Source organism: Schistocerca piceifrons, chromosome 7 (genome assembly GCF_021461385.2).
Source record: "Schistocerca piceifrons isolate TAMUIC-IGC-003096 chromosome 7, iqSchPice1.1, whole genome shotgun sequence".
NCBI lineage: Eukaryota > Metazoa > Arthropoda > Insecta > Orthoptera > Acrididae > Schistocerca > Schistocerca piceifrons.
The window spans coordinates 570361793-570505971 of record NC_060144.1 but is presented as its reverse complement, the minus strand read 5'-3'; the positions used below and the strand labels follow the sequence as shown (position 1 = coordinate 570505971).

General features: G+C 40.9%; 1 protein-coding gene across 1 annotated transcript; it reads right to left on the bottom strand.

Moving 5' to 3' along the window:
• Positions 1–30415: 30415 nt before the first annotated feature.
• On the bottom strand, positions 30416–133171 carry LOC124804751 (chromatin assembly factor 1 subunit A-like). Its single transcript, XM_047265056.1, has 12 exons — positions 133046–133171; positions 132761–132843; positions 129915–129968; positions 110204–111204; positions 109967–110118; positions 103532–103754; positions 94703–94898; positions 74924–75105; positions 67816–68007; positions 67353–67482; positions 52963–53124; positions 30416–31512 (listed from the first exon to the last, which is right to left on the bottom strand). The coding sequence occupies exons 2-12, from the start codon at positions 132780–132782 to the stop codon at positions 30665–30667; spliced, it is 3162 nt and encodes a 1053-aa protein (XP_047121012.1). The 5' UTR covers positions 132783–132843; positions 133046–133171; the 3' UTR covers positions 30416–30664.
• Positions 133172–144179: the final 11008 nt, after the last annotated feature.

Genomic DNA, 144179 nt, shown 5'->3' with positions numbered 1-144179 from the left:
AGCAGCTGCGGAACGACAGGTCCTGGGTTCAAATCTTCTCTCGAGTGAAAAGTTTAATTTTTTATTTTCAGATAATTATCAAAGTTCAGGCACTCACACATAATCAACTTCGCTCTCCAAAATTCCAGAACATGTTCAGATTTGCTTGGACATATACAGGATTTGACGGTCTACACAGGGAAACATTTGAAAACGTAAAAAAACATGTTTTGACAGAGCACAGGGAAAACTGTGCGACTGTGAAGCTGTTGCATTCATTTGATGCAGTTTATGTGACAAACTCTTATGTTTTCATCACTTTTTTGGGAGTGATTATCAGATCCACAAGAAAACCTAAATCGGGTAAGTTAGAAGAATCTTTTTACCCATTCGCCAAGTGTGCAAGTTAGCTGGGTCGACAACATATTCCTGTCATGTGACGCACATGCCGTCACCAGTGTCGTAAAGAATATATCAGACGTGTTTTCCTGTGGAGGAATCGGTTGACCTATGACCTTGGGATCAAATGTTTTCGGTTCCTATTGGAGAGGCACGTCCTTTCGTCTACTAATCGCACGGTTTTGCGGTGCGGTCGCAAAACACAGACACTAAACTTATTACAGTGAACAGAGACGTCAATGAATGAACGGACAGATCGTAACTTTGCGAAAATAAAGAAAGTAAAATTTTCACTCGAGGGAGGATTCGAACCGAGGACTTTTCGTTCCCCATTCGCTCACTCTAACCACGAGACCACGGCGCTCATCAGATAACGTTGTCCATTATGTTGCCTATCTTCCACATGGACTACTCAGTTTGTATATTTTGCTTATTTTTTCATAGTTCCACACAACTTCTTCCTGTTTTCTCGATTGTTCTGTGTTCAGTTTTTCAAGGCCTATCCACTGTGTCAATTTATAACTAAATCTGAGGGGGTGCGATGGGGAGGTTCCCTTGTCAGTAACTTTGCTATTCGTGCCATGTGCGAACAGTAAGGCTCACCACGTCTTTCTAAATCTGCTTACAACGGACAGGAAATTCCAGTGCTTTGGACAGTGTAGTTTGCCTGCAACTTACAAATCTCACACTAGGACAGTGAATTTTACTGTGTTGGAAACCAGAGACAGTGAGAACATTTTCGGTTTAGACGCCTTTGATTTGTTTGAACTTAGCGTCCACGAGAATGTACTTTCCATAACATTTACACCAAAAGACAATGTCGCTAGCTTGCTTAAAGAATTTTCTGAACAGTTTTCAGAAGGAATGGGAAAAGCTAATAACTTTGTAGCGCATGTTACATTGTGAGACAATGCACAGCCTAAGTTTTTCCGGGCCTGCCCTGTTCCAATTGCTTTAAGAGACACAGTAGCCAGTGAATAGAAAGAACTGCAAGATAGTGATGCAATTGCTCCCATTCAAGCTAGTCAATGGGTCAATGGGCAAGTCGTCTTGTTTTGTTGCCTAAGTCTTGGGTCGCATTCGCGTTTGTGTTGACTTCAAGTCTCCAGTCAACCCACAGACAGTAGTTGACACTTATCCGTTACCTCGCCCTGAGGAACTTTTCTGAGATGCCTGGTTGCAAATTCCATTGGATGAAGAATTACAGAAAGTGTTTGTTGTAAATACACACAGAGGACTGTTCCAAGTTTTTGCGTTTGCCCTTCAGCAGTGCTTCCGCACCCGCCGCTTTTCAACATTACTTGGAACAACTGGCTGCAAAAGTGCTATTTTGTTCAAACTACGTTGACGATATTGTCGTCTCAGGTCGTACACCAGAGGAACACATTGCCAATTTGCGTACTCCTTTTCGAGTGTTGTCAGAAGCAGGACTCAAGTGTCGTCTCGAAAAGTGTGATTTTTTTCAAATCGAATTACAGTACTTAGGTCATGTGATAAACAGTCAGGGTGTGCACCCCCTCCCGTCTCATTCGCTTGCAATCCATGACCTGTCTGTTTCTCGCAATATGTCTCAACTGCTGTCAGTACTAGGCAAGATGACATACTACATTCGATTCATACTGAATGCCACTCAGATCGCGGTTCCATTGCATCCCTTGCGTTGGAAAAATGTAGCTTTTGTGTGGTCTAAAGACTGTCAACACGCATTTCAGAAACTCAAAAATGCCTTCTTCAGTGACAGATGTTTAATGCATTTTGATCCTGCGAACCCAGTAGTTTTGTGAAATCGCTTTTTCCTATGGGATGGGCGCTGTGCTTTCGCACAGAATTGGTGCACAAGGCAGACCTATTGCTTTTGCCTCAAAGTTGTTAACTCAAACTTGGTGCAATTATCCACAAATGGAAAAAGAAGCTCTTGCTATTGTGTAGAGTGTGAAAAACTTCCATCACTATTTGTATGACCGCAAGTTCTATTTAATGACAGATCACAAGCCTTTGCAGTCCTTTCACCCATCAAAGCCAGTTTTTACACGTACCGCTCAAAAATTGCAGTTCTGGGCTTTGTTGCTTTCACAGTATCGGTATTGTGTATAGAGCTACGGCTAAGCATGGCAATGCAGATACCGTATTTCGCCTTCCGATTGACCCAGATTCTGATTTTGATGCAGCTGTCACATCTTGTTGTGAAATTGATGCGCAGGACTCTGAATTGCTGGAATCCTTCCCCTTGGATTACAGAAAAATTGCACAGCCACGGAAGCAGTCCCAGATCTCAGATTTTGTTGAACTACATTCGCACGTCTTGGCCTCGTTCATGGAACAGGTATTCAGAACTCAGTTGTTTGTTGATATTTTGCACGTCGGCATAGCCTTTCAGTTCAACAGGTTGTGATTCTAGTTCAAAATACAGCGATCATCGTGTGTGCGTATTCCCAAAGTGTTGCAAGTGGATGTGTTGCAATTGCTCCACCAATGACATTGGGGAACTGTTCGCACTAAACAGTTAGCGCGACGGCACTGTACTTGGCAGGAAATGGACCCCCACATTGAACAGATGACGGTACAACGTCGCGTATGCCCGGAAAGCCAATCCGCTCCGCCACAGACGTTCGCAGCTTGGCCTAAGACTCAATCGCCATGGCAATGAGTGCACATTGACTTTGCAGGACCATTTTGGAACACGTGTTGGTTCATAGTGGTGGACTCTTTTAGCAAGTTTCCATTTGCGGTGCCTATGAACTCTAGCACATCACATAGTATCATTCAAGTGTTGTCCTCCATAGTTTGCATAGTAGAATTGGTAGAAGTACTTGCGTCGGACAATGGACCACAGAATGAGATTTTCACTCTGCAGGTCCCAAGTTCGAGTCTCGGTCCGGTACACAGTTTTAATCTGCCAGGAAGTTTCATATCAGCGCACACTCCGCTGCAGAGTGAAAATCTCATTCTGGAAACATCCCCCTGGCTGTGGCTAAGCCATGTCTCCGCAATATCCTTTCTTTCAGGAGTGCTAGTTCTGCAAGGTTCGCAGGAGAGCTTCTGTTAAGTTTGGAAGGTAGGAGACGAGGTACTGGCGGAATTAAAGCTGTGAGGACGGGGCGTGAGTAGTGCTTGGGTAGCTCAGTTGGTAGAACACTTGCCCGCGAAAGGCAAAGGTCCCGAGTTCGTGTCTCGGTCCGGCACACAGTTTTAATCTGCCAGGAAGTTTCAGTGGACCACAGTTCACTTCAAGTGATTTTGAACAGTTTTGTGAACAGAACTGTGTTCTTCATCTATTAAATACTCCGTTTCACCAGCAGTCCAACAGAGAAGCAGAACGCTTCATTCACACATTCAAACAACAAATGGCCAAGCTTCGTACCATCCACACACGGGAACAGGCGCTGCACCACTTTCTCGCCTCCTATCTCTCCCACCCACGAGACGGACCATTACCAACGGAACTTCTGCAAGGCCACCGCCATCGCACGCTGCTACACTTGCTACACCCTCGCAGCCTCCGGCGCCGCTAGCGGTCCGCAAGTATCGCTTTGTGCTGCGTGACCTCGTTCTTTCCAGGGTTTATGGCAACTGTGGGCGCTGGGAAAGAGGCGTGATCCAGGAACGCATCGGGTCTTCTATGTATTTTATTTCAGATCCTTATGGTTTGCAGCGGCGCAAACAAGACCAAATTCACGCATGTCATTTGCCCCATGATTTTGCCGCTCTTCTTCCCCAGATTCACGGCCTCACGGGATCGTGCGGCCTTCGCAGCTGCCTGCTGGTGCCACAAGGGCAACCCAGGAGGAGCGGATGGACGGTTCTCCCTACCTCCCACAGTCCCCACTCGCCGACCCCATGGACCTGAACCCGCCATCTTCTCTAGAAGAGCGTAGCGTTCCAAAGGATTGGAAAAGGGCACAGGTTACCCCTGTTTTCAAGAAGGGACGTCGAACATATGTGCAGAACTATAGACCTATATCTCTCACGTATATCAGTTGTAGAATTTTGGAACACGTATTATGTTCGCGCATAATGACTTTTCTGGAGACTAGAAATCTACTCTGTAGGAATCAGCATGGGTTTCGAAAAAGACGATCGTGTTAAACCCAGCTCGCGCTATTCGTCCACGAGACTCAGAGGGCCATAGACACGGGTTCACAGGTAGATGCCGTGTTTCTTGACTTCCGCAAGGCGTTCGATACAGTTCCCCACAGTCGTTTAATGAACAAAGTAAGAGCATGTGGACTCTCAGACCAATTGTGTGATTGGATTGAAGAGTTCCTAGATAACAGAACGCAGCATGTCATTCTCAATGGAGAGAAGTCTTCCGAAGTAAGAGTGATTTCAGGTGTGCCGCAGGGGAGTGTCGTAGGACCGTTGCTATTCACAATATACATAAATGACCTTATGGATGACATCGGAAGTTCACTGAGGCTTTTTGCGGATGATGCTGTGGTATATCGAGAGGTTGTAACAATGGAAAATTGTATTGAAATGCAGGAGGATCTGCAGCGAATTGACGCATGGTGCAGGGAATGGCAATCGAATCTCAATGTAGACCAGTGTAATGTGCTGCGAATACATAGAAAGAAAGATTCCTTATCATTTAGCTACAATATAGCAGGTCAGCAACTGGAAGCAGTTAATTCCATAAATTATCTGGGAGTACGCATTACGAGTGACTTAAAATGAAATGATCATATAAAGTTGATCGTCGGTAAAGCAGATGCCAGACTGAGATTCATTGGAAGAAAGGAAGTAGGTTATAGTACGCGTGTTCGCCCACTGCTTGAATACTGCTCAGCAGTGTGGGATCCGTACCAGATAGGGTTGATAGAAGAGATAGAGAGGATCCAACAGAGAGCAGCGCGCTTCGTTACAGGATGATTTAGTAATCGCGAAAGCGTTACGGAGATGATAGATAAACTCCAGCGGAAGACTCTGCAGGAGAAACGCTCAGTAGCTCGGTACGGGCTTTTGTTGAAGTTTCGAGAACATACCTTCACCGAGGAGTCAAGCAGTATATTGCTCCCTCCTATGTATATCTCGCAAAGAGACCATGAGGATAAAACAGAGAGATTAGAGCTCACACAGAGGCATACCGACAATCCTTCTTTCCATGAACAATACGAGACTGGAATAGAAGGGAGAACCGATAAAGATACTCATGGTACCCTCCGCCACACACCATCAGGTGGCTTGCGGAGAATGGATGTAGATGTAGATGTAGAGATCGCCATCGCCGTCGCAGTCATCGCCCCAGGACACGTCCTTAGGCCTGGACGTGTGCCCTGGCAGCAGTTTTCCAGAGGATATTCCTGCTGCCTCGCAAGCCAGATGGCAGGGTAATGTTGGGAGCACGCCATCCTCCACAGCTACTGTTCCCAGCTCATCTCTATGTCCAGTGTCCTGCCTCCCTCCCCATTGTCATTTGCAGCCTCATCACACAACAATAGTGCAGCATTTCGGGAGGAATGTGCTGGTGTAAGCTGGCGCCAGCACTCTGGGAGGTGAAGAGGTTGTGAGAATAGACACAAGAGCGAGTGAGCCCAGCAGGGGAGAGGCCAAAGACAGACTCACGAGAAACACGCCACCAACACCTTCTCGAGAGTCAGTATTTAGATCGCCACCACGGGCCGAGGGGCCCAGTCAGTCAGCCACCCAGTGAGTCAATGAGTCGAATTATCAGTCCCAGCTCAGTGTGTAACACCATAGCTCTAATGCTATAGTGATTTATTTTGCCTGTTGTTTACTTTAATGTTATATTATTGAGTTTCTGTAAATGTTGTTGTATTGAATCCATACCATGAGAGTGTTTATTCTTTTCTCTGGTAAAAACTTTGATGTCTTACAATATGAGGAAATTATGTTTTGGCTTTGTCATATAATCTCTTTGGTTATCTTTAAAATTAAATAATTTTATTTAAATAATTTTTTGTAGAAATGTCAGTATGTGCAAAAGTTCTGTTTTAATTAATATGTTTGGTTACTGTAATGTAAACTGCTGATCTTCACTTAGGGTTCTTAGTTATGTCATATCTAAATGTTGTTGTGGTTCCCCTTGGGAACGGAAGCATGCAGCGCGCACAGATTGTGGTTGGCATGGATAGAAAAGTGGAACAAAGAGTCAGTCGGGGACGAGCTACCAAACTGTCAACTGCTCATGTAAATGTTGTGTATTGTGTTGGTTCTGAGAGAGGCTTTTCCGTGCCACTTTCCAATGCCTCGGATGGATGGATAAAGAACTGGAGCTATTCTGGTTCAAAATGGTTCAAATGGCTCTGAGCACTATGCGACTTAACTTCTGAGGTCATCAGTCGCCTAGAACTTAGAACTAATTAAACCTAACTAACCTAAGGACATCACACACATCCATGCCCGAAGCAGGATTCGAGCCTGCGACCGTAGCGGTCGCTCGGTTCCAGACTGTAGCGCCTAGAACCGCACGGCCACTCCGGCCAGCAGCTATTCTGGAATTGATGTCTATCATCGCCGCTAGGAAATGACAGATTCCGGCAATTCTACCCGCAAATCCACCTACGAACATGCAATTGCCACCACATTGCGCAATCACTGTAATGGAACGCTATAGTAATGTACAATGAAGGATCAGCTCGGTGGCTGTTTAGTGTACTCAAATACAAGGTAAGTTTTAATTGAACTTTTGTACCTACCGTGATTTATCCCCAGTGGCATATCCACTTAGGGTCCCTCCCACGCTAAAGTGCTTGCCCAGTGTCCTTTATTGAAAGAAAGTTAAAGTTAATATGGCAAGAGAGTGAGCTAAAGTACGTGATGCTTGCTGAAATAAATTTTTTGTTAAAACTGCTTATTAATAAATCGTTGCCAATTTCAAAATTAAAATTTCTTGAAACTGAGGATGGTAAAGTTTTGCTTAGTAAATGATCACATTGCTGCCTGTTGTAAATCACAGAAGGTGAGTCAGTATCTTACAAATATGTTATTTTTGGGTCTCACTGTATTGAAGGTGGAAAACTGCAGTTGTGGAAAGTTGTATACTCATGCTTGCTGAGCACTTGTTTCTTTTGGGTATTGAAAGTGCATATTAAAAGCGTAATAGAATCCACAGGTTATCCTTAATGCTCATGATAAATAGCAATTAACAGAAAGACCACTATTTATGAAAACAATAATTTCTTTATTAAAAAAAAGCAGTGAGAAGTAAGCTGTTAGTGAATTCCATTTACTTTCATTCTAAATAGAAAAGTATTTAGCTGAGATAGAGACTTAACTTATGACCAGTTCATAATTTTGCAGTGAACTGTATTTACAATTTTTTTTATAAGATAGGAAAATGTTTGAAAAGTAATATTGAACCTATGCCTTTTTTATGATTCTACAGTGAATATTGATAGTAATATTATTGAGACCATTCAGTTTGAACAAGCCTTGTAGGCAAAAGCATATGTCGTTTTCTGTTGCCATTATGCAAATAGCCATGTTATCTTATAACTGTTAGCATTTTTTTTAATGTGAACATATGCAGGTGCCAGAGTTCACTTCTCTCGCGTGTGGCAAAATATAGGTTGTTTGTCCGTTAAAGTTACTCATAGTTATTTTCTTAAACAAGAATGTCAATAATTCTCTTGCCTAATTAGGCTGGCGACCGTTTTCCTTACTCTTTGAACAGTGTAGATAGGTAAAATATTGTTTGTTACTGTTGAAATGTTTACGTAATTCTGACTTTCACTTCCGATAAGCCACCTCCGTTAGGTACGACACGGTCAACATGACAAAATTCCTCTCAGAGGGTAACACTGCTCTGTTGCTTTATACCAAAATTACTTTAACAAGACAGTATTTATTTCACGACCTGCCTCCAACTTTAAGGTTATGGTATAGCAGTAGCGGACAGGAGTGTTATAAGTGGAAGTCACCAGTCACAGTTAACAGCTCACCCTCTAGTTCCGAGTCAGTCAGTACCTAACGACCAGAGTAGTGTGCATAGGAGGGCTTGGGCTTCACCAGCAGTCAGGCTAACGTGGACTATTATGGAAGAGCTTGTACCACAACACCATAACTATCTTAAGTAACTTCATGTTCTCGCGAATAACGAACGGTTTTAATACATGCATGCAGTCTGTGTTACAGAAAGAGGATACTGGCCACCAAACAACATCCTCCCCTTACTTCCCGTGGTACAAGCCTACAGTAAAATGAGATGATACAAAAGATTCAGTGTATAGCAATAAGCTGTCATGGCTAGATGTCAGAGACAGCTGAAAGCACTTGCACGTACCACTCACTCCTGTCCCGAGATCCACACACAACATGCCCATCCCCATGTACACCAACAGCGCCGACGTAAAGAGGTTAGTGAAAATTTCCGCCATGGCTACAGCCGCAGTCGCGGATGTGTATGTATGCCAAAGTGCACCACCCCTGGCCATGGAGGGCATCTGGGAATGATTGGAGTGATAGGAATTCGGATGTTATCAATACGCCCAGTGGAAATGTCCACCATTTTGAATCTTCTCTCACGTAACACACACACACATCAGCTACTGTCACACTCACCCAGTACAATGGTCACTTCACCAGCCTTCGCTGCCATAGGCAAGATCAGGCAGGTAGGCTGAGCTGATCCATTACTTCCAGTTGCCCACTCCTCGTGACTGCTCTTTCAGGCAGCTGTGGTGCACTCCGAAACAAGCAGCCACCGTTTGGATACATACAGTAGTTCTAAACAATGCCGTCCCCCACTTACACGCGCCAGTTTAAAAGAATCTATGTGATGTTTAAAGCTTTACCGGCGTACTGATTGTTCCATAAAAACACGGGAGAACTGCCGGATATCAGTAACGTCCTGCCACGATATTTCGGCGCAGAGTCTTCTGGCCATCTTCAGGTCAGTACCACTTACTACTACAGTGGCACTCACCTGAAGATGGCCAGAAGACTCCGCGCCGAAATATCATGGCAGGACGTTACTGATATCCGGCGGTTCTCCCGTGTTTTTATGGAACTAAAAGAATCTACTTTATCGATTCCGAGGCAACGACTTTGTTGACCATACACCTCAAATTTCTCACGAAAAATGTAGATTCCTCCCGTTTATACGAGTTATTTTCGAAGATGAAGAAATCGGACAATACACGCGTTTTCACGTCACTAAAGTATCGTTACTTGTTGTGGAAAACTTGGACAGGACTGTGGCATAGGCTATATTCCTTCTAAGTATTCTTTCATCAGGTAGAAAAATATCTTTCCTTATCTGTCACGTCATGCATCACAGGACTAGAATATTAAACTCATTTCTGGCCCATGACGGAGTGCTAAGATATATCTCTGTCACTGGATGCCCGCTCACTTTCCAACTGTCTCTTAAGGTAACCAAAGGTCTCGCCACATACGAAGTCTGTTAAGGTAACATCACAGAGACGTTGTAAATATAAGTTTTATACTGTGTATCACTTTATAAATTCAGTAACACATCTGATTTTAATACGACGGTTGCCTCTCCCTGTATAGATGGCTGATTGAAATATCGTTAAAAGATATCCTGCCACGAAAGAAACACACTGTGAAGAATCACATCCATGGTGCTCTAGCCATCGCCTACGCCCGACAGGCGGCATGCCACTGATATCAAATTGGTATACTAATTAATTAAATTGATCGTAAAAGCCACTTTACATGGCGAGAAATTTTTCATTTTCAGAAGCCGGATTACACTCACCAGGTAGATCAAGTGGGAATCCTGGAGGGGAGACGATGTTCTTTTGGAGGAACACTACTGAGATCCGACCACAGAAGTATTTTACTGCCGGCAACATACGTTGTGCGTAAAGACCGCACTATTAAAAACACGATCACAACGACTTTACTGCCGTCACACTGCATAAAAGGCGGTCTTGGTTCTACAGGCACACGCAAGAGTCGCTGATAGTGTTACGCTTTGTGGTAGAAATGCTGTCAGCGATTTGGAATCAAGTCTCTCCATTCAGCCACGTACTTGAGCTGGACCCAATGGAGACGTCTTTTAATGATTATAGCCACTGTGAATAATATTCGTGTCAGTCTCATATCTCGAAACGAGTCACCTTTTTCGAACATATTTGCTGCAGCAAAACTCCAACATGGTTTTAGAAAGTCACTATGCATCTTATAACTGCTCCTCAGTCTCGGCCCCGGTCTCCCTACAGCTTCGTCCATGTGATCTTCCCTGTTTAAATCGGAACTGAACGGAATTTGTAGAGCGCTATACCCACCACCTTCGGCAACCCATGCAGAAAGAGGCTGAGCTGAGTTAATGCAACAGGACCATCTTTTGATCATTCGGTGGAAATGAGAACATGCCGTAGCTCCACCAATGTAGCTGACCATGGAAGGATTCTACCGCCGACAACATACGAGGGTGACTCAAATGAAAACCTTAAATTTGTAATAACAAATCGAAATTTCGCGCCGATATCCTGTAAGTTGGTAGGCGTGCTACAAACAGCGTGCAGAATGGCCTGTAGGTGGTAGCATAGTGCAGATGCACACATACCGTAGCAGTATCAATATAAATATGGCCGCCCCACTTGCAACTTGCACCAGGGAAGAGCAGCGTTCGGTTATTCGGTTTTTGCTTAGTGAAGGTGTGAAACCTATTAAAATTCATCGACGAATGAAGGTTAAATACGGTGATGCATGGTTGTCACAGCAGCAAGTCTACGAATGAAGTAGGAAGATCGTAAATGGTGTGACTTCAGTGGAAGATGCTCCTCGTCCAGGTCAGGCACAACGAGTTGTGACTCCACAGAACATTGCAGCAGTTGAAGCCATAGTGTAGCAAAACCGCCAAGTGACACTCAGTTACATTGCAGCATGTGTACATATTAGTCATGGGTCAGCACACCACACTGTGCACGATGTGCTCCAGTTTGACAAAGTGTCTGCAAGATGGGTGCCACGGCAGCTGACTCCTGAACTGAGAGAACGACGTGTTGATGCTTGTGAAGGACTTCTTCGGCGCTTTGAACGAGAAGGTGACGGCTTCCTTGCAAGAATCGTTACTGGAGACGAAACCTGGGTTCACTTCCACCAACCGGAAACGAAGAGAGCGAGAAAGGAATGGCGCCATTCCTCATCACCAAAACCAAAGAAGTTTCAAACAGAACCACCAGCAGGGAAGGTAATGGTGACTCTCTTTTGGGACGAAAAAGGCGTCATTTTGGAGCATTACATGCCTAGAGGGACCACTGTCACCAGTGCATCGTACACAGATCTCCTAAAAAATCATCTGTATCCTGCAATCTAATCAAAGCGACGTGGAATGCTGTCAGCAGGTGTCCTTTCGCAACATGGCAATGCAAGGCCCCACACTGCCCGTACAACAGTTGCAACAATCACAGACCTGCATTTTGAGTGTCTTCCTCATCCACCATACTCACCAGTCCTTGCCCCAAGAGATTTCCATATGTTTGGACCACTCAAAGACGCAGTGGGAGGAAAGAAGTTCCGTTCTAATGAAGGGGTACGCCACGCTGTGCATGAGTGGTTGCGCGGACTACCAAAAGAATTTTTTCCAAAGGAATTTATTCACTTTGTAAGCGCTGGAGGACTTGCATTGAGCGTGAGGCAGATTATGTTGAAAAGTGATACAGCTTGTAGCACAACAAATAATATTTTAAAAAATATTTAAGGTTTTCATTTGATTCACCCGCGTACTTATGTGTAAGGATCACGCTGTTACGAACATGATCAAACGACTATGTTACTGTCACCCTGCACAAAAAGCAGTCTTGGTTCTACAGGTCCACGCAAGAACCGCTGGTAGTGTTATGCTTTTTGATAGAAATGCTGTATGTGATTTGGAATCAAGTCTTTCCATTCAACCACATACCTGCGGTCTATCCTATGGAGAGGTCTTTCAAAGATTACAGCCACTAGTGAATCATATCAGTGGCACTCTCATATCTCGAAAAACGAGCCACCTTTTTCGAATATATCCGCTGCAGCAAAACTCGAACGTGGTTTTAGACAGTCTCTATGCATCTTGTAACTGCTTCTCAGTCTCTCCCCGCCACCCCTGCAGCTATGCACTTGTAATCGTTTCAGTTTAAGTCGGCATTGAGGAGAAGTCGGAGAGCCCTATACCTGTCACAATCTGCAACCAGTGTAGAAACAAGGTAAGCTGAATTAATGCGACAGGACCGTGTTTCGACCAGTTGACGGAAATGGGAACATGTTGTCTTAGCTCCACCAATGGTGTACGATGTGAAAGACCAGCGCCAAATGAAGCCTGCTCCGGCAACAAGAGGTAGTATAAAGGACAGTACAAACAGTTACGGTGGTGTTTCTTATTGGGAGAATTAGGGAGACTCCACATCATACAAGAACCACAGTTCGAAGGAGATTTGCGTCTCTCAGGGTGCGTCCACGTCTGTCACCCAAACACTCTATCATCGTTATTTTGTACCATCCAACAGAGAATAAAAAACTACGAACTGTAAAAGCTCCGCTAGCTTCGTCAGACAGACAACTCGATAAGATTTTTACCGAATATCTCTCTTCTGATATATGAAAACCAATACCGCTTGTGTGCGACCATTGAGCATCCATGGATATGCAGGTATCGAACCACCAGAGCAGGTGACCAGTGACCAAAGTTGCTTGCACAGAGCAGTGTAAAGTTTCATCAGCTGTACGGTAGGAGGATCATATACCACAGACTATCAGTCACAAGAGAGGGTCCCTGTTTTTTTTTCTTTCTTTTCTTTTCTCTTTTTCATGTAACATGCTTTGTACACCGCCATACATTTTCCATCTTTCCGGCACGATTTCGAAGTCTGTGTCAGGCTCTAAACTGACATTAACGTGTGTCAGTCCATTTGCTCTCACAGGAAACTGGACATCACATGGTGCTGTTGCTCCCATAACACACACAATGAATGGGTGAGTGAAATAAAAGACAGTGATAACATAAGGAAATTGGAAGAGTTTTGCAGCATTGTGGAGCATTTCCAAATTGCTGTCCGAAGGTGAGTGACAATATCCACATTTCAACTTCATTCTCTAAACTGACATTAACGTGTTTCAGTCCATTGGCTCTCACAGGAAACTGGACATCACATGGTGCTGTTGCTCCCATAACACACACAATGAATGGATGAGTGAAATAAAAGACAGTGATAACATAAGGAAATTGGAAGAGTTTTGCAGCTTGTGGAGCATTTCCAAATTGCTGTCCGAAGGTGAGTGACAATATCCACATTTCAACTTCATTCTCTAAACTGACATTAGCGTGTTTCAGTCCATTGGCTCTCACAGGAAACTGGACATCACATGGTGCTGTTGCTCCCATAACACACACAATGAATGGATGAGTGAAATAAAAGACAGTGATAACATAAGGAAATTGGAAGAGTTTTGCAGCATTGTGGAGCATTTCCAAATTGCTGTCCGAAGGTGAGTGACAATATCCACATTTCAACTTCATTCTCTAAACTGACATTAACGTGTTTCAGTCCATTGGCTCTCACAGGAAACTGGACATCACATGGTGCTGTTGCTCTCATAACACACACAATGAATGGATGAGTGAAATAAAAGACAGTGATAACATAAGGACATTGGAAGAGTTTTGCAGCTTGTGGAGCATTTCCAAATTGCTGTCCGAAGGTGAGTGACAATATCCACATTTCAACTTCATTCTCTAAACTGACATTAACGTGTTTCAGTCCATTGGATCTCACAGGAATGTATTCCCAGCACATTACACTTGTCTACATTGAGATTCAATTGCCATTCCCTGCACCATGCGTCAATTCGCTGCAGATCCTCCTGCATTTCAGTACAATTTTCCATTGTTACAACCTCTCGATATACCACAGCATCATCCGCAAAAAGCCTCAGGCAACTTCCGATGTCAACCACAAGGTCATTTATGTATATTGTGAATAGCAACGGTCCTACGACACTCCCCTGCGGCACACCTGAAATCACTCTTACTTCGGAAGACTTCTCTCCATTGAGAATGACATGCTGCATTCTGTTGTCTAGGAACTCTACAGTCCAATCACACAATTGGTCTGATAGTCGATATGCTCTTATTTTGTTCATTAAACGACTGTGGGGAACTGTATCGAACGCCTTGCGGAAGTCAAGAAGCACTGCATCTACCTGGGAACCCGTGTCTATGGCCCTCTGAGTCTCGTGGACGAATAGCGCGAGCTGGGTTTAACACGATCGTCTTTTTCGAAATCCATGCTGATTCCTACAGAGTAGATTTCTAATCTCCAGAAAAGTCATTATGCGCGAACGTAATACGCGTTCCAAAATTCTACAACTGATCGACGTTAGAGATATAGGTCTATAGTTCTGCACATATGTTCGACGTCCCTTCTTGAAAACAGGGATAACCTGTGCCCTTTTCCAATCCTTTGGAACGCTACGCTCTTCTAGAGAAGATGGCGGGTCCAGGTCCATGGGGTCGGCGAGCGGGGATGGTGGGAGCGAAGGCGCCCTTAGTCTGTCATCCTCTGTTTCAGTACCATTTTGGTCACAGAGTGACTGGACATATTGTTTTGATCCACCTACCGCTTTGACATAAGACCAAAATTTTTTAGGATTTTCTGCCAAGTCAGTACATAGAACTTTACTTTCGAATTCATTGAACGCCTCTCGCATAGCCCTCCTCACACTACATTTCACTTCGCGTAATTTTTGTTTGTCTGCAAGGCTTTGGCTATGTTTATGTTTGCTGTGAAGTTCCCTTTGCTTCCGCAGCAGTTTTCTAACTCGGTTGTTGTACCACGGTGGCTCTTTTCCATCTCTTACGATCTTGCATGGCACATACTCATCTAATGCATATTGTACGAAGGTTTTAACTTTGTCCACTTATTCTCAACACTATCTGTACTTGATACAAAACTTTTGTGTTGAGTCGTCAAGTACTCTGAAATCTGCTTTTTGTCACTTTTGCTAAACAGAAAAATCTTCCTACCTTTTTTAATATTTCTGTTTACGGCTGAAATCATCGATGCACTAACCGCTTTATGATCGCTAATTCCCTGTTCTGCGTTAACTGTTTCAAATAGTTCAGGTCTGTTTGTCACCAGAAGGTTTAATATGTTATTGCCACGAGTCGGTTCTCTGTTTAACTGCTCAAGGTAGTTTTCAGATAATGCACTTAAAAAAGTTTCATTGGATTCTTTGTCCCTGCCATCCGTTACAAACGTTTGAGTCTCCCATTCTATATCCGGAAAATTAAAATCTCCACCCAGAACTATAACATAGTCGGGAAATCTACTCGAAATATTTTCCAAATTTTCCTTCAGGTGCTCTGCCACAACAGCTGCTGTGCCAGGGGGACTATAGAGACATCCAATTACCATATTTGAGCGTGCTTTAACCGTGACCTTCACCCAAATTATTTCACATTTCGGATCTCCGTCAATTTCCTTCGATACTATTGTACTTTTTATCGCTATAAACACGCCTCCCCCTTCACTGTCCAGCCTGTCTCTGCGGTATGCATTCCAATCTGAGTTTAGAATTTCATTACTGTTTACATCTGGTTTCAGCCAACTTTCTGTCCCTAGTACTATGTACGCGTTGTGACCGTTTATTAATGAGAGCAGTTCTGGGACCTTTCTATAGACGCACCTGCAGTTTACTATTAGCACATTAATATTGCTATCCCCTGTTGCGTTTTGCCTACTACTACTTTGTCGCATCTCAGGAGGCGTCTTGTCCGGCCTAGGGAGGGAATTCTCTAACCTAAGAAACCAACATGTGCACTCCACACGTTCTCCGCTACCCTTGTAGCCGCTTCCTGCACATGCATTCCTAAGGCTACACGGTTCTGCACTTAAAACACGCTATAATGCTATATCGTTGCAGTTTCTGACGTATCAGTCATGTGGAATGCAACGCTGCTACTATCCCAATGTAAGAAATACATTTCCAGTGCATGATAAACATTCTCCTTGCTGGTTCCTCTGCAATAAACTATAGTGAAAAACTGTAAAATGAAAAAACTACTTTCTTAAGACATTTATTCTTTGTGACATGCAAAATATAGCTTTCCAGAGGTGTATAGCGCCCACTGTTCACATCAAATCACTTTTCAGAAATTATACTATGTTCACATCGGTCTTATATAAAATGGTTGTTAGTAATGGAAACTGCCTCTTACAAAGGAAGTGACAAACACATAGCATTGGTATTTAGCATGTGAAATTACACATCATGCTACCACTAACTCCGTAAATAGGACACCATCAACCACAATGAAAGCCTTCTACTTACGTTTCAAATCTAGACTTTAATAATAAAATGGGAAGGTACTGTTAATCAGAACACAGGGATAAGTTGTGATCTAAATGACAATAGATTTATTCATTCTTAACATCACAAGACAAAAAAAATGACTAAAGAACCATCACACAAACATTTTCATTTGACAAAAGCTTTCACTAACATGGTGTCTATGGTGCACAAAGTGATCAGCTGCGGATCGACACACGACGCTAACCAGAACACTAATCGCTTTATCTGACTTCATACATGTGAATCCACGTTATGGTACAAAAACTACGCCACCATCAAGCAACTACACTCTACTATTCCAAAAAGAGAAAAATATGGTTCGAAAGAACAGGGTGGTGAGAAACATATATTGGAGTCCTACGCCGTAGCAGCGAATACTTTACACTCCTGCTTGTCAAGGCTGCACACCACAGTAAGTTCGGCGACTGGAGTCATGGACGGCCACAATCTGTTATTAATGGCACACGCCCGAACAAATGCAAGTACGCGGTCTTGCGTTCGAAAAAGGGTTCAAATGGCTCTGAGCACTATGGGACTTAACATCTGTGGTCATCAGTCCCCTAGAACTTAGAACTACTTAAACCTAACTAACCTAAGGACATCACACACATCCATGCCCGAGGCAGGATTCGAACCTGTGACCGTAGGGTCTTGCGTTCGGTTAATTCAGAAGGCACGTACTTTCCTATGAGTCCCTGAAACCCCAGTGGATTCCAATGTGCAGATGGACTCGTTCGCTGGTCTGTCAAACCAATCTCATTCCGTGCCATGACTATGCGTGACGGAATATGTCAAATATTTAGACGGCCGACTCAATACAAATAAATAAACCCATGCATCACTTGTTGTGTGTGTGATGCTAGAAGCAGTAATTCTGATGGTTCGGATGCTGACTGGCACAGGCTCTAAGTGGCACATTAGCAAAGGATACAAGTTTCACTATTTCGGTAGAGACCTGCAGTTCTTTACCAGCGAAGAGCCAGTACAACAGTGATTCCCTCGTCAGTAAGCCCGAAAACGAAACAAACAAATGAACTGTGAAAATAATGCGTAAATACAATAGTAAAATGACTTATCTATTCCGAAATCTTTTTCGAATCGTAACCATAAACATCGACCAAAAACGACCATATGTCGGTAAAATAGTCCCAACATGCACAATTGTGCGTGTGGATGTTACAGTCATTGTAGCTATGAAAGTATTTAAATAATTGTGGCGGACATATTTTTATTTACTTCTGTACACCTTTCGGAATCTCAAACACATTTCTCCAAATGTCAAAACGCAATAAATAAAGCACAATAAACATTTATCTCGACAGTCATGCTTCCAACCCGCCATTTTGAAAATTACCAAAGATTAAGACACAATATCTCGCGTCTGTAACGAGATATCGATATAGATCGAGTTGTATACGAAACAGCGATTCCTGCACACTCGTGTGACTTGGGGCTCAACTACATAGCGGAATAATATGATGTTGCAACGCAAATATACCGCACCCACACAATTGTGCGTATCGCATCTGAAAGGGCTAGTGAAAGCCCACACGAATATCATCGCATAATAGTGCGGAAAACCACATGCGAAAACCACAAGCGAATAACCACAGTGAACAACAACCGCATTAGACGCGATAGGTCATCTGTGTAACCACATTCGAATAAAATATCCCATTCGCGAGAAACATCGCACCAAAGGCGACATCCACAGACAAAAAACACACCACAAATACACCGCGCCACAGCGATAACAATAGTCAGCGGGCACTGGACGCTGGTCACAAACCACAGCGAAACACACAAGAAAGTCAACACGCCTCTCACGTGGACAATACACGACCATCCTGCAAAATACCTCCAAGAATCTCGCAGACTAATCTCAACGATGCCCCTCTCACACACTACACTGCGAATTATATACCTGATCATAAAAGGGCTTGTACTGCGATGCACACACAATAAACAGAAGAAATATGATTGTAGCTGATCTCTAAGATATGACGAGAAGAATTCCGTCCCTAATACTCGTGCACTTGTTTCGTACTCGAAAATATAAAATTCTATCTTTGTTGTGACACCTGATTCTGTCATTCCGTGCAAACTGCAAAACTGCTATGAGAACATATTAACTCGCGCGAAATAGGACTCTAATAAACAACGAAGTTTCTGTCGTGGAATCGGCACATTTCTACTCTCAACAATTGTAATTTATTGAGCTCTGAGATGACCAACTGTATATCTATAAACTTGCTACATGTTACGAAGAAATACTTGTACAGTGATATTCTAACAATGCCAACTCTTATGACTAGCAGTAATGGGAGGAGTTACTATGCTAATTACCATGGTGAATCACAAAAAGATCTAAAGAAATGATTGTTATCTTTAAAATTATTATAACTAAACAGATTTATACTACAATGCTTATGTTCGGCTGTCACCGACCCATAAACTATCTGTGGCTTGTTCAGAAGGTCAGTGGCGTTGGTTACCATTTCCTCGCGCCCGTCGACCTGGGTTCGGTCCCCGAATCTCGATTTCCTCGACCTGAGCTCCATTTCTGTTTCCTCTGTTTTTCAATCGCGCCCATCTTCTGTTGTCACTGAAACCGGATCCATGGTTTCGCCATCCGTTGTTTTGTGGTCTGTAGCCTTCATTCCTCTATCCATTCTAGCCTCTGTTGCGTGGTACATAATTATTGCGGCCCCCATTCCAGTCTCTTCGTTGTTCAACTTAATCACTCCCGATATTTCGCGACCCTGAATGGTTTCAGTAAGGCGCCTCATTATGCGCATTTTCGGTCGTATTATTGTAATGGTTATATTGTGGACGCGACATAGGGCCTGCAACATATCTATCAGACTTTGCCCTGTGTTCTCTGATATTTTCTGCTCTGAATGCGTGCTCCAATTCGTAAAGTGTATTAGGGAAAGTACTGAGCACATTACACCTGCCAGCTAATACTTGTTGATATGCTGACGGAAGTTTGGTGTACCAATGATGAATGATTTCACCGGTAGAGCATGATACGTCAAGATACTGGTTCTTGTCAATCATTGCATCAAGGAACTTGACTGGGCTTTTGTAGCCCGAACTCCCGAATCTTTGCCAACAATCATTTCGTATTTTATGTGCTCTTGCGTCTCCTTGGACCAGTAGATATTTAGGAAATTGTCCTTGAACTCCTGGTAGCTTCTACACATTGCTGATATTCCGCGCATTTCCTCCGCAATTGACCCTTGCAAGTGTCCACAAATAAAGTCCAGCTTGTATTTTAAAGGCCAAATTGGAAGTAGAGAGAGGTCAAATTGTGATATCCAAGTGCGTGAGTGAGTAAAATTATCCTCATCTCGGAAAATTTCGAATTTTCGTACTTGTAAGAAGTGTTAAAAATCAAATGGCGTTTCATCAACAACTTCCACCCTACGGAAAATATCAGACCTTTGGAAGTCCTCGTTCGACGTCCCCACATTTGTGCTCCCTCCTCAGCTTCGAGAAAACGCGATGTTCATCTCACCATGCCCTCTGCTCGCTGCTAACGGTATGCAGTTATCATCCCGTCTGAATTCGTTTCTAGTTTTCTGTTGCGTTTGCGCTTGGCCTCATTTGAATTTGTTTCCTTAGCGCCTCCTCCAATTTCTTCTCCACACACGTGTTGACCGTTTCCTGTTGCGATTTGAACGAAAGGAGAGTCCGGACCCCTTCAGTTTCGCTCACTGGAGTTGCAGTTGTTACCTCCGAACCAGTCCCTAATTTGCGCACCTCAGAGTCTAATTTGTGCATGGCCGCTGTCGCATGAAAATCCGCGACTTCGTGTATTTTTGTGTCGATGCGCTGCTCCGCGTCATTATGCCGCTTTTCCACGCTTTCGATCTTCTTGTTCAAATTGATCACCGCCTCTCGTCCTTGCAATCCTATGCGTTTACTCACATTCGATGCTTCAGCTGCTACTCATCTTGCGAAACATGCAACTATCTTGGCACTCTCTGCCGTCTGCTTAGCATCATGTGGTAAAGCTTACCATTATTCCCCCCCTAGAGCACGCAAGCAAGAGAATTAACTACTACCCACCATTTCATCATGATATACGAAGTCAAATCGCAATAAAGATCGTATTCCCTAAGAACATGAAGCGACATAACACCGAATCAGAAGTGAGAGTGCCCTGCAATCTCTCAATATGTATACACGGGGTGTGCAGTATCTCACAAACACCTCTCGTTAACTTACAATCACCATGAAACTTCCTGGCAAATTAAAATTGTGTGCCAGACCGGGACTTGAACTCGTGACCTTCGCCTTTTGCGGGCAAGTGCTCTACGAGGTGATCTACTCAAGCACGACTCATGACCAGCCCTCACAGCTTCAATTCTGCCAGTACCTCGTCTCCATCTACAATCACCATAGTTCTGAAACTGATGACTTGATTTTAAGGCCACGATATGGCAGGGGAATGGAGTATCTTCGTTCGTCTACAGCAATGTTTTTCAACCTGTGGGTTGTGACCACCTGAGAGGTCGCAAAGTCTTGCTCAGTGCGTCACGGCCGCAGGAGAAAGCAGAAAAAACTTGTCCATTTTATGCTCGCTCAGAGCGAAGATGATAATCACGTCTGTACTTCTTGGCATACTCCGACAACTGATTGCGGTGACCGAAAACGCGCGACTATGCTCCCGCTGACCCCTTCTCATCCCCCCACCTCTGCCCACAGAGCCTAGCGACGTCTTTTGACTTTTCACTTGATTTCTCGATCAGTATAGTATAAATAGAAAGAAAATTAAATACATTGCCTTTGAAATCACTGACACACTTTCATCATGGTTCTGGGGGTCGCCAGAATATTTTCACTTGGAAAGGGGTCATGTATTAAAAAAGGTTGAAAAACACTGGTCTACCGGAATGTTTCAAAACAAGATGGAGATGTATCATCACACATGAGATTGAAGTTCTCTGATGACTGAGAGGTTTGCTGTTAATGACTGCAAGTAGACAGTGTACTAAGTCGCATACAGAGTTGAATGCAGCTTATGTCACACAACTGATGCACCCCGACAAAACAATGGAAAAAGTGGTGAAATGACCTGGAGCCACATCTATCTCTCTCTCCAGAATGCATCATCAGTCCATGATTAAATCATATCTCATTACAACGCCATCTCAACAGATCCCTCCATCCGCTCTCGGTCATCATCTAATGCAGATGCAAGTAAATTTAGAGGCATAGGGTTCTCTTTTTTCCCAGGAAAGCATCAAAGACAGCAGTGTATCACTATTACCTCAATAGACATACAGTAGAACGTTGCCTCGATGAAAAAGTGACTGTTTCCCTGGTTCCCAGTGCTTCCATGTTAATGTTTTCTCGTATTCCTCTTGCCCCGTCGCACACTTGTTCTCATACACAAGAATTCTTCTGCACCAAGCAGAAGACTCGCAATTATTCCCTCAAATTCCCCACATTTTGGCATATATTCCCCTCAATTTAATGTATTTTATATCATTTTTGGTAATTTTATCGATTTTATGTCATGCAATCAAGACAAAACTCCTCATCCTGTATTCTAAAATTGCTTATAAATGTACTACAACTACCAACACCTACTGCAAATGCACTATTTTTCTGGTTGGGTGGCACAGTATAGCTCTGTACTTGAATGCATCCAGTCACCTCCAATCGTGTATTCTACAGTTGCAGTGTGTTTGCTCAGTTTTCTGTATGTATTTGCCTATGCTTGTTTAACGGAAGCTCCCATTACCTGGTCTTCCTGCTGGTGGATCCAACTTCGAACATAGACACACCTCTATATCTAATGCATGGTTGTTTAATGGTGGCCTTTTTTATTATTTAGTTTTGAAATTATTTTTTAATTTTACATTATTCTGGGTTTGGCTAATTGAATCTACAATTAAATCAAGAAAAATTACATACTTGAAAAATCATATAAAAATATTTAAATTGGAATTTAAATACCACCATCATGATTCATGATTTTTTTTAGCTTGGCTCCTCTGCTGGGAGTGTCTGTTGGCGAATATAATTTTGAGACGTGATTTGTGCCTAAAAGCTATTGGACTTCATTTTGCGATAATTGAAACTTCAGATGAAGGTTCTATTCTGAAAGCAATTCAAAGGTATTGCAATGATTGGTGCCATTAATATGCAATCATTCATTCACAGACATCCCCACACAAAGTAAGCCACATTTAATTATCAAATTCATAAAAAAAGCCGAGGAAAAAAGGTATGATTAGTCATAATAACAAACACAATGAAATTAAATGGTTAATATTATGCAAAATGAGCACAAGTAACAAAATCTCTATGTAACATTGAGCAAGCAATAATTTTTTTTTACCGTACCAGACAATGGCTAACCAGGCAGAGAAAGAACAAAAGGGTGTGAGTCCTCGTTCACTTAAATTACATAGAGAATACAATTAGAGAGATATTAATTTCATTGTAATCGCAGTGTCTATTAAGCAGCGATAAAATCGTCTCAGTGCTACTGCGCGAAAACACACAATTACGAAATCCGCTACCACTTGGGGGAATGTTACAGTTGGTCATACTTTGAGCTCTATCCCAGATGTGATGTGTTTGTGGATCAACCTCTGAACATTGCTCTGGGTATAATGTGCAACACATCCACCTTCAAACCCTATCCCGCATGTGGTATATTGTGGATCTACATACCGACATCGCTCCAGCTATAACGTGTGTCAGATCCACACAAGAAAGCTAACTCGGATCTACTATGGGTCACGGTGGTATCTTGCATTGTGTTGCAGGTCTCTCGAGTTGCAGCATGACCCAGTTGTGGTTGAATTGGTGCTGTTGTGCAAAACAGTATCATGGGACACTCGCAGTGTGTTTGTAAATCCAGAAATTGCGGTTGGGTAGTGAGAGACCTGTAGCAATCCACCACACATTGCAGTTGTATTTGTGAATAACATTTGAGATGCTGTTGGTGTAGGAGTTGTGCGACTGTTCATATTTAGTATGACGTGTCCAATTGTGATCACGAACTGAAGCTTTTGCTGGTGAATCCTGTCCCAACAGTAGTTCATTCAATGGCAGCCATTGTTGCGGGATGTCTGTGGATGCATAATTTTGAAGAGCAACACCTGTAATTGTATTTGAGCACTGGTTGACAGTTATTACACTGATGGCGTGGGTGATTATGTACATGGTTCACATTACTCCCTGAGATGGGCTCTTGAGGGGCAAGTGACATGGTGTAACCAATCCAAGATGGCTGCATTGTTACTGCATATTATCACAGTACAGAATGAAACGTCTGTGTTGTGTGGTTGCTGCAGGTCATCAATGTGGTCGATTCGTCTACTCAGTGCAAGGAACATATCGATAGCAAAGATCTCAAGTTTATAGTATTCTAGGAGACTTCCTGGCTGTGTTCTAATTAAATGTAAGTGCCTGGTGTTGGATTATACCAATGAAAATAGACAACACAGAAAAACTGTTTAAATTGCTCTAATTTATTTAATAGCAACAGTTTATGAATGGCAGTGATAATCTCTGTCACTGCAGCAGCAAGCAGTTTACCAGCCACACTAAATATTTCACCCACAATTTGTGAAAATCTGTTGCAATTGTATCCAAGTCTGACCACACTTCCCAACACAGCTTTACTGCTTCGATCTAATGCCAATGGTGTAAGTATTCTAAGCAGAGATAAACCCAGTGATAGTTTAAAGTTCTAACACTTCAGCCGCACCAAAATCATTTAAATCGTGACACACTCTCAACAAAAAGTGGTGTTCAGGAACTAATACAGTTCAGGAAACTGTGTCCCTTCAAAAACCAATTTTGGACTGTCCTGAGTTCCAAACTCAATTCCTCAAATAAAGGTGACACGGAATAACGGGAACATCTGAAATGAGTAGTGGCAGCCATGGGCAGGTGGCAGCACTGCCGGTAGTGAGTGAACAGTCTGCCATTTCAGTAATCACAGATTAGTGGAACGGAGAACATTGTGTTACCCGTAAAAATGTTTTATAAAAACATTGATAGTACAGTAGCAGCACAGAGGGAGTTTCGACATTCTTATAATTTATGACGTCATGACGCCATTCCGTCAAAACACACGATAAAATGTTGGATCTGCTCTCATGAAGAAACCAACAGGGCGATGTAACGTTCCCTGGCAAACTCACATTATTAAAGAACAAGAGTTTATTTGTACCATATACGCCGCTCTGGGCAAGTTGTATATATCGTAATTATTGAACAAAAATATTACTGAATGTGGTGTAAAAGACATTTGTTATTCTCCTTATATTTTTTGTTGTAGTATTTCTCTGTATTTAGGATAGGAACTTTTCTGTATTTATTATGTGATTGTAAAATGTGTCAGTATTTGCGATAGCAGAGATATATATAAAATGTTGTCAGAAGAGAATAATATCGTCAATTTGCAAAGAAATGTTAATAGTCAGCAATACTATTTAAGCACAATGCATTATGTATTCTTTGGTCTTCTCTGTTCAGAAGTCATTGCGGTAGGACACTGTGAAAGAGTTTTTTACGAATGGGTAGACTTCTTTTGTCTCTGTCTGGACTTAGCCGCCATTAGACGATGCGTTACGAATTAATGTGAGTTGTATTGTTGTTTGATCTAAATATATTAGAGTTTATCAAAAGTGTGAATTATTTATGTAAATTAGCTTGCCCACGTCATCTATAAAATTTCTTTAAGAATTTTTCAGCATTTTTTAGCGGTGTTGCTGGGCTGTGCCGCGACCAACAATAGGCGGCACATTTAAAAAATTATCAAACCCGTAAATCGGGAACAGAAGCATAAAAATCAATAGTGAATTAAGAAATTGTTCTTCTTTTTCAGTGATCCTGTGGCTGATAAAATTTGAATTAATTATACGTTTGTGCATTCGTAGGCGGATAGCTAATGTTAGTTAACATTGAAATTTAAACAGTTTGGTTCTTTCAAAATATCTTAAATGTGTAATGAAGTAGGTTTGATCAGTGATAAATGTCGGCTTGGCAATAATTAAAACATTTTCTGCTAATAGAGGTAATCTTGTGTTCTATGGCTAGTGCCGGGACAAAATTCAGTAAAAATATTTAACAAAAAAAACCCACTGCATCTGGAAAGTGTATGCCAAGGCCGAATGATTTAAAGGACTCAATTCTCAACCTAATATTCTTAACCAGTTCATATGAGTTCACGTAAATATTATTTTTTCTTTAAATGTACGTAATTCTTAAGAAAGTAAAAATTTTTATTACCACATGAAAATAAGAGAGTGGTTCTACAACAAAGTTCGCACGAAAGAAAATTAACTTAAAAGCAAAAGATAAAATTTATTATTCTTCTTTAACGAAATTTCAAAATCAAAATCAATTCAATTCATTACGACGATTTCGTTAAAGCGACCAAGAAGTGTGTGTTCTCCAGCGGCCATTGATGTTGTACGAGAGTCTGTCTAACGGAGCCCCAAGCGGCAGTGGTTGGAATGTCTCGGGAGAGTGTTCGCAGAATTCCTCATCTTGATTTGAAATTTCATCCATACAAACTACATAAGTGCAATAATTGACGGTCAATGATTACTGGTTACGATTAGGATTTTGTCAACCAATGATACCAAAAATAAACAATGACGATGAATTTCTAGACAAGTTGTGGATGTCAGATGAGGCACATTTTCATCTCACAGGTTATGTGAATAAACACAACTATCGTTATGGGGCAAACACAAATCCTAATGATGTTCATGAGCCCCTTTACAGCTAGTAAAGTGACAGTATGGTGTGTTTCATCACCTAGGATTATCGGAACATATTTTTTCGCAAATGAACACGGAAACGCAGTAACTGTCAATGCCGATCGTTACATGGAGATGTTACGAACTTTTGTTACACCTGCATTGAACAACTTTCCAAACTTTCAAGAAGCCTGGTTTCAACAGGATGGAGCGACATCACACACTGCACGGCAATCAATGGCCTATGTGCGAGAATTTTTTGGCAACCGTGTGATCTCGCAATTCGGTAACATTCCCTGGCCCTAGATTTATCCATTTGTGATTTTTTTCTCATGGGGCTACCTCAAGAGCACAGTCTACACAATTCTACCAATAACCCTGGATGAGTTAAAACAGAGAATTCAGGATGCAATTCACAGTATACCAACTGAGATGTTGCAGCGGTCAATGAGGAATCTCAACAGCAGATTTCACAAATCTATTCATAAAGGAGGACGCCATCTAAAGGATGTAATTTTAAAAAAATGATAAATGCCATCAATATTTCGTAAATGGCAAAGTCATAAGGTTTCAATTACTATGAATGCAATTTCTTTCCTTCATCACTTCTAGTTTTATTGGATTGTGAAAATGTTCCTGTTTTTCTGTGTCACCCTGTACAACTGAAATGGAAGTGTCTGGACCCTCTTGACGCCCACACCAGTCTGCAGTTCACTCAAACAGAAACAAAACGTATGGACTCCGTAATCAGACTGAAGTCTCCCAATTCTCTTAATATCAGTTACCAGCTAAACTTTCAGTATCAAAATGGTACAAATGCGTCTGAGCACTATGGGACTTAACATCTGAGGTCATCAGTCCCCTAGAACTTAGAGCTACTTAAACCTAACTAACTTAAGGACATCACACACATCCATGCCCGAGGCAGGGTTCGAACCTGCGACCGTAGCGGTCGCGCGGTTCCAGACTGAAGCACCTAGAACCGCTCGGCATCACCCTTTCAGTATCCATACCGTACCCTTCAGTTGAGTTATTCTGTTACCATGTATTAGTTTTATCATAGAATTCAATACATAAATGTTCTGCACATTTCTCCGAGAGACATTTCCATTCGGGTTTTTATTTGATAAGACATTTGATTGAAAACAAAAAGGGGAAAATGCTAGTCTACTGCTGTACGTGCCAAGATTTCTTAACCTTATGTGGGTAGTCGGTCTCAACCAGAGCCAACAATATGTATAATGGATTCTTTAAAACTCCCATAAGACAGACCAGCTTACTGGGAACTGTACTGTTTGTGGTGATTAACAAATACACAAACAACAGCCCCTCTAACCAGTAAATGTCAAAGATTTTAGCTTGGTGCCACTGGATGTCCTCCTTTGAGACAAACAACTTTTTGTTAATCTGATTTGTAGTTTACCAGATATTTCCATAAACAGTTTCAAATGCCTCATCCCATATATGTCCTCTTGGTTCATGAACGTAGTACTCAGTCTGTTTCGCACGAGTCAGTTTTGTGTCACCTTATTTACAGTTCCTCATAACAAATATACATACTCCATCACACCTACATGTTTTTTATGCAGATAAACAACTTTTCACTACAAAATCTGTAATTGTAGCAATGCATGTTTGCTTTTCTGTCAACCAAAGCACATTTATGTAAAGAACATTGTCTAAGAGCACATCTAATTTGCTCATTTTACTACTTAAACCTCATACATTTTGGTACAGCAATGTTAAATAATTACACACTTTATTTGCCTACTGTTCACCATTGTAATTCCTTGGTTCTGTTTCATATAAAAATATCCTCTAGATGTGATGGTAGCACAGCTTTTCATTTATGCAGTTTTATTGGTTGCTGCTGCTTCCACTAGTGGCTGTCTTAATGTGTTTTTATGCTGCTACTAAATTAGCCCTTGGTCTCCTACCCCTGGTTAGCTACAGGTAACCCAAGATCCACCTATTATACTATATTTAATGAGCTCAACCAATGTTCCCTTCCCTGACTGTTGTTGTGTGAGCCATGCCTGCTGAAACCACATCTACTGACAGTCCAAACAAGTACGAGAGCAGTGTGCTCAAAAGTCACAGCTGAAACACTCAACAAGTGCATATGTGTCATATTCACAGATGTTTATTGTAAACTTGCCTCTGTTTTTACAGATGTAGGTAACTATTTTCTTTGAAAAGGAAACAATACATTCATGTAAATACAGGGTGGTTGTAATTAAACTTTTGCTACTTGAGAGGCCGCCCTTTAAAATCAAATGATTGCAGGACAATGAAACTTACAAGTGGAAATACTTTTCAGGACATCCAGAAGAGAAATAATTAATAAACCATTGAAAGAAACACAAGAGGTAACAGCTGATAATTGTGTACCATGCTTACGTTCCAGGTTACAAACGCTGCATAATGTGACGACCATCTGCATCCGTAACATCCTAGAACTACACTAGACACTGCTCTACTGCTGCCCGAAACATCTCAGGTGGGATGTTGGCTACCTCCTTCGCTATGCTCATCTTCAACCTCAAACTTGTGTTAAGTGTCCCCCTCAGGTAACCCCACAACCAGAAATCAAAACTGGTGATCTCGGTGGTTTGGAAGAATTGGCCTAGGATTTAGTTTTCTCCAAATGTGTTTACCAGATCCATACTGACTGACTGCGACTATAATGCAACTGATGCTTGTGTTTCAACCCTATGATGCGATCCAGTATCAGAACCTAACGGCAAGCCACGACACTAACATTACTAACAAATCAAATCTTTCAGCACACCGCCTGAACATCGTTCCGATAAAGTTGAGTACCCAAAGGGTAAACAGTTTTTGCCAACACCGGCTGAAGTAGTGAAAATTTAATTATAACAATATTGTATTAAGCTACTTGGAGGGGATAAACCTCAGCTACAGAATGTGAGGAAACAGTATTACTGGCTGACCTGCTGATTTACGAGGTTACATTTAGCTAGCACAAATAGTAGTAGTTATTGTTAACAGACTACATAGGTTATGTTCTGAAGAGTTGTTTCTTTTTTATTAATGTATACCTTGACTCATTATATATCACCGACAGTTTTCCAATTTCCTGGTGTCAACACAACCTCATGAATTAACTGATGCACATCGCACTTATCCTCCTACTACCTATGATTTTGGGCCATCAATGCACTAATGTGGTATACACATAAGAGAAGCTCGACAAACATCTTCATCAAGCACTGCAGGCAATGATTTCTTGTTGATGAAGTTGACTACATCACTGGTTCAAGTCTTGCTCACAGAAATGGAATCATCTAGCTGACTTGACAGTAGAACATATATGTTGTATCAATTGCAATAGTACAACCCCAGAAACTCCAAATTTAAATTTCATTATCTGCAGTCAGGGAACCTCCACATATGATGAAAAAGAAAATAAAAATATCCTCCATAATCGAAATGTTATGTTAATGTTCAAGAATCATTTGATGATCAGGAAACCAGAGGAGAGACAAGTGCAAAATGTTATTGTCAGTTACTTTATTGACATGTCAGAATGCTAAATGATCTACTGCATTCTTTCTGCCATAACCACAAAGACAGAGACAGCAAGAAAATATTTCAAATACATATATTGCCGCTGAAGATTTTGTTTAAATAAACATTTCCATAATTGGGAAGATAGGATCAAGAGGAAAGTAGTGGTGGTGGTGGTGGTGGTGGGGTGGGGGTGGGGTGGGGGGGGTGGGGGGGGGGGGGGGTGCGCAGCAGGTTGGAGGCGGGGCAGATAGGGTGGATTCTGGTAGCGACAGTAACCATGCGCAGAGGAAAACTGGTATGAAATACGTAACAGAAAGAAAAAATATTAAAATTTTTGGCAAATAACATGATTACTATTAACTTTCATATGTACAGTTCATGATTATTTTAAGTCACATAAGGAACCTATTTTATGTGCCATTTTGTTTTTCATATGCAACTGAATTTGTGACAGTAGCTGCTGTTACTACATAACAAGGATAGCAGTCCAAACAGAGATATTCATTTCTGAACAAATATTTATTTTTTATGAAAATATCTAAAATGTATATCATCTCAATTGTTAACAGCGATAAAATAGCAGTCATTTGTCAGCCTTAAGACAAGTAACTTGCACTGCAAGTCAATCACAATATAAACTATGCACACGAAGAGAGAATGAACTCTTATCCCTCAAAAAGCTGCATTAGAAAAACATAAAGTAATCAATTGATAAAAACTAAATTAAAACATTTGATGTTAGAGTGGTGTCAATCATCTAAATCAATACAAACAATCTCTTTACAGTGTTCTGCACTCTTCTCTGCCTTTGTACTAACTTTTTCTTCTTCCACACCTGATAGGCTTGCAGTGCAGTTGACATCAGCATTTTTTCCATTAACCTGACTCTGTGTTTGCTCAGAAACTGTTTTACTCTCAACTTTACACTTATCAGAAATATTGCACGTGTCTATTTCATTACTAACTGTTTTTTTTGGAATTATATGTCTTGCCTGTGGCAACTTTTGCCCTCTGGCTGCAGATACAAGAATAGGAACTCTCTTCTTCTGTACAGGTTGTGACTCTGATGGCTTGATGAGAAATGTCTTTATTCCGAAACTAGGTCTTGCTTCCGGCTGTGGCTGCTCGTCTTGCTTCAGCTGTTTCTGGCACTCCTCACGAGATAGTTTCTTAGTGAACTTTGTAATTGACATGGAAACCTTCGGTTCCGCCACTACAGCTACTGGAGATGTCACGGGAGAAACCTCTACAGGTTCACGACGTCGCGGTTTCAGGTTGTACTCCCACTGTTTGTTGCCCGCCATTAAATCAGGAAGGCCGTGGGCTGCTCGTGTCTCTGGAGGAACGTACCAGCAGTTACGGCCAAACAGAGGGCCTTCGTCTGTGCAGGTAGTCCATGAAGCCAGCTCCCTGATCTTCTTCGAGGTACTGTTTTTCGATATTGGGAGTGCTGTCTCAGTTTCCTTTTTTTCAGATGTTTTCTGTTCAGAGCTGTTTGTTTCGCTCCCTACCTTTTTGTAATAGGCAATAAACTCCTTGACAAGGAAAATTATTCCATTGGTGTTTCCATGGATGAGCTTGATGAGAGCTGGTACAGCTGAAAAATAAAAGGTAATTCAATTGGTACTACAGTATAATGTTTTAGTACAATTTTTGGAAATAAACTACTGATTAATGAGTCTTACTGAGCAAATATGGCAATGCAACACAAGGGGGGGGGGGGGGGGGGGAGAGAGAGAGAGGGAGAGAGAGAGAGGGAGAGGAGAGAGAGAGAGAGAGAGAGAGAGAGAGAGAGAGAGAGAGAGAGAGAGAACATCTATAAAACTAATTGTTCATACGTGACATTACACTCCAAGATCAGGAAACACTATTTATAACAGACACATTAACAGTCATTAAAAGGCTGAAATAATGAAATGATCAAACACGGATAGCATTTGTTGTTATGTTTCTTCTTAGAGATGCAAAACAGGCAAAGAAATGTAATGGATTGGAGAACACAGAAACAAATAAGGAAAGAAAAAGTGACAAGTCTGCAACAGTCAGCTCTGAGATATTATTTTTTTTTAAAAAAAGTTTTTATCAACAGACTTTGTCAGAAAAAGAAACACACAACATTCATTCATTCACACACACACACACACACACACACACACACACACACACACACACACACACACACCCACACACACAAACACAAACACACACGCGCGTGCGCGACCACCAACTCCGGCAGCTTGGACCAGAATTCTGGTCGCCATGTGTGGATGAGGTGTGCTTGCTTGTGTGAATGAATGGTATATGTCTCTCTTCCTTTTTCTGATGAAAGCTGTGGCCGAAAGCTTTTGTGTAAATGTCTTTTAATTGTGCCAGTCTTAGTTTTCATTCTTGGTTCCTAAGCATCAGACTAGTGGGCTTATTTGGATAATAGTACAAATGTTGACAATGCTTAACACAACTTAAAATTGTATTCCAGACTTTATGTATTGCCAAGTACAGGTTATCTCCTGAAACATTGTATTAATCCAAGAATATATGTATACATAATGTGATCAAAAATATCTGGACACCTGACTGAAAAAGACTTACAAGTTCGTGGCACCCTCCATCGGTAATGCTGGAATTCAATATGGTGTTGGCCCACCCTTAGCATTGATGACAGCTTCCACTCTCGCAGGCACTTAATGTGTCATCTTTACAGATTATTTTTCTTAGCACATAGCTCTGTACCCAATTATTTATTTACCGCTGTACCCAATTATTTAACAATGCAAAGGCAAATACTCTACTTGCTGCCAAATATCCTGGTCAGGCACCATTTTTCGAGAAACTGCTCTGTGATACACAAAAATGATTTCACACTGTGTGGAAGAATTAGTGTTTAATGCAAATATCTTGTGATTCAAATGATCTGCTGTGTGTCTCAAAATTGTAACTGAATGTGAGTGTCATTACAGCACAAAACATACAGTTTTGCACATTTTCAGTCCTCTATATATTATACTGAGTGGCAAGTAAAAAAAGATTTAAGTGACTGGTAAATTGCATTTATCTTTTTCCAACTCTTGGCATCTTTTATCAAAACCAGAACTCCTCCCAAAATATACTGAACAGGCCAATTAACACAATTTTCTTTCTATACATATGTACATAATGTGAGTTGCTACTTGTTCAGTTTCATTTCTCATGTTAGTTTCCTTATACATAAAATCTAGAAATTTGAAAATGTGACTTTCCACCAACACAGAATTATATACAAGACAAAGGCAATATACAGAACATAGTTCACAATTGGATGGATATGAATACTTTTTTCCGAAGAAGTAAAGAACCTTCAACATTTCCGATACAAAGGCCGAACAGTTGTAGTTTCTGCAGAGGTTTCAGGGTTTTTTAAGTAGCAAAACGTAACAACTGTATTAGCTATAGTTTTTGTACATACTTGATAAAATGTTAACACTTCTTGAGATATACAGATCAGGTGTACACTGGCCACTTCAGTGACTTCTATTAAAAAACTGACAAATGGCACTTGTCTTTATTTTAAATATTATTTTGTGACTTTGGCAGACAGAGATTTACAAACGGGAGTCACATGAACCTCGTCAGTTTAGTGGGTTTGCCACAAGCAGCGGTAATTATGTCATCATGTGACTTAATCATGCAAGTCGGTCAGCTGGGGAACTACAGAGGTGGCAATATAACTGCCCGCTGAGCAGGTGAAAGCCAATTCTCTTCAGGCAGCCACCTTGAGCAGATCACCGTCAGCTACACTAAGCCATCACCTTCTCATCGTCACAGCCAGTGACGCTGAGCCAAGTATGACATCGCTTCAATCCACTGCAAACTGCCTCTGTCAACAGTGATAAACTGAGGGGACACACAAAGTAACATTTCCTCAGGTTGTCTGTGTTACGATGGCTTAAGACGGGTTCAACACTAATGAAACTAGATCACATTATTATCAAGTGTTGTAGTATAACAAGACATTTTGTTAGGAAATGCCATGGTACACTTGTAGGCTCTTTGAAAAACTGAAGATATTCATTTTATGTTACAGGCTGAAGCAGCAAATAAAAATTTGTACCAAGGCTGCAAATAAAACTCAGCTCTCCTGCTTACTAGGTGTGTGTGTGTGTGTGTGTGTGTGTGTGTGTGTGTGTGTGTGTGTGTGTGTGTGTGTGGGCGCGCGCGCGCGCGCGTACGATTTAGTTTTAGGGTGCAAAAACAACTAAGGTCATATGTGCCCATGTCAGAAACTTGGGCCACTAATGTGAACAAGGACTTAAAAACGACTAATTGTTAAGCCCAATCGATGGGAGGAAAGAGAAATAAGAACAAGGACTTCCTCTTAGAGTAAGGTCCACAAAATATGCCATAGAGACAACATAGGTTCTGAACTAAAGATTAAATGTCCTTCGCCATATTGCTATAATGGATAAAAAGTCATTTGCAGTCGACAGCTCATGAATTGTTCAATAAAACGGCGTATAACTCTGACAGCAAACATACATTAGAACGTAAGTGCTTAAAAAAGGGCATTTGGTCAGGAAATGGCGAACCGTCATAGATTGATGACAATGAGCAAAAAGTGGTGGGGCATCTGCGCTTAACAAATGGCAATGGCTACGACAGTGCCCAATATGTAAACCAGCTACAATGATCTCTCAGTGAAAGAGTTGAAAGGCCGAGCAAGCCGCTGGGAGGGGTTTGATTCCCCAGAGCTTGTTTCCATGAAGGATATACCAGTGGTGATGCCATAGTGACACCACCTGCTGACAGATGGCAACACAGAGATGATCAGAAGGAATGGAAGGACTAGTAGGACAAGACAAGAGGACTGCAGCCTTGGCAGCAACATCAGCGGCCTCGTTTCCAGTCAGACCGATGTGACCAGGAACCCAGAAAAACATCACATTGGCTCTCTCAAGAGAAAGCAAGTGGAAACTTTCTTGGACCTGTTACACTAAGGGATGGTGTGTGCGCACAGCACACAGAGGCTCTGAAGGGCACCGAGAGATTCGGAGCAGATGACAAAATTGAAAATCCTTTGTCACTAGATGTACTGCATGGCCTGTTACAGGGCGAAGGGCTCTGCTGTAAATTCTGAGCAGTGTTCCAGAAGTAGATACCAAAAATTGTCTGTTCCAATGGCAAAGACACAACTGACACCATGATCAGTCCAAAAGCCACCAGTGTACACAAAGCTACTATCGAGAAGTTACATGTGAAGCTGGAGAAACTTACAGTGATGGATTGAAACAGGAACAGTTTTCCTAGGAAGTGAATGAAGTCCAGGGTGAACATGGGCCGCTGCAATAAGCCAAAGTGAAGGGTTCACACCCATTGGGAAACTGGCAAGTTGCGTGAATTGAAGCAGAGCAATAACCGAAAGCAGACTCTAGGAAGTAACAGAGGAGAGGGACGCAGCCCATACTGGTGGTCAAAGGAGTCATCGAAGAAGGAGGCATAGGATGGGCGGTTGGGCATGACAGACAAATGGCATGCGCATCTGCTGAGTAGAACATCAGGCCAGTATGACAGCAGTAGTTTGCAGCTTCTACATTGAGATTTTCAACTGGACTAGTGTAAAAGGCATTTGTGGCCATACAGATTCCATGTTGGTGGACTGTATTTAGATGGCACGAGATGGGCGGACATGCAGATTCATTAACAAAACACCTGTAGTCTAGTTTCAAACGGACAAGGGATTGGTACAAATGCTGGTCTTAACCACTCCCCAGGAACTATCACTTAGGACATGTTCGACACTGAGGAACTGGGTACAGTGGGCAGCCAGGGAAGACATGTGGGAGGAACAAAAAAGTTTCCTATCAAGCACGGGTCTGTGGAATTTCGTAGTTTCAATGAACGGAAGAGCAACAGATGCAAAATGTAAAGATGGGGTAAGAAACCCACTACGATGCCAGAAATTCATAAACAATATTGTCAGTGGAAAAGCAAAAGCCTGTTGATGATCCACAAGTAAAGATAATCGAGACATCACTGAAGACACCGTTCGAGAAGACAAGTCCATGGAGAACTGCAATAGATGGGAAAATCATTGACAAAAGGGAGTCAGTTATGCCCAGTGGGAAACAGGACATAATATGGTCAATTTCTACAGCAAAGAGGACAATGCTCAGGACGGGGACCTGAGGCAACTCTTTTTGCACTGAGGCAACCAGTTTTCTTGGCTAAAGGTGTCTGACATGGCATAAACCACACATACCTTGTAAACTTGATCTTTTAAAAATTCCTGAAAGAACGGGGCAGGCGGCCTCGGAAGCCCCACATGTAGAGTGTACAGAGGATACCAGTCCTCCAGCAGATGTCGTAGGCTTTCTCCGAATCAAAAAACACGGCCACGGTCTGGTATTTCCGCAGAAAACCATTCATGACATTGATTGGCAAAGTGACAAGATGATCAACTGCAGAACGGTGTGCCTGAAATCCATACTGCGCAGTGGTTAGTGAATTGCGAGACTGGAGCAACCGTACAGCTGTGCCTGAATCATATGTTCAAATCACTTTGAAAATACAGCGGGTGAAAGAAATGGGGTGATAGCAAGAAGGAAGGTGTTTGTCTTTACCGGGCCTAGGTCTGGGTATGACACTGGCTGCACACCAGCATTTGGGAAATGTGCTATGCCCAGATGCAATTGTATGAATGAAGGAGAAAGTGCTTGCCTGTAAGAGAAAGGTTCTGCAATATCTGAATCGGAATATCGTCCAGCCCTGGGGCAGAGGATATGGATGAACTGAGAGCATGATCTAGCTCCCTCATAGTAAAGGCAGCATTGTAGCATTCACGATTCTGAGAGAAGAAGGATACCACCTGAACCTCCTCCACTCGTTTCCAATGGAGAAAGGCTGGGTGATAGTGGGTAGAGATTGAAATCTCAGGAAAAAAGCAGCATAAGGTTCAAGGGGTCCACGATGACATCATCTGCTACAGTCTGGCCAAAAATTGGGGAATGGAACTTGGTTCTAGAGATCCGAAGGAGGTTGGCCCACATGATGGAAGAGGGAGTGGAACTGTTAACGGAACTAGTAAATGAAATCCAGCTAGCTTTTTTGCTATCCAGAAGAATGTGACGAGACTGTGTACACAACTGTTTATAATGAATACAGTTTTCCATCATAGGTTGAAAGTTAAAAATGCAGAGAGTGTCTCTCCGAGTGCAAACTAACTACGTCATGGCATGCCTCAGTCCACTAAGACACCACGATACAATGTGGGAAAGATGAAGTGCAAGGTACAGAAAAATCTGCTGTGGTAAGGATAACATTAGTGAGGTACTCTACATGGTCATCACAACTGTGGGAATGTTGTTCGTCGAAGGTTGTCAGGGAGGAACAAAGCCTCCAATCAGCTTTTGAAAGCTGCCACTTGGGTTTACATGTAGGTGGTATCGGAGTCAGCAAATGGGAAATGGTCACTCAAGTACAGGTCAGAGAGAACGAACCATTCGCGACAATTGGCATGGTGGGCAGTGCAGAAGGAGAGGTCCAACCAGGAATAGGAGAGCGTGGAGTCTGAAAGGAACACGAGTGTTCTAGTGTTAAGGTACATGAGGTTGAATTGATTGGGGTTGCAATGTGGCAACCTACACGTGTCGTGCACTGGGAGAGCAAAGTACACATCAATTGCCACTTTGCATTTTTGAATACTTAATTATGGCAGTAATGACAAGTAGCAGCAATGATGTGAACAAATTTACGATTCATTTTGCTATGCTAACAGAAGTGGCTAAGGGATGGGCAATGAACAAGTACTGCATTGCTGTAAGTGCAAATATTTTTGCGGACAGAGTTTCAAGTGGGATTTTACTCAGGGAGTCGGTAGCGTGAAGCCAGCAGTGTTTTAGCCCAAAGATCGAATTTTACAACCTGCAGCACTCCAGGAGGTATTTTGTTTTGGTTTTAGTGCGCAAAACTTCTATGGTGATTAGCGCCCGGTCCGTGACTTAGGAAACAGTAAAAAGCCGAAATTGAAAACCAGCAGCAATGGGAACGAAAGTCATAAAATTGGAGAAACTAAAAGCAGAAGGAAGGCTTAAAAATCCACTACAGAAAGGGGTTGGTTGTCCCCAAAAAGCTTCAAATGACTGACGTCATTTCACCGGCACTAATAAACTTGAGAACGCGGTCGGCTGAGCGCGTGTCATCTGCTAAAATCGACGATATATCAGGCGAAAGCTGTAGACGGGAGCTTAACGGATTAAAATAGGGGCACTCAATTAAAAGGTGTCTTACCGTCCACAGGTGAGAGCAGTGGGGACAGAGTGGGGGAGGATCACTGCTTAAAAGATATCGATGGCTAAAAAGACAGTGCCCTATCCGGAGTCTAGTTAAAATTATCTCCTCCCGATGACGCGTTCGGGAGGAAGAGGTCCAAGCACAAGGAAGAGCTTTCATGTTCCGCAATTTATTATGGGTAAGTGTCGACCAATGCGTGTGCCATAAATGAACAACACGTCGACATAGAACGCTCCGTAGATCGGCGAAGGGAATCGATTGAATAGCTGGCCGAGGAAGAGAGACTGCAGCCTTGGCTGCAATATCGGCCGCCTCATTTCCATAGATACCAACGTGTCCCGGGAGCCAGAGGAACGCCACCGAGACGCCCCCCAGGTGGAGCAAGCGCAGACAGTCCTGAATCCGGTGGACCAGAGGGTGCACAGGATAAAGAGCTTGCAGACTGAGGAGAGAGCTGAGAGAATCTGAGCAGATAACGTACTGTATTCGCTGATGGCGGCGGATGTAGTGGACAGCCTGGAGAACAGCGTAAAGCTCCGCAGTATAAACCGAACACTGGTCGGGAAGCCGAAAGTGATTTGGGGTGTCGCCAACAATATAGGCACTCCCTACACCTAACGATGTTTTCGTGCCGTCGGTGTAAATAAATGTGGCGTCCGTCATTTGTGCACATAGAGCAGCAAATGCCCGACGATAAACAAGTGAAGGGGTACCATCCTTGGGAAATCGACAAAGGTCACGGAGCAGGCAGATCCGGGGACAGAGCCAAGGCGGTGCTGTACCCCAAGTTGTCAAGAAGGTTTTAGGAAAGCGGAAGGAAAGAGAATGGAGCAGTTGACGGAAGCGGACTCCCGGTGGTAGTAGGGGGGAGGGGCGGCCTGCATACAGATGGCTAGCATAACGACTCAGAAGGACTGCTCGGCGATTGGCGGGGGTTCAGCAGTCTCAGCATAAAGGCTTCCCACAGGGCTGGTGTAAAAAGCTCCAGACACTAAACGTAATCCACGGTGGTGGATAGAGTCGAGACGCCGAAGAATAGACGGCCGAGCAGAGGAGTAGACTATGCTTCCATAGTCCAAATTCGAGCGCACTAAGGCGCGATAGAGGCGGAGAAGGACCACTCTGTCTGCTTCCCAGGAGGTACCATTCAGGACACGGAGGGTGTTGAGGGAACGCAGACAGCGAGCTGAAAGATAGGAAACGTGGGAGGACCAGCACAGTTTTCTGTCAAACATAAGACCCAAGAATTTAGCGACGTCTGAAAACGGAAGGTTGACAGGACCTAGATGTAAGGAGGGCGGAAGAAACTCCTTACGCCGCCAAAAATTAACACAAACTGTCTTACTGGGAGAAAAACGGAAGCCGGTTTCGATGCTCCAAGAGTGGAGGCGATCGAGACATCCTTGAAGACGTTGTTCAAGAAGGCTGGTCCGTTGAGAGCTGTAGTAGATCGCAAAATCGTCCACAAAGAGGGAGCCCGAGACATCAGGAAGGAGACAATCCATAATTGGATTGATGGCAATGGCAAACAGTACAATACTCAGCACGGAGCCCTGGGGTACCCCGTTTTCTTGGGAGAAAGTACGGGAGAGAGTAGTGTTCACCCACACACTAAATGTGCGCTCTGCCATAAATTCGCGAAGAAAAAAGGGCAGCCGACCTCGAAAGCCCCAAGAGAACAGTGTGCGGAGGATGCATGTCCTCCAACAGGTATCGTATGCTCTCTCCAGATCAAAAAATATTGCTACTGTTTGGCGTTTCCGGAGAAAATTGTTCATGATATAAATGGAGAGAGCAACAAGATGGTCAACTGCAGAACGATGCTTTCGGAATCTGCATAGGGCAGGTCTTAAAAGACTGCGGGATTCCAGCCACCACGCTAAACGGTAATTCACCATACGCTCCAAAACCTTACAGACACTACTCATGAGAGAAATGGGACGATAGCTAGAGAGGAGATGTTTGTCCTTTCCAGGTTTTGGAACAGGAATGACGATAGCTTCCCGCCATCGTCTGGGAAAAGTACTGTCGGTTCAAATTCGATTATAAAGGCGAAGGAGGTAACGCAGACTATGGGTTGATAAATGCAGCAACATTTGGACGTGGATACCATCCGGTCCTGGGGCGGAGGAGCGAGAAGAAGAGAGTGCATGTTGGAGTTCCCGCAAGGAGAAAACAGTATTGTAGCTTTCGCGATTTTGAGAGGAGAAAGCAAGAGGTTGCACTTCCGCTGCACGTTTCTTCGGGAGAAACGCTAGTGGGTAATTTGAAGAGCTCGAAATCTCAGCAAAGTGCTGACCCAACGAGTTAGAAATTGCAACGGGGTCCGCTAATGTGTCATGCGCGACAGTGAGCCCAGAGACTGGGGAGAAACTAGGCGCGCCTGAGAACCGTCGAAGCCGACTCCAAACTTCTGAGGAGGGAGTGAAGGTGTTAAATGAACTAATAAAGAATTTCCAGCTTGCCTTCTTGCTATCGTGGATGACACGACGGCATTGCGCTCGGAACTGCTTATAGCGGATACAGTTGGCCAAAGTAGGATGGTGGCGGAAAACGCGGAGAGCACGTCACCGCTCACGTACTGCATCACGGCATGCCTCGTTCCACCAAGGAACTGGGGGGCGCCGGGGCAGTTCGGAGGTGCGTGGTATTGAATGTTCCGCAGCTGTAAGAATAACGTCGGTAATATGTGAGACCTCATCGTCGACGCTGGGAAAGTGACGGTCATCGAATGTCGCTAGAGACGAAAAAAGTGTCCAATCGGCTTGGGTAAACTTCCAGCGTCACGGGCGCATGTAGGGCAGTTGAGGCTGCAGTCTAAGGACACATGGAAAGTGGTCACTCGAGTGTGTATCATCAAGGGCGAACCATTCGAAGCGCTGAGCTAACGGAACAGTACCGACCGCAAGGTCCAAATGAGATAAATATGTCATGGAGGCAGACAAAAATGTAGGGACCACAGTGTTGAGGCAAACTAGATCTGCTTGGTGGAAGACGTCTAGCAATAGAGAGCCACGTGGACAAGGATGTGGAGATCCCCAAAGCGGGTGGTGGGCATTGAAGACCCCAACCAGCAAATATGGGGGTGGAAGCTGACCAAGAAGATGAAGGAGATCAGCTCGTGCCATTGGTGTGGACGATGGAATGTATACAGTACAAAGAGAGAACGTGTATCCGGAAAGGGAAGACGGACGGCGACAGCTTGGAAGGAAGTGTTTAAATGGATTGGGTGATAATGGAGAGTTTCATGGAGAAGAATCATGAGTCCTCCATGCGCTGGAGTGCCTTCAACAGAGGGGAGATCATATCGGACGGACTGAAAATGAGGGAGAACAAAGCGGTCATGGGGACGCAGCTTTGTTTCCTGAAGACAGAAGATGACCGGCGAGTAGGATCGTAAGAGGATCGACAATTCATCCTGATTGGCTCGAATACCGCGGATATTCCAGTGGATAATGGACATAGGGTGAACAGAAAATGGAGGACTGTGACCAAGGTCGCTGTCAACTGAACGACTGCTCTGAGCTTGCGACCGACAGCATGGAACGGCATTCAGCCGAAGGCAGAAGATCCTGATCCATAGGTTGGTCAGGAGCAGCTCCTGCCACCAGCGATCGGCCGGTTGATCGGCCGCCAGCAGTGCGCATCGGCGACACAGAAGACGGCCGAGGGCGATTTCCGCCAGGTGGTGCTGTAGATGGGATACGCCTTGGTGGAGGAGGAGAGGAACTGGGTTTCTTTGTAGCCTTGTTGGAAGTATGATGTTTAGAGGAAGGAGGAACCGATGGTTGGGAAGTTGCCGTACGTAAAAACTCTTCACGAGTATGCTCTTGTTTCGAAGTCTTGGTGTGGGCTCGAGATTTAGCAGAACTCGACGAAGGGTGAGCCAGAGAGTGGGCAGGCGAAAGTGGTGAGGCTGAACGGGCGATCTTTGCGCTGGCCGATCTGACGACCGTGGCACTAAAGGTGAGGTCGCAAGTCTGCGTGGCCGCCTCCTTTGTTGGCGGAGGAGAAGCAAGGACAGTGCTGTATTTTCCTTTCTGAGGCACGGTGGGCTGTCGACTGGCGAATAATTTTCGAGCAGCAAAGGTCGACACCTTTTACTTTACTCTAATTTCCTGGATGAGCTTTTCGTCCTTAAAAACGGGACAATCTCGATACTAAGCAGCGTGGTCACCCATACAGTTGATGCAGCAAGGGGATGGCGGTGGACAAGCACCCTCATGGGCATCCTTGCCACACGTAACACATTTGGCCGGATTGGAACAGGACTGGCTGGTGTGATTGAACCGGAAATTATCTCATAGCCTGCTTTGATTTTCGATGGGAGTTGAACTTTGTCAAATGTCAAGAAGACAGTGCGGGTTGGAATAATGTTCGTGTCAACCCTTTTCATAACCCTATGAACAGCCGTTACGCCCTGGTCAGACAGGTAGTGCTGAATTTCTTCGTCAGACAATCCATCGAGGGAGCGTGTATAAACGACTCCGCGTGAGGAATTTAAAGTACGGTGCGGTTCCACCCGGACAGGGAAGGTGTGTAGTAGTGAAGTACGCAGCAATTTTTGTGCCTGGAGGGCACTGACTGTTTCTAACAACAGGGTGCCATTCCGTAATCTGGAACAAGACTTTACAGGACCTGCAATTGCGTCGACACATTTCTGAATAATGAAAGGTTTGACCGTGGAGAAGTCGTGACCTTCGTCAGACCGAGAAACAACTAGGAACTGTGGCAACGATGGAAGAACTGACTGTGGCTGAGACTCAGTGAAGTTACGTTTGTGAGCAGACATAGTGGAAGGTGAGGAAACCATTGCGGAAGAATCCCCCATGATTACCGGTGTCTCCGATGGCGCGCTCCTTCCTTGTGGGGGCCCTGTCTGGGGGCACTCCCGCCTTAGGTGATTGTTCACACCTCAGGTCACACCTCCCGACAAACGGACGGAGGGACCAATCGGCACTTTCGGAAGGTATCAGCTCGGGTAATCACCCCTCCCTGGGCCTGGCCGTTACCAGGGGGTATGTACGTGTCCTACCTGTCTACCCGGGGTGGGGAATTATGCGTTACCCCGTCACCGGCTACGCATGGAAGTGCGTGGGTCGGCCTTCAGACACGCACAGGGAGGACGAAAGAGAAAGGGAATGGAAAGAAGAGAGGTCTCAAACGCCGCAGCGGAGAAAAGGGTTAAGAGAAGAGGTAAGGAAAAGAGAAGGACAAAGGAAGGATGAAGAGATACAAGCAAGGAAGGCGAAGAATGCAGTACATTTACAAGCGTCCGTCTCCAGACGTAGGCACAAACCATACTCCCAGAGGGGGAGAAAGGGAAGGAAAGAGCCAGAGGTGAGGGTGGGGGGCGAAGATGGGGGATGGGGAAGGATGCGGAAAGGGAAGGTATGCAGCCCGGAAAGGAAGGAGGGCCACATTAGCTCGGGGTCCCGTGCTCGCTACGCACGTAGCCACGAAAGAGTTGTGGATCCCCTGGGGGGACCCCAGGAGGTGCTGGCCCTTTGAGGCAGTCTCCAGTGGCAGGGTTCTGATGTGGCCCGGTGGCATGCGGCATTTCTGGTAGAACACTGCAAGGCGAGCAGAATGTCTCCCTAAAGTGAATAACACAGGGAGATGCTGCTTCCACCTTGACTGTGTTACCGTGGGCTCATAAAAGCATCGCAGGCGACATGGTCAGCAAGGAATATATCTCCACGATACCCCACTCTATATTTTTTGAGTGTGGGAAAGAGGACTGGATTGTGTCCATTTAGATGCTGGCGTCAAGGAAGTGTCTGGAAAGTTGTTTGGTCGGGCAGCGACTCCCACAGGCGACTGCGATTGGCCAGACCAATGTGACGTAAGCAGTGTTTTCGGTGCACTCACAGCTGAGCAGGAGTAGCGCTCACTGGTGAAAAATTTGTTAAAATGTTGTGATCGGACAGCCACAGCAGCAGAGCGGCAAGTTGTGCTAGATTTTAGTAGAAATGAGACACTTGCAGAGTACCGGGTGATAAGGAGTAATTGTAGGGTAGCTGTGTACCTTATCCAGAACTCCAGATAATTTTGCGAAATTGTGTTGTGTACACATGCCGCTGTGAGCGACTTCACACCTGATTGGCATAACAGGATGCCGAGAACAGCCAGCTGGGGAATATCATAGAGGATAAGAGCACAACAGGTAAAATACGCAGCTCTAGCCGTAGCACAATCAGCCTTGCTGTTTATAAAAGTAAAATGGGTGGCCATTAACCCAGTGAGCATCACAGCACATTCTCATATTATTTCTGTGATAACATACTGATGTACTTGACCTAGAACCTTGTGGTCTCATTCAGTTAAGGGGAAGTGATAATCCGCATTGCTCAGTTTTATAGTTGTAGATTCATGTTAAACTCTTTTCTCTTGATTAAGATATTAATCTGTCCACATTCAACAGGAATCACCTCGTTAATGTGATTTATTAAGTATATATAAATTCTCAAATGGAATAAATTTGATTATCTTTCCCAATATTTCAGACTACATATATTGACATGCCAACCCTATCCTACTACCTAGTCAAACATTTTGGTGGGGTTAACTTGATATTAATAGCTTGCATGCATCACTACTTTCTATGAGGCAAGTGACTTCACCCAATCCAATTTTTCAATAGAGGCCTCTATTGCATAGTCAGATGTCATTAAGTGCATAAGAATTGCATTGGAGGAATTTATAGTAGAATTCTGAGTTCAGTAAATAGGTCATTTGCATAACGCCTCGCGACAGCAAAGGAAACTTGGAGGTCACTTCCAATGGTCATCCAAGAGGGTACCTTTCGGGCAGGTTATGGAAGAGGGCCAGGGAGGATGCTGCGCATCAAAGTCACTGAGCAGGAAAAAGAGGTGAGTGAGTTGACAAATAAACTGGAGGAAGTCTTCCCTCGTGACACCCAATGATGGAGGGATGTAGGCATTACAAAGAGGAAAGGCGAAGCACAGAAGGTAAATAGGGACTGCAACAGCTTGCAGCAGGATGTTCAGTGAGATGGTCTAACTACAAACGTCATCCAAGATGAGCAGCAGGCCTCCCCAATAAGATAGTATGCCGTCCTTGGAGGTAAGGTCAAAGTGAATTGGAAAGAAATGCGAGAGGTCAAAGCAGTCACAAGGATGCAATTTTGTTTCCTGGAGGTAGAAAAAAAGTGGACGCTGAGATTCCAAGAACAGCTGTAATTACTCCTCGTTGGATCTAATGCTGCAAATGTTCCATTAGAGGAGAGTCATGAGGTGGAAAGGAGAGGAGGGAAGAAATGTAGGGCTGTCAGCTCGGCAGCTGCTGAATGCCAGCCTTTGACAGCTCACTGCTACAGGGCGCAGAGGCTGGAAGATCCTGTTCCGTGAGGTCTACAGAGACATCAGCATTCTCACTGGGTCGGCCTGAGGATCCAGGAAGCAAAGACGGTTGGCAGTGAAACCGCACTGGTGAAAAGGTGAGTGTGAAGGGTGAGTGTATCACACAGTGACACCATTGAAGAGTATAAGAGTATCTCCAAGTTGGCAAAGGAGAAGTCTTCGAGACTTTGCGGTTGGCAGATGAAGACTCATATGTTTGTTGGCTAGAGGGAAGTAAAAAGTTTTCACAGGAATATTCCTTCTGTCCTGCCGGTTGCATACCAGACGATTTCACCACTGGAGGGGAAGATCTGGTGGCTTGTTACACAGTTGGAGGAGAAGGAAATGGGACTGCTGCCACGACATTGAGCAATTTTATAATCATGGTGCCGAATTTGATGTTGCAATTCTGTGTGGCCACTTCCTTTGTGGAGCGAGATGAAGGGAGAACAGTACTTAAGTGCCAGATGATGAAACACAGGGTTTTCGACTAGACAACAACTTCCGAGCAACAGGGTAAGGCACTTTTTTCTTCAACCCAATCTCCTGGACAGCCTGCCCATTTTGATACAGCGGGGAGAAGCAGGCAGGCAATCGCCATTGTGAGCATCCCTACCACAAGTAACACGTTTGGCCGTGTCTCGACAAGACAGCCGAGTGTGGTTGTAACATTGACACTGGTGGCAGTGCATCAGGTTTGGAACTGACTGTGATGACTTTATAGCCTGCTTTTATCTCTGATGGAGGCACTACTCTATCAAATGAGAGAAAATGAGTGTGTATAGGCACTAAGGTTCTTCAACCTTTTACATTACGAGATGGACTGCACTGGTGCCCTGATCAGACAGGTAAGTTTGGATTTCTCCCACGCTCAGACCATTGAGCAGCCTAGTGTAAATAATACCACGTGAATAATTTAGTGTTCAATGGACCTCGACATCAAAAGGATACCCATGGAGCAGCGAAGCTGCAGGCAGCTGAGCTTGAGAATCAACTGATCTCCAAAAGCAAAGTGTCATTACGTACATTAGAGCAGGATTTCACAGGGCCTGCAACTGCAACAACACCTTTCTGAATTACAAATGGATTAACTGTAACAAAGGACTGACTGTCTTCAGAATGTGATCCCACAAGGAACCAATATGCAGCTGGCAGTCTTGGAATCTTTAGCTTCAGTCCATTAACGTTTAGTAGACAGACTGAGATGGTGATCGGATCATTGTGAGAAAATTCCCCACGATTGCCTGCATCTCCGATGGTGCGCTCCTTCTAACTGGGGGCCTCACCCTACTTAGGTGATGGTTCAAACCTCAGGTCACAACTCCCAAACTCCTGACAGAGGGACAAATTGGCAATTTGAGAAGCTAACAGCTCAGGCAATCAATGTGTGAACTCTACCTGTCGATCTGGGGCTGGGAATTGTGCATTACCCAGCCACCTGTTAAGCATCAGATGCACAGACTGGCCTTCAGGAGCACAAATGGAGGAAGACGAGAAAGTGGAACCTCAAACACCGAAGCGGAAGAAGAATAGGAGATGGAATGCAACTGAAAATTCAGAACACATTTCCAAAGAGATCTCTGACATGTTCCCCAAGGGAGGAGAAAAAGAATAGCAGAAGGATAAATAGGCAGCACGGAAGGAAAAAGGCGTCCAAAGGCTGAGGACCCACGGTAGCCAAACACGAGCTCACCAGAGTGTCATGAGCCCCCTGGGGGATTAGGCAGGTGCATCAGCCACTAAGCCGCCTTGGCGCAGCGATTCGCACAAACTGCACAGGTTCCCCTGGCATGCTTACATCTTCTATTCAAATTTTCACTGCCGCCCCAGTGTACTTTAAATTCCCCTTACTCACAATCAGAACTGCTGAGGTTTTCTATGTTCTGGAGTAGCACCTCAGCATAGAATGTAAATGGGCGATCCAGCCTGAAACCCACATGCATGTACTTATACAAATGAACTGACACAGTTTCAGAGACTTTGCTGATTTGATTTTATGTATATGGACCGCAGTGGCGAGCGAAAATTTGTACCACGACTGGGAATTGAACCTGCGTCTCTGGCCCACTAGGCAGGTGCGTTAGCTGTTCCCTCCTAGTCATTAAGAGGCTTTTTTCCACCTGTCGTGCAGGGTATATGAGACATGTGAAATACCCTCAGACTTCAAAAACAATGTAGTAATTCCAATTCCAAAGAAGGCTGATAATGACGTGTTAGTACAAGCGACCATCAATTTAATAAATCATGGATGCAAAATGCTGACACTACTTATCTGCATAAAAATGCTACAACTGAGAGGAGCCAACCTGGGGAAAGATTGATTTGGGTTCAGAACAAATATAGGACTAAACAACTCAATTTAGGACTGAAGAAAGAAATATCTAAAGTTTTGGAATCTATAGATTCGTACACAAATTATGGTGTAGTTGTATAAGGCACGAAAGAGAGGCTGTAACTGAGATGAGAGTGAAAAAGGTTTGTAGCCTGTGCCCCACGTCTTTTACATACAACAAACACTGAAGGAAACCATGGAGAAATTTGAAAAAGTAATTAGAGACTAGAAATATAAACCTACAAATTTGGTGATGATATTGTAATTGTGTCAAGAGTGGCGGAGTACTAGGAAGATTAGTTGAATGGCGTTGATAGTGTCCTGAAAAATGTTTAAAATGTGAAATTCAACAAAATTGAAACAAGATTAACTGAATATATTTGAATTAAATAAGGTGAGACTTAGGGAATTAGATTACAAATTGAATCACTAAAAGTAATAGATGAGTTTTGCTATTAGGGGGCAAAATAACTGATGACAGCTGAAGTACAGAGGATGTAAAATGTAGACTGGCGAAACTTGTTAATGTTGAATACAAATTTAGTTGTTGGTGAAAGTATTTTCTTGGAACGTAATGCTGAATAGAAGTAGAAATTGGACCATAAACAGAACGGACTTGAAGATAACAGAAGGCTTTGGAATGTGGTGCTACAAATGTTGACGATTATGCTTCTAATAATTAATGACTAATGAAGACATACTGAACAAAACTGGGAAAAAATGGAACTTATGCCCCACTGTCATTATTAGAAGTGGGATGGGTTGTTGGGACACATCCAAAGCCACTTGTTAATGGTGGGAAGAGTCAGAGTGTGTGTGTGTGTGTGTGTGTGTGTGTGTGTAAGGAAGGAAAAATTACAAGAATGACAGAAAGGCAACAAACACTACAAGAAACAAAAGAGGACAAGAAAACCACAGAGAGACGCAAGATAGGTAGAAGAGATTAAAACAAGAAAGAAGATTACTATGGTTGGCTGACCATGAGAATAAAAAGGAGAAGCCAGCCACTCTGCAACACATTAAAACCTCCACCCTAAAAGCACTAGGTGGAGGACACAGGGGCACAAAGGACATTCACTAAAAATTAGATCAAATGATAAAGCCAACCCTCACGAATAAAACGTAGAACTAAATCAGCCGATGAGGCGTTGTCAGATAAAATTAGCAGCAATGAGCCTGGTAACCAAAGATTTTGTTGCAGGGCAGTCAGAGTAGGACAGTGCACCAGAATATGGGCCACTGTCAACCAGGCGCCGCACTGACACTGAGATGGGAGATAGCCGTGGGTCGCCCAAGCGTGGCCAATGCAGAGCCGGCAGAGAACCACAGAGTACCTGTGAGAGGCCCTCATCGAGGACTTTCACACATTCTTATTCTCCTTAATGGCACGCAGTTTGCTGTGCGTACTGAGATTATAGCATTCCATTTCCCAAAGCTGGAGAACTTGCGGTGTAACAACGAATGCAGTTCAGTTATGGGGATGCCAACCTCTGGAAGTGGTTGCCATGTAGCCTGTTTGGCCAGCCTGTCGGCAAGTTCATTTCCTGAAATTCCAACGTGACCTGGGGTCCATACAAATACCACTGAATGACTGGACCGTTCCAGGGCACAGATGGATGGTCACTATCATAGGATGGTGAGGGTAGCACTGGTTGATAGCTTGTAGGCTGCTCAACGAGTAAGTACGCAGGAGAAATGATCACCAGTTCTGCAGTGAAAACCCAGAAGCCATCTTTCAAGGAGTGCTGTTCAATGTGTCCTCCATGAACATACACAAAACCATCATGACCATCAGCCATTGAGACATCAGTGTAAACCACCTCATGACCCTGGTACATGTCCAGAATCGAGAGGAAATGACAGTGGAGAGCCACGGGGTTAACTGAGTCCTTAGGACCATGTAAAAGGTCCAGGAGAAGCTTTGGCTGAGGTATACACCATGGAAGTGTACGTGAATGGATCTCAAAGTAGAGGTGGTAAAGGGAAGGATTCCAGTTCAGACAGAAAGGAGAGGAGCGTACTGCAACCTGCGCCGCCGATGCGGAAGATGAACTGCCGTGATTGGGAAAGGAAGACGGTAATTAGGATGGTCAAGAGAGCTATGAATGTGTGCAACGTAACTGGCGAGAAATGGTGCATGTCTTATCTTCAGTGGAGGGACTCCAGCCTCTACCAATATGTTGGTCACCGGACTCATCCTAAAAGCTCCCGTCACTAATAGAACACCGCAGTGGTGCACTGGGTCAATTAAACGCGACGCTGAGGGTGCCGCTGGACCATAAATAACACTCCCATAGTTAATGCAGGATTGAACAAGGGCTCTGTAGAGCTGCAGCAGTGTGGAGCGATCAGCACCCCAGTTGGTGTTGCTCAGGCAGCGGACGGCATTGAGGTGCTGCCAGCACTTCCACTTAAGCTGACGAAGATGAGGAAGCCATGTCAATCAGGTGTCGAAATCCAATCCTAAGAATTGATATGTCTCCACTACAGAGACTGGATTGTCATTAAGGTAAAGTGCTGGTTCTGGATGAATGGTACGATGCCGACTGAAGTGCATAACACACGACTTCACAGCTGAAAACTGGAAGCTGTTGGCTAGAGCCCATGACTGTGCCTTGTGCATGGCGCCCTGTAAGCACCGCTCAGCAACACCAGTACTGGAGCAACAGTACAAAATGCAGAAGTCATCTGCATACAGAGAAGGTGAGACAGACGGCCCTACAGCTGCTGCTAGGTCGTTAATGGCCACTAAAAACAGACAGATGCTCAATACACAGGGCCCTGCATGACTCCATTCTCCTGGATATGGATGGAACTATGGGAGGCATCCACTTGGAAATGGAAAGTATGGAGCGACGGGAAGTTTTGGATAAAAATAAGGAGTGGGCCCCGGAGACCCCACTTTTACAATGTGGCAAGGATATGATCTCGCCATGTTGCGTCGTATGCTTTTTGTAAATAAAAGAAAGACAGAAACCAGGTGCTGGCACCTGGAAAAGGCTATTCTGACGGCACACTTGAGGGACTCAAGAATATCAGTGGTAGTGTGACCCTGGTGGAAACTGCCCTGGCATGGAGCCAGTAGGCCCCGTGACTCCAGGAGCCAACGCAACTGCTGACTTACCATACGTTCTAACAGCTTACAAGGAATGTTGGTGAGGCTGATGGGCCAATAGCTATCCACTTCCAGCGGGTTTTTGCCAGGTTTGAGCACTGGAATGATGGTGCTCTCTGGCCATTGGGATGGAAAGGTGCCATTGCGCCAGATCCAGTTGAAGATGACGAGGAGATGTCGCTTGTTGTCAGAGGAGATATGTTTTATCACCTGACTGTGGATCCGATCTGGCCCAGGAGCTGTGTCGGGGCAATGGGCAAGGGCACTGAGGAGCTCTCACTCTGTAAATGCGGCGTTACAGGGTTCACTGTGGCATATAGTGAATGAGAGGACCTTCCCTTCCATCCACAGTTTGAGGACGCGAAACATTTGGGGGTAATTCTCCGATGCAGAGGTGCGAGCATAGTGCTTTGCAAAGTGCCCTGCAATCACGTTTGCATTGGTAAATAACATGCCGCTTATGTTAATGCCAGGAACACCTGTTGGGGTCTGGTACCCAAAATCTCATCTGATCTTCGACCAGGCTTGGGAAGGTGACGTATGGCACCCAATTGTTGAGACGTGCCTCTCCCAACACTCCTGCCGTCTTCTTATAAGCTGGCGAATGCGGGCACAGAGCTGTTGAAAAACTATTAAGTACTCCAGGGAAGTATACTGCTTATGTTGCTGTAGAGCCTGCCTCACTCTTTAATGGCCTCAGCAACTTCCAGCGACCACCCAGAGACCTGTCTTTCGCTGGGGGCACCCTAAGGAACAAGGGATCGCAATTTCTGCTGCAGAAACAATTGTCCTGGTGACACACTCAACCATCACACTGATGTTACTGTGTAGGGGAGATTCAACAGTGACAGCAGAGGTAAAAGCTTCCCAGGCTGCCTTGTTTGAAGCCCATCTTGGTTTGGCATCCGTGGGCATAACACCGGGGCAGTGACAGGACGATGGGGAAGTGGTCACTAAACAAGTTGTCGTAGGTTCTCCAGTGGACAATGGGGGAAGTCCTGGGCTGCAAAGTGATAAATCAATGGCAAAGTAAATACCATGAGCCACACTGAAATGTGTGGGGGCCCCATTATTTACGAGGCAGAGGTCGAATTAAGGTAGTGAAGTTCTGACATATCTACCTTGGCCAGTAAGCACAGTAGGGGGGCAGTGCTCCCGAGGTAGGTGGTGCAGGAGCAACAGGGAGGGAAGTGGCCGCCACCATCAAGGGGGCAGGTTTCGTCTTACGGCTCCGAGAGCTGACTGGAATAGGCGGAACGGAAGGGGCTAGAACTGCTGTCGTAGCAGCGGCGTAGGTAGATGTCCATACACAAAGGCATTATTTTCCTTTCTTTCTGTAGAATCCTGCAGTCCGGCAAGTAAGAGGAATGGTGCTCTCTGCAGTTCACATAGATGGGAGGTAGGGCACATGGAGTATTGGGATGTGAAGGTTGTCCACAATCTTCCCATGTGACACTGGAAGTACAACGGAAAGTCATATGACCAAACTTCCAGCACTTAAAGCAACTGGCTATAATGACTGTGTGGACAATGTGGCCTATTCTACACTTTATTTTAGATCTATGTGACGATGCTGTGCTGATTCTATTTATATGTTTTGATGATGCTATTATGGCCTTATCACTTTAGGACATGGTGTAAAAAAGATCTGAGGATGGTCATTACGAACAAACCGATCATCGTCTAAAGAATTGATATTGTGATCAAAGACTGGAATAAAAAAACATTTGACAGTATTGGATCACTGTTTGTACATGCGACTATGTCGCAGTTGGTGAATATAGTCAACAGTAGTTAAGAATTTAGATCTAATTTATTTGTTGCCACTCTAACTTTGTATTTTAATTTTTCCTTCTTTTCTTACATAATGTCTAAACTGTTCCCTTTACATAAGAATTCAGTATCTGATGTCATTGTATGTGGCATATGGAAGCACTAAGAGCAACTTACTGGTTAACTGTTTCGTGGAGGTTTTACCTGACTCAGGGAAACGCCTCTTCTTGGGACGTCTTGCAACTGGATCGGATTCACCATTTGAAGCACCAGTCTTAGGACTATCTTCTGGCTTGGATGTGATTATGGGTCCATCTCTGTACACTGCACGCCTTGAGCTCAGGAGTTTCAGCAGCTGGGAACCCACTGGAAACAAAATATATAAACAATAAGAATTATACAAAATGATTGCTGTTTCTTGAGTCCACAGTAGATGAAGAAGACATTAATATTCTTTGATCAATTTTTCTGCTTTTTCATGTGACGTTATTAACTGACAAGGGCCAAAACCTGTTTTCTTGAAAAAAAAAAAAAAAAAAAAAAAACACTCATCATATTCAACATAGCAAATGAAAGTGCTCAGAAAATGGGGAGCTGTACTAGCAATAGTGGTTTATTCAATAGCACTCTGCAAAGTTAGACAACTGAATATCACAAACACAGATAAAATGACATGAGACATACACAGACATTACTTATACGAAAGATACAAAAATGATTACATGTCTTTACAATGGAAAGTATTACATTTTTATGTCACAAAGAAACAGCTAAATTTAACTAAAAATTAAAAATAAAGTTTTTTTATGTGAATATTGTTACATTAACAACAGAAGAAAAATAAAGTTGAATTTACAACTGTATTTTAATATTTAATAACTAAAACCTAATTTAACAGAGGGGAAGAGATACTGAGTTCAGTCCTTTCTTCCAGAAGTGCTAGTTCTCAAAGGTTCGCAGGAGAGCTTCCGTGACATTTGGAAGGTAGAAGCCAAAGTACTGGCAGATTGAAGCTGTGGGGACAGGTTGTGAGTTGTGTTTGGGAAGCTCAGTCAGTAGAGCAATTGCCCATGAAAGGCAAAGGTCCCAAGTTCGAGTCTCACTCCAGCACGTAATTTTAATCTGCCAGGAAGTTTCGTATTGGTGTACACTCTGCTGCAAAGTGAAAATTTCATTCTGGTAATACTGAGATTGTGTTGTTATATGTTTATCGATTTCCAATAGTTACCTTTTTGATTTTCTTAACAGACTGTAAAACTTCAAAACCTATATAGTAAAAGTGTTTTTCTGTTAAAAGATGTTTGGCAAAGGTTGAACCTGTTTTTCTTAATCTCCAGCTTCTTTCAGGTTCAGCAGACACATAGATGTCCCAGGAGAAATGATCAATATCCAGGGATATGACAGAAACAATCATTTGAGGCAAAAAATTCGAGTTAACATGGGCCTGAAAATGCATACTTTAAGGGCTATGCATTTTAGAGCCTATGCTTATTAGACATTTTTGCTTCAAATGATCATTCCTGTCATATGTCTGCATACTGGCCATTCCTTCTGGTAAACAACATGGACTTCTCCACAGTAGTTGCATGTGATTTTATACATACCACTCTTTGCCAGAGGTTACAATTCATCTTTACTATCATCACAGAGGCTTGCAGCACTTGCCTGTGGCTTCCCCTGACTCCGTCAGCCACAAGTTCCCGCTTTAACTGCCGTACCAATCTTTTCTAATCAATACATATGCAGCAACGAGCAAAACGAAAATCTGATAAATCCTTACACACTTCATCCCACAGAGCGAAGAAAATTAGTTTGCTGAAAACAAAGTTACTTTGCTGAAAAACAAAGTTGCCCTCAGTGTTTCGTTTGTGACATAAAATTATAGATGGTAACAGGCATAAAGTATAGCAACATTTTCAACTGGTTTGGTCATCTGTTTGAATTATGAAGAAAGGAAAGCCAAACTTCTCTAGAGAGGACCTGTAAGTATTAATTTATCCAGGTGCGGCATTTTTTGTATCATTACGATTACTGATAATGCCTTATGTGGTTTTACCACCTCCTTCTGAAGTACTAACAGAAAGAAAACTATGTGATGCACAATGGTGCTGCAATGAAACTCAGCTATCGTAACTCTCATAATGTACTTTTGGTGATACAGAATTTGTGAAATAATACTTTATGGCTGACACAACAATTTTATGTTCAGTGGAAATTTCTCTTTTCAAACTACTTCCTCTTTCAATGCTGTACTGAACAAATGGCAAACGACATTGAAGCATAGTTGAAAGACAGACAGGAATATAGATTTGGATTTGGATGAATGCATTGACACAATTGATGTTGCTCAACTTCTAGTGATTATCAGAGTAGTTGGTGCAGAGTTCAACGCAATGGACGAACTCCTCGATCTGGTCTCAATGCTTAACTACTGTCGACAGCCTATCTTCTGGCTTACAAAACACAATTGACAAGCATGAACTTTATTGGGACAAACATCTGTTCCTGCAATGATTAGTATCAAGTCTGGTGGCTTTGTTTTGGTAAGAATAAAGTTTAAATAAATTTGTATTGAGCAGAAATTACCAGCAATACACTTTGTAAATGGATAGATACAAAAATCTACTCTCCAAGCAATGGCAGGGGAACACATGCAAAAGAATTTAACTTTTACAAGCTTCTGGAGCCAGTGGCTCCTTCTTCTGGTAGAAGAGTTGAAGGGGAAGGAAGAGGGATGAAGGAAAAGAATTGGATAGGTTTAGGGAAAGGGGTACAGTTCATGAAAGTCACAAAGAACCCGGGTCAGCGGAGACTTACCAGATGGGATGAGAAGGAAAGACTGGTTGTTGAGGACTGCACCGGATGAGATTTGAAAGCCTGAGAGTTTAAAGGTGTAGGACAGGGTAATATGCAGGACAGACATTACTACTAAAACATCATGCACAAGTTAATACGAGTGAAAAGCTAACACAGGAGGAAGGGGGGGGGGGGGGGGGGGGAGGATGCCAAAAATAAACAAGTCAGAAAATAAAAGGTGTAGAAAATTAAAATGGAGTGAAGAAAGGAGTAGTTACTGTGAAGAAATGCTGAGACAGAAGGAAGTAATGTAAATTAAGGCTAGGTTGGTGGCAAGAACCAAGGCCATGTTGTAGTGCTAGTTCCCACCTGCGGAGTTCTGAGAAAGTGGTGTCTGGGGGAAGAATCCCGACGGCACATGTGGTGAAACAGGCACCAAGATCATGACTTTCATGTTGTACAACATGCTGTGCAACACAATGTTGTGCATTGCCTGTGTACACCCTCTGCCTATGCCAATTCATCCTCACTGATAACTGGGTGGTAATCATGCCGATGTAAAAGGCCGAACAGTGTTTACGTAACAGCTGGTATTTGACGTGTCATTTGGCAGGTGGGGCTCTCCCTTCAATAGTATATGTTTTGCCAGTTACAGGGCATGGATAGGTGGTGATAGTATGGTGCATAAGGTAAGTTTTGCAGCGGAGATGGTCACAGGGGTGGGAGCCAAAGGGTGGGGAGATGGGTGCAGAAGGAGCATATGGTCTGAGAAGGATATTGCGGAGATTAGGAGGGCGACGAAAACGTATTCTAGGACAAAATCGGAGACAGAATAGATCTCGGTTCAGGGCATGATTTTTAGGAAGTCATGGCCTTGTTGAAGTAGCAATTGATACATTCAAGACCAACATGATACAGGGTGACATGTGGTGTGCTCTGAAAATGATTTTTGGAGGGATCAGCAGTACCAGGACTGGATGTGATGGCCTGGGAAATCTGCTTTTGAACTAGGCTATTGACATAATTATGTCCAGTGAAGGTTGAAGTGAGAGTGGTGGGGTATTGCTGTAAAGAATCTGCATCCTAACAAACACATATGCCTCGAATGCAAAGGCTATATGGGAGGGAATGTTTCACGCAGAAAGGATAGAAACTGTCAAAATGTTAGTACTATTGTTTGTTTGTAGATCTGATGTAGACAGAAGTTTGTAGCTGGCCTTTGGTGAGGATGAGATCAACATCAAGGAAAGTGGCGTGGGATTCGGTATAGGACCATGTTAAATTTAATTGGGAGAAGGTATTTAGAGATTCCAGGAATTTTAACCAGTCATTCTCACAATGAGTCCATGTTGTTGTTGTTGTTGTTGTTGTGGTCTTCAGTCCTGAGACTGGTTTGATGCAGCTCTCCATGCTACTCTATCCTGTGCAAGCTTCTTCATCTCCCAGTACCTACTGGAACCTACATTCTTCTGAATCTGCCTAGTGTATTCATCTCTGGGTCTCCCTCTACAATTTTTACCCTCCAGGCTGCCCTCCAATGCTAAATTTGTGATCTCTTGATGCCGCAGAACATGTCCTACCAACCGGTCCCTCCTTCTTGTCAAGTTGAGCCACAAACTCCTCTTCTCCCCAATTCTATTCAATACCTCCTCATTAGTTATGTGATCTACCCATCTGATCTTCAGCATTCTTCTGTAGCACCACGTTTCAAAAGCTTCTATTCTCTTCTTGTCCAAACTATTTATCGTACATGTTTCACTTCCATACATGGCTACACTCCATACAAATACTTTCAGAAACAAACTTCTTGACACTTAAATCTATACTCGATGTTAACAAATTTCTCTTCTTCAGAAACGCTTTCCTTGCCATGCCAGTCTACATTTTATATCCTCTCTACTTCGACCATCATCAGTTATTTTGCTCCCTAAATAGCGAAACTCCTTTACCACTTTAAGTGTCTAATTTCCTAATCTAATTCCCTCAGCATCACCCGATTTAATTCGACTACATTCCACTATCCTCGTTTTCCTTTTGTTGATTTTCATCTTATACGCTCCTTTCAAGACATTGTCCATTCCGTTCAACTGCTCTTCCAAGTCCTTTGCTGCCTCTGACAGAATTACAATGTCATCGGCGAACTTCAAAGTTTTTATTTCTCTCCGTGGATTTTAATACCTACTCCAAATTTTTCTTTTGTTTCCTTCACTGCTTGCTCAATACACAGATTGAATAACATCGGGGAGAGGCTACAACCCTGTCTCACTCCTTTCCCAACCACTGCTTCCTTTTCATGCCCCTCGACTCTTATAACTGCCATCTGGTTTCTGTACAAATTGTAAATAGCCTTTCGCTCCCTGTATTTTACCCCCTGACACCTTCACAATTTTAAAGAGTATTCCAGTAAACATTGTCAAAAGCTTTTTTTAAGTCTACAAACGCTAGAAATGTAGGTTTGCCTTTCCTTAATCTTTCTTCTATGATAAGTCGTAAGGTCAGTATTGCCTCACGTGTTCCAACATTTCTACGGAATCCAAACTGATATTCCCCCGAGGTCAGCTTCTACCAGTTTTTCCATTAGTCTGTAAAGAATTCTTGTTAGTATTTTGCAGCTGTGACTTGTTAAACTGATAGTTCGGTAATTTTCACATCTGTCAACACCTGCTTTCTTTGGGATTGGAATTATTATATTCTTCTTGAAGTCTGAGGGTATTTCGCCTGTCTCATACATCTTGCTCACCAGATGGTAGAGTTTTGTCAGGACTGGCTCTCCCAAGGCCGTCAGTAGTTCTAATGGAATGTTGTCTACTCCCGGGGCCTTGTTTCGACTCAGGCCTTTCAGTGCTCTGTCAAACTCTTCACGCGGTATCGTATCTCCCATTTCATCTTCATCTACATCCTCTTCCATTTCCATAATATTGTCCTCAAGTAAATCACCCTTGTATAAACCCTCTATATACTCCTTCCACCTTTCTGCTTTCCCTTCTTTGCTTAGAACTGGGTTTCCATCTGAGCTCTTGATATTCATACAAGGGTCTCTTTAACTTTCCTGTAGGCAGTATCTATCTTACCCCTAGTGAGATAAGCCTCTACATCCTTACATTTGTCCCCCTGCCATCCCTGCTCAGCCGTTTTGCACTTCCTGTCGATCTCATTTTTGACACGTTTTTGCCTGCTTCATTTACTGAATTTTTATATTTTATCCTTTCATCAATTAAATTCAATATTTCTTCTGTTACCCAAGGATTTCTACTAGCCCTTGTTTTTTTACCTACTTGATCCTCTGCTGCCTTCACTACTTCATCCCTCAGAGCTACCCATTCTTCTTCTACTGTATTTCTTTCCTTCATTTCTGTCAATTGTTCCCTCATGCTCTCCCTGAAACTCTGTACAACCTCTGGTTCTTTCAGTTTATCCAGGTCCCATCTCCTTAAATTCCCACCTTTTTGCAGTTTCTTCAGTTTTAATCTACAGTTCATAACCAATAGATTCTGGTCAGAGTCCACACCTGCTCCTGGAAATGTCTTACAATTTAAAACCTGGTTCCTAAATCTCTGTCTTACCATTATATAATCTATATGATACCTTCTAGTATCTCCAGGATTCTTCTACGTATACAACCTTCTTTCATGTTTCTTGAACCAAGTGTTAGCTATGATTAAGTTATGCTCTGTGTAGAATTGTACCAGGTGGCTTCCTCTTTCATTTCTTAGCCCCAATCCATATTCACCTAGTATGTTTCCTTCTCTCCCTTTTCCTACTCTCAAATTTCAGTCACCCATGACTATTAAATTCTCTTCTCCCTTCACTACCTGAATAATTTCTTTTATCTCATCGTACATTTCATCAATTTCTTCATCATCTGCAGAGCTAGTTGGCATATAAACTTGTACTACTGTAGTAGGCATGGGCTTCGTGTCTCTCTTGGCCACAATAATCCGTTTACTATGCTGTTTGTAGTAGCTTACCTGCAGTCCTATTTTTTTATTCATTATTAAACCTACTCCTGCATTACCCCTATTTGATTTTGTATTTATAACCCTGTATTCACTTGACCATAAGTCTTGTTCCTCCTGCCACCGAACTTCATTAATTCCCACTATATCTAACTTTAACCTATCCATTTCCCTTTTTAAATTTTCCAACCTACCTGCCGGATTAAGGGATCTGACATTCCACGCTCCAATCCGTAGAATGCCAGTTTTCTTTCTCCTGATAACGACGTCCTCTTGAGTAGTCCCCACCCACAGATCCGAATGGGGGACAGAATATTTTACCCAAGAGGACGCCATCATCATTTAACCAAACAATAAAGCTGCATGCCCTCGGGAAAAATTACGGCTGTAGTTTCCCCTTGCTTTCAGAAGTTTGCAGTACCAGCACAGCAAGGCCGTTTTGGTTAGTGTTACAAGGCCAGATCAGTCAATCATCCAGACTGTTGCCCCTGCAACTACTGAAAAGACTGCTGCCCCTCTTCAGGAACCACACGTTGTCTGGCCTCTCAACAGTTACCCCTTGGTTGTGGTTGCACCTACGGTACGGCCATCTGTATCGCTGAGGCACGCAAGCCTCCCCACCAACGGCAAGGTCCATGGTTCATACATGAGTCCATACAGTAAAGATATCATCAATGGATCTAACTCAAACCAGGGGCAGAAGGCTTATGGATCGCAGGAAAGCCCCCTCCCAGCGACCCATGGAAAGGTCAGTATACGATGGAGCCACCCTGATTCACGATGGAGCCACCCTGATTCCCATGGCCATACCTCTGATCTGTTTGTATGCCTGCCCCTCGAAGCTGAAGTAATTTTGGTAAGTATAAAGTTAATTAAGGTGAGCAAGAAGGATGTAATAGGTTTGCAATCAGATGGGTGTTGACTGAGAAAATGTTCAACAGCAGACAGACCATCTACATGGAGGATGCTGGAATTTAGGGAGATGGCATCAGTGGTGACAAGCAAGATGTGAGGTGGGAGAGGAACAGGCACGTATTTCAGCCGATCTAGGAAACTGTGAGAAAATAAAATGCCTACAGCCATCCTTATGATTTTATTTATTTTGTTGCAGCCAGTTTCAGCCCTTCAATGCGCCATCTTCAAGCCGTAGCTGATGTGAAAGGGGTTGACACGATCCCTATAAATATCGCATCAGTGGCCAGCATCATTGGTTACGCACACTACTTGAAAACTTAGGTGTTAGCACTCTAACCATTAACTGCCAACTGACTGGAGAAACGGCCAAAGATATATACAGGGTGAGCACAAAGTCTTGCCCTGATTATAACAATTTATTACAGAATAACTGTTTGACATAATAATTTACACTTGATGCCGTTACATAGGTTAGTGTTACTAGTTTTTTTAAAGACCACTTATGTTAGTAAATCTCAATGTGAGCTCTCTTGGTAGCTCGGAGAATGTCGAGGAGGTATTCCAGTTCCCGCCAGGTGTTTCGCAACATGTTTTCTGTCACAGTACCCACAGCAGCTTGTATTCTGCCTTCAGTTCATCAATGTCAGCAACTGGTGTGACGGAGACTCTGTCCTTGATATAGCCCCAGACAAAAAAGGCAAGGGGGATAATGTCTGGAGAGCGGGGTGGCCAGGGTGTTGGACTGTTCCTTCCAATCCACCAATTCGGAAATGTTTCATCCAGCAAATCACGCGCTATCAAAACCCAGTGGGGGGGGGGGCGGGGGGTGTGTGTGTCTCCATCTTGCTGGAAAATTATTTGCGGTTGATATTCTTCTAACTGGGGGCAATGAACTGCTGCAGAATGTCTAAGTAAATGTTGGCGGTAATGGATTTTTCCATGAAGAAAAATGGTCCAAAAACCTTGTTATGCATGAGGCCGCACCAAACATTCACTTTTTCACTGTCTCGCTGCTACTGTAAAGTAGCATGTGGAGACTCTGAACCCCATTCATTGGTAAAGCGTATGCGATTTAAGTTAATCTTTAGCGCCATCAATCCTGATGAGAATCACAGTTGCAAATTCAGCACGTGTCAGCAAATCGTTCGGTTGCAAGGCTTGCACGATTTGCACTTTGTAAGTATGCAACTAAGCCTTTCATGAAGAATCTTCACCACACTTGACTGCGGTATTTGAAGTTCACATGATGCTTGAGGAGTTGATTTAGATGGACTCCATTGAAACGATTGCCAAACACGATCAACAGTTTCATCACTCACACGATGCCTGTCACTTTGAGGATGATCTTCAATGCTGCCTATTTCATTAAACTTTGCATACCATCATTTTGTGTATTTAACGTCAGGAGGGCTGCGTCCATGTGAAGCCCAAAGCACACATTGCACTATCTCCTGCTTAGATGCAATTTTGCCAGCAACTAACGTGATGTGAAAGGCTGCGTCAGTGTTGTGGAGTACTAGCACCATCTATTGGTCACAACTACTAGTAACAGTAACCTATGTAATGGCATCAAATGTCCAAATGTTAGAAAAAAATCTGGAGAAGGTGATACTGAATGAACATGGGTCTGTTACTGTACTAGAGGTTCTGAGAGAAAATTTCGCTACTGGATTTACTGATGTAAAGAGGTTCAAATTTGATTTTAATATTTTTCCAACTACTTTTCAGTGGACACTGAAAAGGCATGAAGCTCAATGACAAAGTGCAATAGTATGAAGAGGTTCCACACTGCATAAAATGTGGAAATCTACTACGAGAATATTCCTCACGAACAGCTCCCGCAGTTGTTTAAAATAACTGCTCGAGTTAGCAGTATGTTTGGAATCATAAATACATGTGAAAGCATCTTTTTCAGCAATGAAATTAACGACTATGTTCATCTGACTGGAGCAATCTGTTTGACCAACAGCCACTGGGGATCTTTCCCCGCAATGCAGACAAGCTGCGCATGCAGTGCAGTGTGCTCTCTTGGGCTCCCAGCCGTGCCCACTAGTTGCCACGCGGGCACCACTCATGCCCAGCTCTGATGTAGACAGTACTTTGTTTCGGAATTTATACAACCGAAAGGATGAAGAGTATGGAAGGTTGGAATAATATTGATGCTGACCCAATTACGAAGAAGTTATTCTACAGTTAAATGATTAATGGAAAATCTCATATAAAGATGTGAAACAAATACTAACAAAGAGATAGAGGGGCTGGCCAGTACTTACCTCAGCTCAGTACAGCCGATAGATACACAAAACAGAACAGAAAATTTACGTTCCTAGCTTTGGGAACTTTGATATCTTTATACTATATACCTCTTTACTTCTGTATGCATCCTCTTTCATTTGAAGCTGGCACAGTACTTACAGTAGAACATATTTGGCTTCCCTCTGACAACCATGCCTCCATCCTTGCTACCCTCTCTGTTTACCTTTCCCTATTGCTTCATAACCTGGTTTGTGAGTAACTGAATCCACTTTCCCTTCTTCCCTTTCTTTCCCCTCTCTCCTCCCTGATGAAGGAACAAAGTTCCCAAAGCTAGGAACGTAAATTTTCTGTTCTGTTTTGTGTATCTATCGGCTGTACTGAGCTGAGGTAAGAACTGGCCAGCCCCACTATCTCTTTGTTAGTATTTATTCTACAGTTAATAATTTCATTTTTGTGCTAATAACAAAGAGGGACTTTTTTTTTCATTCTAACCAGAAATTATTAAAAAAGAAAGATACTACTTGTGACTACTAGTGACTAAGTATTTCATATTGTACTCAAATTTTCCATGTTCACATCAAGAGGAGAGGGTGTGTTACATCGTCAGGTTTACAAAAAATAATGGTATATAATTACATACACCCATGTCAGAAGTATCATTTGCATAATCTATATTAAATTACATTGGATAATGGTCAAAATAACAAAACAGTCACAACGTTGTATTAATTCAGTATTTATTGTATTCTGTCTCTTACATATGCTGCACTTTTTTTAGATTGAAGTTAGCTGATAGGTCTCCCTGCTTAAAGGAAGTCCCTCTAACAAAGGAATCACTTTTAAAGGTCAGGTATCCAAGTAGCGAAGGAATTACCATATTTCATCAAAATATAGGAGGTATTAGAGATAAAGTTAGTGATCTGCTTATGTTGACTCTGACATTATAGGTATACCGGAGCACCACTTAAATAATTTGACAATTCAGAGGCTTCCTTTACCAGGATACAGATAAGCTGGCTGTTTTTAAGGAGTTCTTAGCAGAGTGGGGGTGTGAGCATGTATGTAAAAAACAGTATTCCATTTGAGTCTGTAAACTTATCACAGCACTGCACTGGACAGGTATTTCAGTGTTGTGCAGGGCAGTTGAATTTAGTGAAACTAAACTTCTGATTGTTATTGTTTATAGGTCCCCCAACTCTGACTTCAGAGCATTTCTGCTCAATCTAGAGAGGGTTCTTTGTTCACTTTACAGGAAGTACCAAAAATTAGTTACATGTGGTGACTTCTATTTTAATTTAGTACATGATTGTGCAAGAAAAAGGATGTTGGTAGATCTCCTGAACTCATATGATCTGATGCAGACTGTTTTTATTTTTTCCAACCAGGGTGCAGGGGAAGAGAAGCACAGCCATAGACAATATTTTTATTCATTCTTCATTACTAGATGGGCATCCTGTTAGTAAAAGGGTGAATAGCCTTACAGCCTTATGCACAAATTTTAACACTAAAAGGCTTTTATACTCAAACAAATGTTACATATAATTAAAAACTATGTAGGAAAGCTAATCCACTGGCAATGGAGTGTTTTTTGAACCTCATTGAGGAACAAGAGTGGCATGATGTTTATAGTGCCGATAATATAGATGACAAATATAATGCTTTCCTTAACACGCTTCTCACGCTCTCTGGGAGTTGCTTTCTATCAGAATGTTCTAAACAGGGTACTATCGGTAAAAGGGAGCCTGGGTGGCTGACTAGTGGGATAAGGGTATCATGTAGAACAAAGTTGGAGTTATGTTAGAAGTAGTCACAACAGCCTACTACAAAAAGTATTGTACGATGCTTAAAAATGTTATAAGGAAGGCAAAGAGCTTGTGGTATGCAAATAGAATAAGTAACTGATATGATAAAATTAAAACCATATGGTCAGTCATGAAGTAAGTGTCTGATCAGCAGCACAAGGTAGATGATATAAAGTCAGTTCATAATAAAAATATTTCTGTTACTGATAAGTCAGATATATCTACATTATTCAATAATCACTTCCTGAGTACTGCTGGTGAATTAAATAAAAACTTAGTTTCTACAGGGAATCGTGTAACTCGCTTGAAAAATGCCTTTCAATGACTGACGTCTGAAATACTCCTCTGTGATACTGACAAAGGGGAGATTGAGTCAATAATTAAATCACGGAAGACTAATATCTCTCAATGGATATGATGAAGTACTTAGCAGAAAATTAAGGTACTCTGCTGCACATTAGCCCTGTACTTAGCCATATTCATTACTTTTCCTTTAAGAAGGGTCAGTTTCCTGAATGATTAAAGTACTCCGTAATAATGTCGCTTTATAAAAAGGGAGAAAGGGATAATGTAGACAATTTCAGACCTATTGCTAAGCCATCACTTTGCTGGAGTTACTGAAAAGGCTGTGTATATAAGGATAATTGATCATTTTATTTCACAGAATTTGCTACCAAATGTACAGTTCGGTTTTGGACGTGGTTTAACGACTGAATATGCTAAATTCTTTATTCTCTGTGAGGTACTGGATGGATTAAACATAAGGTTTTGAATGGTAGGAATCATTTTTTATTTAACTGAGGCGGTTGATTGCGTTGATCACAAAATATTGCTCCAGAAGTTGGATCATTATGGAATATGGAGAGTAGCTTACATTTGGTTCACCTCGTACTTTAACAACAGATAGCAAATGGCCATTACCCACAGTGCTGAGAATGGCTATGGTGTGCAGTCTGAACAGAGCATAGTCAAATGGGGGGTGGGGGTGCCTCAGCGATCAGGGCTGGGGCTACTCCTGTTGTTCCTTATTTATACAAATGACATGACCTCTAGTATCACAGGTGATTCTAAAATATTTCTGTTTGCTGATAACACTAATTTGGTAGTAAAGGATGTTGTGTGCAACATTGGGACTGTTTCAAATAGTGCTGTTCATGACGTAAGTTCATGGCTTGTAGAAAATAAAATAATGCTAAATAACAGTAAGACTCAGTTTTTACAGTTTCTAACACACACTTCAACGAAACCCGATGTTTTAATTTCACACAATGGGCATATGATTTGTGAAACTGAACAGCTCAAATTTCTAGGTGTTCAGATAGGTGGTAAACTGACGTGGAAAGTTCAAAGACTTAATGCTGCCATATTTACTTCTCAAATGGTATCCGAAGTAAGTGATAATGTATAAATAAGTTAATGTATTCAGTATTTGACATTACCCATGTAAGCAAGATAAAGTTTAGGAAAGGTTCAAAATTACGTGTTAAGTTTGCTGGAAGCTGGCAAGTGTTCTCAATTTCAAGTACTGGCTGAGTATAGTGTGTGTAACTGGCCTGACTTGAGTTACACTGCTTCAAGACGTATACACGGTTTGTAACTGTAATATTGTGTTAAGCCTGTTAACATAAGATGCACCTTTTAATGAGCAGATTATGAGCATTTTCAATTTTTAAATTTGGTCAATAATTATATGAAATATGCAAAATAAAATTTTTGTTGCCAGTGGAAGGTGTTAGAGAGGTAAGCTAGAACTTTGACTACGCACCGTGAACAGGGTCTGCCGGTTGGTAATGTAGATAGGTGATGTGAGAAACCTAGCACATTAGAACTTAAAATAGAACATTATAGGTTTGGGGTTAAAGGATTGAATTGATTTTAGTCTTATCTGGGTGGTACGAAGTTGAAAAATTCTCATTTGTGTATGCTCGCAGCCAACAGCCATGTTATAGTGTCCCAGGGTGACTACTCAAACTTTGTGTGTGTGTGTGTGTGTGTGTGTGTGTGTGTGTGTGTGTGTGTGTGGTGGGGGCTGGAGGAGGTAGCATCACACAGTAACTACTTTTCTTTCCACTCTGCTGAGATAGTTTCACTGCAGTTTTTAAACACTGATAATTTATACAGAATAATATTCGTGTAATTAACATACTTTGATATATTAAGTATTCTAAAATCTGGGACTTATAAAACTCAGTACAATTTAATTCAAATGCTAGGTTAAAAACACAGAACTCCGAGATTTTATGAAATTCCTGAAATCCCCTGAATTTTCCAAATAAAATGTAATTCCCCAAGAATTCCAGGTTCTCCAGGTTTTTCCATAAGAATCGCCATCCTGTGTCCATGTTTACAGCGCCCAGAAAACAAAACAGGTGAATATGTTTCTAAGCAGAGGAAAAAATGCTCCTCCTCAATGGGAACAATGAAGTTTAAATAGAGCCAAAAGAAGAAAAAAAGTGAAGACCATTTAGAGGGAAAAAAGAAATTTTGGAAATTTGTGTTAAGTTCCTATGGGACCAAACTGCTTACACACCCCTTCATCTAACTTAAACTAACTTATGATACGGACAACACACACACCCATGCCTGAGGACTCAAAATTCTGACGGAGGGAGCCACGAAAACCATGGCAAGGTGCCTCAGACTGCATGACGGTGGGAGGGGGGGGTGAACTTTTGAAATTTTTGCAAAAGCAAACATTGTACTAATTTAAAAGGACAGTAACAATTCATCCAATGATAAAGCTGCTCAGTATTGTTTAGTGTTATTTCCCACAAATTGCTAATTTTAAATTGTTTACACACTACTCTTACTTGTACTTTGCACATACATTTATCATCATCACAGTTTTGTTACTTCAAAAGGTACATACCTGCATCATTACTTTTGTGTGTCCAAATGCATCCAATTATTCTTGGTTTTAGGCGTTCCGTCTTTTGTTTCATTTCTTCTTCAAATTCGTGCTCCAGTAATTTAAGTTTAGCCTTCTGGGACTCGGGTGACTAAAATGAATGCAAATCTAACAAGTGATAATGTCTAACAAAAAAATATACAAAGTAAGCAAGAAAGAAAAAAATGAAACTGAAGTAATAAAGACAAAGAGAGAGAGAGAGAGAGAGAGAGAGAGGGGGGAGAGAGAGAGAGAGAGAGAGTGTGTGTGTGTGTGTGTGTGTGTGTGTGTGTGTGTGTGTGTGTGTGTGTCGAGGGGGCTAGACACTGTATTTTGCGTGTGCCCTTGTTAGGTGAAGCTAAAACACACACACACACACACACACACACACACACACACACCCTTGTATACAGGGTAGTGGTAGTGTTTACTGAGCAAAACTTACCAAAGTTTCTGTATCCTCATCATCACCGTGTAAGTTTTCTTCGTCACTTAAATATCCATGAGGTACAAAGAAATCATTGTCAACCTCATATTCATCTTCCGACTCCTTTTCATCATCTGAGCCATGTAATGACTCTCCAGGTTCCTCTTCTTCCCATTCATCATCAGAGTCCACTTCATAGTCAAACAATTTCTGAAATTTAAAGTCATTACAGTAAAACATGTGTTTTTTTTGTATGTATTTGCAGAAACAAACTATGAGAGAAGAAAGGATTAGTAGTAACACAATAAACAGAATCATACAAAGATTATTCACATGTTCATGCCTTATACAGTGTACACTGTGATATTAACTCATTGCTTACGAGGAAACAACAGAATGAATGTCAAATAAGTGGTAACCATTCAGAAACTACAAAGCTGGATCTGAGTGGCCATAATTACATCTACATCTATACTATGCAAACCACTGTGACATACATGGTAGAGATTATGTCCCACTCTAACAGGCTATAAGGGTTTATATCTCGTTTCATTCATGTATGGAGTGTGGGAAGAATGAATATTTAAATTCCTCCATTGTGCTGTAAGTTTCATTCACGCATGGTGTGTGGAAAGAATGAATATTTAAATGCCTCCATTGTACTGTAATTAATCTAATCTTGTCCTCACAATCTCTATGTGAACAATACATAAGAGGTATAGTATTTTCATAGAGTCATAATTTAAAGACAGTTCTTCAAACAGTGTAAGTAGGCTTTTGCAGGATAGTTGCCTTCAAGAGTCTTCCAGTTCAGTTTCTTCAGAACCTCTGCAATACTATCCTCAGGCCAAACAAACCAGCGACCGTTCGTGTTGCCCTTCTCTGTAAATGTTCAATATCCCATGTTAGTCCCGTCTGGTACACATCCCACAAAATGGTTCAAATGGCTCTGAGCACTATGGGACTTAACATCTGAGGTCATCAGTCCCCTAGAACTTAGACCTACTTAAACCTAACTAACCTAAGGACATCACACACATCCATGCCCGAGGCAGGATTCGAACCTGCGACCGTAGCAGTCGCGCGGTTCCGGACTGCGCGCCTAGAACTGCTAGACCACCGCGGCCGGCACACATCCCACACTGTTGAGCAATATTCTAGAATGGGTCACATGAGTAAATTGTAAGCAATCTCCTTTGTAGACTGTCTGCACTTCCCTGGTATTCTACCAATGAACCAAAGTCTATCAGCGGCTTTACCTACAACTGAGCCATGTGATCATTCCATTTCATATTGCTACAGAATGTTACATCCAGGCATTTGTACAAGTTAGCTGATTCCCGCTGTGACTCAGTGATATTATAGTCTTAAGATATTATGTATTTTCGTTTTGTTAAGTGCACAATTTTACAGTTCTGAACATTTAAAACAAGTTAACAATCTTTGCACCCCTTTGAAATTTTATAAGATCTAACTTAATACTTATGCAGCTTCTTTCAGACAATATTTCATTACACATAACTGCACCACCTGCAAAAAGTCTAAGGTTGCTATTAATACTGTCTACAATGTCACTGATATGCAACATGAACAGCAATCATCAATAGTCCCAGCACACTTCCCTGTGGCAGACCTGATTTACTTCTACATCTGCCAATGGCTCTCCATCTAAGGTAACTTACTGTGTTTTCCCTAACAAAAAATCCTCAACCCACATTCGAAAAGAAGAATATATATGGTACTGAGTCAAATGCTTTACAGAATCTGAGAAATACTGCACCTACCTGACTGCCTTGTTCCAAAGCTTTCAGAATGTCATGTGAGAAAAGTGTGAGCTGGGTTTCATATGATCAATGTTTTCAGGAACAAAGTTAGCTGGCATGGAGAAGGTCATTGTATTCAAGATACCTCATTACTGAGCTCAGCGTATGTTGGTTGGTTGGTTGGTTGGTTTGGGGAAGGAGACTAGATAGCGAGGTCATCAGTCTCATCGGATTAGGGAAGGATGGGGAAGGAATTCGGCCATGCCCTTTCAGAGGAACCATCCCGGCATTTGCCTGGAGTGATTTAGGGAAATCACGGAAAACCTAAATCAGGATGGCCGGACACGGGATTGAACCGTCGTCCTCCCGAATGCGAGTCCAGTGTCTAACCACTGCGCCACCTCGCTCGGTCAGCGTATGTTCTCAGATTCTATGACAAATTGATGTCAAGGACACTGGAAGGCAGTTTGTCCATAACTTCTACAGGCCTTCAATTACTCAGGTGTTACCTCTGCTTTCCTGCAACTACTGAGCATGGTTTTCTGTTCAAGGACTCTATGATAGATTATAAAAAGAGGGGCTAACTCAGCCGCAAATTCAATACAGAATCTGACGGATTTTATCAGGCCCTGGAGCTTTGTTCAATTTTAATGATTTCATGTGTTTCTCAACACCACTAACAACAATACCCATTTTACTAATCTTTTCTGCTATACAAGAATTAAATTGTGTCAGTTCTCCTGGGTTTTCCTTGTTGTGGTGGTCTTCAGTCCAGAGACTGGTTTGATGCAGCTCTCCATGCTACTCTGTCCTGTGCAAGACTCATCATCTCCAAATAACTACTGCAACCTATATTCTTCTGAATCTGCTTAGTGTATTCATCTCTTGGCCTCCCTCTGCAATTTTTACCCTCCAAGCTTCCCTCCAATACTAAATTGGTGACCCCTTGATACCTCAGAACAACTTCTACCAATTTGTCCCTTCTTCTAGTCAAGTTGTGCCACAAATTCCTCTTCTCCCAAGCTGTATTAAGTACCTCCTCATTAGTTATGTGATATACACCATAATCTTCAGCATTCTTCTGTAGCACCACATTTAAAAAGCTTGTATTCTCTTTTTGTCTAGACTATCTATTGTCCATTTTTCACTTCTTCAGAAATGCTTTCCTTGCCATAGACAGTCTACATTTTATATCCTCTCTACTTCGACCACCATCAGTTATTTTGCTCCCCAAATAGCAAAACTCATCTACAACTTTAAGAGTGTAGTTTCCCTCAGCATCACATGACTTCATTCGACTACATTCTATTATCCTCGTTTTGCTTTTGTGGATGTTCATCTTATGTCCTACTTTCAAGACACTGTCCATTCCGTTCAACTGCTCTTTGCTGTCTCTGACAGAATTACAATGTCATTGGCAAACCTCAAAGTTTTTATTTCTTCTCCATGGATTTTAATTCCCACTCCAAATCTTTCTTTTGTTGCCTTTACTGCTAGCTCAAAACACAGATTGAATAACATCAGTGATAGGCTAAAGCCCGATCTCACTCCCCCCTCAACCACTGCTTCCCTTTCATGTCCCTCGACTCTTATAACTGCTGTCTGGTATCTGTGTAAATTGTAAATAGCCTTTTGATCCCTGTATTTCACCCCTGCCATTTTCAGAATTTGAAATGGAGTATTCCAGTCAACATTGCCAAAAGCTTTTCTCTAAGTCTACAACACTAGAAACATAAATTTGCTCTCCTTAACCCATCTATTGAGGTAAGTCATAGGGTCAGTTTTACCTTACATGTTTCAACATTTTTTGGGATTGGAGTTTTTATATTCTTCTTGACGTCTGAGGGTATTTCGTCTGTCTGTAAGATGTATAATCTTACTCACCAGATGGAAGCATTTTGTCATGGTTTGCTATCCCATGGGTATCAGTAGTTCTAATGGAATGTTGCCTACTCCGGGGGCTTGTTTTGACTTAGGTCTTTCGGTGCTCAGTCAAATTCTTCACACAGTATCATATCTCCCATTTCATCTTCCTCTATGTCCTCTTCCATTTCCATAACATTGACCTCAAGTACATCACCCTTGTACAGACCCTCTATATACTCCTTCCACCTTTCTCTTCTTTGCTCAGGACTGCTTTTCCATCTGAGCTCTTGATAGTAATACAGGTGATTCTCTTTTCTCCAAAGGTCTCTTTATTTAATTTTCCTGTAGACAGTATCTATCTTACCCCTAGTGATGTAAGCTTCTACATCCTTACATTTGCCCTCTAGCCATCCCTGCTTAGCCATTTCACACTTCCTGTCAATCTCACTTTTTGAACCATTTGTATTCCTTTTCCCCTGCTTCACTTACTGCATTTTTATATCTTCTCCTTTCATCAATTAAATTCAACATCTCTTGAGTTACCCACGGATTTCAACTAGCCCTTGTCTTTTTATCTACTTGATCCTCTGCTGCCTTCACTATTTTCTCTCTCAGAGCTACCCATTCTTGTTCTACTGAATTTCTTTCTCCAGTTCTTGTCAATCATTCCCTAATGCTCTCTCTCAAACTCTCTACAACATCTGGTTCTTTCAGTTTATCCAGGGCGCATCTGCTTGAAATCCTACCATTTAGCAATTTCTTCAATTTTACTCCACAGTTCATAACAAATAAATTGTGGCCAGACTCCACATCTGCAGCTGGAAATTCCTCACAATTTAAAACCTGGTTCCTAAATCGCTGTTTTATCACTATATAATCAATCTGAAACCTCCCAGTGTCTCCAGGCCTCTTCCATGCATACAACCATCTTTCATGATTCATAAACCAAGTGTTAGCTACGATTAAGTTACACTCTGTGCAAAATTCTACCATGCGGCTTTCTCTTTCATTCCTTACTGCCAGTCCATATTCACCTACCTTTCCTTCTCTTCCTTTTCCTACTATCGAATTCCAGTCCCCCACGACTATTAAATTTTCGTCACCCGTAACTATCTGAATAATTTCTTTTATCACATCATACATTTCTTCAGTCTCTTCATAATCTGTGGAGCTAGTTGGCATATAAACTTTTTCTGCTGTGGTAGGCGTGGGCTTCGTGTCTATCTTGGCTACAATAATGTGTTTGCTTTGCTATTCATAGTAACTTACCTGTGTTCCTACTTCTTTAATTCATTATTAAACCTACTCCTGCATTACCCTTATTCGATTTTGTATTTATAACCCTATATTCACCTGGCCAGATGTCTTGTTCCTCTTGCCATCGAACTTCACTAATTCCCACCTCATTTAACTGTAACCTATCCATTTCCGTTTTTAAGTTTTTTAACCTACCTGTCCAACTAAGGGATCTGACATTCCATGTTCCGATCTGCAGAATTGCCAGTTTTGTTCCTCCTGATAACAATGTCCTGAGTCATCCCTGTCCGAAGAGCCAAATGGGGGACTATTTTACCTACAGAATATTTTACCCAAGAGAGTGCCATCATCATATAACCATACAGCAAAGCTGTACGCCCTCAGGAAAAATTATGGCTGTAGTTTCCCCCTGTTTTCAGTCGTTCACAGTAGCAACACAGCAAGGCCATTATGGCTGATGTTACAAGGCCAGATCAGTCAGTCCCCTGCAACTGTTCCTCTTCAGGAACCACATGGTGTCTGGCCTCTCCATTGTGGTAGCACCTAAGGTGCGACTATCTGTATCACTGAGGGATTGGCAAAGTCCGTATGTCATTTTGGGGGGGGAAGTTCCTTTGTAAAGGAAAATTTGAAAGTGGAACAGAATGTTTCTACTTTTGCTTTGCTACCCTCTATTTCAGTTCCTGTCTCATACTTGAGTCATTGGACATTAAATCTGGTGATACTAACAGCTTTTACATAGGACTAGAATTACTTTGGGTTTTGTGGAAGGTTGTTCGACAGAATTCTGTTATGGCAGTCACTGGAAGCTTCGCACATTTCTCTCGACAGCCAAATGTGTTGCTTTCATATTCACCTTCATACAAAAATATAAGAGATTTATTAAGCTCACATTTACCAAAACTGGATAATAATCATTACACTGAAAGCTGACCAGCCCACGGACTTGTTCCCATGCCACTTCCGGGATTTGGGTTGGCATGTTGGCCCTAGGTGGATTAACAATGATAGCTGCTACACTGGTCAACCTACAGGTGGTTTTTTGGCAGCTTCCCACATCTCACTAGGTGAATATCGTGATCTCACGAATGACTCGCCTCACTTACACGATCTGCAAATATGTAGAATAACACTCTCATGGGTAACACTAAAATCACACCTCTGGTGCGCATGAATTCTGTCCCTGAAGGGAAAGGGGTGGCAACAGGAAGGGCATCAGGCCACCCTCCAGCACTAGCTAGCGAAATCTAGCAATTAACATGTTGATACCGTGACGATATGTGATGAAGGTCAGCAGAAAGAAGAAATTTGTTGAAAGTTGAAATATTCTCACTATTTTTTATTTACTTAAATTTGGCATATTTCGTGACAGTACCTTTTCCGTAAAATGCTTACAAGGCGATATTTGTCTTGGCTTCAGTTGTCTAGTGGAAGTATGATTCCACAATGCAGTTTTGTCGGCTGCAGAAATGACCTGGTTCCATGCGTTTGCCTCATTTTTGGTGCTTCAAATACCATTTCTTCGAATGTGGTTTCTTCTTAAAGTTTATATAAAAAAAATAGTAACATAATTCATTTTTTCCTGTTCACTAGCAAATTATTTATAACGGTGACCTGCACATTGTTCTACCGTCAACACACACCAAGAGTTCACTGCCGAGTGATTACAGTCAAAGACGACTCCAGCGTAAAAGACATTTTACACAACACACAAGCTTCCACTCGTAACCAGTCTCTTTGATATTCTTCGTCACATTTACTAATAGTAATCAATATGCTTTCACTCTCAAAAATATAAGTAAATTAGCATATAATAAGGCAAATTACAATAAAAAAAATTCTGACAAAAATATAAGAAAACATTTACAATTTGGTATTGACAAATCCTGTAGAAAATAACACATCTCCCAGATCCATTACAAAGTCAACTGTATAAAAACACTATTGATGAAGGCCGTATTGCTTCAGTAGTCCTGCTGGACATCAATATGGAAAATATCATTGTGCTGTGTAATTGCTTCTATGTCCAATGGAGACATGCGAGTCAATAGCTGTATCAAAGATACAAAAGTAATGCTATTGCCTGGGGTCTGTCTAACATGAATGAAGAACACTTAATGTATGGATAATGTCAACTAATTTTGTTTACTTGCAAAATGCACTACATTAATCTGATACAGCACTGAGCAGACACAGTAAAAATTTTTAAGATGCCACAGATTAAGGATATATGTGCAAACCTCGTCTTTGTTGAATGGCTTTCTCTGGGATATGACTGAGCTTTTCTTGCGCCAGGTTCCCCAGTAAGGTGGCCGCCTGTTGTCCCAGAACTGCAAGAGCTTCGGCCGTGGCAGGTTTATTTCTGGGTGCAGCTCCACCACCTGGTTGTCAGCCCCACCAATAATCTCGTCCTCAGGATCATCTAGTATCACAGATGAATAAATGCATGTTTATACAAGCTGTCCCATACATAATAAAACAACTAAGCATGAAATGTAGAAATTATATATATATATATATATATATATATATATATATATAAAAAAAAACAAAGATGATTTGACTTACCAAATGAAAGTGCTGGCAGGTCGACAGACACACAAACAACCACAAACATACACACAAAATTCCAGCTTTCGCAACAAACTGTTGCCTCATCAGGAAAGAGGGAAGGAGAGGGAAAAACGAAAGGAAGTGGGTTTTAAGGGAGAGGGTAAGGAGTCATTCCAATCCCGGGAGCGGAAAGACTTACCTTAGGGGGAAAAAAGGACGGGTATACACTCGCACACACACACATATCCATCCACACATATACAGGCACAAGCAGACATATATTTGTCTTTAAATATGTCTGCTTGTGTCTGTATATGTGTGGATGGATATGTGTTTTTATATATACACTCCTGGAAATTGAAATAAGAACACCGTGAATTCATTGTCCCAGGAAGGGGAAACTTTATTGACACATTCCTGGGGTCAGATACATCACATGATCACACTGACAGAACCACAGGCACATAGACACAGGCAACAGAGCATGCACAATGTCGGCACTAGTACAGTGTATATCCACCTTTCGCAGCAATGCAGGCTGCTATTCTCCCATGGAGACGATCGTAGAGATGCTGGATGTAGTCCTGTGGAACGGCTTGCCATGCCATTTCCACCTGGCGCCTCAGTTGGACCAGCGTTCGTGCTGGACGTGCAGACCGCGTGAGACGACGCTTCATCCAGTCCCAAACATGCTCAATGGGGGACAGATCCGGAGATCTTGCTGGCCAGGGTAGTTGACTTACACCTTCTAGAGCACGTTGGGTGGCACGGGATACATGCGGACGTGCATTGTCCTGTTGGAACAGCAAGTTCCCTTGCCGGTCTAGGAATGGTAGAACGATGGGTTCGATGACGGTTTGGATGCACCATGCACTATTCAGTGCCCCCTCAACGATCACCAGTGGTGTACGGCCAGTGTAGGAGATCGCTCCCCACACCATGATGCCGGGTGTTGGCCCTGTGTGCCTCGGTCGTATGCAGTCCTGATTGTGGCGCTCACCTGCACGGCGCCAAACACGCATACGACCATCATTGGCACCAAGGCAGAAGGGACTCTCATCGCTGAAGACGACACGTCTCCATTCGTCCCTCCGTTCACGCCTGTCGCGACACCACTGGAGGCGGGCTGCACGATGTTGGGGCGTGAGCGGAAGACGGCCTAACGGTGTGCGGGACCGTAGCCCAGCTTCATGGAGACGGTTGCGAATGGTCCTCGCCGATACCCCAGGAGCAACAGTGTCCCTAATTTGCTGGGAAGTGGCGGTGCGGTCCCCTACGACACTGCGTAGGATCCTACGGTCTTTGCGTGCATCCGTGCGTCGCTGCGGTCTGGTCCCAGGTCAACGGGCACGTGCACCTTCCGCCGACCACTGGCGACAACATCGATGTACTGTGGAGACCTCACGCACCACGTGTTGAGCAATTCGGCGGTACGTCCACCCGGCCTCCCGCATGCCCACTAAACGCCCTCGCTCAAAGTCCGTCAACTGCACATACGGTTCACGTCCACGCTGTCGCGGCATGCTACCAGTGTTAAAGACTGCGATGGAGCTCCGTATGCCACGGCAAACTGGCTGACACTGACGGCGGCGGTGCACAAATGCTGCGCAGCTAGCGCCATTCGACGGCCAACACCGCGGTTCCTGGTGTGTCCGCTGTGCCGTGCGTGTGATCATTGCTTGTACAGCCCTCTCGCAGTGTCCGGAGCAAGTATGGTGGGTCTGACACACCGGTGTCAATGTGTTCTTTATTCCATTTCCAGGAGTGTGTGTGTGTGTGTGTGTGTGTGTGTATATATATATATATATATATATATATATATAATGGAAGGAAACATTCCACGTGGGAAAAATTATATATAAAAATAAAGATGAGGTGACTTACCGAACAAAAACGCTGGCAGGTCGATAGACACACAAACAAACACAAACATACACACAAAATTCAAGCTTTCGCAACAAATTGTTGCCTCATCAGGAAAGAGGGAAGGAGAGGGGAAGACGAAAGGAAGTGGGTTTTAAAGGAGAGGGTAAGGAGTCATTCCAATCCCGGGAGCGGAAAGACTTACCTTAGGGGGAAAAAAGGACAGGTATACACTCGCACACACGCACATATCCATCCACACATACAGACACAAGCAGACATATTTAAAGACAAAGAGTTTGGGCAGAGATGTCAGTCGAGGCAGAAGTGTAGAGGCAAAGAAGTTGTTGAAAGACAGGTGAGGTATGAGTGGCGGCAACTTGAAATTAGCGGAGATTGAGGCCTGGCGGATGACGAGAAGAGAGGATGTACTGAAGGGCAAGTTCCCATCTCCGGAGTTCGGATAGGTTGGTGTTGGTGGGAAGTATCCAGATAACCCGGACGGTGTAACACTGTGCCAAGATGTGCTGGCCGTGCACCAAGGCATGTTTAGCCACAGGGTGATCCTCATTACCAACAAACACTGTCTGCCTGTGTCCATTCATGCGAATGGACAGTTTGTTGCTGGTCATTCCCACATAGAATGCGTCACAGTGTAGGCAGGTCAGTTGGTAAATCACGTGGGTGCTTTCACACGTGGCTCTGCCTTTGATCGTGTACACCTTCCGGGTTACAGGACTGGAGTAGGTGGTGGTGGGAGGGTGCATGGGACAGGTTTTGCATCGGGGGCGGTTACAAGGATAGGAGCCAGAGGGTAGGGAAGGTGGTTTGGGGATTTCATAGGGATGAACTAACAGGTTACGAAGGTTAGGTGGACGGCGGAATGACACTCTTGGCGGAGTGGGGAGGATTTCATGAAGGATGGATCTCATTTCAGGGCAGGATTTGAGGAAGTCGTATCCCTGCTGGAGAGCCACATTCAGAGTCTGGTCCAGTCCCGGAAAGTATCCTGTCACAAGTGGGGCACTTTTGTGGTTCTTCTGTGGGGGATTCTGGGTTTGAGGGGACGAGGAAGTGGCTCTGGTTATTTGCTTCTGTACCAGGTCGGGAGGGTAGTTGCGGGATGCGAAAGCTGTGATAGATCGTGGATTTGTGGGGTCAATTTTATATGGGACGCCATACTTCTTTATTAATAGTGTAAACTGTTGTCGCACATCTGACACATAAAATAAAGAAATGAACATTTTAATTGAGCTAAGTATCCTAACCCAATAGACAAAGTCCTTAGTTTGCCTGAAAAAAAAAAGAAGTTTTGTGGCAACAAAAGCTTGGCAGCTGTAAACACATTTAACACTAGTTAAAGATTATACATAATAATACAGGGTGATTCAAAAAGAATACCACAACTTTAAAAATGTGTATTTAATGAAAGAAACATAATATAACCTTCTGTTATACATCATTACAAAGAGTATTTAAAAAGGTTTTTTTTCACTCAAAAACAAGTTCAGAGATGTTCAATATGGCCCCCTCCAGACACTCGAGCAATATCAACCCGATACTCCAACTCGTTCCACACTCTCTGTAGCATATCAGGCGTAACAGCTTGGATAGCTGCTGTTATTTCTTGTTTCAAATCATCAATGGTGGCTGGGAGAGGTGGCCGAAACACCATATCCTTAACATACCCCCATAAGAAAAAATCGCAGGGGGTAAGATCAGGGCTTCTTGGAGGCCAGTGATGAAGTGCTCTGTCACGGGCTGCCTGGCGGCCGATCCATCGCCTCGGGTAGTTGACATTCAGGTAGTTACGGACAGATAAGTGCCAATGTGGTGGCGCTCCATCCTGCTGAAATATGAATTGTTGTGCTTCTTGTTCGAGCTGAGGGAACAGCCAATTCTCTAACATCTCCAGATACTGTAGTCCAGTTACAGTAGCACCTTCGAAGAAAAAGGGACCAAAAACTTTATTGGCTGAAATGGCACAGAAAACGTTCACCTTAGGCGAGTCACGTTCATACTGAGTTGTTTCCCGCGGATTCTCAGTGCCCCATATACAGACATTGTGACGGTTGACTTTCCCGTTAGTGTGGAAAGTTGCTTCATCACTAAACACAATCTTTGAAACGAAAGATTCATCTGTTTCCATTTGAGCAAGGATAAAATCACAGAAATCGATTCTTTTAATCTTATCAGCTGCAGACAGTGCTTGAACCAATTTCAGACGATAAGGTTTCATAACTAACATTTTTTGTAGGACTCTCCATACAGTTGATTGTGGAATTTGCAGCTCTCTGCTAGCTCTACGAGTCAATTTTCCTGGGCTGCGAACAAATGCTTGCTGGATGCGTGCTACATTTTCATCACTCGTTCTCGGCCGTCCAGAACTTTTCCCTTTGCACAAACACCCATTCTCTGTAAACTGTTTATACCAACGTTTAATACACCACCTATCAGGAGGTTTAACACCATACTTCGTTCGAAATGCACGCTGAACAACTGTCGTCGATTCACTTCTGCTGTGCTTTCTGTTAAGCGGTCGCCATCTTAGCATCAACTGACGCTGACGCCTAGCCAACAGCGCCTCAAGCGAACAAATGTACAACTAAATGAAACTTTATAGCTCCCTTAATTCGCCGACAGATAGTGCTTAGCTCTGCCTTTTGTCGTTGCAGAGTTTTAAATTCCTAAAGTTGTGGTATTCTTTTTGAATCACCCTGTATTATGAAAAGGAAAGTTGCTACTCACCATATAGCAGAGATGATGAGTTGCAGATAGGCACAACAAACAACAAAAAGACTACCACAAATAAAGCTTTTGGCCATTAACACTTGGACACCCAGTGGGGTCAAAATGACCCTTTTCGGTTTTTAAGTGCTACAGATGTTTTGAAGAATAATGCATGCAACATTTACTTTCATGGCATTTATTTACTTGACATGTACTTTCATTACATTAAAAAACAGTGCATTTCACCTAATTGATCCCTTTAGAAAAAAGCTATCATTTTGTTCACTGTTATGTCGTACATTTATCTCATGCATTATGCAGCCTCAGCTACTTTAATCTGTAGTGCAATAATTTGCTTTTGTTTATATTATTGCCACATGAAATGACAACAGTGGATTCGGTTTACCACTGTTCGTCATTCCCTTGTAAGAATCAGTCTTTCAAAGGTGACTGTGAGCTGAAGATGAATCGTAAAGAATATTTACGAGATGAAGGGATTCTTGCAGAGTTACAAAGAGTTATGGAGTGTGAGTCAAATGGTAGCAAACTTTTCTCTGACGATTCAAAGTAAGAGTTTTTACTGTAGACATTCAGAGAAGTTGAATCATCTAATACTAATTATTCTGATTCATCAGATACAGATAATGGAAGTTTACAGTCTAGTAAGTATATTATTATTATTTCTTTCCTTTCTCAGATTTTATGTCTGGTTAAAAATGGAAAGTGACGCGGACCTTGATCAAGCGTCACTTCCTTTTAAATGTACGGTATATGTTACATTGCATTTAGGAACTTTCGGGTAATTGAACATGTATCAATAATTACAGATTTCTGTAGTTGTATATATAAGTTTGGGTGTAGCTGTATTGCGTTGATGTACTGGTGGATATTGTGTGGTGTGACTCCTGCAGTTGATATATAATTGGTATAATGTCAACTTTATCCTGATGCCACATGTCCTTGACTTCCTCAGCCAGTTGGATGTATTTTTCAATTTTTTCTCCCGTTTTCTTCTGTATATTTATTGTATTGGGTATGGATATTTCGATTAGTTGTGTTAATTTCTTCTTTTTGTTGGTGAGTATGATGTCAGGTTTGTTATGTGGTGGTGTTTTATCTGTTATAATGGTTCTGTTCCAGTATAGTTTGTATTCATCATTCTCCAGTACATTTTGTGGTGCATACTTGTATGTGGGAACGTGTTGTTTTATTAGTTTATGTTTATGGCAAGTTGTTGATGTATTATTTTTGCTACATTGTCATGTCTTCTGGGGTATTCTGTATTTGCTAGTATTGTACATCCGCTTGTGATGTGATCTACTGTTTCTATCTGTTGTTTGCAAAGTCTGCATTTATCTGTTGTGGTATTGGGATCTTTAATAATATGCTTGCTGTAATATCTGGTGTTTATTGTTTGATCCTGTATTGCAGTCATGAACCCTTCCATCTCACTGTATATAGTGCCTTTTCTTAGCCATGTGTTGGATGCGTCTTGATCGATGTGTGGCTCTGTTAGATGATACGGGTGCTTGCCATGTAGTGTTTTCTTTTTCCAATTTACTTTCTTTGTATCTGTTGATGTTATGTGATCTAAAGGGTTGTAGAAGTGGTTATGGAATTGCAATGGTGTAGCCGATGTATTTATATGAGTGATTGCTTTGTGTATTTTGCTAGTTTCTGCTCGTTCTATAAAGAATTTTCTTAAATTTATGTCGATAAATCCCCTTCCTCCTTCCTTTCTGCTAAATGTGAATCTTTCTGTTGCTGAATGTATGTGATGTATTCTATATTTGTGGCATTGTGATCATGTAAGTGTATTGAGTGCTTCTAGGTCTGTGTTACTCCATTTCACTACTCCAAATGAGTAGGTTCTGTTTTCAGTATTTTTGTTGGTCTTTGTCTATATTTTTCTATTAGTTCTTCTTTAATATTTGTATTATCTATTCCTATTTTTTGTCTGTATCCTAGATATTTATAGGCATCTGTTTTTTCCATCGCTTCTATGCAGTCGCTGTGGTTATCCAATATGTAATATTCTTGTTTAGTGTGTTTTCCCTTGACTATGCTACTTTTCTTACATTTGTCTGTTCCAAAAGCTATATTTATATCATTGCTGAATACTTCTGTGCTCTATAGATTGAGAAGAATCATGTAACAGAAGAGGAGATAATCCTGATCCTTTGAGTGTACAACACATGTGACTGCTTCTTCATCGTCTGATGAAAGACATAAAGAAGTTGCTCCTGATGGAACAGTTTGGATAGAAGTAGTGCCTAATTCACACGGTGGGCATCTTCCTAATCACAATATTTTGAGAGAATCTCCTGGATCTACACCACATGCAAAAAGAAATGTAAGTGATAAACTTGTAGCATGTGCTTGGCACATTTCATAGACAATTATATAATCAAACATATCTTGAAATGTACTGTAACAGAGGCACACGAGTACTAGGAAATGGCAACTGGTCAATGACCACAGAAGAACTAGAAGCATTTATTGCAATTATTTATGCTTGTGGTGTGAGTGGTTGCTAAAGTACAGACCTTCACATTTTATGGCCAGATTCCCGGGGCCTGCCATTTTGTATGGAAACCATGAGTAGAAACAGATTCTGTGAGATTCCTGAGGTTCGACGAGAAGTCTACACGCTCTGTATGATTACAGAATGATGAGTTTGCATTGGTTTTTGCTGTCTGTAACAAATTCATAGAAAACTGTACAATGTGTTACAAACCTGGAAGTGACATAACAACAGACGACCAGCTCTTCCCAAGTAAAATGAGGTGCCCATTCACACAATTCATGGCTTCAAAGCCTGACAAGTATGGGCAAAAATACTGGTTAGCTGTGGATGTTGAAAGCCAGTATACACTCAATGGTTTCCCTTATCTTGGTAAGGATACTGGCAGAGGCAGAAATGCCACTACAGACAATTACTTCACTTTACTCAAACTAGCCAAAAAATTGAAAAAAAAAAAAAAAAATCAGCTTCCATTGTAGCAGCACTAAATAGAGCAAGAAGAGAAATACCACATGCTTTGAAGTTGTTGAAGAGACTTCTGTACTTCACAAAAGTTTTAAAGCATGATACTTCCTTGACAGTCTATCAAGGAAAGAAAGCAAAAAAAGTGCTAGTAATGTCTTCCCTTCATTATAGTGTGACCATAAATACAAATGAGAAAAAACTCCACAAACTGTATGTTATTGCAACAAAATAAAATATGGGGTTGACATAGCAGGCAAAATGGCGAGGCAGTATTCAGTCAACGCTCCCTCAAGAAGATGGCCAGTGTACTACTCCTAAAATATCCTTGAGCTAGCAGGAACAAATGCTTATGTAGTATTTAGAGCTGTTACTGGGAAGAAGATCAAAATAAAATACTTTATTCAGCATCTTGCAGATGAAATACCTCCTGAGTATGTGAAGAGTCGCTTTCCTTGTATGACCACAGACAAGCATGAAAATGAAGATGAAATGCTACAGAACTGCTCTAAATTTCAAGTTCTCGAATTCTGTAAAATGCAATAAAACTATTTCCAAGTGCAGTGTTTGTAAGATGATGGTTTGTGGAAAACGTACAAAGGAAACTGAAAACAAATGTGTCAATTGTGTAAAACAATGAAGTAGCTGACATTTCTATATGCATGAAAAGCTCAATTTTTTATGAATTAAGAACCAAGAAAAGCTTGTTTGGGTGTTACCAGGTTCAGTGAAATTTGTTTATATGTCAATAAATAATATAATTTGTGTCTGTTCTTTTATTCACAACTCTGTATCTGAAATGGCTATAAATCTTGTAAACATTAAAATATAATAAATGCTTAAAATTACGAAATAGTAGTTCAGAAAATGTTTTTTAAATGGTGGGGGTCAAAATGACCCCTCTGGGCGTTCGAGGGTGCAGGCAAAGTCTGTGCGCCCGAATGTTAAGGCATTTGTCAACAGTAGATCACACACAAACACAAACACACACACACACACACACGTGCGCACACGCACACTCACGTGTGTGCGCGTGTTTGCAACTCACCGTTACATGGTGAGTAGCAACTTTCCTTTTCATAATATCGTCACATTCCATCCCAGATTTTCCATTGTTTGATTTTTGCCTGACAACTGTATAATAGTTGATGATAAAGGATAGATTGCTTTTCACCACACAGACGAAGCACTGAGTCACATACAAGCACAATATAAAAGAATACTAGAAATATTTAAGCACAATGTAAAAGAATACTAGAAATATTTAAGCTTTTGGACAAAGTTGCACAACAACAACAACAACAACAACAACAACAACAACTTAACACGCACAAGGCTACTGACTTCGGGCACTAAGACCCAATAGACTGCATGTGGCATGAGCAAGAGTGAGATAAAGGCAAGGTGGTGGCGGTAAAATACCAGACAGATACGGACAGTTTGTGGCATCATGTAAAATAATTCAAGATTTTTTTGTATAGATTTTTTTCTGCATAGTTCCTTTTGTTTTGATTCAGGTGCTAAACAATTACCAGAAATAACCACCTCAAGAGAGAGGCCAATGTGTGGTGTCGTACATGGGTGGGGGGGGGGAAATCGCCCATGGTTGTCCAAAGAAATTACCAATGTGAATTTCAAAGGGAGCCACCAGACATTACAATGAGTATGACTTGGCATTACAAGTTCCTAGCCACTGGGAGTGTTAACAGTCAGTCAGATCCTGGCAGAAAACACATATCTGATGAAGTGGTAGAGATTACAGAGGCCTTCAAAAGAAACCCATCGAAGACTGTTAAGCACCATGATAGTTCAGCATCCCTTACTCAACAGTTCAAAAGATGCTTCATGAATAACTTTCTCTGAACATATATGAAGTTCAAATTGTGCAAACACTGAAGGAGAATGACTTGCTGCTTGCCTTGATTTTGCTACTGAGATCTTGGACTGGATTCGGTAAAGTACCAACTAATTAGGAAATAACATTCTCTGGTGAAGCAACCTTCCACATATGTGGAAAGTTTTATTGGGACAACATTTGCATCTGGGATTCAGGAAACCCTCACACTTCTCAGGAAAATGCCAGAGAAACTGAGAAGGTGAATTTGTGGCATGTGCTGATGAAAAATAGCATAGTTGAACCATTTTTCTCCATCGAGCAAATGGTAGTAGGAAACGTTTATCTGGACATGCCTGAGCAATTTTCTGTCCCTTAGCTTCTTCCCTTTCATCCAAATGTGATCTTCCAGCAGGATGGTGGACCACAACCCTGGAGTTTACATGTTTGTGACTTTCTGAACTGAATATTTCCACAGTGATGGATAGGACACAATGCACCGCTACCCTCATGAGACTTAACCCTTCCGTATTTTTTCATATAGGGTTACGTGAAAGTCATTATGTGTTTTTTCATATAGGGTTATGTGAAAGTCATTATGTATGCCTCACCTATATGTGGTCTTGACAATCTCCACAGAAGAATTGCAGATGCAATAGGATCCCCATTATCCCACATACACTTGTGCATACACGAGTTGAGATACAAGTATCGTCTAGACATTATAAAGGTTACGAAAGGAGCCAGTGCAAAAGTGTATTACTTTTGTACAGAACTTTGAATTACTTTACATGATGCCACAAATGACAAGTACCTACGAGTCACTGTACCTTTTTTTAATCACATTTTAAAAATGTTGAAGTTTTTTGTGGACACATTGCACTGCAATTGATAAGCTTGGACTCTGTAATTCGTCAAAACACACACAAATTCCCCTTCTCTCTTCTGCAATACTGAAATAATGAGAGTATGTATTTTTTTCCTTCCCTTTCTATTAATGGTAAGTAAACAACGTAAACAGACTGTTACCCAAATGAAGGTTTCTAATCGTAAATGTACCACACTGCAAAACCCTGCACATATTTTCAAACAAACTGTTTCAATTCTCTTTTGTGATGTTTAATGTCACTGAAACACACATTGTTTCAAATTTTGTATAACACAAAAATGGACATGCAAAAAACAATGTAAACTTGAGTATTTTATCTTTCTCTAAATTCCTTTTAAACTGCTGGCTGGTGATCCTATTCCTCAGACCAGGCATCAAAGATCAATGAATTATTCCCTTTGCTTTCTTTTGAACTGTTTCTTTATCTGTGTTGTTCACATCGTCAGTCTGAAGAATGGTTTGATGCAGCTCTCCATGGTTGTCTATCTTTACAAGTGTCTTTGTCTTTGCATAACTACTGCACACAACATCCACGTTAACTGCTTATGTGTTCGAACCTGAGTGTGTGTGTGTGTCTACAATTTTTATCCCCCCCCCCCCCCCCCCACCCCAATCTTTCCTCCATTACTACATTGACAATTCCTCGATGCCTCAGGACGTGTCCAATCAACCGAGTCACTTATTTTTTTCGGTCAAGCTGAGTCATATATTTCTTGTCTTACCAATTTGATTCAGTATCTTTTAATTAGTTAACCTCTTCAGTATTCTTCTGTAACACCACATGTCAGAAGGTTTTATTCTCTTCTGGCCTGAACTGTTTTGTTTGTCTTCCATGTGTCACTGCCATACAAGGCTACACTCCAGACAAATGTTTCAGAAAATACTTCCTAACACTCAAATTTATATTCGATGTTAATAAATTTAACTTTTTCAGAAACACTTGTCTTGCCATCGCCATTACACATTTTATATCCCCTTTACTTCAACCACTGTCAATTATTTTGCTGCCTTCTCCTCCTGCAGGGTGAGGATGATAAAAAGGGTATTAAATGGCGACAAATTTTTCGGTAAACATATATGGCAAAAAAAGAATTGTTTCAATTTTTATAATCCCCTACCAAAAAGGTAGGGCCCAGTGAGCAAGCCAACCGTCAAAATAATGGTAAATATTGACCCGAAATTGGATGGTTCTTGACCTAAACATTTCAAAGCCTTTACATAGGCATTACACATTGTATGAATATTGTAAGTTCTGATGTTTACAAGTTGTCTGCCTCAGGTCTTGTGGACATCACTAGCTAAAAGCCTAAACACTCTTTTGTTGACATTAGGTCCATAAGGCATTTATTTAGGAACAAGTTGGCTTCAGAAAGGGCTTCACAAAATTTACGATGTAATGTTTTACTAATTACTTAGGCAATAAGCATCAGCAGCACCTACCACTGTCCTCCCCACAACCTACAAAGACGTTGGCAACAGCCGGTAAGGAGATGACTTGTTCCTTTGTTCATGCACGTGCAACTACTGATCGCATGAGCACGCGGTATGTTGTGTACGAGCTGGCAACTCCGCTGCCCACCACTTGCCATCTGTCAATCAAAGTAGTTTTTACTGGAGTATATATTTTATCTACTTTCATCACTGGAGCATTCCAAAAAGTTAAATGAATGAACTTGAAAACAAAAGCAAATAACTTATTTTCTTCCTAAAAGAGCCAAAAAGGCAAGAAAGGTGACCAACCTCTGTAACTGCAGTTTATTTTCTATACAAGTTGTATATAACCTTCTGCTCCCTGTGATTTTATCCCTGCTTTGACACATATCGTATTATCCTGTATTAATTTTTGCAACCGTGACTAATTAGTTCAGTAATATTAGCATCTGTCAGGTGAATAATTAAATGAAATAGAACCTTCACACTGCTTTTCTACTCGAGACACTAAGTTTAGCTTGTATGCTCTTAGGACCCTCACTGTCTTGCATTTAAGAGTCTTCATCATCGTCATCTTCACTGCAAGCATTAGGCCTTTTTTGTTGTGACTGTTACTGTACCCACTGCTTCCTCAGTCTTCCTTAACTACTTCTCCCAAGTTGCTTACATCATCTTATCTGGAGAGGTGATATCTCTCCACTCATTTTTTCGAGACATCCATTACTGTTATTCAGTTATTTCCGAATTTCCAAATTCTGTATGCTCTTCGGCATCCCTTTATTGCTTTTAACAACCTAATCTTTGTTGTGTGTATGCGACTTTCTTGACACCTGCTTATTACCCATTATTCACTTCCATAAACAAGCTCTGGAACTGTCATTGTCTTATAAAATTTTAATCTGGTTTCTTTCCCCATTTCATTTTGTAGGGACCTGTTTAATGTTCCACATATATTCCCAAACTTTACGAATTTCTTTTCTATGTCTTTGTCATACTCATATGCAACATCACAATGTAAGTTGGTAATTATTGATCTGTTCTATCAGTGACCACAATTTTTGTCCGCATATGATGTTTCCCTTTAAAGGCTGTTGACTTTGTCTTCTTTTCTCAAATCGTCAAATGGTACTTTTTACAAACCTTATGTAATAAATATATTCTCCTTTGTAGTTCACCTTCATTCTCTGACACCAGTGTGATGTCTGCATATAAAAGGCAATACAAGTGGGAATTTATGCTATTCTTCAGTTACTCCAGTGAGAATTTCCTTCCATTTCTGAACTGCGTTATCTAAATAAATGTTAAAAAGTGTGGGCGAAATGCTGCACTGTTGTCAAACAACTTTGTTTGTGGTTATAGGCTGTCAGATTAGCATTTATATCTAAAATTAAGCAATGTGTTTGTACTGACTTTTTAAAACATTCATTAGGTAATGATCAAAGCAGATAAAATGAATTAAAATTTGTGCTGCGGCTGGGACTCGAACCCGGGTCCTCTTGCCTGCTAAGCAGAAATGCTAACCATTACACCACTGCAGTATGATGGTCAACATTGCTGCACGAACTACCTAAGCTGAGTGCCCTCCCCAACACAAACTTCAATTCATTTTTCCCTTAGATATTGTCACAACTGCCAGGGCTCTCCGATATTGGCAAGCACCCCAGCATTGGACATAATTAATTATAAGATCTATAAGATGACCCATGGTACAAGGACATCCCATTATGTCCAATGCTGGGATGCTTGCCAATATTGGAGAGACCTGGCAGTAGTGACAATATCTAAGGGAAAAATGAATTGAAGTTTGTGTTGGGGAGGGCACTCAGCTCAGGCAGTTTGTGCAGCAATGTTGCGGTGGTGTAATGGTTAGCATTTCTGCCTAGCAAGCAAGAAGACCCAGGTTTGAGTCCAGGCCGCAGCACAAATTTTAATTTGTTTCGTCTGCTTTGATCATTATCGTAGATAATAAAAAGGGGCTTAAATGCCTCAGGGAAACATTTAATTATAAGATCATTCATTACCACATTTACTCGAATCTTAGCCGCACTTTTTTTCCGGTTTTTGTAATCCAAAAAACCGCCTGCGGCTTAGAATCTAGTGCAAAGCAAGCGGAAGTTCTGAAAAATGTTGGTAGGTGCCGCCACAACTAACTTCTGCCGTCGAATATATGCAGCGCTACACAGGCATGCATTGTAGATCCAAAGATAAATACCGGCGCCAAAACCTCTGCGTCAGTAAAAAAAAAAAAAAAAAAAAAAAAAAAAAAAAAAAAAAAAAAAAAAAAAAAAAAAAAAAAAAAAGAAGAGGGGTGGAAAATGAGCTTTTTTTTTCAACGAAGTAAATACAAATTCCGTATTGTTTGTTCATCTTCGAATGTAGCAGCATTTCAATGTACTACGGATATCTGACTGGCAACTCTGTTTAGGATGTTTGTCAATATGGCCAACTCTACGTTCTGAATTTTTTCCTACCTGTGAGAAGAGGTAGGTGAATTGTGAATCACATGCAGTATTCTCTTCACCATAAGAATAATAAGAGTATAAACATTTTGCCATGTATTCTTTCGTATTTGCTGCTATCTCATTTAAATCCTGCCTGCCTAATAAACTACGAAACTAGAGTGAGACAACAGCAAACGCGGAAGAATATACGTATCGTGTCATGTTTATATTCGTATTATTCTTACACCAAATAGTGATAAAGTCAGAAATGAAGCACGGCAGCTGACTAGATTTTTAAATATAAGATGACTCTAATTTCTGTGCAGAATGTAATGTACTTAAGAGGCGCCTGCAAAGATTTTCAAACGAAGAAAAATTTTCGCTACACTGTCGTTCAGAACATCTTCTATCATACGCAGAGTATTATTTGGTTCTTGTTGATCATTATCAAAGAAAGCAGCAGTGTAAGTAACAACAAATAGCAGTCTCTCGCCATTGTTTCGCTAATGAGACGATTCCTCTCTCTCTCTCTCTCTCTCTCTTTTTTTTTTTTAATTGTAATCGGCAGTAGCGCGCACAAAAGCAAGCCATGCCGTGAGCGGCGACAGGCCGTAAGCACGCACTATCAGAATGCGACAAACAATGCATGACACAGTACAGTAATGCATTTTCGCTTAGAGTGACGTAAACACCTATAACAAAGAAAACGACACTTATCAGATCAAAGCAAAATGAGCAATTGATTCAAACGAGACGAAGCACGTGAAAAAGGAAGGGTACCCGTATAAATACGTACGGAGCGCCTGACGCATAGCAATGGCTACCTGGTAAAGCTTAACTGCTAAGCTTACGACTCGAACCAAACTACTGTAGCTGTATAGTCATTCATTCGACCTAAATTGTGTCCCATATTACAATGGACCAACTTTGTTTCGATTTGGGGGTGCGGCCTAAAACTTTTCTTACCCCTTGAATTTCGAGTCTCAAATTTCAGGTGCGGCTTAGATTCAGGAAATTTTTTTTCCCTTAATTTCGAGTCTCATTTTTCAGGTGCGGCTTAGATTCGAGTAAATACGGTAGGTGTTGTGGATATCCTATCGTCCCCATAATTCTTCAGTTTCTTTCTATAAACATTATTGAATGTTTTTATACTCTATCTGTTTCTCGATTATTTGTTTAATTATAAACATTGCATCTGTTGTTGATCTGCTCCTCTCAAAACCCATTTCTTCTTTGCCTCCTAAACTCTCAACTATAACATTTAACCTCTCGTTCACTGTCCTTGCATAAACTTTGTTATGCCATCCATACCAGTAGCTTTTCTAATCTTTGTCGAGTTGAGGGCTTTTCCAGATTCACATTGTCCACACATCTTATTTTAATTTCATTCTCTGTATCTCTGTGGAGGAAGTCTCTTCATACCACAAGTTCTTGAAATGTTATATCCATTATCTTGTTGGATGTTAATTTATTTGAGCAACTGCTTTTTCTGCCTGAGCATTTTCATTGTGTATTTTTCTCTCGTTTGTAATTCTGATGATTCTACTCTGCTGGTTCATTGAAATACTTAAGGCAAGTGTCTTGATTTTTCTGTGTAACCTTATCTAATTCTGGTGTTGGAACTTTTAACCCTGTCTTCCTTTTTATCTTTTCCTTTTTTCCTATGGCTTCTTCAGCTGCTTTCTTAACTGTAGTTTCCATATATTTCCATTTCTTCTCTATTTCTTCCATTTCTTCTTTCTCCTCTAGTTCCTCATTAAATCTCTTGTGGTACAGATCTCATATGCTTTGTTTGTCTAGTAGATATACTTTGCAGATTTCTTGCTTCATCTTTTCTATCAGTTTTTTTTGTTCTTTCTCCATTTTGGGTACATATCTATTTGAGATATCACTGACAAATGGCCAGAACCTATGTCACATCCCCTGTACACTCCTGTATCTCTTACTTCGCCCTATAATTTTTCATGGATGATAATGTAGTCAATAAGGGACTTAAATCCTCAAGCTGACCAAATATATTTGTGGATATCTTGCTTGGAGAAGAAAGTATTTGTTATCTTTTGGATTATTAAATGAAACACAATCTCTAACCAATGTTCTATTGTTATTTATGATGTTTTCTCCCATCGTTCTCACAATCTTTGGGATGGTTTATTCCCTATTCGTGAATTTGAATCTCCTGTCAATATTATTTTATGGTTACTGTTCTACTTGTTTGAAAGTGATGCAGTTTATCAGTGTAAAATGCAATGTTAGTCAAGTTTTGTCTCTCTTCTTTTACAGTTAAAACTATACTTCTTTCATTTATATAACTATACCCTACAATTCTTTTTTCTAATCTCTTATGTATGTAAGCTCATATGACACCAAATATTCTTCTACATACTTGATAACCTGTAGCTTTTTCTTTGTTTCTGTTGTGGGAACGTTATCCACCTTGGTCTTCTTCAAATCTTCTGCAAACTTTTCTTTTTTGTTTGGTACTCCTCTGACATTCGTTGCTACATTAATTGTATTTACAATCCATGCATTCTTAAACTTTCTCTTAGCCAGGTTTGTCATCAGTATATCTGACCCTGATTCGAGGCTGTTTCGGGCACTCGTAGTACCTGGGAAAATTCATCTTGCCGCCATACAAGGGCCGCACAAGTATCAGGGAGTATACGTGGGCAAGGAATAAAAATTCCCGGACTTTTTCCCAGTTAAAAATACACTTTCTCCCGGACAAAAATAAACTTTTTCCATGTTAAGTAACAGGATACTTTCCCTCGGAGCTGTAAAACTTATCAATCCTTTGAAGGGTTAAGGTTTCATGCACCGGCTTAAGGTTCCAGGCACATTAGCAAATGACCGCCTGTGGAATGGGGGTGGGGCGGGTGTGGGGGGTGGGGTGGGGGGGGGGGAGGGGGAAGTTTGATGTGCAGCAACAAGTACACTGCATATTGTCGTATTACGAAGGTATAAATTCGAATTCCGCCAAACACAGCACGTTAGTTACCGAATCATTGAAATTGAGATTGTGATGCGCTTTTGTAAGTCAATCATAGCTCATGTCATGTGATCTTGCAAGTCAATAAAAGCAGATATTCAGAGCACAGAACTCGTGATGTAGTCAGTCAACAGCAACAACACTGTTCAGTAGTGCGAATATACAAGTATGAAAAGTTAGTGGGTTAAATTAATATACAAGTGTGGCTACAAGAAAAGTGCGCTTTCAGATATAACACTGGTCTCGAAGATCAATTAGCCAACAAAAGAGCTAAGCTTTTTCATGTATAAATTGGTCTTTTTTTAGGTGTTTTACACTTCAAGATACACCACACAAATGTACCAGTAAAATTTCAAGTTTTAAACGGGGTCAAACGCTCTTTGATTTATGAAATTCATCGCACATTCTCTTAGGCAACATAATTCATCTTGCGTAAAAGGAAATTTACATTGAAAGTGACGCTTTTTAAACCACCATTCGCAATATTTTCCTGCAAGCTATTAGAAACAGGTTTGTTTCAGCAGTTGCCATTCATAGCCAGAAAACAGTTGTTATTACCCGTACGCAGCTACGATGACGTAGGAAGCCTGTATAGTTGCACCTTTAAAGCAGTAAGAGAACTTACATTACGTAATAAAAGAAACAGGACATCAGATGATACTCTAAGAGCATTGGAATTTCGTAAACCATACCAAAATACCCCATTCTGCTTAAACTGTACATTCATATGTCCAGGTTCACAGTGAAGTCGGCCCCAACCCGATATTAAGCTTTTCAGTGCGGTTTTCGGGATGTAAATTTTCTTGGAGTACCTATGCTGCATTATCTCGTGTTTGGTTCTTTATTATCAATAATGCCATACATGCCAGAAAATGAAAACGTGCGCTTTAAATCCAGCAAACAGTTGAAGCTAGCTAGCCAATAGTCTGGAATGAAACACTTCATTTCAAATAAATTGACTGCCTCAGCGGAAAATATCAATAACAGCCAAATTTCTTTAGCAAACTGATGAACTTCACCGTTCTGCAAGGTGATTAAATCTTGAAAACCTTGAAATAAAATAAAAACAAAAAAACTGAAACGAATAATGTATTTTAGCCTTCCATAATTATGTGACTCAATTCAACTGATGGCTTCCGGCCACAGAAATCCATTTTATTTTTATTTGACGAGAGAGCTGTAAGCAAAGAGGAAACAGCAAAATCACTGAATGTAAACACTGCGGGCCAGAAAATTTTTTTCGGGTAGCAGCTGACTGCTTGCTTCAGCCAATACACCCAACAGCCACACTTCAAGCAGCCAGAACTGGAAGAATGTACTGTTCATACGCGACTCAACTGCGCAGGAGCATGAGCCTGCTGGCATCTGCTCTAACGATGCTAACGTAAACAATTGTGACGTTACGCTCATCGCAAGCAGTTTGCTGTTATGAAGTATTGCATAGTCTTTTGTCCTAATGCCTCTAACACATTTTGCTGTTGGCAGACGTTTGCGTGTGCAATTTATTTAATTGTTAATGGTGGATTTCCTTTGCAACTTAAGTTTTACTTTATTTTTTCTCTCGTTTATGTTTTATTGCCGCAATATAATTCTGCAGTAACGGGATAGAGTAATATTCTTTGTTAGACTATCAGTTGTTAGCAATTAAAAAAAAAAAGTAGTAATTGAAAACTAAAACACTGAAAAATTCTGGGACTTCTATTACTTTGCAGAAACGAACTACACAGAAAGGGGAAAACTGTCAAAATACACATGTTGCAGGTCACATGTAGAGCAACTAGTGTACACTCACCAACTAGTGTAAACTCACATTTTAATACACTCTTGTGCACCATTTTATAATCCCTTCCTGAAGGAAAGCCTTTATACATAACAGAAGTTTTATATCATTTTTGAACTTTCACTACAACTATGTATCAAACCAACAAGCCTGAGTGTCCATGGAAGCTGTGCATGGAGAACATTTTTTTTCCCCCCTTTATATAAAAAAAATATCAAACTGAGCAATAAAATGTTAAGAGAGACGAAATAAAATACTTGGATGTGAAAGTAAGGGTATGATGTATATGGCATACTACTTCTTCACTATTCTTTGCATTTTTCCATGCTTCACACTTCTTGAATATCTTATCAATGGCTACTTGGTACTGTATTTGAATAAATAACTGTAGAAGCAGTTATTAGTGCTCTGCATCTACTGAGTTAAGTTTTGAGGAATTACTTTCCCCATTATGGAAATACCATAATTCATTGATGGGCAACAGCTGAATGTAGCATAAATCAAGCAATGTGTTATCACTTACCTACAATGACAACATCTGACTTTTCTGACACAGGCCATGTTGATGTAGAGGTTCCGGGAACTCGCACCTTGTTCCTGAGGTCTTTCAGGTAATTGCATGAAGTATTCTGCTCACATAAGAAGGTATCCAAGGATTTTCTTTGTTCACTTTCAAATTTTACTCTACAAAGTGGAGCTAGTCTCATGTCACTTTTGACCTGTAATGAAATATTATGTTCAGATATGAGTCTCTTACATGGATAGCAGCTTTTCTGTTAAAACACATAAGCAAACCGAGTGTATCATATAACACAATGAAATTCCACTACCTTGTTAATGCTAAATTATTATACCATTCCAGTTCTTCACGTAAATATAATCCTATATCACTGCAAAATACTGCATTTACCAGATTATAAGATGAGGTTTTTTTCTCAAATTCGTCATTCGAAAATGTGGTCGTCTTATATCTGCAAATTACTGTTGAGGTCAACATTTTTAGATTGTTTAATAGATTAATACAGGGATCATCTTACATTTACAGATGAAGCTTTGGGTATTGGGGTTTCATAGAAACTTATTTTGAAAGATCCCAAAGGGAAAGGTGCAGCAAACAATGCTCGTGTTCAAAGAGGCTCGAAATTTCCTGAAGCGCTCGATACAGTATCGACCTTGCTTGACCAATCACATGACATTTGACTTGTGGCGCTAACGCAAGGGATACACGAGAAACTACGCACTAGTGGCTACAACAGTCTAGATCTCTGCTTAAAAATTGATGATTTCGTGAAACACTTGAGGAATTAACATTAACTTCTATCAACTTAGAAACTTTTGTTGTATGTGAACAGGTGTCTAGTAAAAGTTCTCACACATATGGACACCATATACCTACATTTAAGCTGCTTTTTAAGTAAAGGAAACATTCATAGGTGAAAATCTTCTCCTTGAAAAACCCACATCAGTATTTTATTTGTTTATGAGAAGTTGTAATGTTTTTCCGCTTTGGTTGCAAATGAGAACAGATTGGTTTAAAAGAAGGGGGGAGGGACCAAATTGCTAGGCCGTCGGTCCCTCATTCCAAATAAAATAATTCCACAAGGGTGGGAGTAAAATAATCGACACATACAAAACACAGCTGGAAGAAAGGACAAAACTACAAGAATCACAGAAGGCCATCAAACAGTACAATGGACAAAATCGGACAAGAAAACTACAGAGAGAAGCAAGAAACATGTAGAAGAGATCAAAACAAGAGAGCAGATTACCACGGCTGGCTGACCACGAGAATAAAAAGGAGAAGCCAGCCACTCTGCAACACATTAAAACCCCCATCCTAAAAGCACTAGAATGGAGGACACAGGGGGACAAAGGACATGCGCTAAAACTTAGATCAAATGATAAAACCCACCCTCACGAATAAAATGTGAAACTAAAGCTGCTGTTGAAGCATTGTCACCCAACACCAAAGGTGGGGCGCTGGGAAAGTCAAAAGTCCGCCGCAGAGTGGCTGTGGGTGGGCAGTCCAACAAGAGGTGGACGACCATCATTTGTGAGCCACAGCGACACCACGCGACGGAGGAGGTAACCATGCGTTAGCCACGTATGGCCAATGTGGAGCCGGCAGAGGACGACTGATTCCTTGCAAGAGGACCGCATGGAAGACTTCCACACATTCTTAGTCTCCTTAATTACACCCACTTTGTTGTGCATACTGTTATGAAATTCCTTCTCCCAAAGCCGGAAAACCCTGTGGCGTAAGACAGAATCCAGGTCAGATCTGGAGATGCCCATTCCCAGAAGCAGTTTCCGCGTAACCTGTATGGCCAGCCTGTTGACAAGTTCGTTGCCTGGGATTCCGATGTGTCCTGGGGTCCACACAAACACTACGTTCCAGGGCATAGATGGACTCCTAAATGGATGCTACCAAAGGATGGCTAGGGTAGCATTGGTCGATAGCTTGTAGCCTGCTCAAAGTGCCAGTAGACATGAGAAATGACTCCCCAGGGCATGAGCAGATGTGCTCAAGAGCACGGGATATGGCCGCCAGCTCTGCAGTGAAAACAATGCAGCCGTATGCCAAGGAGTGCTGTTCAGTATGTCCTCCATGAACATACACAAAGCCAACAGCCACCCAGTCATCAGCGTAAACCACTTCATGGCTTTGGTATATGTAGAGAATCAAGAGGATGTGATAGTGGAGAGCCGCAGGGTTAACAGAGTCCTTAGGGCCATGCGAAAGGTCCAGAAGAATCTGCGGCCTAGGTGTACATTACGGAGGTGTACGTGAATGGACCTCGAGGAGAGGTGGTAACAGGAAAGACTCCAGTTCAGACAGAAGGGATCAGACGTGAACCGCAATCGTAAGCCCTGACCTGGCCAACCGATGCGGGAGATGAACCGCCATGGTTGGGAAAAGGAGGTGGTTATTCGGATGTGCAGAACTACGAACGTGTGCAATGAAACTGGCAAGCAGTTTTGCGTACCTAACTTTCAATGGAGGGACTCCGGTCTCCACCAGCACACTAGTCACCAGACTCATTCTAAAAGCTCCCGTCGCTAGGCGAACACCACACTGGTGCACTGATTTGAGTAAACACAACGCTGAGGGCACCACCGAACTGTAAAGCAGAGACCCATAGTCAAGGCGAAATTGAACAAGGGCTCTGTAGAGCTGCAGCAGCGTAGAGCGATCTGCACCCCAGTCAGTGTTGCTCAGACAGCGGAGGGCATAGAGGTGCTACCAGCACTTCCGCTTACGCAGACGAAAGTGAAGTAGCCAAGTCAATCGGGTGTCGAAAACCAGTCCTAAGGATCGATATGTCTCTCCTACAGTGAGTGGATTATCATTAAGGTAAAGTTCTGGTTCTGGATGAACAGTATGACGCGGACAGAAGTGCATAAAACACAACTTTGCGGTCAAAAACTGGAAACCGTGGGCGAGAGCCCATGACTGCGCCTTGTGAATGGTTCCCTGTAGGTGCCACTCAGCAACATCAATACTGGAGGAGCAATATGAAGTACAGAAGTTAATTGTTGTTGTTGTTGTGGTCTTCAGTTCTGAGACTGGTTTGATGCAGCTCTCCATGCTACTCTATCCTGTGCAAGCTTTTTCATCTCCCAGTACCTACTGCAACCTACATCCTTCTGAATCTGCTTAGTGTATTCATCTCTTGGTCTCCCTCTACGATTTTTACCCTCCACGCTGCCCTCCAATACTAAATTGGTGATCCCAGAAGTTAATAGCCACTAAAAATAGAGAGAGACTCAATATGGAGCCCTGCAGAAAGCCATTCTCCTGAATATGGGGGGAACTATGGGAGGCACTGACTTGGACATGGAAAGTACGGGGCGACAGGAAGTCTTTGATAAAAATCGGGAGCAGGCCCCAGAGACCTCACTTGTACAATGTGGCGAGGAGATGATGTCGCCAGGTTGTGTCGTATGCTTTGCTCAAGTCAAAAAAGACACCAACTAGATGCTGGAGTCTGCAAAATGCAGTTCGAATGGCAGACTTGAGGGACACAAGATTATCAGTGGTAGAGCGACACCAGTGGAAGCTGCCCTGATATGGAGCCAGTAGGCCACGCGACTCCAGGACCCAACCCAACTGCCGACACACCACACGTTCCAGCAGGTTACAAAGAAAGTTGGTGAGGCTGATGGGCTGGTAGCTATCCACATCAATCAAGTTTTGACCGGGTTTGAGCACTGGAATAATGTTGCTCTCCCACCACTGCGATGGAAAGACGCCATCGCACCAGATCCGGTTGAAGATGATGAGGAGATATTGCTTGTAGTCAGATGAGAGATGTTTAATTATCTGACTGTGGATCCAATCCAGCCCAGGAGCTGTGTCAGAGCAAAGTGCAAGGGCGCTGAGGAGCTCCCACTCTGTAAATGGGGCGTTATAGGGTTCATTGTGGTCTGTAGTGTACGTTAGGACTTTTCTTTCCATCCGCAATTTGAGGGTGCAAAAGGCTGGGGGGGTAGTCCTTTGACGCAGATGCTCGAACATAGTGCTCAGCAAAGTGCTTGGCAATTGTGTTTGCATCGATAAATAATATGCCATTGATGTTAATGCCAGGGACACCCGCTGGGTGTCTGGTATCCAAAAAGACATCTGATCTTCGTCCAGACTTGGGAAGGTGATGTATGGCACCCAATGGTCGACACATACCTCTCCCAACACTCCTGTTTCCATCGTTTTGTAAGCTGGTGAACACGGGCAAGGGGCTGTGTAAAGGGTCTAGGTAAGGGTGCCACTTATGTCACTGTAGAGCTTACCAATGCTCTTTAATTGCCTCAGTGACTTCCGGCGACCACCAAGGGACTGTCTTTCGCCGGGGCAACCTAAAGAACGAGGTATTGTGTTTTCCACCACAGAAGCAGTAGCTGTAGTGACCTGCTCAATGATAACATTGATGGCACCATGTGGGGAAGTTTCTGTGGCGACAGCAGAGGTGAAAGCTTCCCAGTCTGCCTTGTTTAAAGCCCAGCTGGGTAGGTGTCCGTGGGCATGATGCTGTGGGAGTGACAGGAAGATGGGGAAGTGGTCACTACCAAACAGGTCGTCATGTGCTCTCGAGTGGATAGATGGGAGAAGGCCAGGACAGCAAACAGAGAGAGCAATGGCTGAATATGTGCCATGTGCCACATTGAAATGTGTGGGGGCACTTGTATTTAAGAGGCAGAGGTCGAGATCAAGTTGTGACAGTAAATTTTCAACCTCCCTACCTCGGCCAGTAAGCATGGCGCCACCCCACAAGGGGTTATGCGCGTTAAAAGCTCCCAGAAGTAGGACAGGTTTAGGGAGTTGATCAATCAGTGCAACCAATACGTTTATGAGTACTGCACCATCTGGAGGAAAATATACATTGCAGACAATTATTTCCTGTGTCGTCCTTATCCTGACAGCTACAGCTTCAAGAGGGGTTTGAAGGGGCGCAGATTCACTACATACCGAGATCAGGACACGCAAACTCCCCCTGACACACTATTATAGTCGCTATGGTTTCTGTAATATCCCTTACAGCCGAGGAGGGCAGGAGTCCGCATTGCTGGGAATCAGGTTTCTTGAGGGCAATGGCGATAGCAAGTGTAAAGCTTAACACTTGCCGTAGCTCAGCCAGGCACAAGAAAAAACCGCTTCAATTCCACTGGAGGATGACATCGTGAGACTGGGAAGGCATGGAACATTCGATGAGGCAGTTTACGCCTCAGTGTCACCTGCTGCCACCGATTTTTGGCCTGAGCAGTCAAAGGGTATGGAGAGTGGATGCCAAAATCTCCACCCCATCCTCAGTCACAGAGCTTGTAGGTAGCGGTGGTGTGGGTGCCACCACAACTTCCTTGGTCTTAGGGGTTTTCTTTTTGGATTTATCTCGCTGCTCCTTACGTTTGTCCAGCTGGGAGGGCTTCACTGATTCAGTCTCAGGGACTGAGGAGGACCGTGAAGCCCAACGACCAGCTACCTGTGGTTGCTTCAGCCACTGGCAGGTGTCAACTTTGCCACTGGTAGGAACCTGGGAAGGGAGTGATCCAAGGGATCCCTTCCTGGCAAGAGGAGCCGAAGAAGACTTACACTTCTCTGGCTGAGAAGTATGGACTGACATCCCAGATGGTTTGGGGGAGGGAGGGGGGGGGGGGGGTTACTCCTGAAGTAGGTTGTGCAGGAGCAACAGGGAAGTGCCTCACCACCAAAGGGGCAGGTTGAGTCTCATGGTTTTGGGAGCCAACTGTATGCAGTGGAATGGAAGATGGTAGAATCGTTGTTGTTGCGGTGGCATAGGTTGACATCATATGCACAGGATGTAGCACCAGTGGAGGTCAGTCAGTGCAGGGTCTTGTATTCCATTTTTTTTTTCTTTCTTTCTGGGGAGTCCTGCAGTCTGGCGAGCACGGCAAATGGTGCTCTCTGCAGGTGACACAGATGGGAGGTGGGGGCACAGGGAGTATTGGGATGTGAAGGACGTCCACAATCCTGAAAGGTGATGCTGGAAGTACAGTGGGAAGACTTATGGCCGAACTTCCAGCACTTAAAGCACCGCATCGGGGGAGGGATATATGGCTTTACGTCACAGCGGCAGACGATCATCTTGACCTCCTCCGGGAATGTGTCACCCTTGAAGGCCAAAATAAAGGCACCGGTGGCAACCTGATTATCCCTCGGATCCTGGTGGACGTGCTGAACAAAATGGACACCTTCCTGCTCTAAATTGGCGTGCAGCTCATCGTCAGATTGCAACAGAAGGTCCCTGTGAAATATGATAAGCTGGGGGAAGTTTCTGTTTCCACCACACCCCGTAAGAGCTTAAATATGGTCCAGGGTGTCACAGATGAGTAGTGCCTGTGATGGCACAGGATGCTGTTTTGCTCAAGACAGACCCTGACCGCATTTTGGACAAGCCCTCCACCTCCCCAAACTTTCCCTCTAAATGCTCCACAAAAAACTGCCGTTTCATTGGCAAGAAATATTCCCCATCAACTCTCGTACAAATTAGGTACAGGGGTGAATAAGATTCGCTGCCATCTTTAGCCTGGCATTCCTCCCATTGTGTGGCCACGAGGGGAGGAAGGGGGGGGGGATGATTTGGAGTTGTATTTCTTAGCATTAAAGTTAGTACTTGACCACTTAGAGACTGCTAGTGTTTGACCACCAGCAAGAGATGACGTACTACACTTCAAGGCGTTTCATCCGCCCTGATGCCACCCACTCCAACCAGGGGGCCTCCCCACAGGCGCCGCCCAGCCGGATGGCCACTGACAGGAGTCGCGATGTCCCAGGGTGATGGGCATCTACTCCTTGGCATACGTGGGGAGTTAACGGCGCAGGTATCAGCAGAGCGATCAATGTGTGGTCAGGGGGATACAACCAACAGGGTGCACAGTGGCCCCACCACAAGGACTAGCTACCGTGCTGGATATCAGGCGCAAACTAGCTAAGAAATCCATTATTGTCGACAGTGCAGAAAGTGATATTGCACAGAGGATGGAGGAAAACGCAACCAGGAGGGTGACCTAACCCAACAGCTGCAGAATAATTGGAAGTGCAGAGCCACATTGGTGAAGGATGCAAGAGGTCTCAACGCATGATGGACACTATGCACCATGTACGGCGCCCTCCGCCAATTGGCTCACTCTTCGGGAAAATATTGAAATATGAAGGTCAAACATTACAGTGGACCATCACATATAGGCCGAAATGTGAGAGACTCCTTTTAGTCGCCTCTTATGACAGGCAGGAATACCTCAGGCCTATTCTAACCCCCCCCCCCCCCCCCCCCCCCCCCAGACCCGCAGGAAGGTCCAAATGAGAAATTCAGTTGCTGTTAACATATTAGAATGCTGCTTTTAATCAACTTTGGAGCAAGATAATGATATTCGGATGAAATGAGAAAGAAAACTGATCCAGAATAACTGTAATTGTTCTTGCAAGAATAAATTATAGCAGAAAGACCCATTTTGGAGATAGTGTCAACGGATGTAACTACTATGCAGCTTCAAGAATTGGACATAATCATGATTGTGATCTTTTACTTATGTGTTAGTAGCTGTTACACATGACCTGCACTGTGGAAGATACTCCTGTACGCGTTTCACTGCTACTCGAGAACAGCACAACAGAACATTGGATGGGGCATAGTGAAACAAACTTGGCTGCAAGGAAGCAAAAATTACGTTGTGTTGCCAATCATGGGAATGTACACTGTGTACTTTGACTTCTTATGAATATATACAACGTTCAAACTGCAGTTTGTCTGAATCAATTCGACTAAAATTGGACAAATATATGCTATAAGTCTAGATTGGGGCCAGTGTTTTGTGCAGCAATGATGTCGATGCTCACGATGAGATATGACGGGAAGAATTAGGGCTGTATCAGCTACTGCTTCTACACAGCTGGCGAGAGAGCGATTGGCAGATGACATGTTTGAAAGCGAGAGACATTGTAGCATTCTCACATCAGTACAGAAGTGAAATTCACGGAGAGAGAGAGAGAGAGAGAGAGAGAGAGAGAGAGAGAGAGAGAGAGAGAGAGAGAACAGCTTTATTCTCTGGTCCCACCAAAGTCACAACCTCAGCAACATATTCAGAAGAAACAGCCAAATATTTGAGACAATGAAGACATAAGTTTCGGAGCTGTTCTGTTAAGGTGATAACAGTGATGAAAAGTAGTGATATCAGAGACAATAGCGTTAAGAATTAATGTCAACAGTTTCTCAGATGGTAGAGCACTTGCCCATGAAAGGCAAAGGTCCCGAGTTCGAGTCTCGGTCCGGCACACAGTTTTAATCTTCCAGGAAGTTTCACATCAGTGCACACTCTGCTGCAGAGCGAAAATTTCATTCTGGAAACATCCCCCAGGCCGTGGCTAAGCCATGTCTCCACAATATCCTTTCTTTCAGGAGTGCTAGTTCTGAAAGGTTCACAGGAGAACTTCTGTGAAGTTTGGAAGGTAAGAGACGAGGTAGTGGCGGAAGTAAAATTGTGAGGATGGGGCGTGAGTCGTGCTTGGGTAGCTCAGATGGTAGAGCACTTGCCCGCAAAAGGCAAAGGTTCTGAGTATGAGTCTTGGTCCAGCACACAGTTTTAATTTGCCAGGAAGTTTCAGTTTCTTTTTCTTTATTTTATTTCTCCTTGTATTATTACAATGGAGCTAATCAGTAATCAGAACAGACATATGTCAACCGTTTAGACAGAAAAAGTTTGTAATTTTTATTAGTCAGATTATGTTAAGAAATAAATTTTTCTCCAGGAACCACTTAAAAAAAGGAGGGTGGGTCATCCTATAATCGGGCAAATATGGTATTTTACTTTTCATTATAATTAACACAAAGTGTTGTCTTACTTCAAATGGCATAAATGTTTCTGATGGCCTGTCTTTTATTTCTTCCACAGGTTTGGAATCTGATTTCCTTGATAGAAAATAACTAGTGAAAGCAGCTGACTCTTTTCTTTTTGCATCTTCTTCTGCCTGTTTCTTTTCATCTTTCTTTTTCTTCTCTAACAAACGCTGCTCCTCTTTTTTGCGTTTCTCTTCTTCCTTGAGTTTTTTTTCTTCCTGTTTTGCCCTATAGAAATAAAGTGTCATAAATCAAATATCTAAATCACGGATAAATCGCACACACACAACATGAAAATTGCAAAACAATCAACGTATGCATGGATATATGGGCAATTAATGATACTTCCAGCATATTATGGAGACACATCCAAAAGTTAGTCTGTTTGGCTGGTTAGTTACTTGTTCCACAGATTATATTCATGATGAACATTATGGTGTGGAACATGTCAATGGAACAAATATACAACACATATGGATATAGTTGTCTATGAGATAATTAGTGATTGAATAAGGGTCTGGCTGGGAACAGATGCAACTGCACTGCTTAATGCTTTGAGTATGTCATTACTGTCTCTTTAACATATGTCCGTAGCAACAGAGTGTTAAGAGTGAAAATTTATTTCATTATTGTTTAATAAAACAGTGGTTTAACTCATAAATTAAGTAAGTTTATTTTCTCATTGTTTAAATAAATTAAGATTGAACTGTGATTTTGATCATGTGTGTTTAGCCTGATAACATAAACACAGCTATTCTATACATGTGTACGAAATGCGGTGTGCACCCGCTCGTGTTATGAAAAAGGGCACACACCTACTCGAGGGTTAATTTACTTTTGAAAACACTTCTGCTGTCTGTCAGACATCTCATTTTCATAGGAAGATTATCAAACAGTTTTATAGCTGCATATTTTACCCCTTTCTGTGTCAAAATTAGATTCATTAAAGTGTAGGCAGGAGCTCCAAACATAATCATAATTATTTTGTTTTGTGCAAAGAATACTTTTTGTGTTAGTGAGGAGTTGCCCCTCGAATATTACCCTATATGACATCAGTGAAAGAAAATATGCAAACTAAATTAACTTACTGAATTCTACAGGAGGATCAGAAACAGTCTGAAAAGCTCGTAACAGTGCTGTTAGGTAGGCTGTGCTAAAAAATAAAAAATGATATGTTGCACCATTTCAGAGTTAATTAGCATTAAAGTTAGCCAAGCATGCCATTGACACACAAATTCAAGTAGCCCACCAGACGTGATGTCACCAGACGTATTCTTTGGTTTCCTAAAACCAAACAAGAGAGCAACATGACTGGATATGGGACAGCAGTGAGGATCAAACCCAAGCCAAAGTCTCAGCAGTCTTGTGCACAATCATTATGCTATGAGAACAACTGGCTAGGCTAATTGTATACATTGGGAGACTTGAATTTGCACACATACAACCACCGACTGGCTAACTTATTAACTCTGGAAGAGTGCAATGTATTGAATTTTTTCTTACATTATTTCTCAGCACAATCTACCCTACAACACCTTTAAAGATTTCCAGACTGTTTCTGACCACTCTGTATATCCACAAAGTTGGCAATTGTTTCTACATAAGAAGTAGCTGAACTTCAGCGATTTAACAAGTCTACTATACAATTTTTTCCACGTCAAGTTTTCATCAATACACACACCTAATTACTTGGAACTTACTACTCTGTCCCTTAATTTTGTGTCAGGTTCTGGTCACCTGATGACGATAAAAAGAACATATTTCAGAACAGGTTTTTTATCAGATAGTGACAGTGAACAAGCTAAAGAATAAGGCATTTAAACTACAGATTTATACTTCACACAAATTCTGTGTAGACACTGAAAAGGAATTAACAATATCCATAACAATTACAATTGCCCTCATCCTCAAAACAGCTGTGCCGGGGATCTGAGAGACCTGCCACTCCTTTCTAACCTTTTAAAACCTATCCTTCTTTCCTCTCTGTGAAAGGAGTAATAGTTCCTATACCCAGACTTAGTATTTTCACTTTTAAACACGCATCTGCAGTACTGGAATTTCACCTTCTGAAACAAAAGTAAAAGCAGACATTCTTTCTCTGCAATTTTGTAGCTTTTGCTGGTGACTTTTTTTCTTTTGATAGAATTACTGGGAGGGGAAATAAAAAACCCTCTCGACAATAATTTTCAATTACTTTACCAATGATTTAATCTGTCTTACAGATAAAAAAGCAACAATTTAGGGAAATGGAAAGTGCTTTTCCTTGAAATTCTGTCCTACAGATGAATTTTTTTATTTAAAAAATTTACATGGCAAAGGTATTAAAAACAGACATAATGCTACATTAAAATAATTTCTATTTGCCAGTGTAAACACTCAAAAGGGCAAAGGATGCATGTATTTACATATTTTATTCCAACAAAAAGAGTTGGTATTTACCATGAGCATGCGTGTTTTGACAAAATTTATTAGCACATAAAACTAAATGTTTCTATCAATTTCATACGCAACAAAATAATTTGATGGTAAAGCATTTTTATTGCTTACTTTCCTTTTTATATAAATTATTAACCTGAAAAGTATTTTTTACTGACTGACCGGGTTTCACAGTGCATCAAATTTAAGCAAGCCAATTAATTTCTGACTGATGGCAGGTGTAATGTCTTTTGGCAGTTTTGTGTTATGTATACCATTTTTGAGGCATCTGTCACTGCATACAGTTTTCAAATTTTTTAAAATTATTTAATCCTTGGTAACTGTAGGCAAATCTGTAGCAGTAAATTTCAAAGTTACCTACCGCCAAATAGATTGAAATTGACTGCTGGAGTGAAGTTGACCACAAAGTTCAAGAAATATTTTATGTTAAATAACTACACATTGGTGATGAAAATTCTTTTATTGTAGTTATTATATTTACTGTTCAGAAGTCCTTAATTTATGACAGTGGTATGGTGTGCAGTATTCTGAACTCCTATCTGAATAATAATCATTGTCAGAAGGATTGATTCTTTGAAATGTTTTTAATGAGTTAAAACTTCCATTTGTGTTACTGGCATAAAAGAACTCACATACTTAGGTCTCATATTTTAAGCATTAACCATTCACGACAACCAGAGTAACAATGAAAGATAATCTACTTCACTTACCTATTCACAGACATATAAATAAAACATTGCAAATTCTTGGTGGAATCAGGGTGGAGTTAACAGTCTCTCTTGAGCAGTTTTTTTATTTACAAAGGTTCATGAATGGGGAAAGTATGTGATCTAATGAACATAGCAAAAATGTGACAGAGTGGATGTGGCAACAACTGACTCATAACAGTCTAGTGGTGGAGTGAGGAAGCAGTTGTTGGAAGTGGCTGTATGATACCTTATGAATTTGACGTGTTGGCACAGTTTCATTAGTGCGTCACACAGCTGAGATAGTAAGAGTAATCAGTGTGAAAATGCAGTGTGTGTACAAACATAAATTTGGTGAATCGAAGAAATATAGCTTGGATGTTTTAGAACCATGTGTCTCAGAAATTTTAAATGGATAAATAAGGATTAACAAAATTAGTTGAGAGTATAAAGTTCCCAAAGGGTACCTAACAAACAGTATTCATGGTCATCATGGTAAAACACATGGTAGTCAAGGCAGTTTTTAGTGCTACAGACCAAGAGAGTGCATTTCTTCGGAATTTCATAAAGCAAATTTGTGATCACAGACTTCTGTACTGAAATTTTCTATGTTACTCTGAAATTAGTATTAAACTTTAATTATTATTCACTTCATGTGGAGTACACCAATGCAGTTTTTTAAAAATTAATTTCACAACCTGTTAGAGAAAAATGTAATAAATACCAAAAAGTTTAAAATGTTTATTTGACACCATGAACAGTCGTCAAGCCACAGTCACTAAAACAATGAAATTTTTAAAAGGTCAAATTACTATTGTTTTGACTCACTCAAATACAGTCACCAAGCTGGAAACCTGCATTAATAATTGCAACCACTCTTTTTCAAATATTGCAAAAAATACACTAAAACCAGTAAAATGAAGCAAAGGCAGCAGAAACGGGTCACAAGACGTCATGACAATTTTTGATTGATCAATCACTTCACACTTTACTGCAGTGTAGTTGAAAATTGCATCGGCACAAATTTTAAGAGTATATAATATCTTTCATCCTGATAAAGTTTTAATCTACACTGCATTAAAGGTATGAAATGACTGATCAACCAAAAACTGTCATGACATCTTGTGACCCATTTCCGCTGCCTTTGCTTCCATTTACTGACTTTAGTGTACTTTTTGCAACGTTTGATAGAATTGTGGTTGCAATCATTAATTGAATTTCCCAGGTCTGTGATTACATTTGAAAATGACACCTCAGTGTGCTGAAACTAGCTATGTAATATTTTTAAAAATTCATTGTTTTAGTGATGGTGGACTGACGAGTGTTTTTGGTGTCAAATAAACATTTTAAATTTAATTCAGTCACACTCATTGATGACAGTTATGTCAAAATAAAAAACCAAAATGTTTATTACTGCAGTTCAATACCCACCCCCTGAAAGAAACACCTATATATTAATGTTATCGGTTTTAGAAACATGTAAGTGTAAAGTACAAAATTGATCAAAGTCACCCAATCTGATGGTATTTTGTATAAAATACACAACATGGGAAGACTATAATTTATTTGTAATTGTCAGTTCAAAACTAGGGTGTTGCTAATAAGTAAGCAAGCTCTTGAATGACAGTTTTAGAAGGCAACTTATCTGCAGTTCGTTTCAATTAATTTAATTATTGTTTTTACAAATTTTTTAAATTTCTGTTACTAAATGTACAATTTGCCTGTGCTGTAATGCAATAGAAATGCAATAGAAATGTATATTTTGTTGTTCCATTACAAAACAATAAAACAAATAAGGTTCCATCACTTAAAAAACACAAATATTTTCAATGCAAATATGTTTCATGTGTAAGAAATACAAGGGAAAACCACATAATATGCAAATAAGCAGCAACTCGATAATTTAAACTGTAAATAATATTTCTAGAACTGGTCCTATTCTGTCACAGCTTAAAAAACTAGTTTGATGACACTCTGAAAGAGGTTAATTAGTCACTTCTTTTAATCAACATCTCATGATCATTGCCAAAAGTGAGAAATTCAAAATTTTTGTATGTTAAATAATGTCTGATTTGTATTAGGTTAGGTCTTTTTTAAAAGTATTTCTTGAATTATGAATAAACCTAGTGTGGTTAAAGTGATAACGTTCCATATAATATTAGCTTAATACATCATATAGTAAGCTCACGGAAAAGGCATTGTTAATGGAGTTGGTGGTGTACTAGAGCAAATGGTATGGCATGCAGTTTTGGATGGAAAACATCCATCTACGAATTTTGTGGTCTTATATGATGTGCCAAAATAAAGAGAGGAAATCAATTACAGTGACATTGTGTCCAAAGGATCACAATGAACAGCTTAGACATTTATTTCCTGCAACTATCCATGATACCAGTGCAGTGCCAACAAACTGTGCACTATGAAGTGACCATCACCTAGAATGGCAAAAGCATCAAACAGAATATTATACAAGCATTTGCTAGCATATCAAATGGTAATTCAGAAAAGATATCTTTTATGGACATGTGAAGAACTTTAATTGTAGCTGAATATACCTTTCACTAAGTTAAAGAGTCCCAGCCAAATTTGTTCCTGTACACAGAACTGTAAGCATTTGATGACTTAAAACTGGAATTTTATCTTTTCTGTTTAAAAGAAATCAAGAAAAGAATTCATGAAAGATGTCACACTGTAGATATATCCATGAGAATTGACAAGACACATGACTCAACTGGTAAGGTACTTAGAACTGACATTACTGTTGTATTGACAGAGGAAGAAAGAATCGTTTGACACTCATGTTTGACCACTGTTCAACTGTTGAACAAATCCACAGCATTACATTGACATAATGCTATCACATCTAAAATGAAACTTCCCTAGTCAAGGAAAAGCACAGTTAGAAAATAAGTGAACTGTTTCTTTGAAATGTGTCAAGTGGAACATTTTTCCAAATTATAAAGCCTTTTCTGGGACAACTGTTATTGACTAGTGACAATCTAAGGATGGTGTTCATCATCTACTACAATACAATCTTGCAGAGGCACAGGTGATTTTCCTGCTGTTCTTTAAACTTCTGTTTACTTGCATATTTCCAAAGACGAAAATCCAAGACAGCCTGAAAACTGACTCACTTTACATCATCATCATCATCATCATCATCATACAGTGGAACACGCAACTAACTACTTTAACTATGCAGCACAGGTGCCAGATGCGAGGATAGTAGCAGCCAGACATCAGCAAAAATACTTTGTGTAACAAATATTACCCCTCTTTAAATTTATTTTTAGAGATAGAAAAGAATAAGTAACTTACTCCAGTTCTGCCAGCCTTTTTTTCTCTTTCTCTTCTTTCTCCTTTTTTCTTTGTTCTTCTTTCTCCTCTTTTTCCTTTCGTTTTTGTTCTTCTTTTTCTATTTTCTGTCTGTGTTTCTCTTCTTTTTCTTCAGCCTTCTTTCTTTCCCTTTCCTGGAAAATAATAATATTTTTTTGTAATGCACATCATAAAAACTGACACAAATAAATAAACAACATTTCTACATAAAGTAATTACCAAACGTTGCCGCTCTTTTTCTTCTTTTTTCTTTGCAGATTCCATTTGCTTCTGTAGCTGTTTTGGGGTGAGTTTCTTTGCTTTTGGTGTTACTTCAGGTGATGTAGCTGCCTTATCATTCTTGGGTGTTAACAGACTTTTCCCAGATTTTCTCTCTCTCATTTTTTTCTCGGTGCTTCCCTTGATGCTTCCTGAGTCACTGTCATCCTTCTGTTGTTTCAGTGGCGTCACATCTTCATTCTGTACACTTAAATTGCCAATTTCAGACTTTTCTGAACTTTCTTCCTTCTCAGATTTATCTGGGCTTTCCCCATTTTCATGTTTTTCTAAACTTTCCTCGTTTTCCAGTTTTTCTGTACTTTCCCCATTTTCAGGTTTTTCTGAACTTCCCAGTTCCTTGTCAGTCTTTTCTTCGGTGCCATCATGAATCAAAGTGTCAGATTCTGCCTTATCAACATTTTGTTCCCCACAATCACTTTGTTGAGCAGAAACAGTTGTACTCGTGAGTGCTTTTGTGCTATCTTTGAGTTTCACTGAGTCAACAGGTTTGCTAGCAGAAGTGTCATCATAATCTTCCCCACAGATGTCTATTACCACCTTCTTATCAGACGTCTTTGCGTCACAGTCTTGGGTTACTGAGTTTTCAATCTGAGAAGGTTCTGTATTATCAGTAGGGTTTTTTACAGTTTTAGTTGTTAAGTGGTCAACAGAATTTTCATGCCCGTCATATTTTTTGCCAAGACAGTTCTTTTCATCTTCTTTAATTGTAGAATGTTCATTTTCTTTTAGTGACTTTGCTATTTTACAGTTATTTTCATTCTTTTCAGATTTAACAGAACCACACACATTTTCTTTTGCTTCAAGTGGGACATCTGATTTATCACACTTTACAATTTTGGCTACTTTAATATCACCTTCTTCACTCAATTTACGTTTTTTCTTTGTACTTTGATCAGTTGCAGGTTTCACAACAGGAATCAAGACTTGAAATGGCAAACGTGCTGCAAAGGAAACAAAACAGAAATGAAATTGAAATATTTAAACAACAATTACAAATTTTTTTGACAAAAGATGATGAAAGCCAGCCTGCAAGAAGAGCTTGTGGGCCACTCATTATGCCAATCTAGTAAAGCTGAAGACATCATGAAGGATTCTAAATTTATTGTATTTGAGTTTTGCATGCTGCATAGTCAGTGCTCTTACCTGTTTGGTATCAGCCGACATGTAATTCACGGGATTTTTTTTTTTTTTTTTTTTTTTCGTCTTGTGAGTGTCGCTAGTGCCCCAGTATCATAAGCTAACATACCACACATAATTTGATACGCTAATTGTTATTGATGGTAATAGTAGAAGGTCATTACTATAAACAAATTTAGGAGTGAGAATGAACTGTCTAATACATGCCAGTTCAGGGAAAGTACAGTTGTATACCTCCAATAAATAGCAAATGGCATCCACATGTACAACTGTATGAAGTAAACTACCCACATAAAAACTTTTAATACAGACAATTAGAGCTACTTCTGTGAGGAATGAAAGAAGGAAACATAGTTGTAAGCAAATTGCAATGAACAGAACGGCAGTTAAGTATACAGTACAATGAAGTGTCTTGACCAAACACCAGATGCCTGTGCATTGTGACGGCCAGAATTAAGTCTACAATGACACCAGCACAGACTATGTGTAAGGGAGAGGGCAGATTTATGGCAACTGCAAGCACACTACCCTTAAAACAGTCCAAAATGATGGCCTTGCTATATATAATTCTAACAGGAGCAAAATCAAGGACTTGTGACATAATTTAAAATTTAAAGTAACCTTATATTTTGATCCTTATTCATTACCGGGGTACCAATCCACCTTAATACTTAACTGAACAACACAAAAATTTAACTGCTAAGTTGGCCAATTTCTCTGAAGTCATGCCAAGTTATCTGACCTATGACATTGACTTTAGTGACTTAATGTTAAAATATTGAGAGAGTTCTGCACACTTGATAATACTTTTTTAAGAGTTTGTTTCAGCCTTGCATTCTTCAACTCTCACGTGACAATGTGTTTGCAATCAACAGAAATAATTGACAAATAATTTTAGTAAATTACTGTTATTATTTGTAAGGCATTAATTATGAATTATACCACTGAATGGATATATTTTACTGCGTCAGTAATATTTACCGAAAACCTTGTTTGTGTCTGCGTGTTTCAAAGACACACCCATACAGTCAGGTGCATTCACATTACATCAGGATTAATATGATGTACATAACAATGTGTGTGTGTGTGTGTGTGTGTGTGTGTGTGTGTGTGTGCGCGCGCGCGCGCTTTGTTCGGAACTACAATCTTTCTTTCTACGCTTATTTAAAATCAAACTTACAAAGGCATTGAAGCATGGCTGCATGATGGCCTTATATGCAACTGATTCATTTGTCTGTTTTAACCTTAATCTACCACAGAAATATTGATAAATTTAACTCAACCAAATGCATACTATCCTGTGAAACCTTAATAAATATGCTGAAAACTACCCGCAACATGAGACCTGAGTTTCTCCTGGCATATTCAGTTTTCAAGCAACTTATGAGAATTCAGACAGGTAATATTTACAGTGACCACTGATATTTTGGCGGGAGCACACGTCACCGTTTTAAGGCACAAACTGCATTGGACAAGCAATGTACAAGCAAATTTACAACCTCAGTTCTTAGAGTAATTCAGGAAAGATAACACACATGCACTGAACACTAGTGCCACCAAATATGACTAAAGTCAGAGATATAAATAGTGAAAGTCTACAAACTAGCAGGTGAGGTAACATTGACTCTGTCCCTCTCTCTTTTTTTTTTTTTTTTTTTTTTTTTTTTTTTTTTTTTTTTTTTTTGACAAGGGAGAGAGCAGGATTCCAAGCAGAGTTTAAACAAAAGCCTTCATCCCTGTTTACAAGATTGCTCGCTAATTTAATCTCAACAGCTTCCTTAATAACACTGTCGAAATACTTGGACCTGCATGCCAACATCTTGGTATTGTTAAATGACATAGGGTGACCAGTATCCAAACCATGTTTGGCAATAGCAGATCTACTTGCTGCTGTAATTGTGTATGCTGTTTATGCTCACTACAATGGTCCTCAAAGTTGATACTGACATTGTTATTTTACCTGCAGACAATGACAATGTCACCATTGTTTTAAACAAACAGGATTATGTACAAAAGATGCAATGTTTGTTATCTGACTCAGCATATTGCAGGTTTGATTCTGACCCCGTGAAAAGTGTTGAGAGAATCACCAACAGCTTCCCAAAGAAAAATGGTTTGTCGCAGGACAGTATCAAGAGTCTTAACACCTATAGTACTGTTCCCCCTATGTTATACGGCCTTCCGAAGGTACACATGGAATGGGTTCCTTTCCATCCTATATTGAGCAATATTGGTGCTCCAACATATCATGTAGCCAAGCATCTTGCTTCTCTGTTAAGTCCCCAAGTTGGTCGGTGTGAACATCATATCAGGAACTCAGCTGACTTCTTATGTCGTTTGGAGGGAATGTGGTTGAATGACTCTTGATATTTTAGTAAGTTTTGATGTTGTCTCTCTCTTCACTCATGATCCTCTGTCTGATTCAATGTGGTTAATTGAGGTTAGTTTAGTGTTGAATTAACTAATAACTAATCTCTTGCGACGTGTGTTGACATCCACTCACTTTTAATTCAATGACCAGTATTACGAGCAGACAGATGGAGCTGCGATTGGTAGCCCATTGTCTCCTGTGATTGCAAATTTGTTTATGGAAGACTTCAAGAAGCGTGCACTGGAGTCGGCGCCTTTGAAACCTGCCTGTTTCTTCAGATATGTTGCTGATACTTTTGTTGTTCGGCCTCATTGTACGGAGAATTTGAATGCCTTTTTGGAACATCTGAACTCAGTTTGTGTTACGATGGACGTGAGATAGGATGGTTGCCTTCCCATTTTTGATGTTTTGGTTTGGAGGAAGGTTGATGGGTCATTGGGACATGCAATTTACCTGGAACGTACTCACACTGACTTGTATTTACAGGCTGATAGTTGTCACCATCCGGTTCATCGTGAAGGGGTACTTCATACCTTGATACACAGGGCACGTCATTTCCGACACTGAGACTTTGCCAGCTGAGCTGGCCCCCCTCGAAGCTACATTTCATCACAATACTTACAGTGAAAGGCATATTGAACGCACTATTGACCAACTGTGCATCGAGTGACTGACGATAATACTGAGTCAAAACCGAAGTGTACTGCCTTTCTTTCTTACACAGGAACCACTTCCAACAAGATCAGCCATATTTTATGGAAATACAATGTGAAATGCGTTTTCTGACCTCCATCTAAAATTAGAGTGCTTTTGGGTTCTGTTAAGGATGATCTTGGTTTGCGTAAGGTGGGTGTACATCGCATTCCTTGTAGCTGTGACATGGCATCATTGATCACGCTATCAGGACTGTTGAGGACCAATGTACCAAGTATAAATGGCACACACGATTACAACAGCCAAGTATTTCTGCTATTGCCAAACACTGTTTGGATACTGGCCACCCTATGTTAATTGACAATACCAAGATATTGGCACGCACGTTCAGCTATTGGGACAGTGTTATTAAGGAAGCTGTTGAGATTAAATTAAAAAGTGACCTTGTAAACAGGGATGAAAGCTTCTGTTTAAGCTCTGCTTGGAATCCTGCTCTCTCCCTTGTCAAAAAACAGAGGGACAGAGTCAGTGTTACCTTACCTGCTAGTTTGTAGTCTTTCACTATCAATACCTCTGACTTTGGTCATCTTGGTGTTCAGAGTGTGTGTGTGTGAGTGTGTGTGTGTGTGTGTGTGTGTGTGTGTGTGTGTGTTTTATCGTTCCTGAATTACTCTAAGAACCGAGGTTTTAAATTTGCTTGTACATTGTGTGTCCGTTGCAGTTTGTAACTTTAAAATGGCAGGTGTAAATATTACCTGGCTGAATTTCCGTAAGTTTGAAAATACCTGCAACATATGGTTTGGAACATCCACTCATGATGGAAATATATTACCTTTAATGGTAACAAATAAACCTGACCTCTCTGAGGATGTCCACATTGAAACTGGTATTAGTGATGATGAGGAAGTTGCAGCTACAATGATTACGAAAGTACAAAGGGCAACTAAAACAAGTAGCATCAGATCTCAGTGAAGAAATTGAAACTCTCAGCTCTGGACAGCGACAGGTAGTGAAATCATGGCTTAATTTTGAGAGAATAGTTGACCAAGCACTGGACAGATATATACCCAGTAGAAGTGTTCATAACAGGAAGGACTCTCCATGGTATACACCTACATGATTACTCTGGAATTCACAATTAAGTGCCTTGCAGTGTGTTTGTCGAACCACCTTCAAGCTATTTTTTCTACCGTTCTGCTCTCAAACAACGCATAGGAAAAACAAACACTTAATCTTTCTGTGCAAGCTCTGATTCCTCTTATTTTATTATGACGAAAACTTCTCCTTCTGCAGGTGGGCAACAACAAAATACTTTTACACTCTGGGGAGAAAGTTGGTGACTGAATTTACATGAGAAGATCCTGCCACAAGGAAAAGAACTGTTTTCACGATTGCCACCTCAATTCATATATCATATTCATGGTCCTCTCCCATATTTCACGATAACACGAAGCAAGCTGCCCTTCTTTGAACCTTTTTGATGTCCTCCATCAATCCAACCTGTTGCAGATCCCGCACTGCCCAGCAAAACTCCAGAAGAGGGTGGGCAAGCATGGTGTAAGCAGCCTCTTCAGTAGACCTGTTGCATTTTCTAAGTGTCATTTGTTTGCTTTCCCCACATTATCTATGCGGTCATTCTAATTTAAGCTATTCACATTCACAACAGTCATTTAAGAATTTAGTTGAATTTATGGCCTTTAGATTTGTGTGATTTATCATGTAACCGAAATTTAGTTGATTCCTTTTAGTTTAAATATCTGGGCATAATGTTGCAAAGCGATAGGAGATGGAACAAACATGTGGGAACTGTAGTAGGGAAGGTGAATGGTCAACTTTGCTTTATTGGAAGAATTTTAGGAAAGAGTGGTTCAACTGTAAAGGAGACCGCATATAGGTTGTTGGTATGACATATTCTTGAGTACTGCTTCAGTGTTTGGGACCCACACCACGTTGGATTGAAGGAAGACATCAAAGCAATTCAGAGACAGGCTTCTAGATTTGTTACCAGTATGTTCGAACACCATGAAAATGTTACAGAGATGTTTCGGGAACCCAAATGGGAATCCCTGGAGGGACGGCAACATTCTTTTTGATAAACACTGTTGAGAAAACTTAGAGAACCAGCATCTGAAGTGAACAGCTGAATGATTCTATTATCACCAACATACACTGCACGTAAGGACCATAAAGATAAGATATGAGAAATTACGGCTCATACGGAGACATATAGACAGTCGTTTTTCCCTCACTCTGTTTGTGCTAGACTGGTACAGGGTACCCTCTGCCATGCACCGTACAGTGGCTTGTGGACTATCTATGTAGATGTACTTGTGTGGATGGAGTCACACTTTTCATATTACAATTTGATGACTGTAGAAGATGGTAAATGACAGCATTATTTGCAAATGATCCAAGAGGGCTGCTCAGATTGTCTCCTAAATCATGCATGCAGATCAGGAAAAGCAGAGGGACTATAATACTTCCTTGGTGAATGTCAGATGTCCCTTCTGTTATAGTCAGTAACTTTCCATAAATTATTACGAACTGTGACCTTTCTGGCAGAAAATCACGAATCCAATCGCACAACTGAGATGATTCTCCATAGGCACACAATGTAATTTAAAGTCGCTCATAAATCTAAAAACATGGAACCAGTTTGACAGCCCCTGTTGATAGCACTGATTACTTCGTGAGAATAATGAGTTTCTTGTGTTTCACAAGAACGATGCTTTCTGAATCCGTGTCAGTTGACTGTCAACGTACGTTACAATCACCGTAAATAAACTTCTCCAGAAACAAAGGCTACTGTATAATAGATGTAAAACAAAGCATAGGACTATAGACAAGAAATACTGAATGAAATATGCTTAGCTGCCTACAAAGCAATCCAAGATGCCTTCAATGGCTACTGCAGCAGAGCATTGTCAAAAAGTCTTTCACAAAACCAAAAGAAATTCTGGTCATATATTAACGCCATCAGTGGCACCACAGTTAGTGCCCAGTGATATGACATACTGAAAGCCATGGAGCCAGGATGCTGTTGCTACTCCCAATTAAGAGTGAGTAAAAGGTCATCCATCTTCTGTTCAATCCCAGGATAGAATCAGTGTATACCCCATCTGTGTGCCTCTACAGTAAATCCTATGTGCAAACGTTAGTAAATCTTCTAAATGTTTGTGTAATGTGTATCTGAGGAGGTAGGTTGGTACCTGCCCAGTATTCACCTAATGGGAGGTGGGAAATTGCCAGCACACTGGCCCTCATTGTTAATTCATTGGAAGGATTTGAACCATGATTGGTGCAAATCACCATCCCATAAATGGGTGCTTTAATGTGGACGGCTATCCAGGTGGGTGGCATTGAAGCAGTATGGTACATTTCATAGGGAGGACGCAGCAACTTATCTTGTATGGAACGTCATCTACAGGTGTAGAAGTGAGTTCAGGTGTGTGCCAGGGAAGTGTATTAGGACCCTTGCTGTTCACTTTATATTTTAATGACCTAGCAGACAATATTCATAGTAACCCCAGACTTTTCACAGATGATGCAGTCATCTATAGTGAAGTACTGTTGGAAATAAGTTGCACAAATATTCATTCAGATCTTGATATTATTTTAATGAGGGGGAAAGATGGGAAACTTGCTTTAAATGTTCAAAAATATAAAACTGTGAACTTAAAAAAGGCATAGTACCCTGTGGCTATAACATCAATGAACAATGGTTATGATGGAGTACCTAGCAGAATATTAAAGTACTGTGCTGCACATGTTAGCCCTATATTTAGCCATATTTGTAATTGTTCCTTTAGGAATGGTCAGTTTCCTGAAAGATTAAAGTACGCAGTTGTAAAGCCGCTTGATAAAAAGGGACAAAGGGACAATGAAGACAATTTTAGATTATTTCCATGGCATCAGTGTTTGCTAAAGTTATTGAAAACGCTGTGTATGGAAGGATAATTGATCATTTTATATCACACGATTTGCTATCAAATGTACACTAGTGGAGTAGTGTGTTTAAATTTTGCGGCATGCACTGCAGTTGTAGCGGTTATAAGCTAAGTACTGACAAACTTATTTGTGCTCTGTAATACAGTTATTAAATTTAATAGATTTCAGTGGTGTTGCGTGCTGTTTGTGGTGAAATAACGACTTAATAAACTTTTGTAATCGTTCGCTCGCTGTGTTTTTATCGAGTTTTCAGTGTGTTGAAGTCGTTTAGTAAATTTTGTGCTTTAGTTTTCAACTGACGTTTATTATTCTTTCTAGTGAAATATTTCAGTAAAATTTTCATTTAGTGTTTTAACTTCGTTTAGTGTTACAGTGGTCGTTTCAATTTTTTGGTTTTAACTAATAATTTTGTGAAGTTTTGCTGGTATTGGTATCGGCTGTGTTAGTAGTATTAATACAAGTAGCTGCTATCTTAGTAGGCAGAGAATTTTGAGATCATTATTGTTAGTTCTTAAATAGTTCTACTGGTGTAACTGAACTTTGGTAACGTAGACGTATAGTTTTTTTTTCAGTAACTGTAAAATTTTATCATGAGTGAAAAGTGTGGGCTCTGTCGTAGGTTTGTGAGTAGTGGATTACGGTGTGGGATTTGTTCAAAGTATTTTCATTGGGGGGAATGCAATGGGGAAGCCAGTGGTCATTTTAGGGAGATCCTCCCCTGGGAATGTAGAATCTGTAGTAGAAACAAGTTAATAGAGGAGCAGGAGCGTAAGATCTGTGCCCTTCAGGTGCAGTTACAACGCGCAAAGGAGGAACTAGATAGGTTGAGGAGGGTGAAGGGTGGTGGGGAATGGGAACTGGCAGTTGGCAAGAAGGTAGCTAGGAAGAGCAGGTATTCAGATAGTTTTACTTTGTATACATGCAATAGATACGACCAACTGTCAGAGTTGAGTGGAGAGGAGCCTCGCGTAGTCGTAGATGTAGGTAACTTGCAGCAGTCCTCAGCAATTAGGAGGCCTGGGTTAGTTGCAAAGTCTAGCAGAAAGAAGGTTCTGCTGCTAGGTAGTTCCCACGGTAGAGGTGTGGGCCAACAGTTGCAGGAAGTGTTGGGGAGTGAGTACCAGGTCACCAGCATTGTGAAGCCTAGTGCAGGGTTGGCTCAGGTGACTGAAAGCATAGGGGAGTTATGTAAGAATTTTACTAAAGAAGATCAGGTAGTGATAGTGGGTGGAGCAGGAAACAGTCTCGATAGGAACGGGGAATATGATGTCAGTGGTGACTTGGTTAAGATAGCTACTCAAACTGGTGGCACTAATGTGCATTTCATGCAACTGTTTCAGCGTCATGATCGGCCTCACCTTAATGCGGCTGTTAGGCGCGTTAATGTGGGGCTGGGGAGGGCACTGATGGCCGAGGGCATGGATCACATCTCAGTGGTGCCAGTTGGGTCTATCAGTAGATGGGTTTTCACTAGGCATGGCCTGCACCTCAATAGGTATGGGAAGGGGAGGCTGGCTAAGCTTATAGGTGACAGTGTAGTGGGGGGTGGTGGTGGTGGTGGTGGTGGTGGTATCACTCAAGGAAAAAATTCCTGTAGTAGTTGGTGTTAGAGCTGCACCTTTTTTAGACTGAAGTCAGCTGATAGGTATACCTGCTTAAAGGAAGTGCCTCTAACTAAGGGCTCACCTCCAGAGGATGTAATGCTTCTAAGTAGAGGAGGAATTAGCATATTTCATCAAAATATAAGAGGTATTAGAGATAAAGTTAGTGAACTGCTAATAGATGTTAACTCTGAAATTATTGGTATATCAGAGAACCACTTAAATAATTTGATAATTCAGAGGCTTCCTTTACCAGGCTACAGATTAGCTGGCTGTTTCTCGAGGAGTTCCTTGCGGGGTGGGGGAGTGGCTCTGTACGTAAAAAACAGTATTTCATGTGAGTCCATAGATGTATCACGACACTGCTCTGAAAAGATATTTGAAAGTTGTGCAGCATTAGTTGAATTTAGTGAAACTAAACTTCTAATTGCTGTTGTTTATAGGTCCCCTAACTCCGACATCAGAGCATTTTTGCTTAAGCTAGAGAGGGTTCTTGATTGACTTTGTAGGAAGTACCAGAAAGTAGTTATATGTGGTGACTTCAATATTAATTTTGTACATGATTGTGTAAGAAAAAGGATGTTGGTAGATCTCCAAAATTCATATGATCTGATGCAAACTGTGTTTTTTCCAACTAGGGTGCAGGGGAACAGTAGCACAGTCATAGACAATATTTTTATTCATTCTTCATTACTAGATGGGCATTCTGTTAGTAAAAGGGTGAATGGCCTTTCAGACCATGATGCACAAATTTTAACACTAAAAGGTTTTTGTACTCAAACCAATGTCGTATTTAATCACAAACTACGTAGGAAAGTTAATCCAACAGCGATAGAGTTTTTTTCAAAACTTGTCAAGGAACAAGAGTGGCAAGACGTTTATAGTGCTGATAATACAGATGATAAATACAATGCTTTCCATAACACATTTCTCATGCTCTTTGAGAGTTGCTTTCCATTAGAACATTCTAAACGGGGTACTAGCAGTAATGTACAGTCCGGTTGGCTGACTAGTGGGATAAGGATATCATGTAGAACAAAGTGGGAATTATATCAAAATGTTAGTAGTAGTCACAATCAAGCTACAGTAGCTTATTACAAATGGTAGTGTAAGGTGCTAAAAATTGTTATTAGCAAAGCAAAAAGTATGTGGTATGCAAATAGAATAGCTAATTCACAGGATAAAATTAAAGCCATATGGTCAGTTGTGAAGGAAGTGTCTGGTCAGCAGCACAAGGTTGATGATATAAAGTCAGTTCGCAGTAATAATATTTCTGTTACTGATAAATCAGATATATGTACAGTATTTAACAACCATTTTCTGAGCATTGCTGGTGAATTAAATAAAAATTTAGTTTCTACAGGAAATCATATAAATTTCTTAGCAAATGCCTTTCCGAGATTGACGTCTGAAATACTCCTCTGTGATACAGACAAGAGGGAGATTGAGTCAATAATTAAATCACTGAAGACTAAGGACTCTCATGGTTATGATGGAGTCTCTAGTGGAATATTAAAGTACTGTGCTGCACATGTTAGCCCTGTATTTAGCCATATTTGTAATTTTTCCTTTAGGAATGGTCAGATTCCTGAGCGATTAAAGTACTCAGTAGTAAAGCCGCTTTATAAAAAGGGAGAAAGGGATAATGTAGATAATTTTAGACCTTTTTCTATGCCATTAGTGGTTGCAAAAGTTATCGAAAAGGCTGCGTATGTAAGGTTAATTGATCATTTTATATCACACGATTTGCTATCAAGTGTACAGTTCGGCTTTAGAAGTCGTTTGACAACTGAAAATGCTATATTCTCTTTTCTCTGTGAGGTACTGGATGGGCTAAACAAAAGGTTTCGAACGCTTGGCGTATTTTTTGATTTAACAAAGGCATTTGACTGTGTTGATCTCACAATATTGCTCCAGAAGTTGGACCATTACGGAATAAGGGGAGTAGCTCACAATTGGTTCACCTCTTACTTTAGCAACAGGCAACGAAAGGTCATTATTCACAATGTTGATAACGGCTGTGATGTGGGATCTGAGTGGGGTACTGTCAAGTGGGGAGTGCCCCAGGGATCAGTGTTGGGGCCGCTCCTGTTCCTTATTTATATAAATGATATGCCCTCTAGTATTATGGGTAACTCTAAAATATTTCTGTTTGCTGATGACACTAGCTTCGTAGTAAAGGACGTTGTGTGCAACATTGACTCGGTTTCAAATAGTGCAGTACATGACCTTAGTTCACGGCTTGTAGAAAATAAACTAACGTTAAATCACATGAAGACTCAGTTTTTACAGTTTCTAACACACAATTCAACAAAACCTGACATTTTAATCTCACAGAATGGGCATATGATTAGTGAAACTGAACAGTTCAAATTCCTAGGTGTTCAGATAGATAGTAAGCTGTTGTGGAAAGCCCACGTTCAGGATCTTGTTCAAAGACTTAATATTGTCATTTTCACTATTCGAACGGTATCGAAAGTGAGTTATACTTCGACACGTAAATTAGTCTACTTTGCTTATTTTCATTCACTTATGTCATATGGTATTATGTTTTGGGGTAACTCTTCCCATTCTAGAAGGATATTTTTGGCTCAGAAACGGGCGGTTCGGGCAACAAGTGGTGTGAGTTCATGAGCCTCTTGTCGACCTCTGTTCATGAGTCTGGATATCTTGATGTTGGCCTCTCAATATGTATATTCCTTATTGTCGTTTCTTGGTACCAATATTAGTTTATTTCCAACAATAAGCAGCTTTCACTCGGTTAATACTCGGCAGAAATCAAACCTCCATTTGGATCGGACTTCCTTAACTCTTGTGTAAAAAGGTGTGCAGCATACTGCTGCATCCATTTTCAATAAGCTGCCACTCGAATTAAAAAATCTTAGCAGTAAACCACGCGCTTTCAAATTGAAACTTAAAGAGTTTCCTCATAGGTCACTCCTTCTATTCTGTCGAGGAGTTCCTTGAAAAATTAAGCTGATTTTCATTGTATATCTGATAGCGTTTGCTTAAACTTATGGACTGATTTTCTTGCAGGTTAATGAACATTTATTTTTATCTGTTATTACTTTTATGTTGTAAGTTCATGTACTGACACGTTTCATGACCTTTGAGATTTGCTCCTCAATTTGGTCCTATGGAACTTGACGTGTAAATAAATAAATAAAATAAACAACAGTTTGGCTTCAGAAGTCATTTAACAACTGAATATGCTATATTCTTTTTACTCTGTGAGGTTCTGGATGGGTTAAACAAAAGGTTTCGAACGCTAGGCATATTTTATTATTTACCTAAGGTGTCTGATTGTGTTAATCACAAAACATTGCTCCAGAATTTGGACCATTAAAGAATACGGGGTGTAGCTCACAATTGGTTCACCTGTTACTTTAGCAACAGACAACAAAAAGTCATTATTCACAATACTGAGAATGGCTGTGATGTGGGGTCTAAGTGGCGTACCATCAAGTGGGGGGTGCCCCAGGGATCAGTGTTGGGGTCACTCCTGTTCCTTATTGTATAAATGATATGCCCGCTAGTATTACAGGTAACTCTAAAATATTTCTGTCAGCTGATGACACTAGCATGCTAGTAAAGGATGTGTGCAATATTGGCTCAGTTTCAAATAGTGCGGTTCATGACCTAAGTTGGCTTGTAGAAAATAAACTAATTCTAAATCACAGTAGGACTCAGTTTTTTTATTAACACACAATTTACCAAAACCTGATGTTTTAATTTAACAGAATGGGCATATGATTAGTGAAACTAAACGGTTCAAATTTCTAGATGCTCATAGGGATAGTAAACTGTTGTGGAAAGCCCACGTTCAGGATCTCGTTCAAAGACTTAATGCTACCATTTTTACTATTCGATCAGTATCCGAAGAAAGTGATCGTTCGACACGGAAATTAGTCTACTTTGCTTATTTTCATTGACTTACGTCGTATGGTATTATATTCTGGGTAACTCTTCCCATTCTAAAAGGATACTTTTGGCTCATAAATGGGTGGCTTGGGCAATAAGTGGTGCAAGTCCACGAACCTCTTTTCAAGAGTCTGGGTATTTTGATATATTCCTTACTGTCATTTCTTGTTAACAATTTCAGCTTATTCCCAACAATAAGAAGCTTTCACTCACCTAACACTCGACAGAAATCAAACTTGCATTTGCATCGGACTTCCTTAACTCACATACTGCCGCATACATTTTCAATAAGCTACCACAATAATTCAAAAATCTTAGCTTCAAATCAGAACTAAAGAGTCTCTTCATGGGTCCCTCCTATTCTGTCGAGGAGTTCCTTGAAAAAGTAAGCTGATCCTTGTTGTATTGTTGATTGCATTTACTTAAGCTTATTGATTGATTTTTTTCGATTCATAAACATTTTATTTTTATATGTAATTACTTTTATGTTGTAATTTCATGTACTGACATTTGCCATGACCTTGGAGATTTGCTCCTCAATTTAGTCCTACGGAACTTGACATGTAAATAAAAATAAATAAAATAGACTCAGTTGTAGGTACAGTAGGTAGCAGACTTTCATTTGCTGGTAGAATACGGGGGAAATGCAAACAGTCTGCAAATGAGACTGCTGAGCCGTGGTAAAAATTGCTGTTTTGAAGAGCGCGCCGCAGCACGTTGTGTGAAGCAGTCGGCCTCTGTTTCTGGCGGTGACGCTGCTGTGGCAACCGCAGATTTGGTCTCTCCCTCTGGTGGGACAGGGGAAAGGTTGCCTGTTCACGTGCATTTAAGGGGCGCTATCAGCTCGGCAGTTGGTTGGTTGTTTGGGGGAAGAGACCAAACAGCGAGGTCATCGGTCTCATCGGATTAGGGAAGATGGGGAAGGAAGTCGGCCGTGCCCTTTCAAAGGAACCATTCAGCTCGGCAGTTGGTCAGTATGGGTGAGTCTGGGTCAGTCTCGCGTCACCAGTTGCTGGTCTATCTCTCATTCGCCTTTGTGCAGCAGTTAGTGTCTGTCCGTCGTCGGAGTGCTAGTATGTCTGTCATTTGGATCAAACTTGAAAGCCGCAAATGAGAGTCTTGCCACTCCGCCACTAACAGAACTCAGGCTAGTGGTCACCCGGTCAGGGCTGAGTTCCTGCTTCTGAGTCTGTGCGTTAGGCGGCCAGTCTGGTCGAGTTGCTCGGGCAATGGTCATTGGCAGTTGGATCGATCGGTTGGTCGGTCGCGCACTGAGACACATGATGACTTGTCCACCTTGAGCGTCAGCGCATGTGAGGTCGCCACGTGAGTCCAGTGGGCCACGCCGTATAGCGGGGGGTAGTGGCTCCGCGGACGACACGAGAGCAACAGGAGTCAATCGGGCTGGCCGGTGCGAGCTGCGACGCCGTGAGACGGGAGATCGGTGCACCTTCCTGCGTCTGTTGAAACAGCTGGCAGCAGATGGTTCAGGAGAGCATTGGGGGTGCTGAGCCAGGTCTTCGCCAGACATCGCAGTTTATTGAAAGTTAAGTGATTCGTGATATGTTGTTTCATTTACTTGTTAAATTCTACTTGTTTTCTTGGTCAGTCTCTCGTCCCCAGCTTGCTCGTCTGTCTCTTGTCTGCATTTGTTAGGCATTTAGTATCTGTCTCTCTGTCGGTCGGTCTGCCGTACGTTAATAGCTGCCTCTGTCATGTTTGTCAGATTCGGTGTTCACGAATTTTTTGCTTAAGGTGTAAAGGCCAAATTCCTGAAATATGTTTTTATCTTGCCTATCATCTTGAGAGGCGGTATATGTGTAATGTTGGGCACGTTTCTACATTTTATGTAAGACTGCATTTCATGGGTTTTTATTTAAATGGTCATTTTAGTATATAAAGTTCCCACCCTTCCACCGTAAGAGTTTTCTTTTAAAAACAAGTTGTACTTTCAGTGGCAAGTAAAATTTTTAGTGTGAGTGTTTTGCACCATTTTCATCCCTCCTATGGGGTGCATAGTTTGTGTGAGTTGTTAAAATTTTTAGTTTAAAGTAATCTGGTGTGTTGCAGATTTGCACCAGTGTAGTCTTTCAGAGGTGGTTGTGAGCGGTCGTGACTACGGCCGTGTTAAAAGGGAGTGGCAAGCTTCTCAGCCCGAAAGCTCATACCATCAAAAAAATGTTATTTCTGTCTATGAATAAATTGTAACTTGATATTTAGAAGGTGCTTTCTGATTATAATTATTTAATTTTTTTTTAAGGAAAGGTTTTTAGGAATAAAATTTCCATTTGTTGAAAGAAATTTGTTTTCATCAGTTACCCACTGGCAACTACTTCAACGCTCACATAGTGTGATTAATTGTGTTATTGTCCTGATGAATCGCTAGAAAATAAAGTAAATTATTTAAGAAAAGATTTTGAAAGTAAATCCACGGTTCAAATGCATAGAAAACACTTGTGTGAGCAATCTTAGAATATTTATGTAAAACACATAGGTGGAAATGAAGAAATCGTTTTACATGGGGACATCCATGTTCTAATCTTGATGTGTTATGTTGGTAACACCCGTCATGAGAGGTTGTGGGAAGTAATGACGATGGAACCTTTGATTGTACAACCAATGCTGCAACAATGTTTTTATTTATGTTACTGGAGAAATATGAAGTATTTAACAGCTACCTTAACATAAAATGATTCTGGAGTGCAATCAAAGAGAATTTTTGGAGAAAAACACTGTTTGCTGAGGCAAAATAGAGAAACACACAATACATATCTTAACACCAAGTTCTCAATTTCTGCATGTTTTTGCATTTCTAATACTGATATACACACAGCAGGACTATCGACACAAGTAAACAGTAAACATTGGAAAATGAAACTTCCAGTTTTTAATTTAACAAAAACTCAGGCCACACTACTGATGTGTGTGTCACCACAACCTAGATTTCACATTCACATTCACCAACTCTCGACCTTCCAACCTAACCTAGTTCTTGGACAGTGCCCCAGATCAGGCTGTCACCACAATTATTTATTTATTTATTTATTTCGCCAGCCGTAGACATTTTAAAATGTATGGATGTTGTCAGTTTGTGTACATTCGCTTATTTATACAGTTTTTCATTACATGTAGTTAAACAACGCGAGACAAAAGTTATTTACAATCATTTTTACTAAAGAATTCACTTATAGTGTAAAAACAGTATTCCTGCAAATACAATGCAACGTTTTTCCCAAAGCAGTACATGTTATCTGTTTATTTTATTTTTTTGTGGCTGTTTAATATACAACTATATAATTCTGCCTTTGTGGCACAATCATTAATACTTCAACACAGGTGGGGCAAAAGTGGCATGCACATAAATAAAAGAAACATCTGTAAGAAGTAAAATTGGAAACTGAAGAAGAGCTGAGCACAGAATACAAGAAATTCATATCATTTTGTCAACACAACCAACAAATGTATTCCAGATGAAGTCATTAATAATGTTTCAATGTATGGTGCAAATGTGCTCAGAATCATCAATATGCAACAAGAGCAGAATGTGAAGGAAAGGCTGACCACAAAATGTGATTAACACACGTTAGCCATATGATGACTTATCTAGCTAACTGCCGTAAACTGGCTACCACACAGTATCCACCAATTGGTGGCTTTTGACTTCACGTAGAAGTGTGTTGCCAACATCTGCTCCATCGTACAAGTACGAGTAGCGTATGGTCAACCCATTTTTAAGTTCACCCAAAGAGATGAGAAACAGGTTGAAAACACCAAAATAAAAGTATTTACCATTACAGTACATATTCAAGTATAAAGCTTTAAATTTGTTCTCATTTTACATGTAATTTACATAGAACATTAACATGGAGTGTGCACTATTTTTAACTGACTATGTCATATTTAAAATTAAAGAAATCAATATGCTGAAGCTGATTAAAGAGAATGCAACTATCATGAACAAAAAGCCATTTGAATAAAATTACCCAAAATTCAGATATTGCCTGGAACTGTGTAAAGAGGAACACATTACTTTAGGGAGAGTTATTTGATTTTTGTTTACTGGAAGAGCACCACCCTATTCAGGTGGTATTATAGGACAAAAACAATTCAGACAATAATCCATTTTAATTGTAATCAACACTACGGAGTTAATCATGTCTGAACTTTAAAGCTGGATTACAGTTACATATGACTCAATCATATGGGAACTTTTAAATTGACTTTGTGAAAGTTCTTCTAAAGTAAGATAGTCACAGGTACAAGCATATGGACTAGGTTCCCAGACATACAAGTGGCCCGAAGACTTTTGAACTAATAGAACCCAGTATGTTGTACTCAAAGATGAGTGTTCAGCATAGACAAGGGTATCATCTGAAGTGACTCCAGGAAGTGTGATAAGGTCACTCTTATTCTCTAATACATCTATGATTTGAAGGACAGGGTGAGCAGCAACCTGCTGCCGTTTCATTATGACACTGCGGTGTAGGGAAAGGTGTTGTTGAGTGACTGTAGAAGGATACAAGATGATTTAGACAAACCTTCTGGTTAGTGTGATGAATGGCAACTAGCTTTAAATGTAAAAATGTAAGTTAATGCAGACGAGCAGGAAAAACAACCCATAATGTTCGCATACAGCTTTAGTAGTGTGCTGCTTTATGCAGTCACATCAATTAAGTATCTACACGTAACATTGCAAAGTGATAAGAAATGGGACGAGCATGTCAGGTTGGTAGTAGGAGAGATGAAGGCTCAACTTCGTTTTATTGGGAGAATTTTGGGAACGTGTTCTACTGCTGTTAATACACATTTTGTGTAAGGAACACAAAGATAAGGGCTCCTATGGGTACTTGCATACAGCCATTTATCCCTTGTGGAATAGGAACGGTAATGACTAGAAGTGCTGCTTGCTGAGTACATATGTAAATGCAGTAGGTTAGTTTGAACAAATCACTTCTGTCTAAGCAAGTGTACTGTTTTGTTTTTCTTTGGCTGTGACACATCTTACACGTCAGTTTTTGATAAAATCAACAGTTTGACATTTGAACTAATGTTTAATTGGAGCAAAAGGGGAGGGCAGGTGAAGTTAAAAAGCAGATTTTAAAAGTCAGTTCATGTCCCGGAAAAGTCCTATCAACAAATCAGCAATGAATTCCAGACTTCTCTGTTAGAATCACCATTTATTCACAGGCATATTTAAACATACGAGAATGAGAATAAGTGATAATTCACCTGTGTTGGCTGTGGGGTCAGGGTAATGAAACTGCATAACACCTACTCTTCAATGCAAATTGTTTAAGATCAAAAGACAGAATATTCAGTTCACAAATTCCTTAATAAAGGACCTAATATTACTCTTCAAGGGTACTGGTTGCCTTTACTACAATCACAGAGAGTGAAACCATGGAATAAACCCTCTTTCAGTGCAAGCAATAGTGGGCTAGGACTGCTGTTGTTTTTATCTCCCTATTCAAATCATATCAACCATTCACCTGTAAAAGAATTCTGGAACGTGCACGGGCACAGTCATAGATCAACTAATTTCAATGACTTCCTCTACTTTTCGAGGACTCACTTGAAAGATACTTGTATTATTGTGTTCAGCAGAAGAATTGTTTGATGTAGCTCTCCCCACTAGACTCTCCCACTCAAGCCTCTTCAGCTCTGCATAACCAGTGCAACCTAGATCCACTTCAATATGGCTACTGTATTCAAGCCTTGGTCTCCTTAGACAATCCCCTGCCCAACATTCACTACTTTTGAAAAGCTTTTATTATAAGTCATCATTTAACCATATAAACAATGAAAAATTTTCTGTTATCGTTATCATAATTTCTCTTTGTAGAATTAATTTCTTCATATGGTACAAATGTTGGAACTATTTTACGTGGCATTGAAATAATATTTGATGGCTTAGCACTTGAAAACTTTGAGAAAGTTACACTTTTTCTGTCACTTAGTCAGATGAGAAACTAGTTAAAGATGGAGAGGGAGGGAGAGAACCAAAACACAGTTTACTCACCCTGCTTCAGCTTTTTTCTTGGAGGAGTACAGCCATCATCATCATCATTTATCACTGGGGGAAAAATAAAAAAATTAATTATTTTAACAATCACTACAATCTTCTATAAAACATTCTACAAATGGAAATCTAAACTTCCTGACCTACATGAAGGAAATCTACAATTAACATTCAAGAAATAGCAAATAATGGCACGTATACTTTCCATTAAAAAACGTTTTATTGAAAAATGCAACTTTCCTACAGATACTAACATAAATTGTTCTTTGTAAGAACTTTCTCACACACAATGACGTGAAACTTTTTGCATTTGAGAATAATTTGGCACAGTAAAGTTATGTACCATACGACTCTGATGAAAATTTGAAATAAAAAATTATTACCGATTGCCTGAGGACTTTTACATGCCTGTTTCTTTGCCCAAATACAATTATTTACACTTTCACAAGTCTCATGGCAATACCCCACAGGTATCTCTCTTTGCAAATAAATAATGGAAGATAGTGTAAATATAAATGATGGCAATGGCATAGAACAATGTCACACATAATGTTACTCGTGTATCAAATTTCACAGACATTAATGAATGGTTTAAAGTTAATTCACAGTCATTAAACTCTGAAAAGACCCACTATATGCAGTTCAGAACCTATAAGAGATTTATTTCCAGCATATGTACAACATAGAAGAACATGCGGACAGAAGACGCTGACACGTTAAATTTCTCGGATTACAACTCCATAATGAATTCAGTTGGGATGGTCATACCACAAAATTTCTGAAGTGTCCAAACAAGTCTATTTGCAATATGAATGACATAAGATGCATACTTTGCTTACTTTCATTCTATTATGTCATAATGGGATCATATTTTGTGGTAACTCGTCAAACCAAGCAAAAGTTTTTAGGGAGCAAAAGTGTGTAATAGGGCTCATTTGTGGTGTAAACTCAAGATGATCATGTAGAGACTTGTTCAAGGAACTAGGTATTCTGACCACTGTTTCTCAGTATATTTATTCCATAATGAAATTTCCTGCAAATAAAAATGTCTATTTCCAACCAATAGCTCAGTATATGGAACAATAACAGTAATAAGAACAATCTACATAAAGACCTAAAATCACTTACGCCTACCTTGGTATAAAAAGGGGTCCAATACTGAGGAACACACATTTTCAATAAACTGCCAGCAACTATTATAAGTACTTAGTTTCAGACAAAGCAAAGGTTAAACAAAGTTTGAAAGACTTTTTAGTAAGCAATTCCAACTCTATAGGTCAATATCTTAACAAGGATTGTTAGACCAGCCTAAGTAAAAATGTCTGTTACATTTCAGTTTTGACAGCGCTTGGTCACAACAGTCAAAATTAGGTATTATGTGAATGGAAATTTATTGGAAGTGCATAACAAAGATTCATTCTGACAGTGTATTAATTTTGTAAATATTAGCAGCTCCAATTTACTGTAATGTATTCACATATTTCGACAAGCTCCTGACAAATGATCAGGGAAGTGAGTATCACATTAAAATGATCTATGTTTTTTGTGTTACACTTTCTGACATATTCCATGCCCATGAGAATCTCTCATTTTTGAGTCTTAGGAATGAAAACTGAATCTAACCTAATCATACAAGACAGCAAACAAATTACAAACACCATTTCACAAACTAAGTAAAATTTGACTATCCATAAATAAAACTAAAACCATGACCTTTCTAGGTCTTGACCCAGTACGGACAAAAATAGTACTCAGTAACAGAACCATACAAGTAGCAAATTTCAAGTATTTAGAATGTGACATATCATAGATCAAGATATGGCTATACAGAAGAAAAACTAATACTTACAACTGAACATGCGACACTGTAAGGGAATATTTTAGGGTAAAAGAAGGAAAGACAAACAACTGAAATTCTATTACGTCATGGCAGTTCCCACTTTATTACATGAGGTGGCAATTTAGATGCTCAGAAACAAAGATTTATGGCAGCTAAAACCATCAGAAATTAATTTTTTTATGAGATGTGAAATGCTGCACAGAACAAAATTAAAAACAAAGTAATAAAGGAAGAATTAGGGATACAACCAATAACTCGAAAGGCAATTAAATACAAAGAAAAATGGAAAGAATGTACACTTTGTGTATCACAACAAACACTTTCTGAAGTAGCAATGAATTATCAACCATGAGGCAAGAGAAGGGTGGCAAGACTGGGATAAGATGATGAGACAGAAACAGGCCCTAAGCCTAACCCCAAAATGACAGAAGATGAAAATATCAATACCTTATGATAATACAAGCAACAACCAGTGTTCAATCCTCACTATGCTAAACAGTGGGAGAATATCATCATACCAAATTAAACACATTTAATTCCTGGAAAATGAGATGCCTGTTCGATTCAATGGAGAATCTGGGCAGGGGAGAAGAATAGTGAGAGTGAACAGAAGGTTAACTCATAGAAATCTTCTTGCAATAGCTTTATGTCACAAAGCACATTATTCTCGTACGCAGTTAGTGCACTGAATGCTACGTAAACGCAAACCTTTGCAAGTTATAACCCTAAGAAGTACCCATTCTGCTCTCTGTGGTTGTAAGCACACAGCATGATTACAAGTAACAATCACATCATTCAGTTACTAAGTGTAACTGATGCATTTCATTTCATGTAAGTATATCAATTATTTATCGTTTACAGAGTAAGCAGTAGGAAAATGATTGTACAAAACATTTCGCTGTTCTGTCAGGTATTGAAAGACGGAAAGAGTTTTACAAGTGTACCTTAAAAACACGTATATAATCGCATTTCATACTGCATAACCTTATTACAACGTGTGACGTACCTATTTCTTGATTATCCTTCATTTCCAAAGTGCTGGTTTTGATATGGTCAACTAAACAGTTAATAACACAGCTTCTGGGGCGGCTGCAACAAGTATGCATTACATGATTAACACAAAGTAGTCTCGAGACATCAGGGAATATTTCTGTATATCAAACAACGAGACGAGCACACGCAATATAAGCTTTTATTTACTCATGTTCTCAAATTTTCTTGATAAAATGTTTGAGTATATCGTAAGGTTACTCTTATTACATATAGACTGGCGAAATTTCGAGATACATACATGTTCCACGGTGACTAAAGAGCAAAATAGTGTTTTACACTGGTGTTACGGACAATTACTTAAACGCGCACCTTGTGTTGCTGTCAACTATTTCGCGCGGGAAAATTCAGCTGACAACATTACTCAAATTCGTGCTTTGAAAAATAAATTTATCTTACGGTAATAATATCACTAACATTAATATGTAATTTAATTTTTAGCTGTGTTTTGTAGCTCTAGATAGTAATTTTCTATTTCCTCTCAATGTGATAATATTTATGTTGACACATCACAGGCACGCTGGCTCGATCTATCGCCACAGCTGCGCTCCTTCGTCAGTGATTCAGACGGGAGGTTGCGTACTTATAAGTAGCGCAATGTAGCTTGGTTTGTCGCAGTCCTACACAGAACACGCGTTGGAGGCGGGGCTGTAGCACTGTTGTCAGCTGATCGTACAGTTGTCAGCTGGTATTTATTGTCCTAAAAACCATGTGAGACGAAATGCTTCTATAAAACGCGATGAAAATAATTTTGCTGTGATAGAAAAACGAATGAAATCTTTTGTTATAAGACTCGAAGATGTCACGTTTAAAGTTTTTTCTCCTAAACATATCAGTTTTGTTTAGCTTCTTAGGTAAGTTTTTTTCTTTCTTTGTCGCTTTTTCTTTACATACTTCCATAATTTTACGCATATTATCGCTACGAATAACACAAAAGTTTTAAAACGCTGCCAGACTTTGAAGTGCATGTGATTCCAACGACGCTATGTACGTATTACATAAAAAATCAATTCTTATCACTGATTAAAGCCGTCTAACTTTTATTTTTTGATAATATTACATTATATATTCAAAAACTTCCGCGAACTTAAACTTCCCCTCTGACAAAAAGCGCGCCTTCTATGTATGTTAATCGTGGGCTTCTCACTACGGTCACAGAGTATGTAATGACTGCATGTGATTTCATGAAAAACCCGTCACGAAGCAATCGCACAACTTCCTGGCCGTCTATTGGTATGTGTGAGTTACAACAGAACTTGTCACCGTACGACGCAGCTTAATAGTTTAATGCACTATAGCACTGCTTTCATGCACATTTTTCAAACCAGAATACACACTCTACAAAAGCATATTAATTAACCTATGCACGAAATATGTTAGAAATGAATCATTCGTTACAAAATTACAATTTCTCGATCGCACAGATTTTAAGCTTTTGTTAATAGTGTGACATGTCCTATCAGTTGAGGTATTTCTTTTGTATTTGTGTACGGTCTGAAATAGATTGAAACCGGTCATCATTTTTTGATAAGTGTGTGTGTGTGTGTGTGTGTGTGTGTGTGTATGTGTGTGTGTGTGTGTCGCGCGCGATCAAGACTGTTTTTTAATTTTTATGAACATTACGATTCTCATTTCGCTAATTTACGAAATTTAATACTAATTTTCTTATCTAAGTGGTTTGTCATGCAGATATGTATTTAGCTTGCGAAATTCATTTACCGTTTGTATCAATACTCAACAATTCCGCTACGCATCAGCTTAGACATATAATGGCAGTAGACTATATCCACCGGACGTTAACCGGTGAGACAGTGTAAAATTCTTTGCAGAACACGCTCTTTTTTTGTCACATTATTTTATCATATCTTCCTAAAGTTGCAATTATAACCACGTTCAATGTATTTTTGACAACTATTTAATTTTCGCGCGAAATGTATTAGATCTGGAAAACTTTCGAGTAGGAACGATAGCGAGAAATCGAAAGCAGTAGCTTTCGATTATTGGGTACCAGACGTATCAGTGGTTGAAGGACCCATCATTTTACATGTTGTGTGACAACTTTTAACTTTTTTGTCCAGTTGCCAGCATTCATGGATTATCTGAGCAAATAAATTCCTAGTGAGATCTAAATAATTGTGAATCAGTTCTTTCAAAGAAATTGTTCGTGGAGGAACTATGCTATTACCTCGACCTGTGTAAGGGCACTTTTATTGTGTCTGTCGTGATGTTATCGACTTCAAGTCGCGATAACTTTTAAAGCCCTGTGGTAAGAGGCCAAAGCATGAAAAGACTGATGCGTACATATGAGAACTGCCATCTCTTAAAACTTATTACAATTACGAGGGTAACTGAGAGTATTTTTAAGAACTGGTTTTAAAGGTATTCAAGATAAATGACCGGTCAGAAACAAAGAATGTTCATATAAGCTTAAATAGCCTGTGGAAATTGTTTTGATTACCAGCGCACAAAAGGGAAGTAATTAAAGTACAGGACGCATAAGTCTTTAGAATGATGTAATAAACTGGCATTGGAAGTTTCGGTAATCGACGTTTGTCTATAGAAACTACTGGAAAGTGAAATTTTACATTCACGCCTTCATACTTCACGCCTTGGCATGGTGCTTCATCACATTGTGACACACTTCTTTTACTTTCGAACCCTATTTAAAAATTCTTATTACATGCGATATTGAATAAACATTCACATGTTTAGAGTTTGTGGAGATATACTCTTGGTCTTCTAGAGTATTTTCACATTATTAATGTGTGCATTTGCTGAATGACTTCGTATAACAAGCTTGTGGTCGGAAGCAGCCAGAGGAGCGTGATTCTTTTATGATTCTGTATAATCGTCGATGAAAAAATCTGGCACGGCATCAAAGTACAAAAAAGAAAGGTCTTAAAGAAAACTCTCGATGAATGGTCTTTGAAAGTGGGCAAAGAAAAACTGAAAGGAACAAAGGCTAAGCACTTTCGTTTCCATCAACTAAACTGAATATTTTTTTTTATTATGAGCGTAACAACATTGACAAATCCATCGCTAATGTTCTGCATATGATTCTCTCTGAATGAGTTGGCAATCAACAAAAAGCTATGTTTCTCGATTGTATTGTATGAAAGACAAATGGTAAGTAGCCTGAATAGAATACTCAAAATTGTATAAGCAAGTTTCCCTACAATGTGATCAGGAATAATGAATCTTAGTGATTCATATTGGAGAAGGAGTCTTCAAGAATTGTTTCCTACAGTGGAGTTAAAAAAGATTTTTTTGAAGAAAAACTGCATCACATCTGTTGTTATACATCTGGACCTGCCATCAAAACTCAATTATTTTAAGAAATGAAACCTATACTTTATAGTAAGGTCTCAAATTCTAGTAATACAAGTGGTCATAAGCATACGGCAAGTAATCATTAAAGAGATGTAATTGAATTTTGAAAATAATTTTGGTTAATCATTGAATACTGATGTAGTAGTGTAATGTCTGTTCATCAGGCTAAATTAACCACACTTATGTGCTAACAGCTTACTGACAAATCAGGAGAACCTGAAACAAAGTACAATACTGCAGGAGCAAAATTAACAGAAAATGAATCAAGACCGAAAGACTTGTGTTATTGCTACGAATTCTGCATACTCTCCTTTATTTTCTCTTCGTTTTTGTTCACCTAACCCTTTTTCTGCTGTTTCCAATAAATTTTATAATAAATTTCTATTACATTAACCACATTCCATAGATTCCATGGAAATGGGGTTTCTAGGATGTGGAAGTAAGTCAAGGATCCACAAATTATTTTGCATTCAGTACAATGAAATGACTTATCATTAAATATTATTATATGACAATACTAATATTAATCAAAAATAACCTAGAACATTAATTTTAAGAGTTTTTTTGTGAAGATATCTTTTAACGGAGTAGACAGAGTTGCTCAACAAAGATTTTCTCTTAAACTCTGTAACATTATGCATAAGATATTTAATATTCTTTGACAGGTTTCTGAATACATTTATACCCATGTATTTGACTCCGGTCTGCATTAATGTCAAGCCCTTGGAGTATTTTTAGAGGTAGTATTTGATTCTAATATTACATTTTTGCGACATTCCCTCAGGAAAGAGAAACATACTGAAGGAGATATATATATATATATATATATATATATATATATATATATATATATATATCTTCTTTTGTATTGTTATTAGTTCATCATGCTTTTCTTCTTCTCTCTTCAATAATTTATCTTTCTCTTCTTCTCTCTCCTCATTTATACTTGACACTTTTTCTCACTGTTTATCTTTCTATTGTGACTGTTACAGGAAACCGTAGTGTCATGACTTTACAATTAAATAGTCTATCACTTTTCCCATACTGTTACTCGGTGGTTCAGTGAGTCTTCTGCTTCTTTATAAGTCGCTTCGTATTGTGTTATTGGTAATTTATTTATATTGATGTCAGCTGACACAATCCAGACATTGCTGGCAAAGAGTGTGACAAGTTTACCATAATGTAGTTGTCTTCTAGAGTTTAAGCTTTTCTTAGATTATCAATCCTCACTGTTTCAGTTTGGATATAGATTACATGCTTATTGATTGTGCAATCGAAAAATTGCACTTTTTGATGCCAAAAAAATTTAGTAATTGTCATCGGAAGAGGTCTTTATCATTTATTTTGACATTTCAGTTGCAGTCTGTTAGTGAAAATTATGGTTTGAAATTGAACAAGATTTATTTCTATTTTCCGCAAATTACACATTTGCTTAGAGATATCATAAAATATTTGTTGTTTAGACTTTAATCTGTTGAGGCTATTGTGATATCATTTGCATTTAGGGAGTTTTCTCTCTACTGATAAAACTAATATAAACTGAATATAGCTGTTGTCATAAGAATCATCCCTGTGACACCTCTGTTTCGAGTGATATCATATTACTACACTATTCATCTTGGTTCACGACAGAATACAATGTTCTGTTTTTGAAAGCTGAGGCTGATGCGATAAAAGTACAGGCTTGTACATGGCTTTCATGAACAAAATTTTAAATGTTCAACGGCATGTACAAGACATTTTCACGGCAGTAGCCAAACAAGCTATTCCTTGATATTTTCATACAAAAATATAAAATTTCATTTGGTAAAGCTCTGTACCACAGAAATGTGGAATAAATTGCTGACAAATATGTTTCATGCTGTAACTTTAAAAAAAGTAATTCAATGTTTCTTATCCCACTGAAAAATAATTTTGACCATGGATATATGGTTTGTACCTCAGTCAACAGTGTAGGGAAGACTCCAGAGCAGAGATGATCAACTAAAGTTTTATCTGGACTCTGGAATCTATGAAGCTAAAAAATAGCTTCCAATGTGGAGTCATAAGATACTCCGCTCTTAATAACTTAATCCTACTAGAGATAGCCATAAAAGAGGCATTCTTATGTAAGGAGCATTTAATAATAACCTTTTTCATTGTGTAAAAGGAATACAACATTACATACAGACACAATATAATGTGTCAACTGCATGAATAAGTGTTCTATAGCCTGCTTTCCACAGGGAGCTGTTTAAAGCTTGATTTTATTCACAATTTCAAACAATAGTATGTTGTCTGTAGCAAACAGGCCTGAAAACTGTTATTTTGTGTGGACTACTAATCCATTTTCTTCTCTACATCTATACCCAAGATCATCTTATCATCAGATAAAATTGACACGACACTGAGAAAACTGCATGTGTTGATTTTAATCATGATTGATCCTTTGGTGAGGGACAGTTTGGCTGGGAGAAATTGTTTTAACTGTTTTTCAGCTTCATGGGCCTAGTGTATGATAAGATTCTGACTCGACTGCTACACGTAAGATACATAAAAAAGAAGAGCTCGTAAATTATTTGACATCATTAAGTATTTGAAAGGAAGAAATTTAGGTGAGGGACGAAGAGCAACAGGTCGTGGTTGTTCAATATTAAAAACGTTTTGTGCCATCTTGTCTGGATTATGGTGCTCATTTTATGCATCAGCATGACATTGGTACATGAAGAGGGCATCAGACTGGTCACAGGGTGCAGAGACTTTCAGAATCTCCTCAAACTAAGGTTACACACAGTAGCAGGAGAGCTGCCATTATCTATTCAACGAAAGCTCCTTGTGTTCAAACAAGCATTGAAACACAAGTTGCTTCAGGTTTTCCTTTAAATAAATCGCCCACGACCAAGAAACCCACTCATTATACGAGCAAAGCAACATATAACAGATCTAGATGTGTTTTATCTTTTCTAATAATAAAACTGTAAAACCACTGTGTCTGTCTGTCTGTTTGTTTGTATGAACACGCTATTCTCAAAAACTATTAGACCAATTTTCATAGGACTTCGACAGGTAACTTGAGCATAGCTTGGGATGACATACAGGCTCTAATATTAAAATTGTAGGCCAGCCACAAGTCAAATGTTATTTTTTCCTTATGTTTACATATTTCACAGTCTGATATTTGTAATGTATGGCCCTCAGCTACATAATTGCTGAAGGTGTTCGGTTTGGTTGAGCGAAACATGTAAAAATAAAGAAAAAGAAATACATGTAATTTGTGGCTGCTATAGAATTTTCATTTCTGGCAGTCACTGTTCCCCTGCTGGCAAATGTCTGCATTCGCTGTAGAGTCTTTATTTCATTAAAATCGGACCATAGAAAAAAAAATTCGTAATTTAAAATTGTATATAAAACCACACGTTTGTCTAATTGAACACACGAATCTCGAAAACTACTAGACGAATATATGCAGTATTGGTACAAGTTACTTGAGCACAGCCTGGGGCAAAATATAGGCTTAATTTCATCAAAATCAGGGAAGGTGAATGTACTCTAAGAAAAAAAGAAAAGACACACCATAAATTAATTATCCAAATTGAATTGAAATCGGTAGATGTGATTCGTGTAAACAAACAATAATTACGTTTTCAGAAAAATTGCGTGATTTATTCAAGAGAAAGAACTTCACAAACTGACCAAGTCAATAATGCATTGGTCCACATCTGGTTCTTATGCAAGCAGTTACTCTGCTTGGCATTGGTTGATAGAGTTGTTAGATGTCCTCCTGAGGGATATCGTGCCAAATTCTATCCAACTGAAGCGTTAGATCTTAGCTGGTTGGATGGCCCTGTTCATAATGTCCCAAACTTTCACAGTTGGGGAGAGATACAGCGACCTTTCTGGCCAAGGTAGGGTTTGGCAAGTACAAAGACAAGCAGCAGAAACTCTCACCATGTGGTGGCAGGCACTACTTTGCTGAAGTGTAAGAACCAGGATGCCTTGCGGGAAGGGCAACAAAATGGGGCATAGAATGTCGTTGTACCGCTATGCTACGAGGATGCCTCGGATAACAACCAAAGAGGTCTTGCCATGAAACGAAATGGCATCCCAGACCATCATGCCCGGCTGTCGTGCCGTGGCGTAGGCGACAGTCAGGCTGGTCTCCCACCACTGTCCAGGGCATCTCCAGACACGTCTTTGGTTGTCATAGGGGCTCAGTCCGAAGCAAGACTCATCACTGAAGACAATTGTACTGCAATCAATGAGACTCCTGGCCGATGGTGCCCGATACCACTGCAAACGGCATTGTTGATGTACAGAAGTCAACCATAATCGGCGCAAGGGGCGCCGTGAGCTCAGCCTCCCTTCTGTGAGTCATTTATTAATGATCTTTGTGGTCACCGAAGCACCTTTTGCACATCAAATTGATGATAATAGTGAGTCCAGGTTTCTGAGTGTATCTCTGACGACTTTTAGGTCCACACGTTCTGCTGACTCTCTAGGTCAACCACTTCCATCTTCATGCTGTGTTGAACCATGGTTCACCCATTTCTGCTAACGTAATCGAATTATGGTATCACTTCTATTCAGATCTCGGGCGATTTCCTGATTACTCCAAATGGCTTCATTGATTCCAACTACGCGTCCTCTCTCAAATGCTGACATCTGCTTATATTGTTCATGCATCTGTCTGCAAGGCATAGTTACTGTCCAAATGAGTACACGGAATCAAATTTGCAAAGACTTTATACACTGGCATAAAGTCAATCCTTGCCAGATGCACAATGAGATTGTACTGCAGTGTCACCCATTCGTCTATTGGCTACCAAAGTTCAGAATTTTGCATTTTCCGTTGATACCTGTACGAATATTGATTTGTTTATCTAGTATTGTCTGCTCAACTTAGTAGTTTGGATGTTTAATCACCACAACATAGGACACCAAAGAGCCAATAAGTGGCATTTATTTTGTAGAATATCAAAGAACCAATAGATGGCGCTGTTAGCTTTTTAACCTGGTGACGTATGTATTTTCGGAAGTTTCCGCCAGTGACAGAATTAAGCACTGCAGTCCTATCCTTATGAATACAAATTAACATAGAATTTACTTGGTTAGGATATACAGATTTACTGATCTCGCTTTGTGTATCAAAACATTAATGATATTGCTTTGCTTCTTTCGACACGCTTTATTTACTATCTTTTCTAGAAAAAGGAATTTACTAAGTTTGTTTTGTGATTAAGGTGCCTACTCACATCATTTTGATTTCGTTTCGTTTACGAATAAAATGCCTAGGAACCGGTTGAGTGTTTCTCAGAATACCAGTATGGCTTGAACACTGAGGCATGTGCATTCTCTAGAATCCACAGAAGATCGTGAGGTGAGAGTAGCCACAGCTCGAGAACATCAGGCTTTAACTCACTCTCTAGAAACTCCTTTTGAAAGTGAGGTGTGAAATAACTCCGACTGAGAGCGTCATGCGTTATCTTGCTCCCCAGAACCATTCTCTTACAGAGACTTAAATTTACTTTTCTCCAAAGTGACATCGTAGAAGCGGAAATTCTGAGAGGAAGTGGCATACGCTAGTGAGTTTTTATATATTGAATCCCGCTTATTCCTAACAATTTACCGTTTTGTTTTAAGGTGTACATTTTATGTCATGACTGTACACAAAGGACAAGACCATATGTTGTGTGTTGCGGGCGAGCACCATAGTGTCAGTTATTTTTAGCTTCACATGTCCTGTGTGGCTCTTTCCTGTGTTAGTGAAGCCATCAAACTTTTGGTTCTTGTCACTAAACATATTAGTTCAAACGTTGTATACAAAGAAGCTTGATGAGTCAAAAATAAATTCTACACGTTCAATATCTCGGACACAGCTGTAAATGAATAACCGGTTAGCGGCATGTTTCACAGCCAGTATTTAATATACCGAGGCTGGGGTGACACAAAGCTCCACCATAATTGTTGACGATGACCGTTGTAGTTGTAGACTTGACAGAGTGCAACTAATTATTCACTGAAGATTATGATTTTAGAATGACTTCTTAAACATTTTCAATATACGCCTTGATTGTACAAACATTAAAATACAACCGTTTTAGGGTACTGATATCGAATGAAATAGCAAGTTTACTGTTAACACTCACTCTTTATGTATGATGATAAGACATCTGTGTGTTGTGCTACGACTTCGGAGTAATCCATGGCACTACCTAGTGGAGAAACAAATCATTATTTCATAACGTGGTTTTGTGGAGGTTTTTGACTAAAACTAGACGTAAATGTAAACATAAGAATAAAAGAACTAAGATATAATTCCACCTGATGATGGAGGTTTAAAACTTTGAAACACACAGTGGATATAAATAAACAGTGACTGGCAACAGTAAAATTACTGTTTCATTCGATACACATGATTTTAAGGTAGTTTATATAACTGGGGAGGTGGCGGAACTATTGGAGCTTGCACTGATTTTTCTGAGTATGTTCTCAAATTGTCTCTCCTCAATGAACTTAATGTATTTTATGCTGCAATCTAAACGGTTCCGAGAGCTGTGGATCAGAAGAGACGTAGTCAATGACTGAAATTCATCATCTGCTCCAACTCCCCAAGTACACCGCAGATCATCCAGCATCTGTGGTTACCAGGCAAAAAAGTCTAGAACATGCAGGACGCCGTTCTCTAAGTGTAAAGGCAGTGGAAGAAGGGCCGTTGTGTTGGATGGATGGGGAAACGGGGGAATTCATGGGAACGAGGCATCTGATATCACAGCCAATGGGGGAAGGAGCCCACCAAGCGTTAACCTATGTGCTATCCCTGGGCGTGCTGTCATGTCATCGCTGAGAATTTCTATAATGCGTCTACGGGACGAAGAGTGGTTGAAGGTGATAGACAACAAGCTGTGGTCTATAAAATCATGGCGCACCTTCTTCCAGCCTCATTTTTGCTCTCTTTCGACTGGTTTCATGCGACCCACCTCGAATTTCTCTTCTGTGCCAATCTCTTCATCTCAGGGTAGCACTTGCAACCTACGTCCTCAATTATTTGCTGGATGTATTCCAATCTCTGTCTTTCTCTACAGGTTTTGCCCTCTACAGCTCCCTCTAGTACTATGGAAGTCATTCCCTGATGTCTTAACAGATGTCCTACCGTCCTGTCCCTTCTGCTTGTCAGTGTTTTTCACATACTTCTTTCCTCTCCGATTCTGCGCAGAAAGTCCTCATTCCTTACCTTATTAATACACCTAATTTTCAACATTCGTCTGCAGCACCATATCTCAAATGCTTCGTTTCTCTCCTGTTCCGGTTTTCCCATAGTCCACGTTCCACTCCGATACAATGCTGTGCTCCAAACGTACATTCTCAGAAATTTCTTCCTCAAATTGAGGCCTATGTTAGATACTAGTACACTTGTCTTGCCCAGGAATTCTCCTTTTGGCAAGTGGTAGTCTGCTTTTGATGTCCTCCGTGCGCTATCCGTCATTGATTATTTTGCTGCCTAGGTATCAGAATTACATAACTTCATCTACTTCGTGACCATCAATCCTGGTTTCTCGCTGTTCCCATTTCTGCTACTTCTCATTACTTTTTTCTTCGGTTTACTCTCAATCCACATTCTGTACTTATTAGACTGTTCGTTGCATTCAGGAGATCCTGTAATTCTTCTTCATTTTCACTCAGAATAGCAATGTCATCAGCGAACCGAATCTTTGATACCCTTTCATCTTGAATTTTAATTCCACTCCTGAACCTTTCTTTTATTTCCATCATTGATTCTTCGATGTACAGTTTGAACATCAGGGAAAAAAGACTATATTCCTGTTTTACACCCTTTTTAATCCGAGCACTTCGTTCTTGGTCGTCCACTGTTATTATTCCCCCTTGGCTCTTGTACGTAATGTATATTACCCGTCTCTCCTTATAGCTTACCCCTATTTTTCTCAGAACTTCGAACATCGTGCTCCATTTTACAATGTCGAACGCCTTTTCCAGGTCTACAAATCCTATGAACGTGTCTTGATTTTTCTTTAGCCTTGCTTCCATTATCAGCCGCAACGTCAGAATTG

Coding starts and splice junctions, on each gene's coding strand:
- LOC124804751 (XM_047265056.1), bottom strand. CDS start 132,782: ATGAAGGATAATCAAGAAATAG. Junction 110,119..110,203: donor AAAAAGAGCGGCAACGTTTG/GTAATTACTTTA, acceptor ATTATTTTCCAG/GAAAGGGAAAGAAAGAAGGC. Junction 75,106..94,702: donor GTCAGATGTTGTCATTGTAG/GTAAGTGATAAC, acceptor CTGTGATACTAG/ATGATCCTGAGGACGAGATT.